A 144,179-nucleotide genomic window follows, 5' to 3' on the forward strand; every position below is an offset into this window, starting at 1 on the left:
ATAATAATAAAAAAATATTTTTTTATTTCTGAGTCGCCTATCTGGCCAAATCAACGGCCACTCTAGGCGACGTACACTTTCATCAATAAATACAATAAAACCACAAGAATCATAATAATAATTAATAATATCAGTATTAAAACTAAACCACCCCAGAGGTCCCATAGGCCTGCCTGAACAGCCAGGTTTTCAAGGCCCGGCGGAAACCTATCAGGGAAGGGGCATGGCGAAGATCGAAAGGAAGGGAATTCCAGAGGGTGGGGGCTACAGTCGAAAATGCCCTCTGTCCGCACCAGCCTCACTGTCCTAACTGGTGGGACCGAGAGAAGGTCTTGCACGGCTGATCTTGTCAGGCGGCATAATTGGTGATGCTGGAGGCGCTCCTTCAGATAAACTGGGCCGAAACCGTATAGGGCTTTAAAGGTCAATACCAACACCTTGAATTGGGCCCAGTAAACAACTGGTAGCCAGTGTAGATCTATCAACACCGGAGTGATATGATCACGGTGGCGGCTGTTCTTAATCAAATGTGCCGCCGCATTCTGTATCAGTTGCAATTTCCGGACCGTTTTCAAGGGTAACCCCACATAGAGCGCATTACAGTAGTCTAGATGAGAGAAGACCAGGGCCTGTATTACCCCTGGGAGCAGATGGGCAGGCAGGTAGGGTTGCAACCTCCTAATCAGATGTAATTGATACCAAGCTGCCCGGCTCACTGCTGAGACCTGAGCCTCCATGGACAGCTGGGAGTCAAGAATGACCCCGAGGCTGCGGACCTGGTCTTTTAGGGGCAATCTTACCCCATTGAACACCAGGTCTATATCCCCCAGCCTGCCCCTGTCTCCCACAAGCAACACCTCGGTCTTGTCGGGATTTAGTTTCAGCCTATTCCTTCCCATCCATCCACTTACGGATTCCAGGCACTTGGAGATGGTATCCACAGTCAACTCTGGTGAGGACTTAAACGAGAGATAGAGCTGCGTGTCATCCGCATATTGGTGGCACCGCAGCCCAAATCTCCTGATGATGGCCCCCAGCGGCTTTACATAGATGTTGAATAACATGGGGGAGAGGATAGAACCCTGTGGCACTCCACAATTGAGAGGCCAAGGGTCTGAAACCTCCTCCCCCAATGCCACCCTTTGATGCCTGTCTGAGAGATAGGAACGGAGCCACCGTAAAACAGTGCCCCCTATTCCTCCGCAGGGGTAAAGGACCTATTAGAATGGTCTGCCCCAGGCGCCTGATGGATCCGGATGGATTCCTGACTGCGCTGGGGGAACTGGAACCTGCTGAAGGTCGCCCGGTCGAAACCCTGGTGATGGAGTGGAATGAGGGAATCACCAGGGCATTAGACCGGGTGGCTCCGAAACGTCCTCTCCCCCTGAACAGAACTCAAACAGCACCATGGTACACACCCCGGTTACGAAGTCTGAGACAGGAGGTGAGACGACTAGAACGCCGGTGGCAGAAATCCCGCTCTGAAGATGTTCGGACACAGGTTAGAGCAGCAATAGCTGCCTACCAGGTGGCAATAAAGGCAACAAAGAAGGATTTCTTTGCTGCTTCTATTGCATCCGCAGAGTGCTGTCCCAGGAAGCTGTTCCAAGTGGTCCGAAGCCTGGTCGGTCCAGTCACTCAGGAACCCTTGGAGCATTCTAAGGCTTCCTGTGACAAATTGGCAAGGCACTTTGCCGATAAAGTTGAACACCTGAAGAACTCGATTCCGTACGCTGTGGATGCAGTAGAGGATCCAGAGTTGACCAGTTGCAATCCGGTCCAGTGGGATCGGTTCCGACCTCTTCCTTCTGAGGATGTGGACAAGGTGCTTTCAACGGTGAAGCCTACCACCTGTCTGATTGATCCTTGCCCATCATGGTTCCTTATGAATTGTAAGGAGAAATTGGGCGAAGGGATCAGGGCGGTAGTAAATGCATCCTTGAAGGAGGGTGTAATGCCACCGGCCCTCAAGGAGGCAATTATAAAACCCATCCTAAAAAGGTCCTCCTTGGATCCCCAAGTCTTGAACAACTTTCGCCCCATTTCGAATTTGCCATTTTTGGGCAAGATCATTGAGCGAGTGGTGGCTAACCAGCTGTCAGCACACTTGGATGAAACGGATTATTTGGAGCCATACCAATTGGGTTTCAGGACTGGACATGGTACTGAAACAGCCTTGGTCGCTCTGGTGGATGATATGAGGAGGGCATTAGACAGGGGAGAATTCACCTTTCTTGTCCTCCTGGATCTCTCAGCGGATTTTGATACCGTCGACCACGGTATCCTGTTAGATCGCCTGGAGGGATTGGGAATAGGAGGCACTGTTTTACAGTGGTTCCGTTCCTTTCTCTCTGACAGGCATCAACAGGTAGCATTGGGGGATGAGGTTTCAGACCCTTGGCCCCTCATTTGTGGAGTGCCACAGGGTTCTATCCTCTCTCCCATGCTATTTAACATCTATGTAAAACCGCTGGGAGCCATCATCAGGAGTTTTGGGCTGCAGTGTCACCAATATGCTGATGACACGCAGCTCTATCTCTTTTAAATCCTCACCGGAGTTGGCTGTGGAGACCTTGTCCAAGTGCCTGGAATCCGTGAGTGGGTGGATGGGAAGGAACAGGCTGAAGCTCAATCCTGATAAGACCGAGGTGCTACTTGTGGGTGACAGGGGAAGGTTGGGTGTTGTCGACCTGAAGCTTAATGGGGTGAGACTACCCCTAAAGGATCAGGTCAGCAGCCTTGGGGTTGTTCTTCATTCCAAGCTGTCCATGGAGGCTCAGATTTCGGCAGTGAGCCGGGCAGCTTGGTATCAACTACACCTCATACGGAGGCTGCAACCCTACCTCCCTATTCATCAGCTCCCACTGGTAGTACATGCCCTGGTCACCTCTCGATTAGACTACTGCAATGCGCTCTACATGGGGTTACCCTTGAAAACAGCCCGGAAACTACAACTGGTGCAGAATGCGGTGGCTCGTTTGCTTACAAACAGCCGCCGCCGTGATCACATCACGCCAGTGTTATTTCATCTACATTGGCTTCCAGTTGTTTTCCGGGCCCAATTCAAGGTGTTGGTGTTAACCTTTAAATCCCTATATGGTTTCGGCCCAGTTTACCTGAAGGAGCACTTCCAGTACCACCAATTAAGCCACCCGACTAGATCTGCCACGCAGGGCCTTCTCTCAGTCCCACCAATGAAAACAGCTAGGTTGGTGGGGACTAGAGAGAGGGCATTCTCAGTGGCGGCCCCCACTCTCTGGAACTCCCTCCCGTTCGATCTTCGCCATGCCCCTTCCTGGATATATTTCACCGAGCCTTAAAAACCTGGCTCTTTGGACAGGCCTTTGGGATCTCCGGGGTGGGCTAATTTTTCTATGATTGTTTTATAATTGTTTACTGATTGCCCTACATTGTTTATACTGCTGCTATTTAAAATGGTTATTGTTGACTGCATTGTATTTTATTCTGTATTTATATTGTATTTTATCAAATTTTAATGTGTACGTCGCCTAGAGTGGCTTTGGCCAGATAGGCGACACAAAAATTAAATTTTACTTACTTACTTCCTAATCCCTCCAGGCGTTATAAAAGGATACCGTGGTCAAAGGTATCAAAAGCTGCTGAGAGATCCAGGAGGACGAGGAAGGTGAATTCTTCCCTATCCAGCGCCCTCCTCATATCATCCACCAGAGCGACCAAGGCTGTTTCAGTTCCATGTCCAGTCCTGAAGCCCGATTGGAATGGATCCAGATAATCTGTTTCCTCCAAGTGTGTCTGTAACTGTTTGGCCACCACTCACTCAATCTCCTTGCCCAGAAATGGTAAATTAGAGACTGGGCGGAAGTTATTTAACTCTTGGGGATCCAAGGAGGACTTTTTTAAGATGGGCTTTATAACTGCCTCCTTGAGGGCTAATGGTAGTGCACCCTCTTCCAAGGATGCATTTACATAACCTTGATCCCTTCACCCAGTCTCTCTTTGCAGCTCATAATGAGCCACGAGGGGCAAGGATCCAGTAGACAGGTGGTTGGCTTCACAGTAGAGAGCACCTTGTCCACTTCCTCAGAGGGAAGAGGCTGAAACCGATCCCACCGGACCGGAATGCAACTGGCCGGCTCTGGCTCACTTCCTGTATCCACGGCGTACGGAATCAAGCGCTTCAGGCGCTCGATTTTATCGGCAAAGTGTTTAGCAAACGTGTCACAGGAGGCTTTAGACTGCTCCATGGGTTCCTGAACAACTGGACCGACCAGATTCCGGACCACTTGGAACAACCTCCTGGGACAGCACTCTGCGGACGCAATAGAGGCAGCAAAGAATTCCTTTGTTGCCACCTGGTAGGTGGCTATTGCTGCTCTAACCAGTGTCCGATCGTCTTCAGAGCAAGATTTCCGCCACCGGCGCTCTAGTCGTCTCACCTCCTGTCTCAGACCCCGGAGGCGTGGTGTATACCAGGGTGCTATCTGAGCTCTATGCAGGGGGAGAGGATGTTTCAGAGCCACCCGGTCAATTGCCCTAGTGATCTCCCTATTCCACTCTGTCACCAGGGTTTCGACCGGGTGGCCTTCAGCCAGCTCCAAATCTCCCAGCGCATTCAGGAATCCTTTTGGATCCATCAGGCGTCTGGGGCGGACCATCTTAATAGGTCCTTGTCCCCTGCGGAGGGAGTGTGGCATTGAGAGGTCCATATTTACCAGGTAGTGATCTGACCATGACACGGGGTTAGAAGAAACAGCCCCCATTCTCAGAGCACTTCCCTCCCCTCCTGAGACAAACACAAGGTCAAGAGCATGACCAGCTACATGGGTGGGCCCTATATTACTAAGGTGCAGTTCCCAGGAAGTCATGGTTTCCATGAAATCCCGAGGGGCTCCAGTGAGGACGGTCTCAGTGTGCATGTTGAAGTCCCCCAGAACCAGCAGGTTGGGGGAGAGCACTCGTACACCCGAGACCACCTCAAGTACCTCGGTCAGGGAGTCTGCTGTGTTGCGGGGTGGGCGGTACACAAGTAGAATCCCTAAACTGCCCTTTGGGCCCAACCTCCAGTACATGCAGTCAACAAACTTGGTCTCATGGAGAGGGGGCCTGGCAAAAACCAAGGACCCTCGATAGATGACTGCCACCCCCTCTCCCCGCCTACCAACCCTCGGCTGCTGTGCGTATTGGAAACCGGCCGGTCACATGGCCTCCAGCGTAGGAGCTGAGGCTTCGTCCAGCCAGGTCTCCGTAATACACACCAGGTCTGCGTTCTCATCCAAGATCATATCGTGGATGAGCGTTGTTTTCTGCACCACAGACCTGGCATTGCACAACAGCAGTCTAAGGTTGGATGGAGTCCTGCGTCCCCCAGTCGTCTTCTGGTTATGAACAGGCCCAGAACAGGGGATGGATATTACACATCTATCCCTTGTTCCCCTAAACTGGCGTGGCCTGCCACCCGCACCTTTCCAGGATCTGCCGCCTAGCCTTTTAATATGATGGCTCCCCATCCCCCCCACGGTACCCCCCTCTGGTCTGCACATGCCCCCTCCTTATCCGCCAGTCAGGCAGGCCCCTCAATCCTAAAACTGCGATCCTCTGGGTGGAAGACGTGATGTTCAAAGGAGACCCACTAAAACAAGGGTCCCAGTCTGTCTTCTTAACCGTAGACCGCTCGCTCAGGGGCGTAGGGCAAGCCACGACACAGTCCCCCCACAGTCAGACGGCAGCGCCGTAAGATCTTCTTCAAAAAGCCCTCCACAGAAGGGAGGCGGTGCTGCTTTCACTAGAGTAGATAAGTAAACAAGCCCCTTATTCACATCTTCAGGCTGCAACAACTGAAATTCATCCACTGAACAAAACAAGATGGCTTCCTAGTAGCAGACAGCAAACTTCCTTGCAATAAAACAGGCATTCAAGTTGAAGGGAAAGCAAGTGTTTTTATCTCCAAAGTACTAAGAAAATAAATTACAGCACGCCGCAAAGAGTTCCTCTGCGTCTGGATGACACAGACTCCATAACACTGATTCAGGACAGCTCCAATGGAGGGCACTGAACAGAAGCAATGGTGGTGGAAAATTAATCATTCCTAAGAAACAGACATGCTCTTGAATAAACTCTACGGAAATCAAATCCTCATTTAATTTATTGTACAATGTTCTGTGTATTTTTTAACAGAAAAGCATTTTATAAATATATTTTAATCATCTTCCTAGACATGTGTATTCTATCTATTTCCAGTGTTGGCTTTTTGCTCATGAAAATGCAGCCTTAGAATGTGAAATTCTATTATCTTCCCAGTATTTCTTTGTCTACAGTGCATCCACAACAGAATCGTTGCATGTTAATAATATGAATTAAGAGTAACTCTTCCCCCCTAAAATGATTGGGTATAGAAAGCACACGTGCAGCTTTCATTTAGGTTATCAGTCCTTTTAAACAATCAACCTATATTGGTGATTTGCGTTTCAGCAATGTTACATTTGCATAATTACAACCCTGAAATTAGCCGTTTCAGCTCTAATTATATGGTTCATTATCTTTTTTTTCCTTTTCAAAGGAATACAATTCTGGGAGCTCCCTAATTCAGAATTGGACACAGTCTACATTTTTGTGGTGCATCAGAATCGGAAGTTACAGGACTGGAACATTTCTGAAGACCATCTAGTTCAATCCCTGACATGGAGCCAAGAAAACTCAATGTCTCAGCTTTCCATAACTTTATGCTGTGTATCTTGCTGTCACATTACCATCACAAACGCTTGTAAACATGATTTTGAACTCTGATTTCACTATGGGTTCTATCTAAACTAATGGCACAATCCTATAATGTCTACTCAGAGGTATGTGCCTTTCAAGTTCAGTGGGGCTTGCTCCACTATGCCTAAGATTGCAGCCTAAATAAATCATAATGTATTCACATTCAAATCAATGGGATGAGTTAGTCATGAACATCTGATTTTAATGGGACTACAGTACAGCTAACTTATGGTGCAATCCTATACATGGCTACTCGGAAATCCCATTGAGTTCAACTGGGGCTTACTCCCAGGTGATAAGTGCTCATAAAACCTGATATCCAACTAAGTCATACGTAGAGCAGACCCACTGAAATCAATGGACTTGTGGATTTCAATGGGTCTGTTCTGGGTATGATTAACATTGGATATTGCAACCGAATCTAATCTTATGAGACTTTTGGGTCACTTTGCTTTTGCAGTAGCCCTGCTCCTTCACTTTCATCACATAGACATTAAGCACATGATACTTTCCCCATCACTTTGTCTCTATGCTAGTAATCACTTCACCTGCTCTTAACTTCTGAATGTCAGACTGCTATTACTAGCACAGAGGATTGGGAAGGGAGGGGAGAGTTGCCAACCTTCAATGTCAATGTCTCTTGCCCTGCAGGGATTTGATCACCATAGAAGACTCTTGTTACACCCTCAGCAGAGAGTAACTGCCCTGTCTGGTTGCCAGACAATTGGCAAGCCAGAGGTGACAGACAACCAACATTCCATGAGGCCATTTCTAAACAGCGGTCCTCTTGTTTCACTCTCACTTAAGAGAGGGATGTGACAAAAATCAAAGGCTCACAGGTCTTCATAGAAGTAGCAATAACTCCAAGGGATGGCGAGGGATAACGTAGTCCCCTCTCCCCGTTAAAATCTCCCTCTACCCCATTTGTTCCCCCAGATTTCACTCACAGCATATTACCATCCTATACATGATGGATTAAATTCACTAATAGGCAAAAAACCTTGAGGTTGAAGAATGTAACTATAGCCAACAGATATTTCTATCAAATTTTAAAAAGCAGGGAAATTGGGCAGCTGTAGTGAATGCACCAGGGGAGCAGGAGACCTGACCTCCTCTCTGAGATATTGGACTGCTCTACAAAGGGGCAAAGGAAGGGGCAGGGGAGGACAGTTTGATCATTTGCATGCTTATTGAGTTAAGTGGTATTTACTCCCGTGCAATCATGCTTAAGATAGGTAAAACTCACCATGGGGAGGGGGAAGGAAGGGACAAGAGGGACAGGAAAGGAGGGAGAAGGGAGGGTGGATTTGATCAGTTGCATACTTTTTGAGTTCAATGGGATTTATTTCTGTGCAATCATGTTTGAAAGTGGAAATGGACTGCCTTCAAGTCGATCCCGACTTATGGCGACCCTGTGAATAGGGTTTTCCTGGTAAACAGTATTCAGTGGTGGTTTTACCATTGCCTTCCTCTGAGGCTGAGAGGAAGTGACTGGCCCAAGGTGACCCCGTGAGCTTCATGGCTGTGTGGGGATTCAAACCCTGGTCTACCAGGTTGTACTCCAACACTGACCCGGGGGAGGGAAGGAGATTGGATGGGTGGGCACTGGGCAGAGGGGAAACCACTTTCCTTATCAAAAGGAAAACACTGTGAACAGTATCATTGTTTTTCAGGCTTTCTCCCACCTTTTTATTCTACAGCAGGCACGTGTAGCCTCCCACCCAAATTTAAACCAAAGTTGTCACTGGCCACAGCCACACCAGACCTTTATTTCACTTTAGACAGTCATGGCTTCTCTCAAAGAATCTTGGGAAGTGTAGTTAGTGACAGGTGCTAAGAGTTGCTAGGAGATGTTCCCCTCACAGACCTTCAATCAGAGCAGCTGACTGTTAAACCACTCTGGCCACTGGTCAAGAGAATAGCAGTCTCCTCTCAGCACCCTTCACAAACTACAGCTTCCCAGGATTCTTTGGGGGAAGCAGTGACTGTTGCAAGTGAAATCAAACTCTGGTGTGGGTGTGGCCCCCTGATTAGCCAAGTCCAGCAGCTGGGAGTCTGGCTTTTAGAACACTGACAGTTGGTTCTTACTGAGCATGCCCAACGTTATCATTGAGTTCACTGCAAAATTTATTAAATTAATTAAAAACCAGCCAGGCATTTTTGTAACTTTTAAACTGCAGAAGATGAAGTTCAGAGTATGGGGCAAAGTCAGTAACAGGATTACAGGTACTCTGTGAACATGGCTGATTTTTAATGAATTTCAACACATTATGAGAACTCTCTGAGAAAAATGTCCAAAAGGGATCTGAGTTTTTTTCTCTCTTTAGACTTTGAACTGTCATCTGTTTCTGTTTTGTTTATTGCCACGAAAATTAAGAGGGTTGTTAAGCAAGCATTTCTGAGTTCAGGACCATAAGTTTTGTAAAGTTTTGATTTGAAATGAGCTTATGGGAAGCCTCAGAATGGCATGGGGGGTATTCTCTATTTAACACTGCAGAATGTGAAAAATCCATGCTGGCTATAGTATACAGCCTGTATAATACCAAGCGTTTTCAGAGAACTAATTTGATTCAGCGTTGGCCACTTGTTCTGTCTTTTATGGTTTTTATAATTTTGTGATGTTTTAATGATTTTATTGTCATCCTCTTTTTTTAATGAGTTCTCCGTTTAGAAATGCTCTTGTATATATAAATAAATAAACAAACCAATGAGCAAAGGCCTTTGTCATACTCTCGTTTCCCCAAACTATTTCTCCTGCAGTCAGGCCTGCTAGGAAGGGTCGCCATTCTCCCCCACCCATACCAGCTGAACATTCCAAAATGGTCTTTCTTGCCTCCCCCTCCAAAGCTTACTTCTATGCCCCGTTTTCTCATCATATAAATACATAAATGAGTGAAAGTTTGGGAGAAACCATTTCCCTAAGTAGGACCTGGGGTCGGCCTTTCTCTCCCCCTGTCCGTCTTGCCTTCTCCTCGCTTCCTCTCGCTGCGCAGGCCCCCCTCGCGCCGCTCATTCGCCTCTCCCCGCCCTGCTTTGTTCCTATTGTGCATCTCCCTCTCCCCGCCGGCGAGTGGGAGGGCGCCGCGCGGCGGGGCGCCGTGGATTCGCTGCTGCGCACTGGGCTGGCGGCGCAAGGCGCGTCTCTGGCGTGCGGTGGCCGGGCGGAGGCGCGTTTGCAGCAAGGAGTCGGAGTCGGTTTCTTCTTCTCCAGCCGGAAGAAGGCGAGGACTTGCCTTCGCTCGCCTCGCCTTCTTCTCTGGGGATGGAGGCTGCTTTGCTTAAGCCGATCGTGGCGGAGGTGAAGCCGGGCGCAGTGAGCGCGGAGCTGGAGGTGAAGAAACTGCAAGAGCTGGTGCGCAAGCTGGAGAAGCAGAACGAGCAGCTGCGCAGCCGAGCGGCTGCCACCTCCCCTTCCTCGGCGGGCCCCAGCAGCCCGCTGCAGCAGCAGCAGCTGCTGGTGGTCCCCGCCGCCGTCCAGCCCCTCCTGCCGCCAGCCTCGGCCCTCAGCAGCTCCCCGCCGGCCTGCATGCCCAGCCCGGCGCCCGCTCTCTTGTGCCAAGCCGAGCCCTTCTTTTACTTCAAGCCTTCGCCAGCTGGAGGAGGGGAAAGCTCCTCGGGATACCAGGAGGCCGCCGCTGCGGGCATCCCCCCGGCCACCGTTTTGGATGAGGTGGAGGTGTTGGATCTGCAGGGGGTCAGTTACTGTGACCTGGAAGAGGAGGAGAGGGAGGAGACCTGGTGGGTACCTTGCTCACCCCATCCCCAATTCCCCTCCCCCATTTCTTGATAGCCCCCCACAATCAAATCTGTAACCTCCGACCGCAAACAGAAGTGCGTGTGTGAGGAAAGGCTCACCCCTTCCCCTACTCTTTGGCTGGATCCCTTCCAGGAGAAGCACCATTCCCGTTCCTCTCTTGCTTTTTCCAGCTGATGCTTTTCCAAGCTGCCTGATTAGCATTAACTCTGCAATCCCTCTTGAGCCTGTTGTGCTGCGATTTAAATCTGCCTTTTTCTCTCTCTCTAACGGCTCATCTGTTGTCATTAACTCCTTCAACCGCCTAAGGGACCCGTTTAGCAGATTCCTGTTGTTGCTTCCTGTTGCCAAGCTCAGGATTTGTCTCCTTGATCCTTTCTGTTTAGAAAGATTTAGCCCTTGCTGTGTGCATATATTTATGGGATTTCTTTCTTTCCTCTTGGTAATTTTTCAGAAACCTTAGGACCTAGTGACTAGGATATTAAGAGTGGTGTTGTTGTCTTCATTTCTAAATGCTTTAGATTTTGTAGATCCAACTCAAAAGTAATGGCATGTTCTCATTTAACATAATTTTCAGAGGGGTTGCTGTCTTTTTTGCAGCAAAACAACAACAGATTACGGCTGCAGTCCAATACATGTCTACTCAGAAGTAAGCTCCATTGGCTTCAGTGAGACTTACTCCCATGTAAGTGTGGATTGGATTGCTGCCGAAGACAGTCTTGTGATACCTTAAAGAATATCAATTATGGTCTGTGCTTTCCTGGCACCTCATCAAGTGGATTCTAGTCCATAAAAGATGTAATAAAATTTGTTAAGTCTTTAAGGCGCCCCAAGGTGTTTTTGTGGTTAATTTAATGTAGAATATAGAATTGTTACTGAAAATAGAGAAAAAAGCCAATTAATAGTGTGGCTCCTAAACAGGAAGTTAGAATGGAGTGAATGGCTTGAACTGAACACGTTTTTCATTCTTTGCTACTTTTTTTCTTGGCTGAGCATCCTGAAATTTGTTGAGAGGTTCTGCTGAGAGACTACCCTTTAGTGCTGCTCCAAATATGACAGTTTGGAAGAAGGTAATGTGAACAAAAGAAACCCGACATCTGAAAAGGTGATGGTTCCAAACTCACTTCCAATTAGTCAACCTCCCGACGCCTGAACGTTAGATACCTGTTATGAAATAGCAATGAAAATGGCATGAAAATGGAGCTTCATCAGTACTGATACCTCTGTGGAAGTTTGAAATCCCCTTGCTTGAACAAGCTCACAAGGGATTTCAGGACTGTGGTCAGCAACCCTGTCCATAAGGGCTGGTGCTTGCTCCTGAACAGATGCATAGCGAAATGAAGCTGTGAGTGGAAACAAAATAAAAATGGAGGTAGCACTTGTGATTTATACAGCTGCAGCAAGCTGTATAAAATCTGACCAATGTTTCTCTGCCATGTCCCTTCCCTCATTGTTAAAAAAAAGGCTGCAGTAATTGTAGCAGTAGTCCTCAGTCTTTTCAGAGGTGAGGCCCATGTTTAACGCCTGCCTGTAACAGAAATCCGCTTTCATTTCATTTGTTGCCATGGGTTTTTTTCTTCTCTCTCTATGCCAGTCTTTTTCTTCTGTGTTTTTTGTTTTTTCTCTGTTTCTGGGCCAAGCTGCATGTTAAACAGGAGTGTTTGTTGAAATCTTGATGCCTTCTTCTAGGGAGAAGCGAGTTAAGGCAGAGGAAGCGTGGGGAACTCAAGGCTTAAGTTTTCTTTCCTTTACCAGTTACCCTCTACAATCTCTGTCCCCCTCCCCTCCCTTGCTTCCCCCCCCTCCCTTGCTTCCCCCCCTCCCTTGCTTCCCCCCCTCCCTTGCTTCCCCCCCTCCCTTGCTTCCCCCCCTCCCTTGCTTCCCCCCCTCCCTTGCTTCCCCCCCTCCCTTGCTTCCCCCCCTCCCTTGCTTCCCCCCCTCCCTTGCTTCCCCCCCTCCCTTGCTTCCCCCCCTCCCTTGCTTCCCCCCCTCCCTTGCTTCCCCCCCTCCCTTGCTTCCCCCCCTCCCTTGCTTCCCCCCCTCCCTTGCTTCCCCCCCTCCCTTGCTTCCCCCCCTCCCTTGCTTCCCCCCCTATAGGTTTTGCAATGCATTTTGGCAAAGGTAAACACATCTGGAACCCTGTAGGGGAGGAAGTGCCTGAGGGATGGAGAGCTGCAATCCACAAGTCGCAGGTGGAAGAAGGACAAAGTGTGCACATGTATGCCAAAATGTGGCTTACTAATGTGGCTGAAAATATGGCTGAAAATTGCCTGCTCCCAAATCCTCTTGTCCTTTAGAAGAAGCAGCTGTCAAGGTTGAAATACAGTCATATGTAATATTGGTTGGGTCTCTTGTTAGTCTTTCATTCACCCTCTTCTCATGCCCTCCCCGCACCTTTTTTTCTATTTCTTTTCTTAAAAATCTTGAAACAAACAAAATGTTTGTCACTTTTGTAAACCAGCACACCTTAACTGGGTGTGGCACGGTTGTGCAACACAGTTGAACCCTTGAAAGACTGATGTATTATGGAAAGGAACAGTGATTTTTTAAAAAAAGTAGGATAGTATTTTACAATTGTGCAAAGGTAGCTTTAATCTGATGTGTCTCATTTTAAAAGTATATAGTACATTCCAGGGGTTCCCAAACTGTGATCCATGGACAACTAGTGGTCTGTGAGATTCTTTTAGATGATCCATGGCATGTCTGTAAAATACAATTAAAATCATATAACATCTAGCACAGTGCAGTATAATTGCTACAACAAGCAGAAAAATTATTAAGTGGTCCACTAAGGCCCTCAGCACTTTACAAGCTGGAAAAAAACTTTGGGAACCACTGCTATAAATCGGTGTAAATGATTTCTATTTACACAGGCACAAATGCACATTTGCTCTTGTGAATGGGATGATTCACATAAAGTGAAACACAGTCAGAAGCGGTATCCTTCTGAATATCAGTTATGGCAACTTCCAGGAGGGGAGAGTGCTCTTGTCCTTAGGTTTTGGTTTCCTGTAGGCATCTTGTTGGACACTGAGGGAACAGGATGCTGGACTGCTTCAGCAGACTTTTCTTATGTTCTTATGCTCTTAAATCCTATTGACTTTGATATGAGGGAGTGAGACACTGCTTGCCTAATTCTCCCATTATAATCAGTGGCATTTACATTCTATATCTTAACTCTGGCTGGTTCACATCCAGTGTGGCTAATAGATGCATTCATGAATTTTAATATCAGAGGGCTACTTACAATATTGTAAAAGTAAGCATCACTGTAACTGGCTCTAGGACTGGGAATCAACCATGTCTGGAGCACCTTTTTGTGGGTGCAGCCATAAATGGACATATAAGGTAGTGCTGTTTAGTTTTGCAAAAACCTAAAGGGTCTATTGCAAAAAAGGACTGGGGTGCTTTCTGTACTGTAAAATACCTTGACTTAAGGTTGCAATTTGAAGGTTATTGACTTGGAGATGGAACTTGGGAGAGCTCCGTTTCATTTTTTCTTTTAATATCAAGGCTCATTTGTGGGAAATGTGGAGCAATACTAAATGATGAGGCATCTCTGAGGATATATAGAGTGTATTTTTCTCCTTGCTAAGTAATGCTAGTTTACTCTTTGTACTTAGGCATACAGAGCCATTCCCTTGGTTGCTCATAGTGAATAACAATCATCCCCTGGTGAGTAGGCAGCAAATCCTTTGCACATTTGAAGATAAATTGGTGGTTCTTCCACCACCTTGCTGTGTCCCACAAACGCCTCCAAGATAGCTCACACACTGCATGCAGAAGGCAGCGGGACAGATCACTGTTATCTCCATTTAACAGAGTTCAGAAAATAGAACTGACAAAAGACCCTGGAAAGGTGCTACCAGGTGAGGGTTAAATGGACCAACGATTCAAGTTCCCGAGGAGAAAGAGCAGTGTGCCCCCAAAAGAAAAGAAAAGAGACATGGTCACAGTAAGGGTGCAATCCAAACCATCCTCCATGCTGGGGTGGGGAGTTGAATGGGGAGAGGTCTCCCTTCATCGACCCAGCCCAGAACAGCTCATTGTGGTCTCACCTCTGTTAGTGTCACTCTGGTGCCATGGAGTTCCCCATTCAGCCCACAGGTGGCAGCAGCCTGTAGAGAGCCCCATATCAAGGCATTCCAGGGAGGGGAAGGAGCTGAACCAGCCCAGGATCTGCTGAATCCTGAGTTGTCCCTGCTGCTATCAGCTGAGCACATTGAGGCCAAGTCAGGTCTTATTGCTATGACAGCTCTAAGCTAGTGTAGCCAGGAGCAGGCTTTTTCTTTCCCACCCCCACCTCACCTCTGCCCTGGCCAGTGTAAGCAATCGCTGTGGATGTGGTGGTGGCTCTGCCAGTCCGTCACACCATGTTGTTGAGCAGCCAGGGTTTGGATTGCTCTGTCAACTGCTAGTCACTTGGTTCATAATGCAAAGGTGCATATTATGTATGAAATACTTTTTTTTCTTTATATCAAGGTACTATACCTGTGATTCCCAGGAGGTCTCTAATCCAGCCACTGACCAGGCACAGAAAAACATTCTTGAAATGATTTGTAGTCCTCCACATTGTGTATGTCCTCATCAGGACATCTGTGGCTGCTTTTGACAAACTGGGCTCCTCAAACTCTGTCAGTCTGTTATTAACAGACCAAACTCAACTGGTCTCTGACTTGTTTCATGAGGGCCATCCTCATCTTTCTTTAATATGCTTTAAAGATTTTTTTAAAAGATGTTTTTAGTGGTTTGTTCCTTGTTTGCCGCCTTGGGCCCCTTCTGGGAGGCAGGGTGGAGTAGACAATATCAACATCATCATGGAACTTCATGGAACCAATATGTGTGGGCAGATGTCCTAGTAATAAGATTATTTGTGTGAGCAAGTAGGGTTTTTGGGGGTGGGGGGATTTTTGTGTGTGTTAGAAGGCAATCTATGTACCTGCTCTCTAACCTCAGGGCTTCCTGATTTAAAGGTGTGGCTTCCATACAGGACTGGGCCTCATCACTCTCTTCTGGGAACAGCAAGGATACTTAGCATCTATAAAGCATACGTCAAGATTTCCAAGTTCTCATATACTTTCTTGGTAATCCTTACAGCAGCCTTGTAAATCAGAACAACATTATTCTTGTGTTTCAGATGTCGAGGAAGTCTGAGAAAAATGGCTTGCCTAAGGCCATCTAGTGAATTCACGGCAGAAGTGATATATAGGCACTACACAACAGTATACTTCCACTGAACTCAAAGGGAATTACTTATGAATAAACATACTCTGGATTGTGTAGCCAACTTCTACTTTTCCTAGGAAACTAGGCTATAGAGACAATTAAAAATCAGCATGTGAGGCTGTTGTGGTGTGGAGTGTTTCTGTTCAGGGGTGTAGCTGCTCCATGCCCCTCCCACCTCTAGTCAAAGTGCATCATGTCCAAAGCCAGCCAAGAGGCAGAAAATCCTGCAAACGCCATTCCTTAAGAGTAAAATAATAATGGGCAGTATTCCGTGTTAGTCGTACTCAGAGTTAGACCCATTGAAGTTGATAGACATAACTAACTTATTATGTTCATTAATTTCAGTGGGTCTATTCTGAGTAGAACTTACTTGAATACAAACCCATAATAAATTAAATCATATAACAATTTTGCTGCCCTTTTATGACACTCAAAGCCAGCTGTTTGTGGTGGCCGACTCATTCTGACCAATGCCAAAGCCTGCCTTGGCTCAGTCCTCATGTGGGCTGTTTGTAGTTTTCCACTCTTCATTTTGGCTTTTGGGAGGAGGGGGGTAACATGCTTGTGCTCAAACTCCTCCACATTCAATTATGTAATTTTTCTGTTGATGTCTATGGGCAGCTCTCTTCTGTTCTTGGGGACATTGAAAAATAGCTTCTAAGTGTGCACCAGGACACGAACTATCCAGATAATAAACTGTGTTTTTTTTCTTCTGAACTTGTTATAGCTTTGTTTCTCCTGTTCCAGGCAGTTTATTCTGTCCCCTCCCACCCAGGTGTCAGTCTTTCTTGTTGCTCTTAGTTCCTCAACATTCCATACAATTGAGTTCTTACAGGGATAGTTTATGACATGTATTTTTAGGTTGTTGGGTTTTTTGTCATTGGGGATATCTTGTAGTTATTACAAGTCTGCTGGTATCTCTCTCATGCATTAATGGTGTGGTTTTTTGCTACATCAAAACATGCTCAGGAAGACTTAAATCAGTATTAGTATAGATGTCCTCTATTTCTAAACTAGCTTAGTTAGCAGTAAATCCTGTTGATTTTCTGTGAGGCTTTGGGAATAACTATGCAGGTGCCAGCTCATAGTTAAATGTTTGCATCTTTCAAGTTGATGCATTATTATAAAGAATAACTTGCATTTTTTCTTTGTTTTATCTCTTGGAGCGTGAACAGGTGATAATTGTGGATGTATTCTAAAAAATGTAAATGTACTGCCTTCAAGACGATTCTGACTTATGGCGACCCTATGAATAGGGTTTTCATGAGGCTGAGAGGCAGTGACTGACCCAAGGTTACCCAGTGAGCTTCATAGCTATGTGGGGATTTGAACTGTGGTCTCCCAGGTCATAGTCCAACACCTTAACCACTACACCACAGTGGCTGTTCTAAACATGGGAAAATGTGGAATGTGCAGGATGATTCTCTCCCATAGCAGAGCTATTTAGCTAGGCTAGACCTTGGCTGAATTCCTATATGTGGTTAGCAGGGAGTAAATCCCATGTGACTTGCTTCTGAATAGACATGCATAGGCTTGCACTGTGAAATTCTTGTTTTGCTTAAAAAATATTCTTTGAGGACTGCTGTGACTGAATTCTGGTCTGGTTCCATACGAATCTCTCTCGACATTGAAACTTTGATCTTAAAGAAACATTTGCAATTGAATACAGTTAATTACACAGCCATGAGAGTGGCTGTATACTATAGAAAATGGGGCATGGAAGTAAGCTTTAGAGGGGGAGGCAAGAAAGACCATTTTGGAATGTTCAGCTGGGGGGGGGGATGGCGACCCTTCCTAGCAGGGCTGACTGCAGGAGAAATAGTTTGGGGAAACGAGAGTATGACAAAGGCCTTTATTGGTTTGTTTATTTATTTATATATACAAGAGCATTTCTAAACCGTCAACTCATTAAAAAAAGAGATTGACAATAAAATCATTAAAACATCACAAAATTATAAAAACCATAAAAGACAGAACAAGTGGCCGACGCTGAATCAAATTAGTTCTCTGAAAACGCTTGGTATTATACAGGTTGTATACTATAGCCAGTGTGGATTTTTCACATTCTGCAGTGTTAGAGAATACCCCCCATGCCGTTCTGAGGCTTCCCATAAGCTCATTTTGAAACAAAACTTTACAAAACTTATAGTCCTGAACTCAGAAATGCTTGCTTAACAACCCTCTCAATCTTCGTGGTGATAAATAAAACAGAAAGAATCGACAGTTCAAAGTCTAAAGAGAGAGAAAAACTCAGACCCCTTTTGGACTTTTTTCTCTGAGAGTTCTCATAATGTGTTAAAATTTATTAAAAATCAGCCATGTTCACAGAGTACCTGTAATCCTGTTACTGACTTTGCCCCATACTCTGACCTTCATCTTCTGCAGTTTAAAAGTTCCAAAAATGCCTGGCTAATTTTTAATTAATTTAATAAATTTTGCAGTGAACTCAATGATAATGTTGGGCATACTCAGTAAGAACCAACTGTCAGTGTTCTAAAAGCCAGACTCCCAGCTGCTGGGCTTGGCTTAGTAGGGGCCACACCCACACCAGACCTTTATTTCATTTGAGACAGTCATGGCTTTCCCCAAAGAATCCTGGGAAGTGTAGTTTGTGAAGGGTGCTGAGAGGAGACACTTTTTCCCCTGACAGAGCTCCAGTGGCAACAAGGGTTTAACAGTCAGCCACTCTGATTGACGCTCTGTGAGGGGAACACCTGACAAAACCGAAGTGCTGTTTGTGGGAGACAAGGGAAGGCTGGGAGATATAGACCTGGTGCTTAACGGGGTACGACTGTCCCTGAAAGACCAGGTCCGTAGCCTGGGGGTCATTCTTGACTCCCAGCTGTCCATGGAGGCTCAAGTGTCGGATGTGAGCCGAGCAGCTCTGTATGAACTTCATCTGATACGGAGGCTACGCCCCTACCTTCCCAATCATCTGCTCCCACCGGTGGTGCATGCCCTGATCACCACTCGCCTAGACTACTGTAATGCGCTCTACGTGGGGTTACCCTTGAAAACAGTTCGGAAGTTACAGCTGGTACAGAATGCAGCGGCGCGTCTGATTGCAGGCAGCCGCCGTAGAGATCACATCACTCCTGTGCTGAAGGAGTTGCATTGGTTACCGGTTGTGTACCGAGCACAATTCAAGGTGTTGGTCTCAACCTTTAAAACCCTATACGGTTGTGGCCCAGCTTATCTGAAGGAGCGCCTCCAGCATCGACAGGGATGCTGCTCAACAAGATCAGCCTCAGAAGACCTTCTCTCGATCCCACCAGTCAAAACAGCTGGACTGGTGAGGACTCGAGAGAGGGCCTTCTCAATAATGGCCCCCACCCTATGGAATCTACTCCCTAATGATCTATGCCATGCCCCGTCTATAATGAGCTTCCGACGGACTCTGAAGACCTGGTTTTTTAGGCAAGCTTTTGGGACGGATTAGTTTTTACTGTTTTTTAAAATTTTTAACTGTTTATGTATTGTTTTATCTTGTACGTCGCCCAGAGTGGCTGGACAACCAGCCAGATGGGCGACTAACAAATTTAATAATAAATAAATAAATAAATAAATAACACGGCATCTCCTAGCAACTTTTAGCACCCTTTACTAACTACACTCCCAGGGTTCTTTGGAAGAAGCCATGACTGTCTAAAGTGAAATAAATATGTGGAGTGGATGTGGCCAGTGACAGCTTTGGTTTAAATTTGGGTGGGAGGCTACATGTGCCTGCTGTAGAATAAAAAGGTGGAAACACTGAAAAAGAATGATACTGTTCACAATGTTATCCTTTTGGAAAAGAAAGGAGCTTCCCCTCTGTCCAGTGCCCACCTATTCAATCTCCTCCCCTCTCCCTCCCCTCCCCCTTCCTCCCTCCCCCTCCCATTCCTGCCCTCCCCCTGCTCTCTCTGCCTCTCGCCCAACTCCATTTCACCTATCCTAAGCATGATTGCACAGGAGTAAATCCCACTGAACTAAAAAAAAATGCAAATGATCAAACATGCCCTCCCCTCCTCCTCCCTCCTATCACCTCCCTCTTGCCCTTGCCCTCCCCCTTCCTTCACTCCTCCCTTCCCCTCCCCATCCCCTTCCAATCCCCTCCTTTCCCCTTCTCCCTACTTCCCCCCTCCCCCATGGTCAGTTTACCTACGCTAAGATGACTGCATGGCAGTAAATCCCATTTAACTCAATAAACATGCAAAATATCAAACCTGCCCTCCCCTCCTTCTCCCTCCCATTACCCTCCTTTTGCCCCTTTCCTCCTTCCTTCACCCCTCCCCCTCCTTCTGCTCCCGTCTCTCCCCTTCTTCTTTCCCTCTACTCTCCCCTCCCCCTCCCCCCATAGTCAGTTTTACCTATCCTAGCCATGATTGCATGGGAGTAAATCCTACTGAACTCAGTAAGCATGCAAATGATCAGAACTGCCTTTCCCCTCTCCCCTCCCTTCCTCCTCCCTTCTTCCTCCCGTCCCCTCTTCCTGTTCCTCCTCCCCTGCCCACTCTAGCCTCCTTCCCCATGGTTAGTTTCACCTATCCTAAGCATAATTGCAGGAGACTAAATCACACTGAATTCAATAAGCATGCAAATGATCAATCCATTCTTGGTAAGGTTGCACAGGATCCCATTTATTACCCCCCCCCAGATTAAAGAGCAGAGAAATTAACTAATAGGCAAAAAACCTTGTGGTTTAAGAACATACCTATAGATATTTCTATCAAACTTTAAAAAGCAGGGAAATTGGGCAGCTATAGTGAATGCACCAGGGGAGCAGGAGACCTGACCTCCTCTCTGAGATATTGTACTGCCGTACAAATTTGTCAAAATGCAAACATAATTTGGGTTTGGCTTGCACAGTCAAATCCACTTCCTGTGTGGCTTGGAAGAATTTGGTAACATGTGCCTCTGAACATATGGTGAGTGGTGGCAACACCTGCAATCAGCCAAAGAACAGAAACAAGACATGTGCTGTGCTGATCTTGTTTTAGCAGGAAGGAAGTAACTATATTAAAACAGTTGATATTGTTCAGATAGTCACTTTAAATATGTTTGATTTACTTTGCAATTTTAGTGAAGTTTCCTATAGTAAATCATTCTCTTTTGCTTCTGTTTCTGTGAATATGTGAAGTACTTGCAACACTAAAAAAAACTCCAAAAACTATTGTGGAATAATGGCACTGACTATTCTGCAGAATAGTTTCCAATGGACATGAGAAATGTCTCGGTTTGCACAAGATAAAACAGTGGGAGGTGAAATATATTCTAGCAAAATTCTATGTGTGCTCTATGTTTTTAACTGATCATGCCCACCTTTCCTTAAGTGGACTACTTTAAGCATAGTATGCTAAAAACATGCAACTTGGGCAGGCCAAGTTTGTTTTTTCCATCACCTAGAGTCATTGCTTAAGTAGCAACATATTGTAATCAGTCTGATTTTATATCAAATTGCAGTTTCAGATTCAACTGTTAATGCACCCAAAATAGAAATAGAACATATCCTCCAATTTGAAACACAAAAGGCAGTCTTCACCATCATATGGCATTGACCAATAAAAAGGCTTTGGAATTAATAAAAATAAATTTGACACAGATTTCTATGATGATAATGAGAGAAATATAATTTTCTAGGTTAGATTCTCTGTAGAAACAGTAGCACAACAGAAAAGAAGCAAAGTAAGAACACCAACAAACATACAAAAATGTAATTCTCCATCTTTGGATATGCAGTCCTGATTACAGGTGTTGCCACCACTCTCCATATGCTCAGAGGCATGTTACCAAGTTCTTCCAAGCTGCACAGGAAATGGATTGGACTGTGAAAGACCAACCCAAATTGTCTTTGCATTTTGACCAATTTGTAGGGCAGTCCAATATCTCAGAGAGGAGGGCAGGTCTCCAGCTCCCCTGGTGCATTCACTAGAGCTGCCCAATTTCCCTGCTTTTAAAAGTTTGAAAGAAATGTCTGTTGGTTATAGGTATTAGTGTATTGACTCTTAATTTATCTAAAAATATCAGTATCTCTTCATTAGATTGTGACATGGAGATGTGTGCGGAGATCTTGGGGCTCTACTGGCAGTTGGCCTGTACATTTCAGTGAGGCGGAATATATCAATTTGTCTGAGATTAATTGAGGGCTGCAACATTTAGTCAACTATTCAGTTAGAATAATCTATTTTGAAAGGTCCCCTTGATTGTTCAGTGTTTTTTTTGTGTGTGTAGTAGTAAAACTATAGATAACAGCTGCTATCTGAGTAGAGCTATTCCTCTTATATTCAATATGTTTGGGATTATGGTCTTGATCAATAGAGATTAATTTACCTGAATTAATTAAAATTAATGTGATTAATCAGTGAACATTTCTTTATATGGGTGAAAGCCCCAAATAAATCAGTTCCTGATTCAAGTCTTGACCCATCCTCCTGATGTAGAGCACAGAAGGCAATTTCTCCAAGACGAATCAGAACATTGATTTTTGGACTTATTTGCACACACTCTCTCCATCTCTCTCTGTTATTATTTGCCCAACATGGAATGTTTTCCCCGCACCTGGCAGAACTGCATGTTATTTAAAAATCAAAAACAAAATGGCAGCTGAGTGCCCTCCCTTCAACCGTGTCACATGTAGCACAGTTTTGCCTTATTTCATAGCTGTGAAGCACCTCTCCGCTTCACCTTCAGCAACCAACAATATAAGAGAAGAGATGGAGCAACCTGCAGAGAGTAATGATATTGAAACATCAGGCAAGATGTGCTTTGTGTTTTTACAAGGAAGGGAAATTTCACTTCCATTAATATGTGGGTGGCACTTTGCAGCAGCAGTGGTTTGTTATAGAAATTTGTTCTGCTTCGATAAGATGCTGAGGCTGGTGAACTCTTCCTGACCTCAGGACATAGTTGGTATTTCAGCCACTGAAATGGATGTTTCTAGATGGAACATCTGAACTAACACTGAAGAAAAACCTGCATTGCTCTCACCATTGAGCAGTCGCAGCCTCCCTCATGTTAGGCAGAAGTGCTTCAGGTGATAAGGCATGATTCTCTGGACCCATTACTACTTGCGGTAGGAATGTAAGTGTTGAAGAGGTTGAACGCTTTGCAGTGATGGAGATACTGGACTTGGAAAATTCTTCCCTCTAGCTGCCAGTGCGTATTGTCTGGCATCTTGTGGCTATAGCTGGAGGTTGCTATTGATCTCCTGAGATATCCACCCGCTTCTCTTGCATAATATAATGTGAAGCATTTCTATTCTGTGGCAATTTCTAATTTCTTTTGGCTTTGTGTATTCAGTTTCAAAAAGAAAGTCAAAGCTGTATATGTTGCCAGTATCCAGATTCTGCAAAATGATTTATGTGCAGTAGGATTGTTAGTTTTGCATCATTTCTTCTCTATTTGGTTTAGATTCAGGTTTTCTAATACTTTTTTCTGGCAGAGTCAAGATCTATGGGTAGTGGAGGGATGTGAATGTAGGAACAGAGGTTGAGGTTAATACTATAGTATGAATGAGAGAAGGACAAGCATCCATAGCCTATTCTCTTAAAGCAGGGTTGAGGCACCTTTTTCAGCCCAAGAGCTGCATTACCTTTTAGGCAACCTGCCAAGGGCCACATGTCAGTGATGGGTGAGGCCAGGAGCAAAAGTGGGTGGAGCAACAAATGTTAATTTACATACACACACCTGTATCCTCCATTTAGCTAAGCAAGAAGCATTGCCAGAGTTCAAAGACACAATGTAGTCAGGCAAAAACTCAGAAGAATGGTGCAAAGTAAGGCTTATGGGGGTGTGGCCTGGGGACAGTCCCAAGGGCCAGGTAGAGAGGCCTTGAGGGCCACATTTGGCACCTGGACCTGAGGTTCCTCATCTCTATCTCAAAGTGTTAATGTTGACGTGTGTGTCCTTGTCACCGTTTTCTTAATTGCAGCCTGTCTGTCGCTGTTCACATCACTCAGTAGTACAGATCTGAGAAAAGGGCCGCTGATCTTGAAGAGAAAATACAAGAATCTTCCTCTGTACACATATGCTCTCTCTCACACACATGGATGCATGCCAGGGTGGAATTAATTTTAATCTAGGGTAGGAAAATAACTTGAGCTAGAACTGCTTGAGTAAGGCACGCATCTTTGGAAATGTGTTTCTAGGAGGAAAGGTTGAAGGTGTTGGGTGTGTTTAGCCTGGAGAAAAGTCTTTGAAGAGGCAATATGATATTTGAAGGGCTTTCAAAGAGGTGGAACAAATGTGCTGTCTTTTGTGCCCCAATGTAGGACCAACCTGAACCGTTGGGTTCAATTTACAAGGAAGGGGGTTTCCACTAAACATTAGGAAGAAGTAGCTGTTCAGTGGTGGAACAGACTGCCTCAGAAGGAGATAGACTTGAAACAGAGCCTGGATGGCCAGCTGTTAGGGGTGTTGTAGAAGTGAATTTCCTGCTTGGGGTTGGACTAGATGACCTTTAACAACTCTTCCAATCCTATGATTCTTTGTTCACCCCTCAGAGTTAGGAATGACTGCTTCTCCCTGACCCATACATACTTGGACACACACCTCGGTTTACTTCCACGTAATGCATACAAAGGCCCATAGTGAAGTGCTTAAATTGCTTTTGTTTCAGTCCAAGTTAAGAGTGCACCCAAGGTATTAAAGTTCAGTCTCCTAACGTATGTTGAATCCTTAACAAATAGAGATGCATTTACTCCAGTCTGGTATGACTTTATTGTATTTACAAATCAACAACAAGCAATTAGACACTTGTATGCAGAGTTACGGTTGGCATAAAGGCAAAACTGATAACATGGTAGCAGTTCTGATTCCAGGAAAACTGCAAACAAAAGAAACCTAAATAAGTAATTATTAAATAAATATTGTAGTAATCTAATCAGAACCTCACAGCAAGGCTTCCAGAATAAACTGTTACTAGGTGTCCACGGGATTAACTTGATATAACCCACTATCACTTTTCATGGGTAATAGTTGAGGATTTTTAGTAAGATAACTTGAGGAGTTCAAGAGGAAGGAGTTTCTTAAATAGGGTTTTTCTCCCTTTTTTATATTTGTTGGGAGGAATGAGTGATGAGGGGTAAGTTAAATTAAGTTTATTTCTGTGTTTATTTGTCATGCTATGAACTCATGCAACTAGGATAAGGATTTTCCTTTGGAACTTTAATATGTAACAACATTTTTTTGTGAACCTTTACAGCATTCAATACAAAGTTTAAAATCTTAAAAAATAATTAATAAACAACTCTTAACTCAGGATAACCTGAAGTGAGGAACTGTTATTAGATGCTGAAGACAGTTCTTCACACTCTGGAATTACATTTTAGGGTTACTCCTCTTTAGTTATAGCATCTCAGGATATGCTCCCTAAATAGGATTGCAGCCCCAAATATTGGACTGAAAAGGTAAGTACAGGATTAAATGCTTCCAACACATTGCACAAATAGGGAATTATCTTCTAGAGTGGAATTTGGTATTCTAGAACTGTCTGAAATTTCTGTACTCTTAGGCTCTACTAAGACGTTCTATGTGTTTAGCCCAAAAAAGGAAACTCACTGTGGCTTATTCTTGCCCTGCTAAACCAGCCTTCCCCAACCTGGTGTCCTCCAGATGTTGTTGTGCTGTACTCTCATCAGCTCCAGCTAGCATGGCTAATGGTCAGAGAGATGATAGGAGTTGTAGTCCACCAACATCTGGAGGGTATCAGGTTGGGGAAGACTGATTTAGCATTATGTACAAAACCACTAAATAGCACTGTAGTTTCTTCTGTATGCCCTTTATTTTAGATACAGTTCCATCCATGCTTAAGTCTTACCATCAAGGCTGTAAACATCTAATTAATAGTAACTATGAAATAATTAGAATAAGGATATATTTATTATTATTAATTTGAACTTGACATACGTCTTGGTCTCTGCTTTTGTAGTGTTTTATGTTTTCAGTTAGAAGCTGAAGAAGGCAATCCATATTAAGTATGTGTTGTACTAAACCTTCTCTTTCATTATGTCTAGGTTGTATGTTGCACCAGCAAAGAGTGTCATTCCCCAAGAAAAATCACTGAGCCCTCTGCAGTGGTGTCGCCATGTTCTAGATAATCCAAGCCCTGAGATGGAAGCTGCAAAACGCTCTCTGTGCTTCAGGCTGGAACAAGGTAATTCAGAGTTGTTATTCATTGCATTTCCTTCAGCTTTGTCAAAGAACCTGTTCTTGTTGGTTTTAGACTAGTCCGGATGGGTGACTGCATAGTGAGACAGGATCATCCATGTGCAAGAAGTTCTGTATTTGACTTACACATTGAAGATGCTTAATGCAGGGATGTGTCAAACTTGTTGCAGTGTTTCTCCAGAGTTTTCTGCCCCATAATCTTGAATATTTATGGGAACTCTGCAGAGCATCTCAAATATCATTGCTTTTGGGATTTATGGCCTAAAATCAGATGCATATTTAAATACAGTATATCTGATTTATCTTTGCTTTTAGAAGGATATAAGACATTGAGGATGGATCTCACCAGTATGGGATTGATAGAACACTTAAAAAAAACTAGTTTCCATTCATATTCTGTGCCTTCTTTTTTGTATCATTCAACAGTTTATCTTATATTCTTACTGTGTTTCATTGGGGTTTTGTACAGAGGTTTCATAACTATGGTGCTAGTTTCATCAGCCGTCTCACTAGCAATGAAAAAAAATTGCCATCAGTCCAGATCCATATTTCAACTGCTTCGCACACTTTTACAATCACTTTCTATGTATCACCCTCTTTAATTACTTTTGGGTCTGGCTTGCTGCTTCTGCTCCTTTACTTTCTCATTCAAAAGATGCACCCAGGAAAATGCCAGTAAAAAATATCCTTAAGGACCAACTTGCCCTTGACAAGTCTGTGCTTATTTGATCAGGAGCAGAGGCAGGATAAATTCAGCAAGTTTTTTTACCCAGATTCCACTTCCTGTACTGTAGATTGGCAATAGAAGGGAGGGGTATTGCCTCTCGGGAGGCCAGATTTGGCTCAGTGACCTCTGGTAGCTGACTCCTAGCCTTAATAGAATTATAGATCTTCCATATGGTAAATTGCAGCTGTTGTGAGGTTGTTTATTTGTGTGAAGCTATTGTGCTATTCTTCCCTTTCCTGTCCTAGGCTTCCTTGCTTGGCTAAGTGAGAGGTTGTTGTGATAAAGAATTATCTGTGATAATATTATGACTCAATCCAGAGGTGACCAAGACATTTTGGTGCCTGGTGCAGACTGTCTAAATGGTACCCTCCCCAACTATCCCATTGTTGGTAATACACTACATAACTGGTCATTTTATGACCAGTTCCACCTGAACATCATCCTGTGAAATAGGAGGGCAACTTTGACAAAGGAAAGCTGTAGATGCAGTTTGTTACATATTTAAAATAGAACTGAAGCCCACCTCCCTGTGTATATTCATAACTCCTAGACAAATGCACTTCTAGTAAGTTTGACTGCATCAAGAGTATTAAATGTAGAGCTATCCCTGGATTTTTCTCTAAGATAACAACAGAGATTAATTTCCAGGGTCCTTCTCAAGTGAAACATCTGTTAGAACCTTTTCAGTGGGGAGCCTTGTGTATCCACGGTGGCTCCCCATATGATTGAGAACCCTTGGGAGATTAGGGTTCCCACTTTCGCAGGGAGCCTTCACAAATATACAAGGCTCTCTGCAGCAGATGTTCACAGTAAACATGTGAAGTTGCTGAAGGAGATGCAGGACTCGGGGGCTAAAGGTACACCTCCACACTATCCATGTTGCCTCTAGGTCATGATGCCTAAAGAAGGCTATAGTCTTTCCTCAACCCTGAATTCACTTTGCCACCATAGACAAGACTGTCTCTCAGCCCCATCCCACCATGTGGAATATAGGGATAATTGCACTGTCTGACTTTACAGAGGTGTAACAAGAATGATATAATGTAAATTACATGCTAATTATGGAAAGAAGTGTGCCATCTGGGGGAAATCCGAGATGGTAATGATGACTGAAAATGTGAATTTTCTGATCTTAATCACATTGGTTGTGATCAGTTATTTCTCTTATGCTGCATACACACATGCGCGCACACGCACACACACACACACACACAGAATGCTCCTGCTGGTGGTAGTTGCTGAATCTGCATGAGGACAAATGCTGCAGTTTTTCAAATTCTAATCTTTTAGGCAATTGTTAAAGGAATTGGGGCTTCTCCTAGGAAATATGTTGGAAACCTTTCTAGATAATTTTCTATGCGACAACAAAGAGCTGGCTGGTTAGTTGTTTGTTTTATTTATTTGTTTATTATATTTATATCTCACCTTTCTTCCAAGGTGGCTTACAAACATGGTTCCTGATTTTATCTTCATAAGAACCCTGTGAGGTAGTTTAGGCAGAGAGACAGTGACTGGCCCAAGGTCACCCAGTGAGCTTCACGGCCAAGTGTGAATTTGAATCTGGTCTCCCAGGTCCCAGTGCAACATTGTAACCACTACACCACAAATGAATGCAAGGCCTCCTGCAGATACCATGTTGTCAGGAGGTCTTTTCTGCACAACACAGGAAACAGATCTTTAGTGTTGTGGCACCTACCCTTTGGAATTCCCTCCCCTTAAATATCAGACAGGTGCCATCTCTGTTACCTTTTTGGCACCTACTGAAGACCTTCCTCCTTCAACAAGCCTTTTAAGTAGAGACCTTATCCCAGTCTGCATCTGTGTTGGAATTGCTTTTTAAGATGTTTTTAAACCTCTTTTTAAAGATGTTTTTAAACCTTTTTTTAAACAAATGTTTTGTTTTAATATATTTTAAAGTCTGTTTTCATGATGTTTTAAAGTGTTTTTAGTGCTTTTGTATGCCACTCTGGGCTCCTACTGGGAATAAGGGTGGGATATAAAACCAACAAACAAGCAAGCAAGCAAGTAAGCAAGCCAGTGCCTCTGGCTCCTATGCTGCTTTGTCTCCCTGGTCCACAGACATCATAGCCCAACCTCTTCCTTCCCTCTAGATGCCTACAGCACATCTGTAGAGGAACATCTCTAGCCAAGAGATGACAGCTGGGCTGTTTGTTTTTCGGCCTCTAGGAGACTGCTTGGTTTGTTTGATTCTCGATTGTGTTGCTCTACTGAAATTTCCATCATCACCAGACATGAGATACACAGTCGGGATTGGAATTTAGTTCCTTCCCTTCTGTCCCCAGTGTACTGTCTGGACACTTCTCCTTGATCCCACTTTCAGACAAGTCCATTGATAACAACACCATTTCTTCCAGAAATACAATTGGGAGACAAAAAAAATGGCTTTCCATTGACTGAACTGAATACCCAATCCAACACTGACAGACAGCTCTTCGGGTTGGTATAGGGTGCACAGTTACCAAAATGCCTATTTTCCCCCACCCCCGGTAACCAGAATATATACCTAAACTACTAAATACTGCTCAGTAATAATAATCTGATGCAGATATTCCCTACTAACTTTCATTTAGTATGGAGTATCTCTGTTGGTAGAGGTCCTCCCTCCCCCACTTTCCCTTCACCTACTTCCTGTAGCTCCATTGAGGTGGCATGCATACCTGCTTAGGGCATAATGTACATGGGCGACATACATAGGTGCTGCAACATGATTTGTGTTGCTTTTGAGAAATGACTCCAAGAGCTATATCATACTAGACACAGTAGGAAAGGCTCTTGATCTGGTTTCTCTGGTTTCTGTCTGAGCCAAGTGGCTTTGTACGTTATATTTTCGTCTTTTAAGCCTGCATGCTTGAGGTACCCCTTCAGTTCATATCAAATGCTGACTTAGCAGAAGTCGGTGCGGTCAGGGTTTTTTTGTTTTTGAACTGTGCCTATGCTTTGAGGGGAATAACTGTTTGGGCATTTGCCCTTTTTCTGTGGATGTGAAAAAGTATTGTGGAAAGATTGTTTTGACTTTAACCTCTATGACTAAACTTTGTTCTTGTAAAGAATAATTTATTCATATTTTAATGACGTAGAGAATGGGCATCCTTGTAAGTACAGAATGTAGTGAAAAGAGCATTTTGGTATAAAACCATTGCAAGTAGTCTTAGGCCTCAAGGGGTTGCATACATTCGGGCTCAGTGATAATAATAATAATAATAAAATTTTATTTATGAGTCGCCTATCTAGCCGAATTAACGGCCACTCTAGGCGACATACATTGACACAATAAAATACAATATAAAACTATTAAGAACCACAGTCAATAATTAAATTAACACCACTCTTCCAGTCAATCAACAGCATTAAAAACTAACCCACCCCAGAAAACCCGTAGGCCTGTCTAAACAGCCAGGTCTTCAAGGCTCGGCAGAAACCTGTCAGGGAGGGGGCATGGCGAAGATCGGTATGTGTTTAGGGTGGAGCATCATGCCCTCTAGTGCAGCCTTCCCCGACCTGATGCCTTCTGGATGTTGCTGGACTCAAACTCCCCATAGCCCCAAGGATGGCCCACAGCCAGGGATGTGAGGAGTTGGGTCACATACCTTGATAAAAGTGCAGAGTGCCAGTACCACGGGCAGCAAAAAAATAATGCTGGTACTCTGTACTGGTGAGTTCCATCATATGAAAAAAGCACTTTTATTATTAGACTTACTAATTGCTTGTTACAAGAAGGTCTCCAAGCAACTTGTTATGTGAAGACATAACATGAAGCTATGTGGTTTTTTAGCTAAAAATGATGAATCTATGGCCCTCTAGGTATTGTTGATCTCCAAGTCCATTATCCTTATCTGGCCCAACAACACATGGAGGGCTGCAGGTTCCCCATCACTAACTTAGCAAAACCATGGTTTGTTTTAACATTGAACCCAAACTTGCCTACAAATCATGGTTTGTTCTGTGGCTGTCAAACCAGGATCTGATACAATGGTTTGAAGTTAGGGCAAACTGTGGATTGCAAACAGTAGTTTCCAATTACGTCTAAACTCAGAAATCATGGTTTGTGCCATTTCTATGACCTAGCACCCCATCCAGCTACAGAGAGAGAAAGAGGAAGAGCTGCAAAATGAAACTCCGCCATTGTCTATGCATTTGCTGACCTGCCTTAGTGTGCCTGGCCACAGCCTCATTTCCCTGTCTATATCCTTGCAAAATCTGGAGGCGCTGGCAACTTGCTTTGCTCATAGCAGGGATTCCCAAACTGTAGTCCCTGAGCTTCATTCAGGTGGTCTGCAGCATGTCTGTCTTTGTGATTGAAGACCGGCAACGGCACATCCATCTCATTAAATATTGACAAATGATTTTGATTGTATCTTTATTGCTTCTTTCTTAGATTGTATTTTATTGTATTACAATCTGAATTCCAAAGAATTCAAATTGTAATACAATATAAAAGAAATAAGACAAGCAATGAAAATGCAATTAAAAATTGCACAACATATAGCACAGGATATTACAATTGCTATAGTGGGCAGGAAGAAAAATCATTAAGTGGACCAGCAAGACCCTGAGCAATTTTCAAGTGATCCATAAGGGAAAATAACTTTAAGGACCACTGGCTTATAGGCTGGCTTACAAAATGGAAGGGATGCAGAGGGGCTAAGATGATTGTTTCATGACCTTTACTTGGAACAAAGTTAACAATACAGCATAGTGGTGGTGGACAGATTAGGATGGTCCACCCCCAGAGACTAATGGAATCCACTGGGTTCCTGAATGTCCTGGGAAAGTTTCCAGTACATAGAGCAGGTGACCCTGTTGAAGCCCTTGTTATACTGTAGAATGACAAAACGCATCGGGCTCTTAACATGGTTGCCCCTGAGCGGCCTCTCCGGCGTTGTGGAGCCTGGTTTGCACCTTGGTACATCAGTGAACTAAGGGCAATGAAACAGGCTGAACGACTACTAGAGCACAGTGGTGAAAGACGTGCTATAAGGCTGATCAGGCACGAGTAAAAAATCATAACCATGCCTACTGTGAAGGCGGTGAAGAAGGCCCACTTCTCATAGAATCACAGAGTTGGAAGGGGCCTATAAGGCCATTGAGTCCAACCCCCTGCTCAATGAAGGAATCCAGATTGAAGCACACCCGACAGATGGCTGTCCAGCTGCCTGTTGATGGCCTCCAGTGTTGGAGAGCCCACCACCTCCCTAGGTAATTTGTTCTGTTGTCGTACTGCTCTCACAGTTAAGACGTTTTTCCTGATGTTCAGTTGAAATTGGCTTCATGTAACTTGAGCCAGTTATTCTGTGTCCTGCACTCTGCGTCAATTGAGAAGAGATCCCGGCCCTCCTCTGTGACAACCTTTCAAGTATTTGGAACAGTGATATCATATCTCCCCTCGGTCTTCTCTTCTCAAGGCTGAACATGCCCAGTTCTTTCAGTCTCTCTTCATAGCGCTTTGGTCCCCTGATCATCCTCATTGCCCTCCTCTGAATCTGTTCCAGTTTCTCTGCATCCTTCTTAAACTGCGGTGTCCAGGACTGGACACATTACTTAACATGAGGCCCAACCAGTGCCAAATAGAAGGGAACCAATACTTCACACAATTTGGAAACTATACTTTTGTTAATGCAGCCTAAAATAGCATTTGCCTTTTTTATAGCCATATCACACTGTTGGCTCATATTCAGCTTGTGATCAAGAACAATCCCAAGATCCTTCTCGCATGTAATATTGCTGAGCCAAATGTCCCCTATTTTATAACTGTGCATATGACTTCCCTGCCTCCATCGCATCTTCAGGTAGCTGTCCAGTGGAGCTTTTTCATAGTGTCAGGGGTCTGTTGACATCAATTCCAGGAAATGGAGTTTTAGACCCTTTGGAGGCCCACTGTGAATTGTTTGCAAGGCACTTTGAAGGTAAAGTTGCTCACCTCCATAGCAATCTTGATGCCTCATCCACATCTACTGTAGTCCTCAGTGAGATGTCCAGTGCAACGTCTGCTGCAACTTCTTGGGAACGGTTTCAGTTGATGCGGCCTGATGACATGGCCAGGGTGCTTGTGATTATGCAGCCAGCAACGTGTCCTTTCAACCCTTGCCCTTCTTGCCTTATTAAATCTTGCTGAGGAGGTTTGATCGAGTGGATCCAGGGTGTGGTCAATGCATCATTGCAGGAGGGAGTGGTTCCAGCCACCCTGAAAGAAGCAGTGATTCGACCGCTCCTGAAAAAGCCCACCCTGGACCCATTGGTTTGTGACAACTACCACCTGGTCACAAATACCCCCTTCTTAGGGGTGATTGAGAGGGTTGTGGTGCAGCAATTGCAAGTACTCTTGGATGAAACAGATAATCTTGACCCATCCCAGTCTGGGTTCAGGCCTGGTTATGGGACTGAATCAGCTTTGTTCACCCTGATGGATGACCTTTATTGGGATAAGAACAGGGGGAGTGCGACCCTGTTATTCTTGATCTCTCAGTAGCTTGTGATACCATTGACCATGGTATCCTTCAGGGCCAACTTGGTGAGATGGGTATGGGTGTTGGAGGCACTGTTTTACAGTGGTTCTGTTTCTAACTTCAGGGTCGTTTTCAAAGAATAGCATTGGGTGATTATCTTTCGGCCCCCTGGCAGTTGTGCTGAGGGGTGCCACAAGGTACCATCTTGTCCCCCATGCTGTTTAACATCTATATGAAGCCCTTGGGAGTGGTCATCAGGAGATTTGGGGCAAGGTGTCAGCAGTACGCTGACGATACCCAGCTCTATTTTTCTGTAACATCTGAATCAGGAGAGGCTGTGCAAGCCCTGGACCTCTGCCTGGACTCTGTGGTGGGCTGGACGAGGGCCAATAAACTGAGTCTGAATCCTAGCAGGACAGAGACACTGTGGGTTGGTGGTTACCAAGTTTGGATAATTGGTCAGTTGCTTGCTTTGGATGGGGTTGTACTCCCTCTAAAAGAGCAGGTCCAAAGTCTGGGGGTGCTTCTGGATCCATCTTTGTCACTAGAGGCCCAGGTGACCTCAGTGGCTTGAAGTGCCTTTTACTAACTTCAGCTGGTAAGACAGCTGTGGCCATTTCTGGACCGGGATAGCCTGACTACTGTTGTCCATTCACTGGTAACCTCCAGGCTGGATTATTGTAATGTGCTCTGCGTGGGCTACCCTTGAGGGTGGTCCAGAAGCTGCAGCTGGTGCAAAATGCAGTGGCGAGACTGCTCACTGGGGCAGGGTATTGCCAACATGTCACCCCGCTGCTGACAGAATTGCACTGGCTACCTATTAGCTACTGGGCTAAATTCAAGGTTCTAGTTTTGGTGTACAAAGTCCTATATAACCAGGATACCTGAAAGATCATCTTATCCCTTATACAGGCATACCCCGCTTAACGTCGCTTCACTTAACGTTGCCTCACTATAACGTACATGCTCCATACGTCCTCATACACTCGTACACTTTATTGGCATGATGCTGCTGCCATCTAGTGGTGATTGCGTGCTGTACAAGTGAAGACAATTGCTTCACTTAAAGTTTATTTTCGCTTAAAGTATACTCTCCAGTCCCATTGCAAACGTTAAAGCGGGGTATGCCTGTATACCCAGTCAATCCTAGAGGTGAGGGCCTCCTGCGGCCTCCTGTGGATACCATCTTATCAGGAGCAGGGCCAGCCCCAGACATGCCGGGGCCCTTGGGCACCAGCCTGCCCTGGCACATGCACACACAGCCTACCTACCTACCCACCAGGCAAGCAGAGGAGTGGAAGGTCAGGCAGGAGGTCGGGCAAGTTAACGGGGGGAGGGCGAGCGAAGGAGCTGGGTCAGGGTGAGTGGGGGAGCCAGTGGAGAGGGAGGGAGCAAGCGCACGAGCGGGGAGGAGGGCGAGCAGAGGGCAGGTGAGCAGCTTCCTCCATGAGATCCGCAGCAGGGAGTCTGCCGCAGAAGGGGAGCACTACTTCCCCACCACAATGAGGGGCCCTTGGGATGGTAGGCAAGCGAGCGGGTGCGGGCAGGCCAGCGACCGGGCGGGCAGCTCCGTCACTGTGATCCGCCGTGGAAGGGGAGCTCTACTCCCCCACCATAATGAGGGGCCCTTCAGGGGCCCCATGGGCCACGGAGCCCTTGGCCAGGGTCCCACCTGGCCACCCTTTGGAGCCGGCCCTGATCAGGAAGTCTGTTCCACACAACATAGGAAGCACCTGTTGTTGTTGTTATGTGCCTTCAAGTCGATTATGACTTATGGTGACCCTATGAATTAGTGACCTCCAAGAGCATCTGTCATGAACCACCCTGCTCAGATCTTGTGAATTCACGTCTGTGGCTTCCTTTATGGAATCAATCCAACTCTTGTTTGTGCTTCCTCTTTTTCTACTCCCTGCTGTTTTTCCCAGCATTATTGTCTTTTCTAGTGAATCATGTCTTCTCATGATGTGTCCAAAGTATGATCACCTTAGTTTCATCATTTTAGCTTCTAGTGACAATTCTGGTTTAATTTGTTCTAACACCCAATTATTTGTCTTTTTCGCAGTCCATGGTATGCGCAAAGCTCTCCTCCAGCACCACATTTCAAATGAGTTGATTTTTCTCTTATCCGCCTTTTTCACTGTCCAACTTTCACATCCATACATAGAGATCGGGAATACCATGGTCTGAACGATCCTGACTTTGGTGTTCAGTGATACATCTTTGCATTTGAGGACCTTTTCTAGTTCTCTCACAGCTGCCCTCCCCAGTCCTAGCCTTCTTCTGCTTTCTTGACTATTGTCTCCATTTTGGTTAATGACTGTGCCGAGGTATTGATAATCCTTGACAAGTTCAGTGTCCTCATTGTCAACTGTAAAGTTACATAAATCTTCTGTTGTCATTACTTTAGTCTTCTTGACGTTCAGCTGTAGTTCTGCTTTTGTGCTTTCCTCTTTAACTTTCATCAGCATTTGTTTCAAATCATTACTGGTTTCTGCTAGTAGTATGGTATCGTCTGCATATCTTAAATTATTTATATTTCTCCCTCCAATTTTCACATCTCCTTCATCTTGGTCCAATCACGCTTTCTGTATGATATGTTCTGCATACAGATTAAACAAATAAAAAATGTAAATGTACTGCCTTCAAGTCGATTCCGACTTATGGCGACCCTATGAATAGAGTTTTCATGAGGCTAAGAGGGAGTGACTGGCCCAAAGTCACCCAGTGAGCTTCATGGCTATGTGGGGATTCAAACCCTGGTCTCCCAAGTCATAGTCCAACACCTTAACCACTACACGGTTTCTCCATATTCTGTCCTTACAGTAGCCTCTTGTCCAGAGTATAGGTTGCGCATCAGGACGATCAGATGCTGTGGCACCCCCATTTCTTTTAAAGCATTCCATAGTTTTTCATGATCTACACAATCAAAGCCTTTGCTGTAATCTATAAAGCACAGGGTGATTTTCTTCTGAAATTCCTTGCTCCGTTCCATTATCCAACGTATGCTTGCGATATGATCTCTGGTACCTCTTCCCTTTCTAAATCCAGCTTGGACGTCTGGGATTTCTCGCTCCATATATGGTAAGAGCCTTTGTTGTAGAATCCTGAGCATTACTTTACTTGCATGGGATATTAAGGCAATAGTTCGGTAATTACTGCATTCTCTGGGATCCCCTTTCTTTGGAAGTGGAATATATATTGAACACTTCCAGTCTGTGAGCCATTGTTTAGTTTTCCATATTTCTTGACAAATTTTTGTCAAAATTTGGACAGATTCAGTCTCAGTAGCTTGTAGCAACTCTATTGGTATGCCATCTATTCCTGGTGATTTGTTTCTTCCAAGAATTTTAAGAGCAGCTTTCACCTCACATTCTAAAATTTCTGGTTCTTCATCATATAGTTCCTCCGTGAATGAATCTGTCATCCTGGCATCTCTTTTATAGAGTTCTTCAGTGTATTGCTTCCATCTTCCTTTTATTTCATCTCGGTCAGTCAGTGTGTTCTCCTGTTGATTATTCAACATCCCTACTCTTGGTTTAAATTTCCCTTTCATTTCTCTAATCTTTTGGAATAGGGCTCTTGTTCTTCCCATTTTGTTGTCCTTTTCTGTTTCTATACAATAACTATTGTAATAGTTCTCTTTGTCCCTACGTACTAGTCATTGTATAGTTGCATTTAGGGTTCTGACCGTGTTTCTATCTCCTTTTGCTTTTGCTTTAGTTTTCTCTTTAACCATTTCAAGAGTTTCTTCAGTCATCCATTGAGGTCTTTCTCTCTTTTTAACAAGAGGTATTGTCTGTTTGCATTCTTCCCTGATAATGTCCCTGACTTCAGTCCATAGTTCTTCTGGCTCTCTGTCAACTAAGTTGAAAGCCTCAAACCTGTTCCTTATTTGATCTTTATATTCTTCTGGGATGTTATTTAAATTGTATTTTGGCATTATGAGTGCTTTGTTCTTCTTTAGCTTTACTCTGATTTTCGATACGATCAGTTCATGATCTGCACCGCAGTCTGCTCCTGGTCTTGTTTTCGCAGAAAGTAGGGAACTTCTCCATCTTCTGTTTCCAATTATATAATCAATTTGATTCCTATATTGACCATCTGGTGATGTCCACACGTACAGTCGTCTTTTTGGTTGCTCAAAAAATGTGTTGGCAAGAAACAAATCATTGGCTTCACAGAATTCAATAAGTCTCCTGCTTCATTTCTGTCACCTAAGCCTCATTTCCCCACAATTCCTAGTTCTTCTCTGTTCCCTACTTTTGCATTCCAGTCCCCCATGATTATCATCATATCTTGTTTTGGTGTGTGATCAATTTCCTCCTGTACTTCTGCGTAAAATCTGTCCAATTCTTCTTCTGAGTTTGATGTTGGAGTGTAGACTTGGATGATGGTTATGTTAATAGGTTTCCTGTTTAATCTCATTGATATCACTTGCTCAGACCTTGCATTGTAGCTCCTAATTGCTTTTGCTACATCACTTCTCACTATTAAAGCAACCCCGTTTCTTCTTGATTTCTCATTTCCTGGATAAAATATTTTGTAGTTGCCTGATTGAAAATGTCCCATTCCAGTCCATTTTAATTCACTCATGCCAAGTATTGTAATGTTGATATGCTCCATTTCTTGCTTGACAATTTCTAACTTTCCCTGGTTCATGCTTCTCACATTCCATGTTCCTATTGTGTGCGTCGTACAACTCCAGACTCTCCTTTCGCATCTGTGCACATCAGCCTCTGGGCTTCCTTTTGGCTTTGACCCAGCTGCGTCATTAGTCACAGGTGCTACTCGTACTTGTCCTTTGTTCTTCCCCAGTAGCTCGGTGAGTGCCTTCTGACCTGGGGTCTCATCTTCCAGCACTATCTCGTCTTGCATTTTGGATACTCTGTTCATAGGGTTTTCGTGGTAAGAGGTATTCAGAGGTGGTTTACCATTGCCTTCCTCTGAGTTTGGATGCATCTTAGTCTGGTGTCTCAACTTTGACCATTCCTCCATGGGTGCTGGAAGTCTAGCCTCTTGCTCTAGACTCCTGACGGCATTGCTCTCAGCTTCTTCAACACTCTCAAACCCCCTCACCACGTTAAGAATGTTTTGTTTTAGTATGTCTTTAATGGTTGTTTTGTTTTAATATATTTTAAAGTCTGTTTTTATGAAGTGTTAAAAGTGTTTTTAGTGCTTTTGTTTACTAAACACAGGCACCCTTATTATCAAAGAAGGATTGGTGCATTTGGCATGGATATTGTATCTAGTATATTGTATCTAGTCAGTGGTCTATCTGATTTGTTTATGATGGTAGGATTTTTTATTATTTAAAACTAGTGAACTGGCTGAGGGGGGATGTTTCTGAGTTCTCAGACAATCTACAAAATTGCATTTATAAGGAGTCTAATAAGTGAGCACTCTTCTCCCCTCTCCCAATCACTCATACCAAAACTATGCCTGGGATGGGTCTTACACCTCTCTGAAGAACAGCTGATGGCTCTAGAATATATTCTCACCTCCATCTTGCATTTCCTTAGTGACAAATGCTGTGTTCTTAGTGTAGTTCTTACAGTCATAGCTGCAATAACAGTAGCTTTATTCAGGATGGGTCTTGTCACAGTACTTATTGTGCAAAATAATGAATGCTGCTTACACATGCATTGTTGACCGCATCTGTGGGTGACAGCATGCAGGCCATTAATTGGCCTTGGCAAATGAACAAACTGTTACAAAACTGTATCTTGTGGTAAAGTAGAATCACAAAGGCCTGTTAAAGTCTGCTTTACAAAATGTTGGTCAGATTGAGAGATGGTGCCTGGCTCAAGGTCACTTAGTGAGCTTCATGAGCCAAATGAGGATTTGAACCCTTGTCTTTGTGGTCCTGGTGTGATGCTCTAACCACAACACTATGTAGGTTTTCTTAAGTATGTGTAAGCACATTTTTGGTGCATAAATTTAGTTTATTCTGCCCTTAAGAAAGCCTATTCTGAAGAACATGTTCTATATATGTAAAAAACACTTTTAAGCCCTGCCCTGTGGTGTTATGGATTGACTCTGATATCATGGATGCTTTTAGATGTTGCATATTTGATAGAAACGTAAGATGTCTGCTCAAGAGTGTGCAGATATGCATTAAATATATTCATGCTTATGTAACTTGGAATTTCATGTTGGTAAAAGGAAGAAATATTTATATCTGATGGCTTAAAAGCTTATGAAGGGGGTTAGGTTTGTTTTTAGCACTTGACAAGGGAGTCTGTTCTTTACTGTCTGCTCTGTAGCTTAACCCTCAGCTCAGCTGTGTCCCAATTAACCAAGCTGACTAATACTTTGTAAAAAAAAAAATAACAGTAACTATTTAGCAAGTAGAAGAGTCCCTCCAGTTAGGTCATATTTTCTTTTCTTTTTAAATGGTTTTACACAAACAGAATTAAAGTATTACCAGTAAAACATCAACAGCCAGACATACCTCTTATTTCATATACACAAAGAAAAAAATCAACATGATCCAAACTCTTATTTGTTGTTCAACATATTACCAACCCTTCACTCTAAGGTCCCAGGGCAGGTTACAACAATTTAAAATACAATATTAAAGAGTCTAAAATAGTTTATTGAATAAAATATTGAGGTATAATCTTTATTACAATAATACCTTGACAAAATACTGGAAATAAATACAGTAAACTCAGTATCAGTATTCCATATTAGTATGGAATAAAACAGTTCTAATCCATAAGAAACCTTATTAATGGCTTTCAAGTTTTGTCCATTTCTGGCTCTACTATGTACAATGTGCACAATTTTGTGCATAATCAAAACGTGTTCATAAGCTCATACTTTCTTTATATATAAACTTATATTGGCATTTTTTATGTTTGAAATATTTGTATTTTGTCTCTTAAACCTTGAGATGGCTAACATGAACAATAATGCAATGTAAAGGGAAATATGAAAAATTAAAAACATTGCACTCTAAAACTATTTCTGCACATTTACATTCTATCCGCACATGTATTTCTTATCTGTAAACACCTGCTATTTTCTCTCTCTTGTCTACTGTAGTTGAGAGCACAATCATATATTCCCTTACTTGGGACTAAGTCACATTTAATGCAGTGGGACTTGCATCTGAGTAGATTTGTGTAGATTTGTGCTGTTATAGATTGTTTGTTTCCCTCCCCCCCCCAACACAACTACCATCAGACAAGCGTCTGTTCCAAATATAACCTGACATCTCTCTTTGCTATGTCTGTCTAACAGCTAGTCGATGGCGGAGTCTCTTCTCTACGTCTGTGTCTTTGGCTTTCCCCTCTAGCCCTGTTGCAAGGCTCACTCCGTATAGCAATGGCTTTAACACTCCCGCTTTCTCTAAAACCTTCAATAAAGCAATATTAACACCTGAAAGAACAGGTAATGCTTACTTGCTTACTAACACTGTAATGAGGCCCAAATGGTCAATTCTTGTTGATTTTGGCTGAGCATTGAGATGTTTTAACTTGTGTAAAGGTATATTTTAAAGGCCAAACTAAACTTGACAGCTTCGCCGTGAGATGCGCACACTGGTCCTGCCCTTCCATATAATAGGAATGGGACTATAAAATATGGAGGTGAGGGAAGTCAAATCTGTACCCCCCCTCCTTTTGCTGTTTGCCTTCTCTGTGTTCCATTACTTGAAACAGGGCTAGTGGCGCTACTAAGAATGGACAGGCATCTGCTGGGGGCCTAGCATCCTGGGAAGGGCCATGAGTACTTGAGTCGGGCTCTCCTACTGAGCAGCAGTGATGGGTGGATAGGAAGCGGCCATTTTGATGTCCCCACAGTGCCCCCCAAGTGCCTCTGTATTGGGGCATTGTGGGAACCCAAATGACAGGCGGCTTGCAAGTGCCTGCCATGGTAGCCTCGCCACTAATAAGCCCACTATAAGGCCAGTGTCATTGTGGGGAGGCCCTAGGTAGCCCTCTGTCAGGGACCTCCTCACCTGGAGCCAGCCTTGGCTTGAAGCATTTTTTGCCTAGCCCAGCCCAGCCCAGCTGAAGTCAGAAAGGCAGGGGAGAAAAGTTCTGGAAGAAATGGAACATAGTGAAGTAAGGCAGGAGAGTGGAAGGATTTAGTTTTTCTCATCCATGTACTACTACTTGGTTGTTGTTTTTTAAATATTCCTCCACTTTTACATGAATGTGTACATGTGTATGAATACATATGGTTGTCCTCTTCACTTCTAATTTGGCCCCAAAGAACTTAAGGCCTACACTTGAAATTTAAAATGCTGTTTTGTGGAGATATTTCTCTTCATTCTCTTATTTCTGTCTTGATGTTGCTTTTCAAGTAATAGGAAAATATTATTAATACATTATTATTATTTCTTCCCCCACCCCCACAAATAGTTTAAGGGGGCTTGGTAATGGATACCACCCTGAGAAACAAGTGTAACTTCAGCTTCTACGTGACATTGAACAATGGGGTATGGTCGTCCATTATTCTTTTAGAGCTAGCTATGGTGATCTGCCCTAGCCATGGCCTGTGCAAACATCAGGCTGTGATGTTAGGCCAGTACCTACACTGTTAAGCAGGGGCAATACTGTGCATTTTGTGGGTTCCAGGTTACTAGCACAGTGCAGTGGCAGAATGAGAGGCATCAGTAAATTGGGGCAGCAAAGATGAATGAGTATACTAATCTGTCTGGAGGATATGAAAAGAGGCATCAATATCCTTAGAGGGCTTTTTCTTCATAATACTGCCTGCAGGTTTCAGATTTACCAAAATAAGGGCTAAAAGCATCATTTTTTTTTAAAGTGAGAATTTTCAGGAATTCCAGATCCACACCTGAATCAGCATTGAGGCTTTTTTGTTTTGTTTTTTAATGTCTTGAATTGTGCACTCAGGCCTGCTGGTATTCTCTCTGCTGTACACATAAAGGGATTCATACTGTAGGATTGAGCCTCCTGTGCTTTTTGTAATCACAGAAATGCTAAAAGACTACTTTTAAATAGACTTAATTCCTTTTATATTATTAAGTTTCTTAACAGAATGGAACATCATGCTGGTTGATAGGTCTGTTCGAATGCAGTCTTGAATGTGTGAACTCAATGTTGCTTGAAAAGTAGAAGCCTTTTGCCCTTTGTTTAGTGGCTGCTTATTGTATTATTGTTTTACAGGTTGTATTTCTAGAAGTTCCCCTCTCAGCCCCCAGTCATCCATAGACAGTGAACTGAGCACCTCAGAACTGGAAGATGATTCTATTTCCATGGGATATAAATTGCAAGACCTCACTGATGTCCAGATCATGGCTCGGCTGCAAGAAGAGAGTAGGCTATTACTGCCATTATCCCCTCCCTACCCTAAAAAACTGCTTGTTAATACTTCAAGAGAAATTATTGGTTGTGGGCATGTCTTAAGCTATTGTAGGGGTGTGTGTATGTTTGTTTTAAAGATATTAATAGATGATTTGGTTATCTTTCAAAATTCCCAATATGAATTATCCGTACATGTAGTTGAGTAGCATATCATGTTTGTTACTGTGAAGAAAAGGAGCCTAATTTTGAGGTGTGGGGAGGCTAAGTGGGCTATGGGGTAATTGCATTCACAAAATTAAAATGCCATCTGTCTGTTTGCATTGAAAGGCTCTGAAACTGCTCATCTGATCTGCATCAAGGAGGTATCATTCAAAAGCCCATGCCATATGGAGACTCATGAAAGGGGTTAAATTGACAAAAACTGTTTAAAGAACTTAGAATTTAAATTCTAAGGCTTTCTTATTTTTTCCCTTTGCATTCTCCTACTTGGCCCAAGGCTCACCTGGGTCTTCCGTGGCATTGGGGCAAGTAAAGTAATGACAGCTACAAAGGGATCCTTCATACTAGCAGCCTGTAAAGGCATCCTGTGACATCATAGCAAGTCAGCCAGTGGCATTAAGGAGGAGGCAACAGAGCAGTAAGGAGACTTCAGGAGGTTGGAAGACAGGAGAAGACTAGATCATTTGGAGAATTTCAAAAGACATTCTTAGTTTTACTTTCTGCAGTTTTGTCACGATGCCATAGTTTGGTTATGGCTGCCATTGAGCTGTTTGCACAAAACAGACGTGTGATACTTGCAGCCAGTGGTCTGTAAAACTTCTAGCATTATATCACAGAGTTAGGGTAGTGGCAGTGGGGTTTGTAGTCCTCCAGATGTTGTTGGACTCCAGCTCTCATCAGTGTCAGCCAGCATGGCCAGTGGTCAGGATGATAGGAACTGTAGTCCAACAACATCTTGAGGGCCAGGTGCCCAACTCGTGGAGTACTGGATCTTCACGGCAGGGAGTTCCATAGTCTGGGTGTCACAGCAGAGAAGCCTGGGAATAGCATGTGTAACAATGTCATCGTTCCGTCCCTCCTACTAACGCATTTCAGAGGACTATGTTGATTTAGTTTGTGAGGTGATATAGAGCTAGTTGTTTGCTTAATTATCCTACCTGAGGACTATCATCACATAACACTTCAAATATACTGATCTGCCCTCATTAATAACTTCATATTCTGAAGATGAGAGCAAATACAGTGTAAAATGTTACTATACGTGTAGCTCCTGTTTCGTGGATTTCTTTCCCACTTGCATTTATCATTCTTTTTCCCTTATGGTTTCCTGTATCTTATGGACATGGGAGTAACCTGCAGGGTCCATATCTTCCCTATGAAAAGGGGCTCTTGCAGGAATGGAAGGTGTAATATAATTACAGATGTTGACCATTTGGGACACTTAAGTGGCCATTTCCTTACATTTTACAGGTCTGAGGCAAGACTATGCATCTACTTCAGCATCTGTATCAAGAAACAGCTCCAGTGTGTCTCTTCATTCGGGCAAGAAAGGGACAAGCAGCGATCAGGACTTTGATCGCTACAGCCTTGAGGATGAAGAGGAAGAATTCGACCATCTGCCACCTCCACAGCCTCGGCTGACCCGTTGCTCCCCTTTCCAAAGAGGAATTCCTCATTCACAGACGTTTTCTAGTATACGGGACTGCAGGAGAAGCCCGACTTCCCCATATTTTCCCTCAAATAATTATCAACAGCAACAGTGTTATTCTCCCCAAGCGCCAAATCCTCTTGAGCTGCAACCAAACAGGATTAATGGAGGTAAGGCTGGCTGGCTTTCTTCTGATGCATGCATTTCTTTTACCCTTATAACATTGTATAACAGAATGTTTAATCTTTAATTTCTTTCTTCAGGGATGGCCAAATTCTGCCTTCCTACAGTCATTCACTTCTCCAAGCAGTGGGAGGGTGTGCTGGAAACGTGTTCTGTTACACAAATTGATATCCAATGCATGGTCTACTGTCACAGGGAACATATCCGCAGTCGTCATAACTCAGAGATGAAACATTAAAGTGTGGAATATCTCTTTTGCTTACCAGTCATATCACTCACTGTTTTAAACCAGGGATGGGGAACTTATGACCTTATTCTATTTATTTATTTATTTATTTTATTATTTGATTTATATCCCGCCCTTCCTCCCAGCAGGAGCCCAGGGCGGCAAACAGAAATGCTAAAAACACTTTAAAACACCATAAAAACAGACCTTAAAATACATTAAAACAAAGCAATGTTAAAAACATTTTTTAAAAAAGCTTTAAAACATATATTTTTTAAAAGGGTTAAAACATATTAAAAAAAACAATATTAACAAGCAATTCTAACACAGATGCAGACTGGGATAGGTCTCAACTTAAAAGGCTTGTTGAAAGAGCAAAGTCTTCAAAAGGTGCCGAAAAGATAGCAGAGATGGCGCCTGCCTAGTATTCAAGGGGAGGGAATTCCACAGGTTAGGTGCCGCCACACTAAAGGTCCGTTTCCTATATTGTGCAGAACGAACCTCCTGATAAGATGGTATCTGCAGGAGGCCCTCACCTGCAGAGCGCAGTGATCGACTGGGTATATAAGGAGTAAGACAGTCTTTCAGGTATCCTGGTCCCAAGCTGTATAGGGCTTTGTACACCAAAACTAGAACCTTGAACTTAGCCTGGTAGCAAATGGTCAGCCAGTGCAATTCTTTCAGCAGTGGGGTGACATGTTGGTGATACCCTGCCCCAGTCAGCAGTCTCACCGCAGCATTTTGCACCAGCTACAGCTTCTGGACCAACCTCAAGGCAGCCCCACATAGAGCGCATTACAGTAATCCAGTCTGGAGATTACCAGTGCATGGACCACAGTGGTCAGGCTATCCCAGTCCAGAAACGGTCGCAGCTGTCAACAGCCGAAGCTGGTAAAAGGCACTCTTAGCCATGGAGGTCACCTGGGCCTCTAGCGACAAAGGTGGATCCAGAAGCACCCGCAGACTATGGACCTGCTCTTTCAGAGGGAATACAACCCCATCCAAAGCAGGCAAATAACCGATTATCTGAACTCGGGAACCACCAACCCACAGTGCCTCCGTCTTGCTAGGATTCAGACTCAGTTTATTGGGCCTCATCCAGCCCACCACCAAGTCCAGGCAGCGGTCCAGGGCTTGCACGGCCTCTCCTGATTCAGATGTTACAGAGAAATAGAGCTGGGTATCGTCAGCGTACTGCTGACACCTTGCCCCAAATCTCCTGATGACCACTCCCAAGGGCTTCATACAGATGTTAAACAGCATGGGGGGGCGAGATGGTACCCTGCGGCACCCCACAACACAACTGCCAGGGGGCCGAAAGACAGTCACCCAATGCTATTCTCTGAGAGCGACCCTGGAGAAACAGTGCCTCCAGTACCCATCTCACTAAGTCAGCCCAGAAGGATACCATGGTCAGTGGTATCAAAAGCTGCTGAGAGATCAAGTAAGAATAAAAGGGTCGCACTCCCCCTGCCCTTCTCCCAATAAAGGTCATCCATCAGGGCGATGACCTTCCAGTAGTTGTGGGACTACAACTCCTGTCATCCCTGATAATTGACTATGCTGGCTGGGGCTGATAGGAGTTGGATTTCATCAGCATTTGGAAGGCCACAGCTTTCCCATCCCTGATTTAAACTGTATAATTAACTACTTTTATTTCCCTTACTAGAGAAACTGTCAGCTAAGTTTTTACTATGCCATCATTAAAATGTAGTAGGATTGATAAGGTCAAGATCCAGTCTATCCTGTCAGTCAGACATCTTTGGTTTAGCTTGTGAAACCCCTTTCAAGAAGATATCAGTCTGAAGCAGCCTCAACATAATTTGGTTGTGAAACCAGGAGAGAATGCTTTCTGAAGTACAATTGTTATTGACTGCTGGTGAAAACGGAACAATACTGTAAAGAACCCTGATTAGATACTGATGTGATAGTGTAATGCTTACCTGGTGATCTTCATGCGTCTGTTGGAAGACTTTGGGTATGATTCCTGAAAAGGGAGGGATCTGTAACTTAATTCATATAAACTAGATTTCTTCACAATACATACATACCATTTCTGGTAGATCTGATGATTGATCAGTGGCGAGGCCTGGGTAGACCTGGCCTCTCAGAAACTTGCTTTCCAGGTCTACTCTCCATTATTTCTCAATGGGTAGAGCTGCTGTCCATCTGTGGATAAACCCAACATCCAGACAGCAGCTTTCCTCTTACCACTGAAACCATCAATTATTTCTGTACTCTTCTGCCACCTTTAATTGCACCTGTGCTGCAGTCAGTGTCACAATCTTTCTCCCCACCCCCTGCTTGAATTTCCCTAAAAAAGTTTTTTTAAAATAGTAATCAGAATATTAACACTGACTACACTTCAGGGTTTTCATACACTACTCTCTAACTCTTGCCTTCCCCTAGCAAAATGGGTATAAGAATACTGGGTTATTTTTCAGGGCTGGAAGATATTTAAAGTGTTTACAAACTGAGGTGTGTGTCACTTCTTGGGTATGATATTACTTAAAAATCATGAGCTCTTATCTTTGCTACTGCTACCTTTCTGTTTTGGGATTGACATACTGCCCAGTTACAGCTACATTAAAATCATGGATACGTACATTGTTTTCAGTGGGGCAGCAATTGCTTCTCCAGCAAGGAAGACCAGAATAAAAAGCTTAAAAACAAACCAAGAATTTCATTCTCTAGAATTTCGTTCTCTAGAGTCTAGCCTTGTTCCTGTCTGATCAGCTGGATCTGCTTTCCTAAATGTCAAGTCTTATGACTTCATTCATAGTCTTAAAAACATTAGAGCAGGCTTTGTTGTTCTTGTTATGTGCCTTCAAGGCGATTATGACTTACGGTGACCCTATGAATCAGTGACCTCCAAGAGCATCTGTCATGAACCACCCTGTTCAGATCTTGCAAGTTCAGGTCTGTGGCTTCCTTTATGGAATCAATCCATCTCTTGTTGGCCTTCCTCTTTTTCTACTCCCTGCTATTTTTTCCAGCATTATTGTCTTTTCTAGTGAATCAGGTCTTCTCATTATGTGTCCAAAATATGGTAACCTCAGTTTCATCATTTTCGCTTCTAGTGACAGTTCTGGTTTAATTTGTTCTAACACCCAATGATTTGTCTTTTTTGCAGTCCATGGTATGCGCAAAGCTCTTCTCCAGCACCATATTTCAAATGAGTTGATTTTTCTCTTATCCGCCTTTTTCACTGTCCAGCTTTCACATCCATACATAGAGATGGGGAATACCATGGTCTGAATGATCCTGACTTTGGTGTTCAGTGATACATCATTGCATCTGAGGACCTTTTCTAGTTCTCTCATAGCTGCCCTCCCTAGTCCTAGCCTTCTTCTGCTTTCTTGACTATTGTCTCCATTTTGGTTAATGACTGTGCCGAGGTATTGATAATCCTTGACAGGTTCAATGACCTCATTGTCAACTTTAAAGTTACATAAATTTTCTGTTGTCGTTACTTTCGTCTTCTTGACGTTCAGCTGTAGTCCTTCTTTTGTGCTTTCCTCTTTAATTTTCATCAGCATTCGTTTCAAATCATTACTGGTTTCTGCTAGTAGTATGGTATCGTCTGCATATCTTAAATTATTGATGTTTCTCCCTCCAATTTTCACACCTCCTCCAGGCTAGTTTCTCACAAAACAAGAGAATTGTGGTGGCGTGTTTTCTGGAAAGTTATACAACTGCTAGAAACTTTTTTTAAAATAGAAGCTGGGAATCTGGGGGTTATGGCTTATCCAGGGGCAGGGGGAAATGACCACCATCACCCCATGGATGCTCATGCTGGGCAAATGATATTGTTTCTTTCCCCATGAACAATATTTGCCTCTGTTCCTGATGAGCATGACACTAGTGTGGAAAGGAACTGTATAACTGACTTTGCCTGCATTAAGAGTGGTAATGGAAGAAGTCATTTATTTTAAATGAAATGGGGAATTAAATGAAACTTTAAAAGAAATGGGGATGCCACAGCATCTGTTTGTCCTGATGCGCAAGCTATACTATGGACAAGAGGCTACTGTAAGGACAGAATATGGAGAAACCAATTGGTTCCCATTTGGGAAGGGTGTGAGACAGAGGTGCATTTTATCACCCTATTTATTTAATCTGTATGCAGAATATATCATACGGAAAGCAGGATTGGACCAAGATGAAGGAGGTGTGAAAATTGGAGGGAGAAATATCAATAATTTAAGATACGCGGACGATACCATACTACTAGCAGAAACCAGTCATGATATGAAACAAATGCTGATGAAAGTTAAAGAGAAAAGCACAAAAGCAGGACTACAGCTGAACGTCAAGAAGACGAAAGTAATGACAACAGAAGATTTAGGTAACTTTAAAGTTGACAATGAGGACATTGAACTTGTCAAGGAGTATCAATACCTTGGCACAGTCATTAACCAAAATGGAGACAATAGTCAAGAAATGAGAAGAAGGCTAGGACTGGGGAGGGCAGCTATGAGAGAACTGGAAAAGGTCTTCAAATGCAAAGATGTCTCACTGAACACTAAAGTCAGGATCATTCAGACCATGGTATTCCCGATCTCTGTGGTGTTGTTATTATATGCCTTCAAGTCGATTACAACTTATGGCAACCCTATGAATCTTTTTTGGATATATTCATAGGGTTTTCATGGTAAGAGGTATTCAGAGGTGGTTTACCATTGCCTTCCTCTAAGCCTACAGCACCCGGTATTCCCAGGCAGTCTCCCATCCAAGTACTAACCAGGCCTGACCCTGCTTAGCTTCTGAGATCAGACAAGATCAGGTGTGTTCAGGGTACTATAGCCATAGGCAGTCTCTTTGTACAGATGTGAAAGTTGGACAGTGAAAACAGTGGATAAGAGAAAAATCAATATACTTGAAATGTGTTGGAGGAGAGATTTGCGGATACCATGGACCATAAAAGACAACTATCACTAGAAGCTAAAATGATGAAACTGAGATTATCATACTTTGGACACATAACGAGAAGACATGATGCTGGGAAGACATGAGAAGACAATAATGCTGGGAAAAACAGAAGGGAGTAGAAAAAGAGGAAGACCAAACAAGAGATGGATTGACTCCACAAAAGAAGCCACATACATGAACTTACAAGATCTGAACAGGGTGGTTTACAAAAGATGCTATTGGAGGTCGCTGATTCATCGGGTTGTCATAAGTCGTAATCGACTTAAAGGCACATAACACACAGGAAGAAGCCATAGAAAAGAGTAGGGATGGGAAATCTGTTGCCCTCCAGATGTCGTTGAACTCCAACTGCCTTCAGCAGCAGCCACCATGGCCAATACTGGGGGATGATGGGAGTGGAAGCAGCAATATTTGGAGAGCTGCAGGCTCCGTATCTCTGGGAAAGCGGCTTATGTGTGGCTGCAGTAAAATACACATTTACTCTATCTGGGGTAAAATCAAGAGTCTGGAGTAGCATGAGTATATTATATAGGATAACCTAGCATACAGCTTGAGAGATTTGTTTTTCTCTTCTTTTTTTAATGAATATCACAGTTATGGTGTGTTAGTCTTTAATTGATCTTGAAAATATTTTGCCCCAACTTATTTTCTTGTAGCTCTTAATTAAGATGATGGATCTTGAAATATCAGATACTAGAGGCAAAGACCCAGAAGGCTATCTCCTTTGTACCCTGCTTAGCCAGCAAGATAACTTCTGGGAAGTTGCTACTACTGAAAGCATAATGCTACATTTCAATGGTCCTTGGGTCCAATTGAGAAGTTTTTTTCATTATTTTCCAAGACAAAATGAAAACTTTATTTTTCACATAAAGACAACTTGACCATAAGCAGTTCCTAACGATAATAATTTGCAATAACAATGATAATTAATAATAACAATGATAATAATTTGCTTTCATTGCAGACAAGCTCCGAAGGAGCATGCCTAACTTAGCTCGAATGCCAAGCACCCCCACCATCAATACCAATGTCGGCTCTGCAATCACTGTAAGGAACAGTCTGAGCTTTGATTCTAACTTGCATGGAGCTGGTAATGGCATATCAAGAATACAGTCTTGTAGTAAGTGTGAAATCTTTATAGTTTATTGTGGGGTTGAAAGCTGTCACAATACTTTAGCTTATATTAATCTAAGTTGCTAATATTCTGTGCTGGATCGTGGACAGTGGTGCTTTAACCCCAGAGGTGTCTGTTTTTGAGAAGAACTTCATAGATGGCTTTGAAAAACTGTAGCAACTGGATTCATTTTTTCTTCCTTCTTAAACTGTCAAAATTGTTTGTGTTCTAAAGAACAATTTATACATTCAGCAGAACCAAGTGATAAAGCTTTATTGGGGATGGGGGTGGCGATATTCAAACATGGTTTTATTTTAATGTATAATAATGTATAAATTAGCCCAAACAGTCTGTTAAAAAGTGCTTTTGCTGGCACAAAATGCCTCTCACAGGACTGAGAGAGAAACAATCAATATATATTGGGTAAATCTGATTTGGTGCCATTTGTCTCTTATTTTTTTAAGGTTACTTAACCTTGTATAGTTAGGTTCTACTTTTTTGACATTGTTCCTCCACTTTTTGGAAGATGACTTTTAAACTGCTTTTCCCTCAAAAAAACAAGGTAGTTCAAGGTCTTGAGGCCTTCTTAAGATTTATCTGTCAACTATGTGCAAGAAAACAGCAGCTGATGCCACTAGAGAGCAGGATTGCATAATGTCTTGGGTGCTTTAGCACTGATTCCTAGTGAAAATCCATACCATGCCAAATTTAGAACATGCTGCTAAATCTGGACTGTCATTTGTCACTGTAAAATATAAAACTGAGAATATGTGTTTTCTGAAATAATGTATAATATTGAGCAGCAGTGTTCTATCTTTACAAACTTTTTTGAAGGATGCTTCGCTTAAAATTCTACCTAAATAAGAATTTGACCTGCTGGAGCTGGCCAGAATGAATTCAAAATTCTTTTGGGGGAGTCGATATATATGCACGGCTGATGTAAACAGGCTTTTTAACAGTTAACTGCCCCCTTTCCACAGAACCCAGGGAGTTGTAGCAAAGACAATGCAGAGTCTTGTGGTACCTTAAAGTCTAACACATGTATGATGGCATAAGCTTTCATGGACTAGAGTTGGCTTCATGGGATGCATGAAGTGTATTGTAGGGACACTAGGGATCTGAAGCACTCTCCCTAAGCTGCTGTTCCCAGGATTCTTTGGGAGGCAACTACGACCGTTGTTAAATGAAATGGAATTGTTATGAATTATGTATGCCTTGTATTTTCTGATATTGTATTGACTGATGTATATTTTTACTGAAGTCTGTGTGACATAAAGCATTATATAAGAGCTATAAATAAAATCAAATGACATATAAAACTGGCCCCAAACAATATAACCTAGTAACATTGAAGCATCCTATTAGCCTTCTGCCAGGTAATGACCCATGTTGAATTAGTTGGCCACTATCTCTCAGCCTATTCTGCTCCATTGGGGGTTTGTGAAGGTAAAATGCTGCCCTGAGCTCCACAGAAGAAAGGCTGAGTAAAATTTAGCAAGTAAATATTAACAGTATACTTACGAACTCTGACACAAAATGCTTACCTATTTCTAGTTTACCCCAAGTTAATGCCATCTTTTGGGCTGGCTGTGTTGTGTACTTGCTCAACCTATACATGCATTTAACAAGTGTGGGGTTGTCTTCTTTTCTTTCTTATACTCTCCCTCTCCAGTTCCTTCTCCAGGGCAACTTCAGCACCGAGTTCACAGTGTGGGACATTTTCCAGTATCTGTCAGGCAACCTCTCAAAGCCACAGCCTATGTGAGTCCAACTATTCAAGGGAGCAGCAGCAATGTCCCGTTGTCTGGCACCTTACAATTACATACTAACACAGGCATCCCAATGCCAAGCAAGACTGCAAACACAGGCATTGTAGCTCGCAGTGGGCTTCCGAGGCCCTCCCTGGCTATAAGCGGGAGCAGCATACCCAGGAGCAAAATTGCACAGCCAATTCGAAGGTAAGAGTTGACTTGTTAAAGGACAAAGTAGGAGTGTATCTATGTGGCAAATGTAACACCGGTTAAACAGTTGTCCCCCTGTCCCGACGAACTGTAAATCTCTGATGAGGGCCAGAGGTCTCATAAGTGGAGAATTTTCAGCAACACAATTGCTAGAATTCTTAGGGGAAGCAATGTGAGTTAAACTTGTATCCTACTGATATAAGTTGAACAATGTAAAAATAACCTTGATGTGTTAGCTTCCTTTCAGAGTGCAGATAATCACATTCAACCAACTCTGATGTGGATAGTGGAGAAAATTCCAGAGTCCCAGGGCCTCTTAGGCATATTCTGTTGGTAGCTTTTTAATTTTAAAATCGGAGTCTCAGCCAACCTGGTGTCTTCCAAATGTTGATGGACTACAACTTCCACCCTCTCTGGTCATTGGCTATGCTGGCTGCAACTGGTATGAGTTGTAGTCCAACTTCATCTGGAGGGAACCAGATTAAGGAAGGTTGCTCTAAAGAATCTACCCATTTACCTGGGAGCAAGCCCCACTAATTCAGTGGGATTTACTTCTGAATAAATGTGTATAGGGCTGCCTCTGTGGACTACCTACCTCTATCTTTTGTGAGGTTGGGTAATGGCATTACTCCTCCATCTCTAAAGAAGAGAAGGTTTCCCCCTCCTCCTTTAATTGTATGTTTTCTAATTAAAAATGTTTTGAAGCAAAAAGAAGCAAGAGGTAATATAAGCCTGGCTTCTGACCCACCAAAGAGAATGCAGCATGACAGATACTTAATAGCTCCCAGCAGCAAAAATAAGAGATTACTTGACCCCTGGCAGACTCCCATGCAAGGCAAGGAAAGGGGCCATAGTTCAGTGCTGGAGGACATACTTTGCATGCAAATGATCCCAGGTCCAATTCCTGACATCTCCAGTTGAAAGTGATGGAAAAGACCCCTGCCTGTGACCCAGAGTAGACAGTATTGGGCTAGATGAACTAATGGCCTGACTTGGAATAAGGCAACATCCTGTGCTTCTATGGCTGATGAGCTGTGCTTAGTTTTGTAGGCCACCAGTTGTGCAGACCAGCTATGAATCCTTTTAATTGAGCAGCTGGCACTCTGTCAGTTACTGCAGTGTGATTCCTTGGAGAGAACCTTGATTAAGTGATCAAGTTTCATTAAGCAAAGAGCTGTTTAATAACTTTATATCCACTTTAATTGTGTGGATAGTTTGATAATGAAGTGTTACTAAGAGTTAGATTACTGTAATTAAAGGCTCAGCCCAAGGACTACACTCCTGCACACCCTTGGGCTGCTTAAAATACCTTTGGCTTCAGGAGGATTTGAGTACCTTAACTGTGTGTCCAGATTGCAGCTACAGTGGTTTAGCATTTGATCAAGGAAACTTACCTTCATCTTTCTTGAAATAGTAGCATGTGGGACGATGGAAAATGTTTTATAATCTGGGGTAAGGTATGGTAACTTGTACCTCTTACCATGGAGAGTCTGTCCTAGAAATCTGCAAAATTGTTGGTGCGCAGTAACTGAATTTCTTTAGCTGGAAATGCCGGGGATTGGATGGGAGACCTTCTGCTTGTGGAACATGTGCTCTACCACTGAGCTGCAGTTTTTTCCAGAATTACTTTTTTTAAATAAGTGGGTTGAAGCTCACTGTTCTAGAAAGAACTCTACACATTTACAGATGTAAAGAAAACAGTCTTTCTGTCTTAGCTGCACCTCACATATTATGTTTTTAGCATGTGCATATCGAGTATATGGTAAAATTATGGTATGAGGAAGACTTAATCCACATTCTGAAAGATGTGTAAATTCATCATGTGTTGTTGTTATGTGCCTTCAAGTCGATTACGACTTATGGTGACCCTGTGAATCAGCGACCTCCAAGAGCATCTGTCATGAACCACCCTGTTCAGATCTTGTAAGTTCAGGTCTGTGGCTTCCTTTATGGAAGCAATCCATCTCTTGTTTGGCCTTCCTCTTTTTCTACTCCCTGCTGTTTTTCCCAGCATTATTGTCTTTTCTAGTGAATCATGTCTTCTCATGATGTCTCCAAAGTATGATAACCCCAGTTTCATCATTTTTGCTTCTAGTGACAGTTCTGGTTTAATTTGTTCTAACACCCAATTATTTGTCTTTTTTGCAGTCCATGGTATGCGCAAAGCTCTCCTCCAGCACCACATTTCAAATGAGTTGACTTTTCTCTTATCCGTAATCATGTAGCTCCTCGTTAATCCAGCCTCCCAGCTGTGCTTATATACTTTAAAAATACTTTGTTACAAGCTGACCCTCGTGTGCTTTTAGTGCCCCTCATTCTCTCCCCCAACCCTCATTTATTCACCTTTTGAATAGCTTATTTTGCACAGCACATTTGTAGTCCATTTCATGACTTCTGATGAACAGTTGACATGCATTATCAGGAGTGCCAACAGGATTTTCTGGGCCCAGTACACTTTTTGTGGATTGATCTCTCCAGCCTATTTGCAAGATTTGAGGCAGATTTGCCTGTTTTGTGTCATATGCAAATTTGTGGCCTCTTTTGCAGATGTGGTGGAGGGGCAAAATAAATAATTAGACATAAATGTAATAAGATGTACGACAGACATGTGAACAGGAGAAGCTTTCCTCATAATTGTATTTCTATACTAGAAAAGGCTCAAATTGTTGCATTTCTGCCTAACGCACAGCTGTTGAAAGCAGGGGTTCCTGTGCCTTTTCCAATGCCAACCCTAAACCAAAGCTTAAGCTGAAATTCTGTACTCAATTACCTGAGAGTAAGACCCATGAAAGACAAAGACTTGCTTTTGAGTAGGCAGGTATACCATTGTACTGTAAATTAACTATACAGCAAATTCTTCATGAGCTGGTTTTTAGCTCCTGCACAGCAAGAGATGTAGCCAGAATCTCTTTCAGAGCTCTGCAGAGACGTCAGATGAATATCGCTTATTGACTGCAATTATCGTTTCCTACCAACCGCCATTCCTATGAAGGCAGCTTTAAACAACTGCTAGCTAGCATTAGTGTTTTTCATGTGGGGTGTTGGGGAGAAGGGAATTTCAACAATGTAGACCAGTGGTCTTTCTTAAATTTGCATTTTGCCATTTTGTTGATTATTTCCATGTGTAATCCATGGAAATCAGAAAAGAAATTATGAACTCTGTCCTCTCAGAGTTTTGCATCTTTTGGGATAGGGAGATCCAGGGGCTCAGTCCAGCTCCCAGATACTTCCTAGTTGGTCCTCAACAATGATATCCTTCCCTGCTCACCCTAGATAACTCAACTGTTTTCTCCCATGGAAGCTTTCACACAGTCAAAAGGCTCTCTTGACCCTTTCTTTCCCACTGTGAATGGCAACAGATGCATTGACAAAGCCCTTCCTTTCATATGTCAGTTCTGCTCAATAAATGGTTTTCTTTTTTAATGCTTACCTGAACTATGACTTGTTTCTTAAAACAGTTTTCTCCAGCCACCAAAGCCTCTGTCTTCACTTAGTACTCTAAGGGACGGCAACTGGAGAGATGGCTGCTATTGACGTTGGGTGGACCTGAACTACAGACAAGAAATAATGTAGATCATCCTACCCAGCTGGCTGGGTAACTGTAACTGTGAGAGGGTGGATGAATAACAGGGCTGTTTCTTATTCTTCTGTCATTATCGTCAGTCACTAAACATACTGCACTTGGTTGTTTGCTCAGAAAACAAACAAACAGCAGTGTTGTCAAATTTATGTTGCAGCGTTATTTAGAATTTTACATGCACAAAGTATCCCCTGTGGGGGAACCAAAATGTGACTTCTGAATGCTTTGTATTGTTCATTTCTTTTTAATTTGTGTACTACTTTTTCTTTTCATTATTACAATGAGTTCTCCTGCAAATTGACAAAACAGATTCACATACTACCTGCTTCAAATTTTCTTTTGTAGCCTTTCCAAGGGGGCATATTTTTGCACTTCTTTAAAAAAAAAAAATGCTTGAATCATAAAGTATCAAAGTATCTTGTGTGTGCCATAAATCTTTTTGTTTGTTTGTTTAATAATGCGGCACGAATACATCTTAAGCATATCTGCCCCAATCCAGCTAGGGCTATCTGCACATGGAAGCAGACATCCATATGCATATCCCTAACTGTATGAGGAAATATGGGTAGTTTCAAATGCTTAAGAAGTCACTTCAAGTCCAAGTCAGTTAAATTCTTGGTGATATTCAGACCACCTGCTGTTGGGTGCGTGACCCCTCGCCACCCTCCCTTAAGTCCTGGGTTTTCTTTTTTTTAGCATCATGCAGTGGGTCTGCTCCTGAGTACATATATTGTTGGATCAGGGCTATGATGGGCACTATGACAGCTCTGTTGTATGATTTTTTTTGTGGGAGCACACACTAAAAAAGTATTCACTTGAAACTGCCATGACTTTGGGTCAACATGAACCTGTTCTTGTGTTTCCTTGTTCCAATGTTAATTTATTATCACGGGAGTGTTGTATTTATAAGGAAGACATACATTACACTGCACTTAAAAGATGCGGTGATCTCTTAAATGGTTGAGTTTCGATACTTTGTAATAAAGAATAAAATTGCAATGTTTTATTAACACTGATATATGGTGAAAACAAATAAGTTTTCATGGAAGTAAAACTTTTTGATAGACCTTTTACAAGAAAAAAAACAATTGCACTAATCAATGCTTTCTTACTATGGAATATGATTTTAATACTTGATTACAACTTGTATTCTACTGATCTGGAATGTTTCAGAAATAAAGAAATCTATTTCAGCAATATCATGCTATTCTTGGATGTGCAATAGAAAGAGTGAGTCTGTCTTCTTTCTGATCTTCATGCAGCTTTTATTTCCATAGTAGAATGGAGTCCTTGTAGTAGGGTAAACAAATTTTGATCAAAATAATGTGGCTGTATAAGGGGAGGCAACTGGTGGCCTAGCAGTTCAGTCTGCCCCCCTTAGGCTCTCCATCTGGCCTCCAGAATCAAATATACCAATAGGAAACGCAGTCTGTGTGTGCTGATGTTTATATAGCCAAATTGGTACAATCCACATATAACAGAGGTTATTGACTGGCTTGGGGGAACCCCAAGAATTGCAGGAGTACAATCAATCTTTAGAGGCAGAGGAAATCCTAAGTGGGTGGGTGTGACCAAGAATGCTCAATGCTGAGCAGTTTTATTGGCCAAAGAAAGCTGAGCATATGCTGTGGGGGAAGGGGGGAGCAAAACAGAAAACAGATCAGGGAAGAATGGAATGGAATGGAATGGAACATTCTTTAAAAGTACATGGCTGGCTGGGACACTGAATAGGTACACTTCCAGACTGTAACATTTTGTTGCAGGTCCCACCTGTAGCCACTTTATGATGTACCTCAGATGTATTTTCCTATGTCACATGTTGCAGGCAAAGAGCTCTTTATCCCTCCCTGCTCTGTCTAAAAAGCAAGTGGGATTCTGAGGCTAGATATATTTAGAGGGGGGCAGAGACTTAGGTGCACAGGGCTGTTCCCCAAGGTATGCAGAAGTGTAAGAGAGATCATATTTTAAAACTGTGTCACTCACTGGAACCTCCATTAGTACACCAGCACTATGTTAACCAAGGCAAATAAACAAAAATGAAAAAATACTGAGTTCAATATACCTCTTTTTATTTAACAGCCCTGCCACATTTCTGCAGTTGATGGCCTCAAAATGTTTAGTGCCATTTGTGTGTGTCTTACGGTTGGGAGTCAGGAACAGAGGCACATTTAAAAAGGGGGGGGTTGCTGCCAAAGCCTCTGTTTCTGTTCATAGCGGGAGAGTGTGGGTTAAGGAGCCATTACATAGGTCTGAGTTCATCTAGTCATTGGTGTGGAGCCATTACTGTTGACCCCTTCATCCCAGTTCAAATGGTCCTGTTGAACAGGGTCAGAAACAGTAACTAACATTCTTGCCATTTTTGGCTCCAGTTAAAAACTCATCTTTATAGTATGCACATATAGGGCAGAGACACCCACCGTTCTGCTGGTTCCAGTGCATCTTCACCTCTTTTCTGAATATGGGGGCACACAAAACGAGTCAAACCCTGCCCCTTTTTACTGTAAAACTTTTTTTAAAATTCAGCTTCAAAGAGATTTCATAACTGATTGGCAGATCAACCCATTTCCCCTCCAGATGTGGCCAATAGAAACGCTTTGCTGTAGGCAACTAGTGTGCTCATAGCCATAGTGTAAGGAATGCTTCAAAAGAACTACAGTAGGGCCCCGCTTTACAGCATTCCGCTGATGCGGCGGCTTTCAATCAGGGAAAATTCCCAGTTTTAAAGCCGATTTTGCCGTTTTGCGATGTTTTGGGGTTCTGCTTTATGGCGATTTCCGCTTTACAGCAGGGGCCTGGTCCCTAACCCGCCGTATTAGCAGGGCCATACTGTATCACCTCTCCCCCTGCCCTCTACAATCTTGTGTGCCACATCAGATATGAATTAACACTTGCATGGTTTTGGGCACATCCTTTCAAAATACACACGAGCAGTGGCCTGATCCTTTCCCATTTATTTGTTCAGCCGTTATCAACCACATCACAATAAAAAGTTACTGAAATGGTATACAGTAGCATAATCTTAAATATAAAATACTAAGGATTGCAGACAAAGTAAACTAAAGACAAAATCATTTTTTGCAACAATATAGCTGTTGTTCCCTAAAGTGTCCGGGTCACACTTCAAGGAAATCTTTCTTAAACAAAAATGTCTTCAATGGCCTTCTAAATATCAAATGCTAAGTGCTTGTCTGATTTTGGTTAGCAACGGATTCCAGAGGGCTAGAGCTGCAGCCCAGTTTCCACTGCATATTAAGTGCACTTCTGGGGCATATAGTACTCTCATCAGTGCCCCATCTGAGGACCACTGTTGCTGGGTAAGGATGTATGTGGCATATTACTGCCTATATAACTAAAAGACATGGGGGCAAAAGTGTGAGTGTGTAGTTCACATCTCCCGTGTATCATACCAACCTATTTATTTATTTATTAGACATACCCTGCCCCTCCTCCCAGTAGGAGCCCAGGGCAGCTACAGAAGTATAATTTTTGAAGTGGTGGGAATTGTCATCACTAACAGCCAGAGTGTCTGCTGTTCAGCTCCTGTAACCTCCTTCATTCTGTGCAGAGAGCAGCAAACTGATCTCTGAATTAGGCTCTTCATGTACACAATAACAAGAAAAAGACTTCAGTGAAATCTACACCTTCCTCAAGCCATGATATGTGTAAGAAGACATTAACGGGTTTAATTATTTTAAAACCAATTGGAGTAAAGCATATATTTGTGTAAATTTGAAATGCTGTGTATTTTGCTAGGCACTTCCAAGATAAAATCTTTACCATCCGCCAGGACTTAGACTCCAGTGTTATAGCAGGTGAATCAAGTGAGGTATCCAGAGCACAGCCTTGTCCTGATTTCTTGGATGAGTTTCAGTTGACAAGATGCTTGGATAGGTTCGTGCAACCACTTCTGTGCTGGATCTTTGCCCTTCTTGGCCAATAAAAGCTAGCAGAGATGAACCAGCTGGCTAGGCCAGGGAAGTGATTAATGCCTCTCTGTGAGAGGGAGTGGTCCCTGGCCGCCTGAAAGAGGTGGCAGTGAGACCACTCCTGAAGAGACTCTCCCTGGACCCAGAAAATCTTAATAACTATAGGCCGGTGGCAAATGTTCCATTTCTGGGCAGGGTCTTTGAACGAGTGGTGGCAGGCCAGCTCCAGACACTCTTGGATGAGACCGATTATCTGGATCCATTTCAGTCAGGTTTCAGGCCTGGTTTTGGCATGGAAACAGCCTTGGTCACCCTGTATGATGAGAGATTGAGTGATTGAGCCAGCAGGGAAGGCAGGTGGGGGGGGAGAGCAGGGGAGGGAGGCAGGGTGATTGAGCCAGCAGGGAAGGCAGGCAGGGGAGAGAATGGGAGTGGGGGGCAGGGTGATGGAGCAATGGAACGAGCAGAGAAGGCAAGTGAGGGGAGAGAGCGGGGTGGGAGGGCAGGGCAATTGAGTGGTTGAGCCAGCAGGGAAGGCAGGGGGAAAGAGTGGGGCTGGGGGCCAGGGTGATTGAGCGAGCGGGAAGGGTAGGTGGTGAGAGAGAGTGGGGGTGGGGGGGCAGGGCAATTGAGCAAGCAGGGGAGAGAGCAGGGATGGAGGGTAACAAACACACACCATCATCACTCATCTCCATTCTGCTGCTGCCTTCATCATCCTTGCCCTGGCTTTCTCCTCCACTGTCCATTTTCTCTCTCTCCTGTGCTCCACCACCCTCTGCCTCTTCACCTCCTCCCTCATGCCTCCTAACACAGAGCACGAGGGAAGAGCGAGGCTGCGCAGAAGCCCAGTGTGAAGCACATGACTTCTGTCCACCAATCACAGGAACAGAAGACTTCCGCTTGTTCCCCCCCCAAGTAACGTCCAAAAGTAATGCTGGAAACGTTATGATTGCTGCTAAAAAGTAGGGAAATTACTAGTCGTTCTATTCCAAGTAAAATGTAATGAAGTTACCCACTCGTTACTTTAAAAAGTAATAAATTACAAGTAACTCATTATTTCTAATGAGTTACTTCCAAGCTCTGCCTCTCGGGAACATGATTCCAGAGCCCCACTCCCATGATACAGGTCCTCTGCTGCCACACAGAATGAGGGTCTCAGGAAAGGAGGGTGTCATTCTGAGGAAGAGAGAAATGATAAAAAGGGAACCGTTCCTTGTGTTGGGGGGGTATCCATTTAGAAACTGCTCTGTAGCCTTCATGATGTTAAGTGCCAGCAGTCTGGTTCATCTGATTCAAGTGGAGCCATCCCTTTTGAATAGGGTTGCCAAGTCAGAAGCATCCCAAATCCTGATATTTCAGGGCCAGGTCCTAGTAATGTCATTAAGCATAATATATTAAGCATCAACCACAGTTGCTTAGAGCACACCACTCAAACAATTTTTTTTATCTGATTGGAAATTAAGATAGAAATCTTAGCTAAATGAGGGTGTTTCCAGGTCTAGCTGAAGTGATAGGATCATTCCTTCTCACCTACTTAGACAGCCTGGGTAAGGAACATTTAATCTAGCCTACTGGCTTCTGGCAAGAATGGTTTAAGCAGAGCTTGGAAGATTACTTTAAAAAAATAATAAATCACAGTTATAATTACATGGCCCAAAAAAGTAGTAATCACTGTTACAATTGCTCTGAAAGTAACTGATTACTTTTTCTCAAAAAGAATCACTACAATTACATTTCAGTTACTTAAAAAAAACACGCCTACAAGGTGCTGGCCTTGGCTGCTGCACATCTAAGTAGCCTAAAACAACATTAAAAATAAACACACACACACAGAGGGTAGTAGAATATTTTTTTTAAATCCAAGATTAACAGAATGGCGTAACAGAATCTAGCATCCTCCCACCCACCCCCAGCAATGATGATACCCCAACACTTGAAATCAAATTTTACACTTGAAATGCTGCTTTTACAATACATTTCTGTTATGTCTCAAATGAACAAGATGCTCAAAAAGCACGTCAGACAAGGAATGTCTTTTTACAGTCATTTTGTTGCCACCAGTACTGAACGGGTGTTCTACTGCGGCACTTGAAGGCAATGCCTGTGTTGTGCTGCAAAAAACACCGCAGCACACGTGGAAAGCCATGGATGCATGGATGACAGTTCCCTGCTGGGAGACCTCAGGTACCTCAACAATTCCTCATCAGCAGTGTCCACTGCTACCTTCTTGCCCTGGAGCTGAATGTTAAAGAAGTCATTTTCCAAATCATCTCCTTCCTGGTCTTTGTCTGAAGACTGATCGCTATCCTCATTAAGTGCACCCATCTTTATTTCGGCTTTCAACAAGGCTTCCGTTGTGTATCTAAGAAAGAGCAAGGATATGTTAACACATATACGTTAGGAAACCACCATCTGTTCTTGATTTCCTGATGCTTGTCATGTCCCCTGGTTCAGGATCCAACTGTCAGCCTGAGCCTGTGGATGATAACATGCAAGGCAGAAAGGTCACCAAGTCACCATGGGGCAGCACAGCAGGCCCTTAAGGATTACCTGCAGCACCCAAGGTTGTGATGAGGAGCCCCAGGAAGAAAAGGCCCTGCCTACCACCTTAAGCCCTCTGATGCCTTCCTTGAGACAACATTTCCCTTGGAATACTCCACCCAAAGGGCTTCCCTAATGTTCTTACTTGTTGGTATGGGTGGTTGCCTGGCACGATTCCAGCCAGTTTGAAGCGAGGGTGTAGGCAGGCTGCCAGAAGAAGCCTCTTGTCCTCTCAGATAGCTGCAAACCACTTTCTTAGGGCTTCGCACACACCTCTCAGCAGCTGAAAGCAGTATGTGTACTTCACAGGTTTGTTTTCCAGCCCTTCAAACTTGCAGTCCAGATTGTAGAGCGTTGGTAGCAAATACCCCATGAACATGCCATTTTCCCATTGCAGGATGTCTAGGGACTGGGCTAGTGGCCCCATGATCTCTGTCTATTCCTGCACTAGGGTTGCCAGGTCCATGACCTGAGACTAATCCTGTATCTTTAGGAGAAGAGAAACTCAGCCAAGTGCAGGTGTTCTTGCAACTCTGTAATGGGAAAAACCACAAGGTGGAATTCTCCCTCTCCCCTCCACAACTTTTAAAGATACAGAAGACTCACTTTGATAGCCAACCCAATTCCAGTGAGTAATAATTGACAGAGAGAAAACACACATGGTTTGGTCTACCTTCACAGGCAGTAGACTGGGAACAACAGCAACTGAAAGCACACTTCTCAGTATGTGAATTCTCTTTTACCACTACTGGGCAAGAAAGAAATCATCATGCAAATAACAAGGTGCATCATCAGTGGGTTTAAGAGGGTTGAGCTGAGCACATGGAACCACTGTTGTTGCTTTTATGGATGTAACGGAGTGAGGTCAGAGTTATATGAAATGCAAATAGAAAAAGAAAAACTGTTTTTGCCAATAATTTTATTGTTTTAATTCCTTCCATAAACTGCTTTGAGGGTTTTTTTTTTACAATAAAGTGGTATATAAATGTTGTAAATAAAATACATGAATAAAGTTTGGAGTCGCTAAGGCCCGAGGCACATGTTACCAAATTCTTCCAAGCTACACAGGAAGTGGATTGGTCTGTGAAAGACCAACCCAAATTGTGTTTGCATTTTGACAACTTTGTAGGGCAGTACAATATCTCAGAGAGGAGGTCAGGTCTCCTGCTCCCCTGCTGCATTCACTATAGCTGCCCAAATTCCCTGCTTTTTAAAGTTTGATAGAAATATCTGTGGGCTATAGGTACATTCTTAAACCGCAAGGTTTTTTGCCTATTAGTGAATAATAATTTGTAAATAATAATGTATAACCATGGTGTGAAATCAGATACATATCCAGACGTAGTATGAAGAAATATTTATATAAGCATGAATGTCAAAGATGTTTATTATTTACACAACCTGTAAAGATATTTATAGTGCAATTTATAGTGGATTTGTTAGGCACTGGGGAACATTTTGGGACAAGCCGGGCCTGTACAAAAGGGACGGGCTCCACTTGAACCAGAATGGAACCAGACTGCTAGCACTTAAAATTAAAAAGGTGGCAGAGCAGCTTTTAAACTGACTGAGGGGGAAAACCCGACAGGAGCTGAGAAAGGTCCGGTTCGGAATAAACCTCCCCCCTGGGATAAAAACCAAAGAAATGATGAAATTTTAAAAGGGGTAGGCCTAGAAGTAGGCATTGTGAGAGCAGGGGCACAGGATATAAATTCAGAAGAGCAAAATTACCACAGGCCTAACCACAAGTGCCAAAGACACTTGAAGAGAGACACTGCTTACAAGTGCCTGTACGCTAATGCTAGGAGCCTGCGAACCAAGATGGGAGAACTGGAGTGCTTGGTCTTAGAGGAGAGCATTGATATAGTGAGCATAACAGAGACCTGGTGGAATGGAGAAAACCAGTGGGATACGGTTATCCCTGGATATAAACTATATCGGAAGGACAGGCAAGGACGTATTGGTGGCGGAGTCGCTCTATACGTGAAAGAAGGCATTGAATCCAGCAAGCTCGAAACCCCAAAAGAGGCAGACTCCTCCACAGAATCGTTGTGGGTGGTGATACCATGCCCCAGGAGGGACTTAATACTGGGAACGATCTATCGTCCCCCTGATCAAAATGCTCAGGGAGACCTGGAGATGAGATATGAAATTGAGGAAGCATCCAAACTAGGAAATGTGGTAGTAATGGGTGACTTCAACTACCCGGACATAGACTGGCTGCATATGTGTTCCAGTCATGACAAAGAAGCAAAGTTTCTAGATATTCTAAATGACTATTTCCTAGACCAGTTGGTCATGGAACCGACCAGAGGGACGGCAACCCTGGACTTAATCCTCAGTGGGGACCGGGACCTGGTGCGAGATGTAAGTGTTGTTGAACCGATTGGGAGCAGTGACCACAGTGCTATTAAATTAAACATACATGTAACTGGCCAATTGCCAAGAAAATCCAACACGGTCACATTTGACTTCAAAAGAGGAAACTTCACAAAAATGAGGGGATTGGTAAAAAGAAAGCTGAAAAACAAAGTCCAGAGGGTCACATCACTCGAAAATGCTTGGAAGTTGTTTAAAAACACTATATTAGAAGCTCAACTGGAGTGCATACCGCAGATCAGAAAAGGTACCGCCAGGGCCAAGAAGATGCCAGCATGGTTAATGAGCAAAGTCAAGGAAGCTCTCAGAGGCAAAAAGTCTTCCTTCAAAAAATGGAAGTCTTGTCCAAATGAAGAAAATAAAAAAGAACACAAACTCTGGCAAAAGAAATGCAAGAAGACAATAAGGGATGCTAAAAAAGAATTTGAGGAGCACATTGCTAAGAACATAAAAACCAACAACAAAAAATTCTATCAATACATTCAAAGCAGGAGACCATCTAGGGAGGCGATTGGACCCTTGGATGATAAGGGAGTCAAAGGTGTACTAAAGAACGATAAGGAGATTGCAGAGAAGCTAAATGACTTCTTTGCATCTGTCTTCACAGTGGAAGATATAGGGCAGATCCCTGAACCTGAACTAACATTTGCAGGAAGGGATTCTGAGGAACTGAGACAAATAGTGGTAACGAGAGAGGAAGTTCTAGGCTTAATGGACAATATAAAAACTGACAAATCACCGGGCCCGGATGGCATCCACCCGAGAGTTCTCAAAGAACTCAAATGTGAAATTGCTGATCTGCTAACTAAAATATGTAACTTGTCCCTCAGGTCCTCCTCCGTGCCTGAGGACTGGAAAGTGGCAAATGTAACGCCAATCTTCAAAAAGGGATCCAGAGGGGATCCCGGAAATTACAGGCCAGTTAGCTTAACTTCTGTCCCTGGAAAACTGGTAGAAAGTATTATTAAAGCTAGATTAACTAAGCACATAGAAGAACAAGCCTTGCTGAAGCAGAGCCAGCATGGCTTCTGCAAAGGAAAGTCCTGTCTCAGTAACCTATTAGAATTCTTTGAGAGTGTCAACAAGCATATAGATAGAGGTGATCCAGTGGACATAGTGTAGTTAGACTTTCAAAAAGCTTTTGACAAGGTACCTCACCAAAGTCTTCTGAGGAAGCTTAGCAGTCATGGAATAAGAGGAGAGGTCCTCTTGTGGATAAGAAATTGGTTAAGAAGCAGAAAGCAGAGAGTAGGAATAAACGGACAGTTCTCCCAATGGAGGGCTGTAGAAAGTGGAGTCCCTCAAGGATCGGTATTGGGACCTGTACTTTTCAACTTGTTCATGAATGACCTAGAATTAGGAGTGAGCAGTGAAGTGGCCAAGTTTGCTGATGACACTAAATTGTTCAGGGTTGTTAAAACAAAAAGGGATTGCGAAGAGCTCCAAAAAGACCTCTCCAAACTGAGTGAATGGGCAGAAAAATGGCAAATGCAATTCAATATAAACAAGTGTAAAATTATGCATATTGGAGCAAAAAATCTTAATTTCACATATACGCTCATGGGGTCTGAACTGGCGGTGACCGACCAGGAGAGAGACCTTGGGGTTGTAGTGGACAGCACGATGAAAATGTCGACCCAGTGTGCGGCAGCTGTGAAAAAGGCAAATTCCATGCTAGCGATAATTAGGAAAGGTATTGAAAATAAAACAGCCGATAGCATAATGCCGTTGTATAAATCTATGGTGCGGCCGCATTTGGAATACTGTGTACAGTTCTGGTCGCCTCATCTCAAAAAGGATATTATAGAGTTGGAAAAGGTTCAGAAGAGGGCAACCAGAATGATCAAGGGGATGGAGCGACTCCCTTACGAGGAAAGGTTGCAGCATTTGGGGCTTTTTAGTTTAGAGAAAAGGCGGGTCAGAGGAGACATGATAGAAGTGTATAAAATTATGCATGGCATTGAGAAAGTGGATAGAGAAAAGTTCTTCTCCCTCTCTCATAATACTAGAACTCGTGGACATTCAAAGAAGCTGAATGTTGGAAGATTCAGGACAGACGTCTATTTTATTTTGACGAATCTGTTTCTTGACGATTGCCATTAATTGCTTCGATCCTGGGAACTGCATTTTGTTTACTTAACTATTGGAGAGATAAGGCTGTCTGCTCTGTTTATACTGTGATGTCACCAAGTTTGGAGTATTAACCCAATTGTTGCTGAAATAAGAAGTGGTTTTCCTATATTTTTCTTTTAAAATGGCAATTAAGAAAGTGGCTGAGAATCTGGAAATAACTATGTTTCAGAGAATAATGAATGAGATTGAGATAACGAAAATTGAATTGAGTAAAATGAAGCAGGAGATTAAAGATATAAGGGTCCCTGTGAGAGAGGTGACCCTGGAAGGGGTCCCTGTGAGAGAGGAGACCCCGGAGATTGGAATAGGGGTCCCTGTGAGAGAGGAGACCCTGGAGACTGGAATAGGGGTCCCTGTGAGAGAGGAGATCCCGGAGATTGGAACAAACGTGGAACAGGAACAAGATTTGGAGTCTATGGACTTTAGAAATAAAATCTATTGTTTGGAACTTAATGTTATCTCTGAAGAAATTAATGAAGATTCTAGAGATAAAGTTATCAATGGCATGGATTATCTTCTGGACTGGAATGATGTGATGGAGCCCAATATAGAGAAAATCTATGGAATTAACTGCAGCCATGTGACAATGGAAAAACTTTTAAGAGATGACCCAGTGTATTTTGAAAAAAAGAACAGAGATATGATTTTACAGCAGTATTTCAGCAACTTATTCAGAATGGATGGCAAGAAAATATTTGGGATAGAGGTAATTCCCATCAGACTCTTATTATATGACTATGGCTTTGACAGCAAGATTATTATGGAATACTGATAATGGAAGATTGGATATTGAAATTACTGGACTTAACAAGACTACTGAAGATGGAAGATGGAAAATGGAACTAATAGAGATAATAGAACAATGGCTACTGAAATTACTGAACCTAACAGATTCTGATGTGATGGATTAATTGAAATGTTTATTTTGACTATGGTTATGACAATAAGATTATCATAATTAGTAATGAGATGGATTAATCGATATGCTTATCTGGAAAAAAAAATTGATAGATATATTTCTTAAAGAATTGAAACCTCTCTTTGACTTTTTGTGGAAAGAATAAAGTAATGTTTATGAGATTTGATGATTAAGTAAGATAACTACTGGAGGAAAGTGATTTTATAATATGACTTAAGAGACAGGATTGCTATATATTATAGACTTATAACTGATTTGATCTTTGACAAATGGGAAGTCAATATTTTACTCTTTATTTTTTATTTTTGTTTTTTTTTTTTTCTTCTTTTCTTTTTTTCTTTTTGTTTAACTATTTTTGATTTTGTTTTTTGTCTTTGAATGTTTTATGATTTTGTCTTGTATGTTTTATGAAAATCTGAATAAAAATTATTGAAAAAAAAAAAAAAAAAGAAGATTCAGGACAGACAAAAGAAAGTACTTCTTTACTCAGCGCATAGTTCAACTATGGAATTTGCTCCCACAAGATGCAGTAATGGCCACCAGCTTGGACGGCTTTAAAAGAAGATTAGACAAATTCATGGAGGACAGGGCTATCAATGGCTACTAGCCATGATGGCTGTGCTCTGCCACCCTAGTCAGAGGCAGCATGCTTCTGAAAACCAGTTGCCGGAAGCCTCAGGAGGGGAGAGTGTTCTTGCACTCGGGTCCTGCTTGCGGGCTTCCCCCAGGCACCTGGTTGGCCACTGTGAGAACAGGATGCTGGACTAGATGGGCCACTGGCCTGATCCAGCAGGCTCTTCTTATGTTCTTATGTTCTTAATCCTACCTTTGTTTACTCAGAAGCAAGTCCCAATGTATTCAATGGGGCTTACTCAGGCAGTGAAGCATGCACAGGACTGCAATTTAGTGATAAGGAACTTCACTCACCGAATCCAAAATTCAGAATCATGCCACTTTAAGCTGTTTTTCAACTGTTTTATACTTGTTTTATGGTTGTTGGATTTTAAATGACTTTTATTTCTTGTTATGAGCTGCCTTGGTTTCCAACTCTACCTCACAGGGTTGTTGGAAATATTCCATATACATACACACTGGAAATGTAAAAATATATACACGCCATATAATAGTTTATTGTCAAAACCAGTTGGCCATTGGAGACCTTTTTTTAAAAGTATTAGTGTCCTGACAAATAAAAGCAGTGACACCTAAGTAACCGCTGCCTAATTGCTTTAAAAAAAGGATTGGAGGTGGAGAGAAAGATTTACAACACAATCATGTTCTATGTTCACTCAAAAGTCCCATTGATTTTCAGCACAATCCTAACCATATCTACTCAAAAGTAAGTCCTACTGAATTCAATGGGGTTAACTCTCAGGTATGTGGAATTAGCATTGCAGCTTTACTCCCAGAAAAGCTTCATATTGGGAAAGTTTTCAAAACAGGTTATGAATAAGACAAATAAACTGCCCTCTTCAACAGTCCAGTAAAATTTAAACTTGTTTGACTCTTCAATTACTTGACTCCTTAATTGACTCTGCATCTGTGTTGGAATTGCTTTTTAATATGTTCTTAAACTTTCTTTTTTTAAATGTTTTTAATCTTAGAAGATGTTTTGATAGCTTTTTTTAAGTAACTTTTTGAAGATGTTTAAATGTGTTTTAAAGTTTGTTTTTATGGTGTTTTAATGTCTTTAGTGCTTTTGTTTGCCGCCTTGGGCTCCTGCTGGAAAGGATATAATAATAATAATAATAATAATAAGACGGCGATGACAACGACGACGACTGCAACATGTACACTTTTTAAAACTTCTGTTCAAAAATGATTTGAACTATAAAATGTGCATTATGCCATTTTTACAAGTAATTAAAGAAACCCTGCATGTACAGTTTTATGCCTATCAAGATCCTGCTGTGATCTTCTGTTGTAGTGCAATCCTATGCATATTTACTCAGAAGCAAGTCCCAATCCTGTACAGAGAAAGTACTCTTTATGCTGCTGAAAGCTACATATTTACTGAATTCCTGATGTGAGACTAGCATAAAATCAATCAATCAAATTTTATTATACGGTCATAGACCCGATATACAATTGATTAGAACAACAGTTTAAAAACAAGTATTACAAAATCATCAGCAAAATGAACTTAAAAGTTATTAAGTACTATTTTTATGTATATTCTGGGCTACTACTAGAAACTGGGCAACTGATTCAGTAACACTCTTGTCTGAATCGGACAGAAGATAGTTTGTTAGCCACTTTAAGGTCCTACCCAGGAAAGCTTTGGTACAGGGTACAATAAATCCAGTACGAGGATTCTTGTATAGATCACAGATAAGAAGAACATGATCAATTGTTTCAATCTCTCCCTTATTACAAATACAAAGACATTTTGCATATGGGATTGTTTGAAAACGGCCTTCTAAGAGCGCCGAAGGGAAGCAATTAAATCTAGCCCTAGCAAACAAATGGCGGAAACTCGGGATGGTCAAATTTTCTAGATAAATTGCAGACTTAGGGAATAGGAAGCTTATTCCAAAATGGGAAGGAGAACAAGTTTTACAAGCAGAGGCCACTGAATATTGGAGGGCTATGTCCTTAACACGCTGGCCTATGATATGGTTAGCCAAGTCACAACTCATAGAGGAAAGCAAGTCTAATGGTAAATCGAGCAACTTGAATTTCTCAATGAAAGTTTTGGACCAAGCGCTAGAGAATGGATCATTCCAAATTAAGTGTAAATAACCTGAAGAATGGTTGGCATAAGCAACTTTGGTCCAATATTTAAACGCATGCAACCATGCAGTACACTCAATTGGGTTTAATGTTGGCAAAGAAAGAGTGTCTGAATGTATTTTTCCACAGCAGAGTTACAAGGCCAAGAAGCACAGAGTCCGTGCAGATCTCAAGGACAAGTATCCAAGGCAACCAGCTGGCCTTATCTATAAGACTTAGCAGATCTGGCCAGTCGGTGTGGGGGTCAAGGAGTTTGTACAGAGAGAGAGCTTGTGATATATTCTATTGTCAGGAAAGTGACTCTTAAAACTTATTACTTGTCTGGCTCATTGCTTCAACTGGCATCTAGCCTGTCACTATGCTGTTCTGCATCCTGGGCATCTGCTTGCGCCAGATACAACATCCAACAAGTGGTAGCAGAGGATGGTTACCTGGTGCTGATGGTTACCTGGTGCTGAGGATTACCTGGTGCTGAGGATTACCTGGAGCGGAGGATTGCAGAAAAGCGGCAGAGAAAAGCCAGAACTGCAGACCAGCGAGTAAAACAGCAGAAAGACGGAGAAACCGAAAGCTGAGCTGAAAGCTGTGAGAGAGCTGTGGGAATAACTGACTGAAGGACAGAGGTGAGAAGCTCTAATTACAAAGGCGGTGAACTGTGAAAAGTGAAAGTATGTCTGTTACGTTATCGGCCGGGATTCCCTTGGAAAGGCTGACAGGGAAAAATTATGGCACTTGGAAACAGAGAATGCAGGCTTTTCTAGTGAAAGAAGACCTGTGGAAAGCTATCGCAGAAGACCCACCCGCCGGGGTGCCTATTCCAGCAGATTGGAGAAGGCTGGATGAGAGGGCAAAGGCGTTAATTGTTCTTGCTATTGATGATTCTCAATTACTGCACGTGCGTGATGCAACAACAGCTAAGGAAACCTGGGAAACTTTAAGAAATATTCATGTGAAAAAGACTGCCAGTTCTAAAATATATCTTGCCAGAAGATTGTATCAGATGTGCTTATCTGGAGATACAACCATGTCAGAGCATTTGTTGGAAATAAACAGACTGTTTACTGAGTTGTCAGAACGTGAAATTGAACATTCTCAAACGCAAAAAGTGTATATCACATTATCTTCACTAGATTCATGTTATGATAGTCTGGTGAGCTCTTTGGAAGCAATGGACGATGCAAATCTCAATATGGATTATATAGAAGGCAAACTTTTACAAGAATTCCAAAGAAGGCAAGAAATGGCAAAGCAGGAAAAGACTGAGTCTAAACACAACGTGGAAAAGCAGAACAACAAAGCAGCACAAGAGAGACTGTATGGACAAAAGGCATGTTATTTTTGTGATTCCAAGCAACATCTTCAAAGGAATTGTGAAGCAAGAAGAAGAGGAAGAGGAAGAAAACCATGTGTACAGGTGATCTATGCTAGTAAGAATAAGCAATGTATTAACAATGAGCAGGGAAATAACTGTAAAGATTTATGGGCAATTGACAGTGGGGCAACAAATAGTATAATCAAAGATAAATCCATGTTTCATACATTTTGTGACGTAGAGGATCATGTGATAATGGCTGATGGATCTAAGAAACTTATCAAAAGTAGAGGAACAGTGAAATTAGCAGGTTTCAATACCATTATGAATGATGTGCTGTTTGTTCCTGATATTGAATGCAACATTATGGCTGTGTCAAAACTCAATGAAATGGGGTTCATTGTAATGTTCAAAAGGGGTTCAGTGCATATTATGAGAGGAGAAAAAATATTCATGAAAGGGATAGTAAAGAAGTCACTGTTCTATATGCAGCTGAGAGTCCTCAGTAAAGACACAGACAGGACACATAGAGGTTCAATAGGGATTAACCTAACGCAGTCAGTGAAAGCACAGACACCAGTGATTGATGCTGATGTTGTGGCTAATAAAACAGAGCAGGACAAAGAGCCCTCAAGCCTCGGGGATATAAAACAATTACCCATAGCCGAACAGAATGAATGGCATGCAGCGATGAAAGAGGAGCTGGAAGCAATGCGAAAAAATGGCACATGGACGCTAGTACCTCTGCCCCAGGGAAGAAAGCTATAGGGTGTAAATGGATATTTAAACGTAAGCGGTCGAGTACAGGACAGATACAAAGGTATAGGGCACGCCTAGTAGCTAAGGGCTTTACACAGCAATTCGGGACGGACTACGATGCAGTTTTTGCTCCCGTGGTGAAACATGAGTCAATCAGGGTTTTGCTAAAAATAGCTGCCATAGAAAACATGCATGTAAGCCACTATGACATCGGCACGGCGTTTTTACATGGGGAGTTAAAAGAAGAAATCTATATGGAACAGCCTCCCGGATGTGAAACACAGACAGGTCTAGTTTGCAAGTTACAGAAATCCCTTTATGGTCTGCGCCAGAGTGCGCGCTGTTGGAACGAAAAATTAGATGATGTTCTGCAGTCAATGAATTTCAAGTGTTGTGTGGCAGACCCCTGTGTGTATGTGAAAGAAACAAAGGGGGGGCTCACATACTGCCTAGTTTATGTAGATGACATCCTGTACTTTTCCCATGGGGAGGAAGACGAAAGAGAGTTCCATAATAGTCTGAAACAACATGTGGTAACGAAAAGTTTGGGACCTGTAAGTCATTATTTAGGTACAGAGGTCATATGGGGTTCAGACGGGAGTTTCGTGTTAAAACAGGAAGGAAAGATAAAACAAATACTAGCAGAATGTGGGATGTCTGAATGTAAGGCAGTAGGGACTCCCATGACAACATCATTTCAACAAGAAACCACAGAGACAGCTTGTGAAAACCCTGCTAGGTACAGACACATCATAGGACAGTTGCAATATCTTGTTAAGGTAACAAGACCTGACATTTGTAATGCTGTTAGCATCTTAAGTCGAAAAGTAGAACAGCCTACTGAGACAGATTGGCAAGGAATAAAATGAGTCCTGAGGTATTTGCAAGGTACTAGCAGTAAAGGTCTAGTGTTGTCCAGCAGTAAACACGGGAGTATGTGCTGCTATGTAGATGCGGATCATGCTGGCGATCCCAGTAGCCGCAAGTCTACTACTGGTGTTGTCATTCTATTATATGATTCAGTGATTGATTGGTGCAGTAAGAGGCAAACTATAGTGGCTACATCGAGTTCAGAAGCTGAATATATAGCGTTGTCTCTGGTTTGTAACGAACTTACCTGGTTCGACCATCTACTGTTTGAAATTGGAAAAGGCATAGACAAACCAATCAAAATATATGAGGACAATCAGACCTGCATTAAGCTAGCTCAGTCAGAAGCACACACCAAGAGAACCAAGCATATCAGCATCAAATATCACCATGTCAGAGAAATGATTAAACAAGGGTTTGTGGAATTAACTTATTGTAACACTGCTGATATGCTGGCTGACGTTATGACAAAACCACTAAGTGAAGACAAGTTCTTAAAACTGATAAATCAAGTAGGTATGACAGCGAAAGTGGGATGATGGGAATCATGAAAAATAATTGCTGAAAGAAATATAATGAAAATGATGCTGAGATTGCAATGGAGTAACTGTATTACAAATGATGCTGATGTAAACTGAAGTAAAGAAATGTAACTGTAATTGTGATAACAAAAGTTAGAAGAAACATGAAAGATGTAATGTAAATGATAAAGGTTTATGCTATGGAAAAATAGGTGGGGGGTGTTGGCAAAGAAAGAGTGCCTGAATGTATTTTTCCACAGCAGAGTTACAAGGCCAAGAAGCACAGAGTCTGTGCAGATCTCAAGGACAAGTATCCAAGGCAACCAGCTGGCCTTATCTATAAGACTTAGCAGATCTGGCCAGTCGGTGTGGGGGTCGAGGAGTTTGTACAGAGAGAGAGCTTGTGATATATTCTATTGTCAGTAAAGTGACTCTTAAAACTTATTACTTGTCTGGCTCATTGCTTCAACTGGCATCTAGCCTGTCACTATACTGTTCTGCATCCTGGGCATCTGCTTGCGCCATCCAACATTTAATCCCATTTCCAGTCGAAGACCAGCTGCCGAGGCACATCGAGGCATTCTAAATATGGAACGCAGAAAGAACGAGAGCGTTGATTCCACCTTGGCATTGAAACCAGATACCCATATTGGGATTCCATAAAGAAGTTGGGGTAGAATTTTGGATTTAAATATTTGAAGAGCTGCCGGGATATATTGGCCGCCCTGGGTAAAGAAAAACCGAAGAAGGGCCTTAGCCGTATTATAAGCAGTTTGAACTGCAATTTTGATATGTTGGGACCAAGAGAGAGAAGCACAAAACAAGATCCCTAGATACCTAAACTGTTTGACCTGGTTGATCTTTCGGCCGTTTATTATCCAAGGGTGTGACACGGAGCGGCTAGAAAAAAACATATTTTTTTACTTATTGAAATTAATGGTGAGCCAATTTTTATCACAGTACAACATAAAAGCTCGCAAAAGGCGTTTTAGTCCCACTTTCGAAAAGGACATCAATACAGCGTCATCTGCGTATAATAATAATGGGCACTTTACGTTGGCGAGTTTAGGAGGGTGGAAAGAGTCATTCGAGCAGTATTTACTTAGATCATTAAGAAAGAGTTTGAAGAGAGCAGGGGCAAGGATACACCCCTGCCGAACCCCTTTAGTGGCTAGAATGGGGTTTGTAAGACTGCCATCTATGCCACAACGTACCCTAAGGGTTGTGGACTGGTATAGGCGTCTGATCAAAAATAAGAGTCTTGGATCTATTGATGACTGAGATAGTTTAGCCCATAGGAGTTCTCTGGGGATGGAACCAAAGGCAGTCCTGAGGTCAATAAAGGCCACATATAAACTGTTGCCAAAATTGCCTCTGTACTTCTCCGCCAGGTGTCTCAGCACCAGGCAGTGATCAATAGTGGATCTGCCCTTCCTAAAACTGGCCTGCTCGCATCCTAGAATATTCTCCTCTTTGATCCAGGAATTCAGTCTTGTATTTAAAATACCAGCGTAAATTTTCCCTACTACAGACAAGAGACTGATAGGTCTATAATTAGTAGGGTCGTTTCTATCACCTTTTTTATACACAGGAATGACTACCACTTCCAACCATGTTTGTGGGAACTTGCCCGTTTGATTAATCAAAGTAAAAAGGTTGGCCAGCATAGGTGCCCACCAATCTATGCGTGCTATCAGTAGTTCGGGTGGAACAAGGTCAATCCCCGGAGACTTTTTAGTTTTAGGGATTTGATCAGTGCAGCCACCTCTGTCTGCTCAATAGGAGGCCAAGGTGGCAGCGTACTTATGTCTACTGTGGATATCCTGTATAAAGGATAATCAGGCGTGTTGGCAAACATAACAGAAAAGTATTGTTCCCATATGGCTGGTGAGATGTTGCAATGAGAGGTGGAGGAAGAGCCCAAGGCTCCTGTTACCAAGGACCAAAAAAGCTTGGAATCGTTATTTAGAGAGGCATTTCTTAAAATCTTCCAGTTCTCATGCATAGCTCCACGCTTTTTCGTAGCGATCAATGCTTTATATTTCCTTTTCACTAGGTAATATTCAGATGGCAATATACTTGCATTGTCTTTCCTATATCTTTTATATAATGCTCTCAGTTGGTTTTTTGTCTCGTAACAATCCCTGTCATACCAGCAAGCAGTTTTAGATCTGAGTGCTCATACTGAGAGGGATGGTGGTCTCAGAGCTGATGTCAAAGCAGATATCAAGATAGAGTAGGCATGAAGGCCTGTCGAAATTATTTTGGCGTCAGCCATCTGGGCTCCAAGATTTGTTATGAAGGGGGAGTCTGAATACCTGATCACCTTTTTTGCAAGCACCTCCAACCAAAAGGGTCTCTTATAAAAAGTATCATCTGGCTGGGAGCCATATAAGGGGTTTATTTCAAGATGTACTGCCTCAGAACTTCGCAGGGTAAAGGTTAAAGGTAAATGGTCACTTTCTGACCTATCCCCAACAGAGAAATTGGAAATTAGGTCAAGAAGAGATGGAGGAATAAGCACGTAATCCACCACACTACTTCCTTGTCTGGAAATGTAGGTGAATTCCACAATTTTGTCAGTTTTTGTGTGGCCGTCGAGAATCAGTAAATTTAAACAGGCCACAAGTAGAGTCAAACAGATACCCGCATAATTAACCTTTATATCCTTAGAGACTCTATCATAGTTAAAGATAAGATTATCTATATCTATTCCATCCCAGAATTTGGATAAAAGAAGGGCACTATTATTCGAGCCGATTCGAGCATTAAAATCACCTACCACAATCGGGTATGCCCGAGGGTATAAGGCTTCCATTTCGACTAGCATTTTCTTCAGATTTTCCCAGTGCTGCATAATATCACGCTTATTGATTGTGGGTGGAATGTAAACATTAATTAACAGAAAAGAAAAGGATTTGAACTCAATTAGAGCCGCAATTGCAATACTCCCACATGGTGGGAGCTCTTTAATGTTCACTTTTAAAGAAGTGGAAACCAAGATTGCCAGACCCGCCTTTAGTCTACCTTTCCCCATTGAGGGTTGGGCTATAAGATCTATAACCGTAAAGCCATTAACATAGATTTTTTGTCTAGACCAGGTTTCCTGTACACACACAATATCATGTGTCCACAGGAATTCACAAAACCCAGGATAATTTAATTTAGACGCCCATCCCGCAATGTTCCATGTTAGGAGGTTAATCCGATCTAATTTAGTGACCGCTTGACCCCAAGCTGGCTCAGAAAGCTCTTCTATTTCCCCTGACAAGCACCTGAGATCATTAACAGATAAAGATTGTCAGGTGCATTCTGAGATCTGATTTAACACGTCATTTTTGTCCAGAAATATAGCACCAGATCTTGCCGGGAGGATTCTCGGGAGCACCTCTAAGGTCTCTACATCGGGATAACTGTTTTGGGTATGACCCAATACTTCTGGTCCTAAGTATCTGGATCTTTCCCAGTCGAGGCCTGCCAGTAGTGGTTTATGCCGGGCATTAGAAAAAGTGGTTTTGGAGGAAATCTGCCCAGGATCAGAGTTATTTGTTGGACAATAAGTGCAAGACCTCGACAGAGAATCCCTAGAATTCACCAAAGAATTAGGGGAGTTCTGATGGAGAGTGTTTTCCTTGGAAGCTGGCCTTTCCAATATATGTTCCTGGGCCTTAGACAAGGTGTTAGTCTCATCTTTAGGGCAAATTGCCAGGGCAAGAGTGTTTCTTAGCGACATCAGACGGTCAAGAATCTCTCTCTGAGACCTTTTGGGTAAAGAATGGTATGAATTTATAAGTTCCAATTCTTCTGGAGTGGGGGCAAAGGTTAAAGAAGGTGATATAGACAAACAAGAGTGTGATTCCCGGGGCGGAGGGTAGCTGGAAAACAAAGGCTCTACCAAGCATCTAGGAGAATTTGACTTTTTTCCTTTTGAGTCGTCCTTCAAGGTTTTACTAAAAAGTTGGATGGGTTTCTGATTGATAAATAGTCTACTTATAGGTAAACCTGCTCGAAAAAAATTATCTTTCTCCACATAAATCCGCATTAAAGAAGTCCGAGACTCAAACGTTACCACTGCTCTTGCATTCAGATAGTTGTAAAATAAATAGTCAATACCTATAATATCTTGTGTCAGTCCGCATACTGGGTCAATAGCTCTCATCACCTCCTGTAAGTGCATTTTACGTTGGTGAAAAGAGAGCAAACCATTTGGTTTTGGAAAGTTGGAAAACACCAATTTGCAGCAACTTAAACTCAGGTCCCATTTTAGTTGATTAATTAGGAGAGGGGAATAGCATACCTCTTCCTGCATTAGTGGGTCAAAGTCAAGGACGTGTTGCCACAGATCTTGGATATTATATCCAGAAGGCGACTGCTCTGTTTGGTCTCGTGGTACATCTCTCGAAGGTGAAAGTAGGAGATTGGGCCCAGTGGGTGGTTGAGATGGTAAGATATCAGGCTCAGAGTAATCAATGAAATGACAGGTCGTTGTAGAACTAGATGTAGACTTAGTTTGATCCAACGGCTGAGAAGGGGCCTAGGGAGATGCTTCTAAAATATTAAAAAGTTTTTTAAAATTCATTTTCCTATAACGTGTTGAGATGTTTTCCTTCCTCTTTTTCCCAATAGTTCCCAAGTTTGTTGACTTCTTCTGGGCCTTCAGTCTTCTCTTCCGCTTCCCAGTTTTACTCTTGGAAGTTTCCTGTATTATTTTTGGAGAAGGGGAATCTATATTACATGTCGACAAGGTCTGAGTACCAACATGGATTCCTTCGCATCCTGATTTCCAGGGAGCTGATTTATGGAGTTCTGCTATAAGGGTCAGAAGGGAGTAACATTCTGATAGAAAATTTTTGATTAGTACAAGCTCATTAGCCAGCAGCTGTAAAGATGGTTCCCATTTATAAAGATGTACATTGTCTTCTTCTTTTCTACTCACTTGGTTTTGTGCGGGAGATGTAAATTCAGTGCTTATATAATTGCTAGGCCTGGGTGGGGTGAAAGTTGGTAAGGAGCCTTCAGGGAGTTGGCACGAATCTAGGGCAGTCTCATCTCGGTCAGGTGAGAGGAAAGCATCTTTAATCTCACTGTTCTGTGGACAGGCAGATAAAATAGGAGTAGGGCCACTCCTTAGCCCAAGCAAGGCTTTTGGCAAAGTCATTTGTGAGTTTTCTGCTTGGGCGATTTCTGACTAGCATAAAAAGAAAACTGTTCTCAGAACTTGAACTGGGGTTTAGCTATCATCTAGGGTTGAAAAAATCTTGTCAATTACAACCCTGACTTCACTTATTGGCTAAAAACCTGAAAGGGCAGGGATTAGAGCAGCTGGTACTAACAGAAGTTGCGTGGGTGGTGGCGGCTGACATTCTGGTTTATATCTTTTGAACCAGACCACCTAGAAACTTAATTTTTTAAATATGAATGCTAAAAGTCTGGAGATTAAGGTGTCTCACCCGGAGGTGACCCCCAAAAACTGGAGTGTCCAGGCAAAAACAGGAGATCTGGTACCCCTCCTATGGAATAGGCCTGTCCTGTCCCAAAATGTTCCCCAGTACCTAAGGAATCTAAACCCCTTCTCCCTACGCCATACTCTCATCCATGCACTGAGACACCTCAGCTTCAAATAACAGAGCAAGGAAGACATCGGAAGTGAATACAAAAGTTCACAACTAGGAGGAAAACCATAAAGCATAATACGCAGATATTGTTTGGAGTCTTTCTGTTCTTCCTGTGTCATAATGTAACCCAGGAAAGAAAAGCAAACAATAAGGAATGGTTCTGGTCTAGAGATGCATCTTTGACGTCTCATAGCTGACAAGTTTATTTATGTATGGTAATTTAAAGTTGAAACGAATTATAGAAACTGAAACTGAATTTAAACTAGTTTTTCTCTTAGGAAGTCAGTGCAAATGGCAGTTCTTCTGCTGTCCACATGAGGGCACTTATGTACTCTGAATTTTATTTATCATCCTCTTGGGTTGTTCCTAATCTTCCCAATATCATCTGCTCAGATAGCAGGTTGTTTCTTACATTGTGTTAGGATAGAGATTCACAATTTTAAGTTGTGATGAGTTAATATGAAGTGCTAGTCATAGAAGCTAACAATGAACAGACAGCAACTAGCAGACATGGTACTACAAGTAAAATAAAGTTTAGGGTGTTAATCATAAAGGAAAAATGTAATATTTTGTTAAAATATATTTCTTTAGCGCCTTAAATTTATAACTACCTGCCCTCTTACGTTGGCTTGTTGTATAAAGCTGCCAAGCCAAGTCTGATGATGTTTAGCCTTGAGAAGAGAAGTTGAAAGGCTGTCATACAGAGGAAGGCCAGGATCTCTTCTTGATCTTCTCAGAGTGCAGGACATGGACTAATGGACTCAAGTGACAGGAAGCCAGGAAAAAAATCCTAACTGTTAGAGCAGTACAACAATGGAACCAATGACCTAGGGAGGTGGTGGGTTCTCCAACACTAGAGGCATTCAAGAGGCAACTAGACAGTCACCTGTTGGATTCCTGCATTGAGCAGGGGGTTAGACTCGATGGCCTTATTGGCCCCTTCCAACTCTACAATTCTATGATGTAGACAAGACCCTTGCCATTATACAACTAGCTTCTTCCTTTTTTGACCTTGCCCATCCTGGCTGGGTGCAAATAAGTTGGGGGGGCATTGATTGGATTGATCTAAGGTGTGGTAAATGCATCCCTACATGATGGAGTTGTGCCTGCTACTGTTAAATGGGTAGTGTGTCCACTTCTGAAGAAGCCCACTCTGGACCCTATGGTTTATAACAGCTACCTCCTGGTAGCAAATACCTGCTTCATGGGTAAAGTGGTGGTGGAGCAGTTGCAGACGTTCCTGGAGCATTTGGTTTATCTGGATCCATTTCAGTCTGGCTTCGGGTGCAGTTTTGGGACTGAATCAGCATTGGTCACCCTGATGGATGACCTGTAACAAGAGCAAGAAGGGGAGGGTGCAACTCTGCTTTTGCTTCTTCATCTCTCAGCAGCTTTAGATACTTTTGAGGATGGTATTCAGGGCCAGTTCTAAAGGGTAGCCAGGTTGGGCACTGGCCTGACGGCCCTGGAGCTACAGGGGGGGGCTCAGCTGCCCCTCCACTCCCCTTCTGCGATCCACAGGCCCCACACACACCCCCACACCCCTCCACCTACCTGTCTGCTGTCTTTTACCATTGCCCTTAATGAAGATGGCGGCCGCAGTTTCCCTAAGGTACTGAAGCCCCTGCCGCCATCTTGGCTGATGGCAGAGGTGCGCACGCATAGCACACACACACATGCCATCAACAAAGATGGTGGCGGAGGCGTCATTCCCTTAGGGAAAACGCGGCTGCCATCTTCGTTAAGGGCAATGGTAAAAGACAGGAGACAGGTAGGAGGGGGTTGGAGGGGTGCCGTGCGCACACACACACACTCCGGGGGCCAGGGCAAGCTGATGCCCAAGGGCCCTGGCATTCCTGGAGCCGACCCTGATGGTATTATCCATTCTGCTCTATAGAATGCCTATGGGGGGGTATGGTTTTACAGAAGTTCTGTTCCTACTTACATGGCTGTATCCAGAGAATAACATTAGGAGATGGTGTTTCAGCCCCATAGTTCTTGCACTATGGTGTCCCACAAGGCACAATCTTGTCCCCAATGCCGTTCAATATCTACATGATGCAATTGGGAGAGGGAGTTTGGGGGCAAAATGTGATCGGTATGCAGATGACACACAGTTCTATTTATATTTTTTATAAAACAAAACCCTGAATCAGACTTGGGAGAGGCTGTGCATGATTTGAACCATTGTCTGAGCACAGTGATGGACTAGATGAGGGCCAGCAGAGTGAGTTTGAATCCTGGTAAGACAGAGGCACTGTGGGTGGATGGTTCCCATGTCCAGGAAATAGCTAGTGGGAACAAACTATTGCCAGCACATAACTCCAGTATTTAAAAGTATGTACTGGTGGCTCATATGCTATTGGGCCAGTTTCAAGGTTCTTGTATTAATTTACAAAGATTTTAACAACTAGAGTCCAGGATATCTTAAGGACCACTTGATTCCTTATATCCTTGCCCAAGCACTGAGGTATTTAGGGGTATCACTGTTAATGGTTCCTCATGGTTCAGACACATGGCTCGTATTGATCAGAAGCCATGTGTTCAGTATTGTGGGCCTAATTCTGAGGAACTCCCACCCCTGAAATCAGACAGGCCCCCTCCCTGTTGGATCTCTCATGGCTTTTTATTCCAGCAGATGTTTTAAGTTATTTTTCTGATTTTTCTGATTTTATGGTTAATTTAAACTTATTTTATCTTTATTGCATCTTTTTAACCTTACTATACTGCATATGGACTACTTTGTTTAGTAGTATGCAAATTGTGGCAATAAATAAAACAAGAAATTTAGGTTGCGTGGAGGTGAATGGCCTGCCCTCCATGCACATTTTAACTAAACTGGACAAGGAGATGCTGCCTGGGTTATATGCGTGGAGACTGTATTCTGTATCTAGCTCTGTAGCCAAGGCATAAACTGGTCCATACATATATATGAATACTTATTTGGTCATTGCAATATACCAGTGTTGTGGAGTGGTTAGAGTGTTGACTTCTAGGACTGGGGAGAACTGGGATCAAATCCCCACTCAGGCCATGAACCTCACCAGGAGACCTTGACCGTACCACTTCCCAGGGTGGCCATGAGGATAAAAGGGAGAGTGAGAAACACGGACAACACACTGATCTCCCTGAATGGGTGGGATAAAAATGACAAAAATAACCAACTGTGAATGAGCAAATGGTACAGGGTAGAGCAAATGTTAGGCCTATGACCCTAGCAGTGGGGAACAGCTGTTTCATCGGGCATTCTCTTATCAGTGCTAGGCTGCCTGCTGCCACTGGTCTCCACAGCTAACCCTGACTGCTCCGTCAGCCACCCCTCTGCTTCCAGGTATTTGGGAAGCACCGGGGTGACACAGAGAGCACCTTCTCTATAGATCCCTCAAAACTAGTGGTAGCCCTGCACAAAACATATGTGACTCTTTGGAGTCATGCCTGGTTTTGTAAATGGCTCATCACTATATATTCTAGTCCCAGGCCCAACAGATGTGCAGACAGCCTGCTTTTGGAATAGATGTTGAGTCAGTCACAGCAGAAAGAATCCACACAAGGAAGTATCTAGAGCAGGTGGAGAGAATCTTTAGCCTTTCAGATGTTGCTGAACTACAACTCCCATGAGCCCCAGCAAGTATCCCATCAAAACAGGGATGAGGGGAGTTGTAGTTCATCAATATCTGGACGGCCAAAGGTTCCCTACACCTGTTCTAGAGGGCTCCATTTTAGTTGTATAGTTCACTGGGGGGGATCACTTCACAGTGTGTGTGAGTGAGTGGAGAAGAAACCTAATATAGGCTGCAATCCTAGACACACAAACCTAAAAAAAACCCTATTGGACATACAATGGAACTGAAGGCTGTATGTTAGCAAATGCATGTAGTTCCAGTTTCAATATGCTTGTTCCCTCTTTGCTACTGGAAAATATTGGAAGTACCACAACAACGAATCTTCTGCTGCTGAGTAGGATGCTTTTGTAAGATGCTAGTTGTCTCCCTTTGTACGTTTTCACATATAGCTTCTTCCAGATTCTAGTGGGAGAGGGCAATGATTTTGCGAGCAACCAATATACCCATCTGTACATGTGTTGATAAAGCAGATAAAAATATCACACCAGTACTAAAATCTAACATATCCAAGGCAAAGCAATTTCTTCTCATTCCTGTTTTTTGCTTAGATTACGCGTACTGTAAGCTCTCAAGAAAATCTGACAGAGGAAGTGAGTAGTTGAAAATAAAGCAACATTTGCCGCTTGAACTATCATTCTAGGGATACAAAATTAGTGAGCAGCAGCTCACAGGATATTATTTATACAGTTTTCCTATGAAATTTGCAGTGCAATCCTTAGCATATTTCTCCTATATATATTTCTCCCAATATGTTCAATGGGACATGCTCAGGCAAATGTGCATAGAACTCCAGCCTTAGCTGCGTATTACTTCCAACTATATTGAACACAATCCAGTGAAAATTAAGTGCTTTTAAGTCCCATTAATGGAAGAGTTTAGCTCTCCTCCACTAAGGTCAATGGGATTTAAAAGTGCTGAAATCTAATTGAATTCTTCCCATATTTAAACATTCTTTATAGGTTTTAAAAAATAGACACATGACACTGTGACAAACTATGTCAATACCAGAAACAAACTAAATTACAACTTGTCAAAAGAATGAGTTTATTTCAAAGATGTAATAAGACTGGAATCGCTCATTTATATTCTCCAAAACCAAATCATATTTTAGTCGCAAAATCCATTAATAGTTTCTGTAACAGAAGGGGGCTTTTCGCTGCCATGATTCTCAGTCTGGGTAGGCCAGTTGTGCAAGGGACTCTCAAGTAGACTGCCACCACACTTCCTGTGTGTTCCCTCTAACCCCAAGCGGAAGTGAAACCTAGGGGTGCCAGGCAAACAACGAGGGAAGCAACGAGGGCATCCAGCTTACTTATCCCTCACTGGAGCCCAAAACAGCTTATTTTTTCCCTGTCAGATCCCACTTATACAGACCTGTAGCATGGAAAGAAATGGTCTGGGCCCATGAGGGAAAAATATCCCTTTGAGTTTGGCACAAATGCACACAGGACCCCAACAGCCAACAGGACAAAAGAAAGTGAAAGAATTTTGCATCAAGAAAATAAGGAAACACTTTAGTTAAAGGTCACATCCACACTATATATTTAAGGGACTCTTATACCACTTTAACAGTCATGGCTTCCCCTAAAGAATCCTGGGAACTGTAGTTTGTTAATTGTGCTGAGACAGCCTTTCCCAACTAGTGGGCCACCAGATGTTGTTGGACCACAACTCCCATCAGCCTCAGCCAGCATTGCCAATGGTCAGGAAAGATGGGAATTGTGGTCCAACAACATCTGGTGGCCCACTAGTTGGGAAAGGCTGAGATTTGTTAGGAGACCCCTCACAAAGTAACAATTCCCAGCAGTCTTAGCAAACCACAGTTCCCAGGATTCTTTGAGGGAAACCATGACGGTTAAAGTGGTGTACTACTGCTTTACATGTATAGTGCAAATGGGGCCTGTTTATGAGGCAACTAAGAAATATAAATAATATATAAATAAAAACCAATTCAGACATTGAAATGCTTCTTTCTTCATCATGGATTCCATTCATATGGATGTGAAAAGTCTAGCATGTGGTCCTTTTTGAAGAAACACTATGCAATTCTTTTAATTGATATGCTTGTTGTGTGCCAAGGCACTGCATGTGTGAATGCTTCTGGGGTAAGTATAGCTTATAGCATTTGCCTTTGTCTAGCTGCAGCCCCAGGGAGCTACATGTTTTTCACCAGTGCTATCCTTCTCCAGCCCTATGGCATGAACTTCTCCAATCAAAGTAGATAATGATAACTGAATTTCCACATTGTGCATTTCAGATGAGTTGTCATCAGAACAAGCCAAATATATCAGATGAAGGAAGAAATTGTTTCCAGTAATCACACCCTGAAAAAATGTCATTCACTGAAACCTGTCTATTCCATTGCAGCTACTTACAAACAGGCTTCTGTTCTCACGTGTAACATAGCAGTGTTGATGGTCAGATGGAAGTCAAGGACCAAGAACTGTTTGCTTAGATTGACAAGTGTCACTTAACCAGCCATCACGGAGAAGCATCTGATACACCATATTGGAAGTTGGAAGCTGGGAGATGGACCGCTGCCTAGAGCTATTTTCCCCTTCCCTGCTAGGCAGAACTCATTCCATACTTAGTGTATTCAAGGGATATGTGACTTCTCTGCTTATACATGATGGAGGACTAGTGCAGGGGTAGCCAATGTGGTGCCCTCCAGATGTGGTTGGACTACAAGTCCCATCAGCTCCAGGCAGGGTGGCCAATGGCCAGGGATGATCTAGAGGATACCTTGTTGGCTATTCCTGGACAAGAGTAATCTTAATGTGACAGGCTGGCATAGGGCAAGTATTAAAATTCCCATGTTATAGGTTGAATAGCTCTTTATAACTGATCCAGAAGTTATTTTTCTCTCAATTGCTAACAACATATTTTTATTTCTTTATTTCACAGTGTTTTCCAGTCACTCTCCCACTCCCATTGATCAGACCCAGACCTGCTTAGTTTCAGCAAGGTGGTGACCTCATGTGCGTTCAGACCATATCCTGGTGGTTTATAATGATTCCAAGAAAAATGGTTGAAATTCCGCTTTTCATCATATGAAAAATGTTCTGTGTCACACAAATGAAATTTTGTGTAGCCCAACATTTGATGACAACAGAAGGGATTATTGGTTTATAGCAGATCTTATGCTATCCTTTGATGTTTACAAACAACTAGCAAAGGGCCGTGTGGGAGAGGTGGAAGCCAAAATCTTAATAGGTAGATTCATTTATCTTGCTACCAAACTACAGTGCAAAATCAACTACTGTTTTCTGCAAACCACTGTTTAACAGGAGAACATATCAAGCTCTAATTTGCAGTCAGGAATTATTTAATTGATACAAAGAGGCTTTAGAGGGTAGGGCTGAAAACTCAAAACGAACGTAATAAATTAAAGAAGCAGATGGTAACAAAATGAAATTTACTGATGACATATAACTGACTGTTGGCAGCAGGACTGGAAAAGATTTAGGACAACAACCTGAACATGATTGTGTGTGATCATGTAGCACAATCAGTATGATCAGTGATGACATGGCACAAAATGTCCATTCTACTTTAGGATATGTGAACAGAAACATTGTCTTGGATGCAGACAAGTGGAATATGCTTCATCTTGCACATGGGGGGTATCCTCAGTTTCCATCAGTTCTCCCTCCCCAAATGCAACCCCTTCACCAGATTCCATGCCATTCCAGAGGTTCCCCAACTCTCCAGTGCAGCTTTTTGAGGGGCTCAAGGTGGGGCAAAGGGAAGGAGGAGGCAGAATCCAAGATCCAAGAATGTCCTCAATGCAAAACAGGCGGAGGATAACAATGTGTATGTTACAACGGCTGTGAAGGCGAATGAAGGCTGCAGCAGATAAAAGACTTCCAAGAGTCGTGGTATCCATGTGATTGGATCAAAGCCTTTTTCTGTCAAGATTGTGTGTTGATCGCTGTGTGCCAATCTCCCCACATAAAACAAATTCACGCACAGGTGTCTTTCAACCAAACCAAACCAAAGTCCCATGGCGATCAGCAAATGGTAACGGGGGCAGGACTGTGAAATCCGGAAGCCCCTAGTCATGGACCAGCACATGGACAGTGGATACAGACTCAGTAGTCCTGGCTCAAGGACCGAGGCAGTTGAGTAGTTCGGCAGCTATATCCATGACTGAGCAATCCTATTCAGGATCCACTCTGCTCACCTCATATGGGGAGGGGGCTAGAAAGGTGCCCTAAACATAGTCTGCCTCATCTCTCTCCCTGACTGGATTACCGCATCCAGTGGGGTCCCCACTTAGCAGTTGCAAAAGACAATTGAACTTTGGAACATGGAATATATGGACATTGCTGTTCACGAACGTCCTGAACGCCGGACTGCCATCATCGCGAGGGAGTTGAGACATTTTAATATTGACATCGCAGCACTCCAAGAAATTTGAAGAGCAGGAGAAGGACAACTGAAGGAAGAAAAAGGAGGTTATACCTTCTTCTGGAAAGGACTGCCTGTATGTACTCCCAGCAGGGTCACCCATGGCAGTAAGGTCAAGGGAAAAGGAACCAGACAAAGAACGATCCAAGAATGTCCTAAACGGCAGAACAGGCAGAGGATAACAATGTGTATGTTACAACAGCTGTTCAATTTGATCAGTTTGATCAATTTCTGTATGTAGAATGGAGCAGAAGAAGGAACCATCTTATCCTTCATCTTAGGCAGTAAAATGTCTTGGTTTGGCTTTGCTGAGAAAGTACTTACCATTTAGGGATTGATCAGATGTCACAACCTTTTTGGGACAAAGGACACACCTGTTTGAAAGTGCTGCAGGGGGCAGTCACAAAATGGCTGCCACAATCCAAACAGCAGAAGAAGAGACAGGGCAAAATGGTGCAGGCATGCCCCTCTAATGGGGAAAAATGCACCTATGTCAACCACCACTGCACTTGCTCAGAGGGAGAAGGCCTTTATACTTCTCCTCTGTTCAGAATAGATAGGTGCCCAGTTTTGGCATTCAGTGAAATGTGGGCATGTTGAAGGGTGCTTAAGGGTGCATGTTCAATGTAGTAGAGGCTAAGCCAGTGCAAACAGAAACTGAGCGGGTGTCCGAGCCTGAGACACAAGACGGAGGTGAAGTTTGGTTTAATTCTCATTTTATTAGTGTGATAGTTACATCCAAAGCAGTGCACTTCATACCCCTCTCTATTCTGAGTCACTACTTGCCCTAACTAGTCTAACTAAGCAGTCTCTGCAGCGTGTGGGGAGAGTTGACTCAGCACTAGAGCCTGGGTGGGCACCTGCTTAAGTAGGGAAGGTCTTCGCCTGTAACCTACGGCTCCTCCACAGTTCCACCCTCTGAAAGTCCCGCTTCTCGCGCCTTCTTACACGGGGTGAGGGGGTTAGCCTCCAATGCCTCATCTGACAGTGGGGGTTTGCTAGGTGATGGCATGACCTCAGGGAGCGTGAAGCTGGTTGGCAGGGAAGGGTCACTTCGCAACGGCTCAGACGGGAAACTTGCAGATGGGGCAGGGTGTGCCTTGACAAGAGGGATGGACGAGGAAGTCTGCAGGCTGACAGAGACCCTCTCCTATAATGCCCCTGGGGATCTCATCCTCCTCTGACTCCTGTCCCTGATCTAATCCCCTTGCACCTGGGGCGCAACAGCAGGAAGAGCAGACAGTTTCTCATGTGTTGTGGATTTCTGAGAGAATATTTGCTGAGACCTTTCACAAGTGCCATAGGAGGTATTGGTGGGCACACTGGCACTTGTAGGCACCATGTTGGCAACTCCTAAATGAAATGGGGAAACGTTTCCTACACAGAATTCTCCTGTGACAGACCTTTAATATAAGTACCTATTGCATTCTTTGCCTGAGCTCTAAGAAACATATGAACACAGGAGGGAAAGACACATCAAGGTAATGAAAACAACAGAATGAGGTTGTGCACAGCTATAAATAAAAAAAAATACTGGAAAATCTGTTTGGTGAAATCAGTGCCCCTCATTTGCACTGATGCAGGCATTGGGGGGGGGTTTGGTTGATATACAAAACCAAAATAGCAAATGTTACTTATCCATCAGGACAAAAATGTCATTACTAACAGAGATAAAATTTGGGCAGACTGAGAAGACTCTAAGTGAGAACCTCTTCATTAATGTGTACTGTGAATCTAATTCACACCTACATTTAGAATTCAAGTACTCACAGCTATTTTTGAAACTGATATCTAAGGCAAAAAAAGAGATGTCTGTCAGAGAATTGTCCATGTTTATCTGTGTTTATCTTTGGCAAACTTAGCTGTATATAGTTCACTACAAGTACATTCTGAAAAATGGAAAAAGAGGCCTTTATAGGTTAGGAATATGACTGTATAAAACTGGAAGTTGATTTTAAATCATCTTGTCAGTCTTTTGGAATGCTGCTGTCTTTGATTCTTGAATGAGCATGTCTGCCACATTTGAAATATCTGCCTTCCATGTTCCCAGTTTCCCCCAACATTCTTATAGTTGAGCTTCATTCTTCACTCTTAATTACATCAGAAAAAGCTTAGGCCACAATCCTAGACACACTAGGATTGTAAGCAGTAGATTGTAAGACTGGAAGTAAGCCCCACTGAACTCAATGGGACTTACTTCTGTGTAGACATTTTTATAGGCATCTGAGTAGACATTGTGCTGTTAGTATAAGAATAAGAATTGCCTACCCTGATAGGAGCCCATCCAGTGAGTTTCTGGATGAATTGATTTTCTGTGTCTTCTGCTTTGAAAGAGTCTGGCCCAGGCCATTGACTCTTGGAGCAATTGTATGCATCTTTCTCTGAGTGTAGTTAATCCAGCTGTGTCTTGGTGTGAAGACCTATCGAATGACATAATAAATCTGATGCAGAAATCACAACAGCACTGGATCATGCAAAGAGGCTACAGGCAGCATCCTCTGTGCATGAGTACTTTGGACTTACAGGACAAGAGCCTAGTTATTTAATGTATTTCTTTTTTTTTTTAATAATTTTTATTCAAATTTTTCCAAAAATAAACAAAACAAAGTAAAAAAAAACATAACAATACATCAACAAAAAATGAAAATAAAATAGTTGACTTCCGATTTGTCGCAGATCAGCTATAAGTATATAATATACATCAAACCTGTCCCTTAATGTATACATACAGAGTCCCTTTTCTCCGTAGGCTGTCTTAATTAATCGTCAAATCCCAGTATCATCATTTTATTTTGATCTTTCAACAAAAAGTCTAAGAGAGGCTTCCATTCCTTAAGAAATGTATCTGTCGATTTTTCTCTAAGTAAACATGTCAATTTGTCCATTTCTACTAAATCCATTAATTTCAATAGCCATTCTTCCATTGTTGGTATTGATTCCATTTTCCACTTTTGTGCATATAATAATCTTGCTGCCGTAATCATATATAATATTATTCTTCCATATTTCTTTTCTATTTGTTTATCCATAAAACCCAATAAAAAAAATTCTGGTTTTGACTGAATATTTATCTTTAGAATTTTTTGCATCTTCCTACCTATCTGTGCCCAAAATGATTTTGCCTTTTTACATAACCACCACATATGATAAAATGATCCTTCTTGTTGTTTACATTTCCAACAAACATTAGAAACATTACTATACATTTTTGACAACTTTTCTGGAGTCATGTACCAACGGTACATCATTTTATAAAAATTTTCTTTAAGATTATAGCATAGTGTAAACTTCAAACCTTTTTTCCACATATTTTCCCATTGATCCATTTGTATGTTATGACCAAAATTTTTTGCCCACTTTACCATACACTCTTTTACTTGTTCTTCCTCCATATCCATTTTCAATAAGAGTTTATACATTTTCGCAATTATATTTTCATCATTTGTACACAATCCTATTTCAAAATCAGATTTACTTATTTCAAACCCATACATTTTCTTGTCCATTTTATATCTTTCTAACAATTGTAAATAGGCAAACCATTGAAAACTATATCCTTCCTTTGTCAGTTGTTCTCTCTCTTTCATTGTATATTCTCCATGTACATTTTCTAATAGTTCTTGATAAGTTAACCATTTCTCTTTTCCAGCCATTTCTCTTCTATAAAACGCTTCTTGACTTGAGACACATAATGGTATTTTCGAATAAAACCTTGGTTTGTATCTAATATTCCATATTTTCAACAGAGGACGTCTTATAAAATGATTGTTAAAGTCTACATTTACTTTTACTTTGTCATACCATGTATTTCTTATAGCACGTTCGTGTGTTCCAGCACACGGTTTGGAAATTACTGCTCTGCTTGAGAGTCCTCATTCAACCTTCCCCAGTATTATTACAGCAAGCAGACTATTTTTGATTCAGCCATTAGCAAATTGCGCAGACAAAGAAGGGCCTTCTTTGATGGAGTGAGACAACAGCACAAAACAAACTGAATTGCCCTGACAACATATTGTTAGACAAGAAGCTCACATGTCACTAGAGCTTTTAGGACATGATTGATGACTTTGTGGTTGCCTGGTGTCATAAGGCAAATGGGCCCCACAAAGACTGTTCTGAGCTCCCCATCACTTAGGGAAGAGCAATACCACAGTAGTGAGATCCTTACTATTGGAGGATGCTTGTTAGAAACAGGACAGAAGGAATCATTCCATGAGCCCTTTTTGATCAAGTCCTTCATCCCATCTGCAAAGTACAAAAATGTTGCTTCGTTTTTGCAAACAAATTTAGGCAAACTCATGATGTGCCATATGGGTGTGCATGAATATTTGTGCATGGAGATGATGTGCACTCTCACTTTTGTTACTGCCTTGTTAGAATTTGACAACTCTTTCCTATAAAAGTTCATCAGAATAACTGGCAACCAGGAGATTAGTCAATCAGTTGTATTAATATTAAAGTTTTTATTTGATGTAGGAGGCAGATTCAGAAACCACATCGTCTCCTCTCCCACATGAAATTCCAATCATTGGTTTTATTAATGGGGCGATGCATTAACTTTGACTTGATTATTTCTAAAATTTGTTTTCTTGAGCACTCTATTTTAGGCTCTCATTTCAAATATCACTTTGATTCTCATCACCATTTTTAGATTCCTTTTCTAGGCCCCAAGAATGCTATTCAAGGGAAGCATCAGTAGTATAATAGAGAACTGAGCCTTACGTATCCCCCAATCCCTGCAAGTGCAAAACAGAACTGTTGTTTCCTCCTTATGTTCGCTAATAATTGGAAGGCACAGAATTCCTAGGAGTGGTCAGGTCAACATGATACCTTCCTGATATCTTGGACTCCAGCTCCCATCAGCCCTAGCCAGCATGGCCAACGGTGAGGGATGGTGAGAGTTGTAGTCCACAACACGTGGAGGGCATCATCTGGCTGTCCCCATCCTATCAGCACCTATGAACCAAAATAGAGAAATGTTTCTCTGTTTAACAAAGCAAACCAGGGATAGCCAGATGTTGGACTACAACTTACATCATCCCAGACGAGTGGTCATTCTAGTTAGGGCTGATGGGAGTTGGAAGGCAACAAATTGGCTGCCCCTTAAGGATACAATAGACTGGAGGAGCCTGTTCTGTGCTGGGTTACATGCATTTGAGCAGTGCCAACTCCAGGTTTTTGAGGACCCTCAGGCAAGGCACTCTCAGTGCGAGACTCCCTTTTCCTTGCTGCTGGCTGCTTCTGCTCACCACTGTTGCCCATTTGCTTGACAAGGAGTGAACTGGAGGGCAAGGGAGTGAGCAGGTGATGGTAGCTGCTCCTTCTTCTAACCTGATTGTTTACCCCCTTTGTATGAGAGAGAAAGGGCAGAAGAGAGCAGGTGGCAACAGTGAGAAGCAGCAGCAACAACAACAACATGGGGCCAATAGCAATGCCAGTGTTAGGAGGGCAACTCTGCCCCATTGCAATACCACTACTGCCTGGAACTCTAATTAGCCCCAGCCAGTCTGGCCAGTGGTCAGGGATAATGGACATTGGAGTCCAAAACAATTAGAGGGCACCAGATGGGCGAAGCTGAGCTAAGCCATGGCTGAACTCCTGTGCACACTTACCTGGGAGTAAGCCCCATGGAACACAGTGAGATTTGCTCCTGTGTAGGCATGCACAGGATTATAGTGCAACTGTAAGGAGCTAATGAAATGTACTGCAGCATGCAGCTTGGAAAGAGGGTGTCTAAGGGTGCCAGAGTGCCCATTGATGACATTTCCCCATAAAATGAAAGCACCTTATCACAGTAGAGACCTTAGCACTACCCCATAAGATGTGTATTCCCATCTTATGGATCATTCTGAGGAGGGCTTACAGTTGGTGACTGCCCAACAGATGAGTTTGAAGTAAGGATGTCCCCATTCCTTCTCTTAGGCTGCAATTCCATACCCTCTTCCCTGGGAGGAAAAGGCCGTGGGACTCAGCAGGAGGCAGATGTGTACAGAATTGTGCTGTTAATCACTGTGCTACACTGTCGCTCTGTCCTAGACCTTTAGCTTCCTCAGTTTGTTCTTTGTAAGTTGTCATTTGTCAGCAGTGACAAATGTCACTATCAAAGCAGTTTTGACAGAGGTGTCTTGCCTGTGCTAAATAGATCCTATTTATTCACTTGATGATACATATAAAATTACATTACTTGCTGTCATTTATCATCAGCTAAAAATATATATGTTTTAATGGTGCCAGCGTCCTTGGGGACAGATGTTTGAAAAAGAAACGTATCTTGCATTTTTCTTCTTTTTTTAAAAAAAGAAGAGCATTGAAGGCTGCCATACTTCATGGTAAACAGCTGTACCAGCATAAAGCACTGCTGGAGTAATGAAATGAAGATCCCCATATTTCCTGAGTGGGATCTAGCAGTGGAGGATGGGATTGGTTGGTTTGGTAATCTGCTAATGCTGGGATCCCCAATGTGGTGCCCATGTGCATCATAGAGTCCTTAACAACCCCTTTGCACCCACTTATGACCCCCTGTTCCTCCTAATTTTTATTTTTTTAAATTAGTTTGGCTGTTCAGTTGAGTGCATAATTGAGATGTCATTAAGGCATGAGTTACTGAGTCATTCGTATCCAGAGAAGAGTGTACCCCCTGAACAAGGAGTTGATCAGCTGATTTTCTGCACCTTATCTTTAAAAAGATCTTTCTAAAAAACAAAGCTATACAGTAGGGCCCCGCTTTACGGCGCTTCGCTTCTTGGCGCTTCGCTAATGCGGCGGTTTTGAATTGTGTCCATGTCCCATATGTTCGGTACTTGTTCCGTTTTTGTGGCGATTTTGCGGCATGATGCGAATTGATGGTGCCCGACGCCCATTGTCAGAGCTTGGAAACGTTCCTTTTTTAAACTACAGTTGGGCTGATGGGAGTTGTAGTTCAAAAAAGAAATGTTTCCAAGCTCTGACAACATGCTCAGCAGCTGAGTCCGAGAAGGGCATCCAGTGCCATTTTATTGTCGAGGGAGGTGGCAGAGCGTAAGCGAGTGCACGAGAGAACAGGCAGGGGGAGAGCGAGCAGGCAAGGGGGGACAAGTGAGGGAGGTGGCAGAGAGCGAGTGAGCATGCGAAGAGGCGGGGGAGGGCAAGCGGGCAAGGGGGGATGAGCGATGGAGGTGGCGGAGGACGAGCGAGCACACAAACAGGCAGGGGGAGAGCGAGCAAGCAGGGAGGATGAGCAAAGGAGCAGGCAGGGGGAGGGCGAGCAGGAGGACGAGCCAGGGAGTTGGTGGTAGCGAGCGAGCGAGCAAGCAGGCAGGGGGGAAGGCAAGCGGGCAAGGGGGGACAAGCGAGGGAGGTGGCAGAGAGCGAGTGAGCAAACAGGCAGGGGGATGAGCAAGGGAGGCAGTGGGGGGCAAGCAAGCAGGCATGGGGGCGGGCAGGGGGAGGGCGAGTGGGCAAGGGGGGATGAGCGAGGGAGGTGCCGGAGAGTAAGTGAACAGGCAGGGGGAGGGCGAGCAGGCAAGGGGGATGAGCAAGGGAGGTGAGGGGGCGAGCAAGCAGGCATGGGGGGCGGGCAGTTCCCTCCCTGCGATCCACGGCAGGGAGCCTACCGCAGAAGGGGAGCACTACTCCCCCACCATAACGAGGGCGATGCACGGAAAAGTGGAACATCGATCAGCTGTTGTGGGGGGAGCTTCAGGGGCCAAGCACTGTCAGCTGGAGCTCCCCGCACTACAGCTGATCGATGTTCTGCTTTTTGGCAATTTTCACTTTACGGTTGAGGTCTGGTCCCTAACCTGCCATATAAGTGAGGCCCTACTGTATTATCTTGCTCCCTTCTGGTGAAAAAAAAGTCAGTTTTAAGATATGAAAGTTGTATCTTAAAGTCAAGAACGTGCTCTTGGTCACTACCAACTGACCATTCAGCCCTATGAGGACAGACTGAAAGAACCGGGCATGTTTAGCTTTGAGAAAAGAAGACTGTGGGGAGATACGATAACACTCTTCAAGTACTTGAAAGGTTGTCACACAAAGGAGGGCCAGGATCTCTTCTCAATCATTCCAGAGTGCAGGACGTAGAATAATGTGCTCAAGTTACAGGAAGCCAGATTTTGGCTGAACATCAGGAAAAACTTCCTAACTGTTAGAGAAGTACAGCAATGGAACCAACTACTTAGGGAGGTGGTGGGCTCTCCAACGCTGGAGGCATTCAAGAGGCAGCTGGACAGCCATCTGTTGGGTATACATTAAGTTGGACTCCTGCATAGAGCAGGGGGTTGGACTTCATGACCTTATAGGCCCCTTACAACTCTACTAATTCTATGATGCTAGAGCCAGATCCAAATCATATCCAGTCACATTTATCTCTGAAAAAAGCATGGTGCAAATGAATGTCTCAGTCAGCAAATGTTACATGTTTGGCAATTCATTTATAAGTAAACAGCAGTTTTCTAAACAGACACTTTTTATTTCACTAAAAAACTCTTCTAGTCGGAAATGCGTTTACCAGAAGAAACTAAGGATTGGGCTGAGCTCTTATCTTTCCTACTGCACAGCAACAAAATTAATTACTGCTCATTTAAAGTATATTATCTTTTACATTTTCAGCAACAAAAATGAGTTTGCTAGTTATTGGGCTGGACATTTAAGAACCCAAAGATTCCCCTCCGTGACAACTCATGGTGGTTCCCCATGCATTTTAGTAAGGAGTTTAGTAAGGTCTGGTAAGGAGTTCTCTGCGGAAGCTGCCTGCCTGGCAGAAGACCTGCCCTGCCCCTTTTAACCCAAAGTGACTTTGGAAGCCTACACCTGCATTGAAAGGGAGGAGTCCACACCTCTGCTTACAAAGGCACTGTGCTGCTGCTGGGGTCTTGCCTGAGCAGCACGCCTCCACTCAGAATAATAAAGTTTTGTAGGAGCTATAGCAGATGGTTTTCCGGGTGTGTGTGTTAATGGTTCCTTCTTCTTTGTTTGTTTTTAAAGATTGTTTTATTTTGTTCATAATATTGAAAGAGCAGGTCCTTAGTATGAGGGTGCTCCTAGATCCATCTTTGTCGCTAGAGGCCCAGTGGCTAGGAGTGCCTTTTACCAGCTTTGGCTGGTAAGACAGGTGGGGCCATTTCTGGACCGGGATAGCCTGACCACTGTTGTCCACACGCTGGTAACCTCCAGACTGGATTACTGTAATGCGCTCTATGTGGGGCTGCCCTTGAGGTTGGTCCAGAAGCTGCAGCTAGTGCAAAATGTGGCAGCGAGACTGCTCACTGGGGCAGGGTATGACCAACATGTCACCCTGCTGCTGAAAGAATTGCACTGGCTGCCCATTTGCTACCTGGCCAAGTTCAAGGTTCTGGTTTTGGTGAACAAAGCCCTATACAGCTTGGGACCAGGATGCCTGAAAGACCGTCTTACCCCTTATATACCCAGTCGATCACTGCACTCTGCAGGTGAGGGCCTCCTGCAGATACCATCTTATCAGGAGGTCCGTTCTGCACAACATAGGAAACAGACCTTTAGTGTGGCGGCACCTACCCTGTGGAATTCCCTCCCCTTAAATATTAGGCAGATGCCATCTCTGTTATCTTTTGGGCACCTATTGAAGACTTTCCTCTTTCAACCAGCCTTTTAAATTGAGACCTTATCCCAGTCTGCTTCTGTGCTAGAATTGCTTTTTAATATGCTTTTAACCTTTTTTTAAACAATATGTTTTTTAACCTTTTTTTAAAAAAAATCTTCAAAGTTTTTTAAAAAAATGTTTTTAAAGTTGTTTTGTTTTAATATATTTTAATGTCTGTTTTTATGATGTTTTAAACTGTTTTTAGTGATTTTGTTTGCCGCCCTGGGCTCCTGCTGGGAGGAAGGCTCCTTTTTCCCTCCACTCCATTCTTCATCACCACCATCCAGTTTTTAAAACAATTGTTTTCTCCACTCTATCCCGTCTCGCTCTCCACCTCCTCCCTTATCGCCTCCTACCCACCCACAGAGCATGAGGGAAGAGCGATGCTGCACAGAAGCCCAGTTTGAGGCACATGATTTTCATCCACATATCAGAGGAGCAAAAGACTTCCCCTGCTTTCCCCCCCAAGTAATGCCCAAAAGTAATGCTGGAAACATTACAATTACTCCTCAAAAGTAATAAAATTACTCCTAGTTCTGTTACAATCAAAATGTAAAGAAATTATCTACACGTTCCTCAAAAAGTAATGAATTACAAGTAATTTCCAAGCTCTGAGGAAAGGCGACATACAAATAAAATGATGAATGATGAATTTTAGAAGCCTGATTATGTGCAGAGAGCCTCCATACGTACAGGAGGCTCCCTGTGTCACAAAGTCGCCCTCCCACTCATGGAGAACAACAAGAATTACAATGGGGGTGGGTGGGAAGGAACTGAACTAGAATGCTCATCCCTCCTGCCAACCCTCTCATGTGTTTATTATATACAGTTACCAAACAGCTGAATGGGACTAGGGACTTTGTTTGATGCTGTAGTTTAAGTTGGAGGGATGGTGGAACACATATCTTGCTTTCTATCCAAGATCCCCAAATAGGGTTGCCAGGTCAGAAGTATCCCAAAGCCTGAGATTTCAGGGGTGGGCCCTAGTGATGTCGTGGGGGAAGGTCATAGTGATGTCATGGGGATGGGCCATAGTGATGTCATGTGGTGGGCCCAAGTGATGGCATTAAGCATCAACCACAGTTGCTTGGAGCATGCAATTCAAACAAAAACATTTCTCTGATTGAAAATTAAAATAGAAATCTTAGCTGAAAGACAGAGCCTGGGTAGGTAACATTTAATCTAGTCTATTTGATTCTGGCAAGAAGGATTTAAGTGCCCTAGCCCAGTCACCAGAAGGCCATTGTAGGAAGAAAGGAGCCTAGTAGAGATGTTAGATAGGAGCACTCAGGAATAAAGATAGATGCCCCTGAAGGCTGCAATTCTAAACATACTAAACACACTTACTAAGCCCCACAGAACTCAACAGGACTTCTGAGTAGATATGGTTTGGATTGTCCTGTTGGTAAAGCTTGACTAGGGATCCTCTGCAAAGATATGCATATCCAAACAGGGTTGGCAACCCTCTGCCTGCAATGCCCTGCCTGCACCTTTCAACATGGCTGCTCCAAACCTCTTTACAAATTTGACCCTTCCCTTCCAAAAGAGGTCTGAGAAATGAATAAGAGTAAGAAGATTCTCCACCCTTTTTTGTCAGCCTTGTAGGCTGCTATAAACTCACTTTGATAACCAACCCAATTCCATTAATGAGCAAAGTCAAGGAAGCTCTCAGAGGCAAAAAGTCTTCCTTCAGAAAATGGAAGTCTTGTCTGAATGAAGAAAATAAAAAGGAACACAAACTCTGGCAAAAGAAAAGTAAGAAGACAATATGCAAGAAGACAATAAGGGATGCTAAAAAAGATTTTGCGGAGCACATTGCTAAGAACATAAAAACCAACAACAAAAAATTCTATAAATACATTCACAGCAGGAGACCATCTAGGGAGGCGACTGGACCCTTGGATGATAAGGAAGTCAAAGGTGTACTAAAGAACAATAAGGAGATTGCAGAGAAGCTAAATGAATTCTTTGCATCTGTCTTCACAGTGGAAGATATAGGGCAGATCCCTGAACCTGAACTAACATTTGCAGGAAGGGATCCTGAGGAACTGAGACAAATAGTGGTAACGAGAGAGGAAGTTCTAGGCTTAATAGACAATATAAAAACTGACAAATCACCGGGCCTGGATGGCATCCACCCAAGAGTTCTCAAAGAACTCAAATGTGAAATTGCTGATCTGCTAACTAAAATATGTAACTTGTCCCTCAGGTCCTCCTCCATGCCTGAGGACTGGAAAGTGGCAAATGTAACACCAATCTTCAAAAAGGGATCCAGGGGGAATCCCGGAAATTACAGGCCAGTTAGCTTATCTTCGGTCCCTGGAAAACTGGTAGAAAGTATTATTAAAGCTAGATTAACTAAGCACATAGAAGAACAAGCCTTGCTGAAGCAGAGCCAGCATGGCTTCTGCAAGAACAAGTCCTGTCTCAGTAACCTATTAGAATTCTTTGAGAGTGTCAACAAGCATATAGATAGAGGTGATCCAGTGGACATAGTGTAGTTAGACTTTCAAAAAGCTTTTGACAAGGTACCTCACCAAAGACTTCTGAGGAAGCTTAGCAGTCATGGAATAAGAGGAGAGGTCCTCTTGTGGATAAGGAATTGGTTAAGAAGCAGAAAGCAGAGAGTAGGAATAAATGGACAGTTCTCCCAATGGAGGGCTGTAGAAAGTGGAGTCCCTCAAGGATCGGTATTGGGACCTGTACTTTTCAACTTGTTCATTAATGACCTAGAATTAGGAGTGAGCAGTGAAGTGACCAAGTTTGCTGACGATGCTAAATTGTTCAGGATTGTTAAAATAAAAAGGGATTGCGAAGAGCTCCAAAAAGACCTCTCCAAACTGAGTGAATGGGCGGAAAAATGGCAAATGCAATTCAATATAAAGTGTAAAATTATGCATATTGGAGCAAAACATCTTAATTTCACATATACGCTTATGGGGTCTGAACTGGCGGTGACCGACCAGGAGCGAGACCTCGGGGTTGTAGTGGACAGCACGATGAAAATGTCGACCCAGTGTGTGGCAGCTGTGAAAAAGGCAAATTCCATGCTAGCGATAATTAGGAAAGGTATTGAAAATAAAACAGCTGATATCATAATGCCATTGTATAAATCTATGGTGCGGCCGCATTTGGAATACTGTGTACAGTTCTGGTCGCTTCATCTCAAAAAGGATATTATAGAGTTGGAAAAGGTTCAGAAGAGGGCAACAAGAATGATCAAGGGGATGGAGCGACTCCCTTATGAGGAAAGGTTGCAGCATTTGGGGCTTTTTAGTTTAGAGAAAAGGCGGGTCAGAGGAGACATGATAGAAGTGTATAAAATTATGCATGGCATTGAGAAAGTGGATAAAGAAAAGTTTTTCTCCCTCTCTCATAATACTAGAACTCGTGGACATTCAAAGAAGCTGAATGTTTGAAGTTTCAGGACAGACAAAAGGAAGTACTTCTTTACTCAGCTCATAGTTAAACTATGGAATTTGCTCCCACAAGACGCAGTAATGGCCACCAGCTTGGATGGCTTTAAAAGAAGATTAGACAAATTCATGGAGGACAGGGCTATCAATGGCTACTAGCCATGATGGCTGTGCTCTGCCACCCTAGTCAGAGGCAGTATGCTTCTGAAAACCAGTTGCCGGAAGCCTCAGGAGGGGAGAGTGTTCTTGCACTCAGGTCCTGCTTGTGGGCTTCCCCCAGGCACCTGGTTGGCCACTGTGAGAACAGGATGCTGGACTAGATGGGCCACTGGCCTGATCCAGCAGGCTCTTCTTATGTTCTTATGTCCAGTGAGTAATAACTGACAGAGAGAATTATTATTATTATTTATTATTTATTACATTTGTATACCGCCCCATAGCCGAAGAGAAAACAGACATACTTTGATCTACCTTCATAGATAGCAGCTTGGGAACAACAGTTGCAGCCACACTTCCCAGTATGTGAATTCTCTTTTGCCACTGTTGGGCAAGAAACAAACGGTCATGCAACTAATAAGGTGCATCATCAGTGGGTTTAAGGGGGTTGAGCTGAGCACATGCAACCACTGTTGTTGCTTCTGTGGATGTAAGGGAGTGAGGTTAAAGGTAAATGAAATGCAAACAGAAAAATAAAAATAAAAGACAGTGATGATTTCCTAAATGCTATACCTTATCAACCACAACAAAATTTCTATGAGAAAGATAGAAAACTCAGCATCCCACAAGCAGTCAGGATTCCAAGCCAAAACTAAAAATCCTGGCAGCCAGCTAGCCAAAGTCATAGAAATCCCCATGCAGCATAACCTGACCCAAGGGCTGAAGTTAGTGCAGAATGCTGTGGCACGATTTCTGACAAGAGTGAGACTCCTATCAATCAATCAATTTTATTGCGTATAGCCATAGGCCTTTGCAAAATACAGAAAAGATAAAATAAACAGCAAATGAACTCCATGGAAGCTGAGGGGGGTTACAATATTACAGCGGGCACATATCTGCACAGAACTTGATATGACTGGCCCTCAGCTCTCTAGCAGCTAGGGCAAAATTGGCCACTGAAACTGTTATTTGTTTATGCTTGTCAGCTAGTAGCTCTAGTACCATATCCTGGGGGGCTTTCCCCCAGTGCAAGCTGGTATAGATGGCCAGAAATTTTCTTCTGGGGTCTTCATACAGGGGGCAATATAAGAGGTAATGGACAATGTCCTCTATCTGATTGCAACCAAAGACGCATCTCCGTTCCTTGATCGGGGTTCCCATGTATCTTCCATCTAGATAAGCCGAGGGCATCACTTGGAATCTAAGTTCCGTGAACGCCCTACGTAAATGGGCACACATCAACACCTCAAAATATTGTGGTTTAGCATGGTTGGGCTTAAGTAGGGGGAACCAGGGGGAGAAAGGGGCTACAACAATTGTTGTCCGATCTTGGCATGCATCGTGGTCAAAGACCCAGTTCCGGAGCTCAAGTTGGTTAAGACTTAGATACTTTCCCAGGGTAAGGTTATAGATCTTTAATTTTTCTTGGCACAATTGGGCCCAACCCCCAATCCTATGTTGTTCTATCCAGCAAAGTATGGGGAGAGAGCAGTAATCCATACTGGAGAACCTCCACTAGTATCTAAAATATGCTAAGTCCATTTTTGCCGAAAGGGATGGGAGGCCGAGCTCTGCTCTTAAATGAGCCAATGGAACCCCTTGGGGGAGCCCCAGGATCTGCCTCATAAACTTGTTTTGGAGGACTTCTAACGTGTGTTTAACCGAGCCCCCCCACAGCTCTACCCCGTATAGAACTTTGGCCAAGATTTTGACCACAAAGACTTTGAGCATCGGGTTGATTAATTGCCCTCCTCGAGTGTAAAAGAACCTTCTAATTTGGCCGGTTGCTCTGGCACATGAGAGTTTAGTTACCTCTAGATGATATTTCCATGAAAGATTGTCACTAAAACACAGACCCAAGTATTTAAAAAAGTGCACCTGCTCCAGTTGGTGCCCGTCAGGGACCCATTTGGATTTGGACTTTTTTTTGCCAAAAGTCATGATCTTGGTTTTAGAGTGGTTAACAACCAAATGCTGCTCATTACAGAAGTTACCCAGTTGAGTGAGCATCCTTTTAAGACCAATTTTATTCAGGGAAAGTACGACCAGGTCGTCAGCGTAGAGCAGTGACAAGATCTTCCGGCTCCCGACCAATGGCAGGAAGAACGCAGGAGAAGCCATCTCGGGGATGATATCATTTATATAAAAATTGAACAGAAATGGTGTCAATATACAGCCTTGCTTAACCCCTCTCTCAACCTGAATTGCTGGGGAAAGGGTGCCATGCAGACCCAGACGGACCTGGAAAGAATTGGCCTGATGTAAATATTGAATTAGCCAAAGCAGCCTTTTGTCAATATTGGTCTGGCTCAGCTTATGCCATAATAAGTTTCCGATATGCACAACAGCCGAGGATTGGCAGGCAGGGAGGGGGAGTGTCAGTTATCTACCGGGAATCTTTGTGTTTCACCAGACCCCCTCTCCACGAGACCAAGTTTGTTGATTGCATGTACTGGAGGTTGGGCCCAAAGGGCAGTCTAGGGATTCTACTTGTGTACCGCCCACCCCGCTGCACAGCAGAATCCCTGACTGAGGTGCTCGAGGTGATCTCGGCTGTGCGGTTGCTCTCCCCCAATCTTGTGGTAATGGGGGATTTCAACGTACATGCTGAGGCTGTCCTCACTGGAGCCCCTTGGGATTTCATGGAAACCATGACTTCTTGGGATCTGCACCTTAGTAATATAGGGCCTACCCATGTAGCCGGTCATGCTCTCGACCTTGTGTTTGTCTCGGGAGGGGAGGAAAGTGCTCTGAAAATGGGAGTGAATTCTACTAACCCCGTGTCATGGTCAGATCACTATCTGGTGAATATAGATCTCTCGATGCCGCACGCCCTCCGCAGGGGTAAAGGACCTATTAGGATGGTCCATCCCAGACGCCTGATGGAGCCCAAAGGATTCCTGAATGCGCTGGGGGATATGGAGCTGACTGAAGGACGCCCGGTCGAATCCCTGGTGATGGAGTGGAACAAGGAGGTCACTAGGGTGGTGGACCGGGTGGCTCCGAAACGTCCTCTCCCTCTGAACAGAACTCAGACAGCACCCTGGTACACGCCACGGTTGCGGGGTCTGAGACAGGAGGTGAGACGACTTGAGCGCCGGTGGCGAAAATCTCACACTGAAGACGATCGGACATGGGTTAGAGCAGCAATAGCTGCCTACCAGGTGGCAACAAAGGCAGCAAAGAGAAATTTCTTTGCTGCCTCTATTGCGTCGGCAGAGTGCTGTCCCAGGAGATTGTTCCAAGTGGTCCAAAGCCTGGTTGGTCCAGTCGCTCAGGAACCCATGGAACATTCTAAAATCTCCTGTGATATTTTTGTTAAACACTTTGCCGATAAAATCGAGCACCTGAAGAGCATGCTTCCGCTCGCCGTGGAGACAGGAAGTGGGCCAGAGTCAGCCAGTTGCATTCCGGTCTGTTGGGATCGATTTCAGCCTCTTCTCTCTGAGGAAGTGGACAAGGTGCTCGGTACTGTGAAGCCAACCACCTGTCTGGTTGATCCTTGCCCTTCATGGCTCATCATGAGCTGTAAAGAGAGACTGAGCGAAGGGATCAAGGCAGTGGTGAATGCATCCTTGCAAGAGGGTGCAATGCCATCAGCCCTCAAGGAAGCGGTAGTAAAGCCCATCCTAAAAAAAACGTCCTTGGATCCCCAAGAGTTAAACAACTTTCGCCCAGTCTCTAATTTACCATTCTTGGAACTCCCTCCCTTTTGATCTCAGACATGCTCCCTCCTTGTCCAGCTATTGCCAAGCCTTGAAGACCTGGCTGTTCAGGCAGGCCTACAAGACTGGGACAGATTAATTTTATGTTATAACGAACTAAAGGATAGTTTTTTAGCTTAAAATTTGATTATGTTGAGATATATATGTATTGTTTTTATTCTTGTTGTTCGTCGCCTAGAGTGTCCCTAACCCGGACAGATAGGCGACTGAAAAATAAAATTTATTATTATTATTATTATAAGTCCCTGTCAATTAAATCAAAGGCCGAGGTGAAATCTACAAACGCCACATAAAGGATCTTGTTTGGGCCCTTAATGGTTTTGTATATTAAATGCTGGAGAACAAACACATGGTCTACGGTGCTCCTACCCTTCCTCAACCTGGTCTGTTCTTCATGTAGAATTGCGTGCCTAGATTCCCATGACAGTAATTTATTCAGAAGGAAATGCTCATACAATTTGGATGTCACATCTAGGAGACTAATGGGTCTGTAATTACGAGGATCCAAAGGGTCTCCTTTCTTAAAAATGGGCACCACGATGCTGGAACGCCAGCCTGGAGGAATATCACCCGTGGAGTTAATATGTGTGAATAAAATAGCTAGGAGAGGGGCCCACCAGTTGACGTCTGAGAGAAAGACCTCAGGGGGCATCATGTCTTCCCCTGGGGCCTTTCCAGGGCGGAGGGTCCGAATTAAGTCCCCTATGTCTGAGCTAGTAATGGGAGGCCAGGGTGGAATAGAGAGAGTATCACCGGGTGTCGGGGTGCAGGGTTGGGGTCCCGGGGATTCAGAAGAATGGGATTCAGAAGAACTGGAGAGAAGGGAGGGGGTCACTTCACCAGAGTGGAGTGAAGACGAAGCAGAGGAAATTCCAGAGACAGAGTTACCTAGCAACGGGGACCATGAAGGCTTTACAGTTTCAGAGTCTTCCCTTGAAGTTCCCACACCTCCTCTGCTCCGAAGTTCAGAACAGGCGGGGGAAGAGGGAGGGCTGCCCAAGACAGAAAAGCCGCAAGACTGTTTTAAACCTGCCCCCCCTTTCCCCCATACCAGAGTCGGAGACTTCAGAAGAGGAGGGGCCCGTGCTTCCCCCGTCGCCGCGTACTTGAAGACAGTTGAAAAGACAAGAAAGGGGGGGGGAAGGAGGGTGGTGACTGAGGGTCTGTTAAGGAGGAGTGAAAGGCTTTGCGCCCATTTGCCCCCTTCTTAAGAGACAGGCGGGAAAGCAGTTCCTTGCTCTGTCAACTCTCTTTCTACGTCGCAGGACCTGTAACTCTGTCTTGCTTCATGAGAAGGCGCAGTCTTTGTTTGGATATTACCTTAATAAAAACTGAATTGCTTTCAACCACCAGTCTGATTCCTGAGTCCCATCCTGGGCCTGACCGGGGGGAATTGAGAGTGACAGTATCATGCTCCCAAAGATAGAATGGAAATGTGAGATCCAGGATTCCGGGAGGATACGGGGAATAGACACAGAGTAATTCTGGGCAAGGCCCCCCTGAATCAACTTCCAGAATTCCGGTTCATTCCCTGTGAGAAGAGCCAAATCCAGGGCCCACCAATTATTGGTGAAAAATGTCTTTTTTTTCTCCTTAAGTAAGGTCTTATACTCCCTTCTGTGTAGTGACAGGCTATTGATAGCCTCTTCCGAGCTACCCCGCCTTGTGATTCTGATTAGAGTGTGCAGCTCTCTTTTCTTTACTCTGCAATCTGTATCGAACCATGACCTGGAGCCACTTGGGATTTTATCTACGACAGTCATGGACACTAAGGGTCTAAGAGCTTTAATGATATCCTGGTATATCCATGGGATGGCCTCCGTAGCAGTGATGGCCACCTGCCGTAGCTCTGAAAGTGTGTCCGATTCTAACATCCGTCCTACATCAGCACCAGTTTCCATGGACCATTTGAGTTGCTTTTTTCCTTGCAAGCAGCCTAGCATTATGGCATTTGAAACTGCATTAGAGTAATAATGTTGAAGGGAAAGGGTGAGCCTGAGCAGAAGATGGTCACTGTCCGGTCTATCTTCTACTGTCATTTCTTTAACAAGAGGGATGACGGAAGGGGACCCAAGTATGTAGTCTATCACGCTGGCTCCCTTCTCTGAGATGTAGGTGTAGAATCCATTGGAAGAGTCGAGGTGAGACCCATTGAAACATGCCAGTTGAAATTTAACAATTAAATGGAAAAGGGCATGCCCATGATTATTGATGATCTTATCGCACGACAACCGGAGAAGACTGACAGTTTCACCAGGTGTAATCCAGAGATCTTTTCCCAGCAAAGGGTAACTGGTTCCCATTTTGGCATTAAAATCGCCGCAGATGAGGAGAAGGTGGAAAGGATAGTCGCACAGAAGGCTGTCTATGTAATTCTCAAAGTCATTCTAGGTAGACGTTGCCAGTTTCGAAGTTTGGGGAAGAAAACAGACGTTTACACATATGAGAGGGGGAGTCATGCGGCCATGTAAAATTAAGGCCTGGCAAATATTGGAGATAGAGCCAGAAATCTCAGAGATTTGTACATCCAGGGATGTAGCGATCAGAATAGCCAGGCCTCCGCTGGCTCGGCCTAGGTGGGGCAACTTCCTCGCTGGTTTCTCCCAAACTCTGAATCCTTGTAAATAAAGAGTGTTATGTTCCGAAAGCCAAGTCTCCTGGAGACAGACGATGTCAAAGGACTGTAAAAAGGAGATGAACTCTAGGTCCACTAGCTTATTCTTCCAACCGGCAATATTCCAGGAAATAAGATTTGTAAAGTGGCACTCAGAGGTTTTAATCTGTACAAGGGGCTCCCTAGGGGGTGGCGATGGCTCAGCAGATCCAACTGGGGGGAGAGCTCCATTCGATTCTCTCCGTGCAGGAGGAAGATTGTAGGGGACCTGCATGCCAGGCGGGTATTTACCAGAAGCTTTGGGAGGGAGACAGCGGGTACCAGGAATCGTCGCAAGCAGGAATTTTGTCCTCTGGGTGATTCTTGTATAGACCCACTTCTTTAGGGGGGTTCCCTGGCGGTGAATTGAGTGAGGCCATGTAAGAAGGATGTGTATTCCGTCATTTAGAAGGGTCTCCCAGGACTGAAATTGTCTCATAGGCTGAGCTCCGAATGCTAACATTGGAAATAATCAGGCCGGCTTGGATGGTGGGGAAATCAGGCGGAGGCAAGTTCTTTCCAGTGGAGCCCAATTCATCATTTTCCAGGTAGCACATGTCGATCCAAGAAGGCCCACAGGATGGCTTTGAGTCGCTTCTGAGATGGCTAGAGGCTGGGATACTCTCTTTGCAGCAGGGGGCATTTTTAGGGAATATTAGATTGATTTCCGCCACAATCTGTTGTTTAGTATGGCTAAGGCCCAAAGAGCAATGGTTCCTTTTGGGAGGTTGGGTGGTAGAATCTGGCAACGTATAGTCCAGAGTAATTCCGCATTTACAGGGTGAGTTATGTTGTTCCAGGTGCAGTTTTCCCAAAAGGGTTTTTAGTCGGTCAGTTTTGTCATGATTTTGTTTTGTTCTTCCATGGGCAGGCCACGAAAAGAATCTATTAACTGCATCTCTTCTGGTTCAAACAGCCCGGCCAGGGAGGTCAATGGGAACTCAACTCCTTCCTGCAGAGGGAGGGGGTAGGAGAAACAGGGCCTGAAGAAGATTCAAGATCTATCAGGTGAATGGAGGCATTTAGGGCTGTTCCGCCCCTGCTGTTTTTGAGCGAAGAGTAGGAAGAGCCCAGAGGCTGTGGAGGAGCCACATTCTCAAAGAATCTTACAACGGAAATCCCATACACAGTAAGAGCGTCTCTATTGTCATAGGCCGCTCTGGCATGACTCACATCGCTAAAAGAGACTATGGCACTGGCAGTCTGATAATTATAAAAGAAATAGCCAACATAGTTAATGTTTGATGCACATAGCTGCCCAGAGGAGACTGACTTCAGAAGGTCCAGGAGGTGGAGTTTTCGCTTATATTGGGATAGGGAGCCTACAGGTTTAGGATAGTTCACCAGGACCAACTTACGTTGGTTCAGAACAAGGTTCCAATAGGTTTTTTTTTTTAGTTTCCTGTTGTAAATGTTCTGTTAACGGGGAAGAAGGTCCAGAGTTATGTGGTAGCAATGTGGAGCGAGGTGGAGCGAGATCAGCGTAGGCTGCTTTCCCCTTTGCTTCCTTTATAGGAGCCTCTGTAGATTTAGTCTCTAAGTTCTGGGGCAGGGAAGAGTCTAACAGTTTAAAAAGTTGATTGAACTTCATCTTCTTATAATGTAGGAATTTAGGGTTTTTAATATTCCTGCTCTTCTTTGGGATACTCTTTCGTGGGCCCCCGGGGATTTTGTTTTTAGACGTATGTTTACTCTCCGTCTTGTGCTGAGTAGTCGGCTTAGGTGGTTGCGAGCCCTCACCTTTTAGATTTGAAGTTGATGTGTCATCCCCATTACCTCCATTGCCTCGTCCTGCCTTTCTGGAGATGTCCACCAGGGTGCTTAAAAGACTATTGCACTCCGAAAGGAAGGATTTAACGAGCTCGAGATCCTCTAACATCAGGAGGATCCAGCCCTCTAATGGAACTTTGGTACCAGATGACAAAATGGGCAGGACCTGGGTATCTAAAAGTTCTTTAGGCTCTGGCTCATTCAAATTGCCTCCTCTCATTGTAAGATTTGTTAGTTTTGGGTCCTCTAGTGATTTGTCCTCCCTAGGCTGACTGAGAGTAAGTTCTTCTGCAGCCGCCAGCTCCGTTGCTAAGTCCATAAGGGCTGGATCCTCCCTTAGCACGTGAGTGCTACTTTTGTAATCCAGGGACCAATCCAGCGCTGGGTTAGTGGGAGAAGGTGAATTCAAAAGTACCTCTTTAGACTCTTTAAACTCCAATTCTCCCTGTTTTGGTAGAAAGAATTGGGTAATTTTTGCTTGCCGGGCCCGCTCCTTTAAAAGGGCCTCCTCTGTAAGGGGCACAATGCCTAAGTCCTTATATCTCTTTCTTGTGAGTACCATGATGTTAAAGCAGGCCTCGAGGCAGGAGAGAAAGCGAAGTGCTAGTAAGCGGAGGGTATTCCAAGGAAGAAGAAATAAATCTTGTGAAAAGCAGAGCTCTGACTATGGCTTAATCTGGTTAAATAGCCCTGGAGGTCAGGCAAATTACTAGTCCTTTATCTCCTTTCCAGTATACATCTAGGTCATTTCTATTTCATTTTCACTTCCTTGGCAATTATCACTTAGAGTGTAAATCTCTACGTAGCAACAGGAATGAATTTCTGCCGGAGGCCCTAATAAGTGGAGCCTTAGAATGAGAAGCTGATAAGGCTCCAACTCCTCTCATGTCATAGATATCCTAAATGCCAGCTGTTAAAAGTCAAAGTTGACTGGGAAATAACCGATAAAAACGTTTAAACTAATTAAAACTGTATAAAACATTCTACGAACGAAGGAGATTAAAGAAGAGCTACGTTACATGTCGCCATCTTCAACCGGAAGTCGTGAGACTCCATCGGCACATAATACCTCTGCTCTGAAATCTGCACTGGTTGCCGATTTGCTACCAGGCCAAGTTCAAGGTGTGCTTTCCATGCTACGGGTGCCACATAGTACTTGTTCTGCTCCTGTAGGAAATCAACCCAGCTATTGTTTTTTTTATATATTTTGAAAGTTTTTAAATACCTGTCTCTAACTGTTTTCCCCAATAATTTTATTGTTTTAATTCCTTGTGTAAACCCCTTTTAGGTATTTTACAATAAAGTGGTATATAAATGTTGTAAATAAAATACATAAATAAATTTTGGAGTCACTGTGGCCCTTGGGTCTCTTTCCACTTTTAGGAACAAAGGAATCTGCCTTATACCGACTCAGGCCATTTGATACCATCTGGCTCAGTACTGATGACATGGACTAGCATTGGCTCTCCAGGTTTCCAGGCAATAGTCTTTTCCAGAAATTGAATTCTGGACCTTTGCATGCAAAGCATATGCCCTACCACTGAGCTTTAGCCCTGTTTAAAAAAGTATCTTTTAAAATTCTTCTTTTCAATTCACTAATGAATGCACATCATACCCAGGGCAGATCCACACCATGCATTTAAAGCACACTCAAAACATATTTGAAGCACATGAATTGCACCACAGAATCCTGGGAGCTGTAGTTTGTTAAGGGTGGTGGGAACTATAACTGTGAGGGGAACACTACACTTCCCAGGATTCTTTAGGGGAAGTTATGTGCTTAAATGAAGAAATATTTATATAGGCATGACTGTCAAAGATGTTTATTATTCACACAACCTGTAAAGATATTTGTAGTGCAATCCTATGTCTGTTTACTCAGAAGCAAGTCCCAATGTACTCAATGGGGCTATCTCAAACAGGGAAGCGTGCACATTACTGCAGCCTTAAGTGATAAAGAACACTCACCCAACCCAAAATTCAGAATCATGCCACTTTAAGCTATTTTGCAAGTGTTTATACGTGTTTTTATGGTTGTTGGATTTTAAAGGGATTTATTTCTTGTTGTGAGCTACCTTGGTTTCCAATCAGCAGTCCTACCTCATAGGGTTGTTGGGAAGACTTCATACACACACACACACACACACACACACACTGGAGATGTAAAAATACATAGACCCCATATAATAATTTATTGTCCAAATGAGTTGGTCATTGCAGAACATTTTCTGGAAAAAAAATCAGTATTAGTTTCCTACATAATAAAAGCAGAGATATCTATGCAAACCCTGCCTAATTGCTTTAAAAATAGGATTGGAGAGGGTGAGAAAGATTTACAGCACAAACACAGTTCTTTACTATGTTTACTCAAATGTCCCATTAATTTACAGCAGAATCCTAACCACATCTACTCAAAAGAAAGTCCTATTGAATTCATTGAATTCCCTGCCATCTTCAACAGCCCAGGAAATTTTAAAGTTGTTTGGCTTGTGAACACAAGAGAAAAAAAAACTTGGTACTTACACAGGAAAAAACAATAGTTTTCTACCTTTGCAATGGAGTCTAAGGACTGCCTGGATGCCCAGAAATTCCTTGTCAATCACAACCCTGACTTCACTTACTGGCTACAAACCTGAAAGGGCGAGGTTAGAGCAGCCAGCCAGCTGTAAATTGCGGGGGGGGGGGAGCTGTTTTTGTGCATATCTCGGGAACCAGACCACATAGAAACTTACTTTTTTAAACAATGAAAGCTGAGAGTCCAAAGATTAAGCTGACTCACCTGGAGAGGACCCCCAAAAGCCAAAGTATCCGACTGAAAACCGGACATCTATCCCCAAATCTTTACAAGAAAGAGAGCATGTAAATGGCATGTAGACTAACCTTTGTGGAGTGGAGACTAGCATTTTGCAGCAGAAGCAACAAAGAGTCTGGGTTTTCATAAGCAAGCCTCTCTCTCTCTCTCTCTCTCTCTCTCTCTCTCTCTCTCTCCACACACACACACACACACACACACACCCAACCAACCTTGTTGTCTGCTTGTGGCCTGGACAGCTTGCTGCTATATAGTTAGTTATTCTGGAATATGCCAGAGGCAGCGCATATGATCACTGTATCCACAGCTTAGAAGCAGCTGGAGGGTTACTATGTTTGCTATGAAAATGATGCTGCGGGCTGTGAAATGAGCAGCACTAAATTGGAAGAATTCTGTCCAAACAACCATTTTCCACTAATAGGAGGGAGAGAGAATCTGTTGTTAAGTATCTCAAAAAAACACTTTAGTTTGTCATGCCAAAGAGAGAGAGAGAGAGAGAGTGTATTAAATTACAAACGTCAAGATGAAGGACTGGCCCAAAACATTTTGCTGCCTGAATCAGATCAAAAATGTCTCTTCCTTGATACCCCCTCCAGCCTCCAGCTAGGTCAACTAGGGTGTCCAGATGACAAAAGACAAAAGGTGCCTCCTGCACCTTTAATAGTTGGGTAGAAGAGGGGATTTCAGAAGGTGTAGGAGCCCCCTCTTCTTTTTCACCTGACCACTCTGGGGCCAACACTAAAAAGTCTAACAGCACCATTCAGAATCAATTCCCCAATCCCATTATTTTTGATAATTAAATTTATATCCCATCTTTCTGCAGGTAGCACACAAAGCAGCTAGCAACACCACTAAAAATATGACAACACTTAAAAAAAGAAACTGAAGCAGATTGATTCAATCCCCCTGCATGTCAGGACCAGCCCTGGCAATGGCCAGCAGCTGTGTTGTTGCATAGTGATGGAGTTCTGTTGCAAACTCCAGTTTATTTATTTATTTATTTTATTATTTTATTTATATCCCGCCTTTCCTCCTAGCAGGAGCCCAGGGCGGCAAACAGAAACGCTAAAAACACTTTAAAACGTCATAAAAAGACCTTAAAATATATTAAAACAAAACAACGTTAAAAACATCTTCTTACAAAAAGCTTTAAAAACGTCTTTTAAAAAAACAAAAAAGGGTTAAAACATATTATTAAAGAAAACATATTAGTTTAAACAGTTTAGTAAATTGTGGGCCAGGGAAAGCCAATGTGTATCCTTGCTGGACTACAACTCCCATCACTCCTGACCACTAGCCATGCTGGCTGGGACTAATGGGAGTTTGAGTCTAATAACATCTAGATATTGCCACATTGGCTATCCCTAATCTCTCCAAAAGGTAAACACATGACCATCCATTTCTTAGTTTTGCCCTTGCTTGTTTAGAAAAATGTATACCCCACCCTTCCAAGGCATCATTCAGGGTGACCTTCAACAATTAAAAGCAATACAATCAAATAGCAATATAAATCAACAAAATAAAGGCAGGCACTACAGATAAAAATAATCTTAAAAATGATCATCACAAGATCAGGTCAAATGCCTGCCAGAATAAGAACATTTTGTCCAGGCAGTGAAAAGCAGTGAGAGAGGAAGCAAGAGAAATCTTATGAGGCATCCATAATCTGGGTGCAGTCACAGAGAAGGCCCTTTCTTCACTTTGCTCAACAGTGCCTTGGCTATGGCTGGGACTCAGAGAAGAGCCTCTCCAAAAAATCTTAGGAAGTAGGGATGCTAGTTTGAGAGGAGAGAGCCCTTTGCTGGCTTCAAAGCTAGCGATGGGGAGAAATTTGATTCAGTTGGCATTTAAAGCCAAATCTATCAAATTTGCAGTTTCCAAAACACAGGCATCCTTTGAAATGCAGGTTTAACCGAATTTTGTGATACAGTTCTCCAACCAATGTTTACAAAAATGCATGTATTCAGGGGAAAGTGTGCATAAAAATGAATATATTAGTGAAAATAACATTGAAAATGCATGATATTGCAAAAATATGTGCATTAGTCAAAACTGCATACAGGAATGTGTTTATTAGGATAAATTTGAACTCAAATGCAGTAGAATTTTCATGAGAAAAATTGCAAATTGCTGCAGAAATGTGGAGAACTGAATTTAAGAGTGGAAAAGTGAGAAGAAAACAAGAGAACCAAAACTGACAGATCCATCCACCCCTATTCAGAGTAGGAAAAATTTAAGCATTCATTTAACTCTTATTTAAACCAATTAACCTTAAAATTGTTTAACCTTGGATGGACCATGCCCTAATCTTTCTTTAAGGTTTAGCAGTTTTGGCAGAGAAACAATGGCATCAAATCAGATCTACACAATGTGGAATTCTAAAGTTCAGTTTGCCAAACAATTTATAATGATTGGTTGTTGTGTCCTAGTAGGATGAACCACATTGAAGACTTCCTACATTTTGTAGTCTTGTACTCAGACAAGGAGGGAGGAGGTTGTTTCTTGGATTTAGGCATGGGCAAACCTATCAATTATCTTTTGGGGATCTTCCTACTAAATGACAATTTCCTCCTGTAATTAGATTAGTAACTAGTTTAGTGGCAAAATGTGCAGTGGCAGTGGAAGATCTGTAGCAAATTTATCTTACCTGAGCTTACAGATTGTAAAAATAACTATTCAAAATGCAACCTTATGTGGTAGGTTTTGATATATATGTGACTGCTGATTTTGTTTATGTCATCAATTGCAATGCAATTTTTAGACCCTTTTTTCATTACTGGGGCTCTGCCCCTGCTTGCATCGCTTGCCAACCCTGCCTACTGTCACCCCTCTTTCCCGTGGGTCACCAAAGCCCATCTCACCCCCACAGTTCACCATAACTCTCTCCATGTTCCCCTCAGGTGTCACCAGAGCTCCCCCTTCTCCTCCCCCACCCCAGTGGTCGCCAGAACTCCCCCATTTTTCTCCACTCCAGAGGTTGCCAGAATGCCCCCTTCCCCCCACAAGGGATCACCAGAACTCCCCTCCCCTTTCTCCCCACCACCACCTCAGAGGTCATCAGACCTCCCGTCCCCCGGCAGGCCTCCTACCCATTTAGTGAAGTCATTCCAGACCTCACCGTGCAGGCCCACCACCCCTACAGGGCCTGCCATGTGGGTCCTCCTCCCCTATGGGCCTCCCTATCCCAGCCCATCAGTCCTACGCCACCCTTGTCTGCCTCACCTATAAGTGAACCCATGAATGCTTACAAAAATTTAATATAGGTATATACTTGGGAGTTTCAAGATTGGCCACGTTTGATTTTTGGTGATATAATTATGTAAACATAGTAATTGGCTAAGCAATTACCAATTGGAATTACAGTACCATTGAAACAAAATGATTTAAAATATATTTATACAAATATTCCCTTTGGGAACAAAAATGTACCTTGTGAAGAATTAATAATGAGTCACTCCCATTTTTTAAAAGTTTTGGATGCTTTTATTAATAGCTGAACTAGCTGTATATGGTAGACCTTGCACATCTTGAATCTGTCTTGAATTTTAGCAAAATACTTCCCTGTCTCAAAATCAACCTATAACATGAAATTTGTTGGGCTCAAGAAGATGTGTTTAACTGAGTGATTAATTTCCCCCCCTATAGGATTCTGGCATTCAGTTACAGATGTGTACAACTGAAGTCCCACTCCTCTGCTGGGGTCATAATGTATACACAATGCTGAAGTTTATGATGCTGTTTCAGATCTACATTGGCAAAGATGAAGCGACAGAACAAAGAACAGAGTCGAGCATAAGCCTGAAGCCATGTGCTCAAGCCCCAGTCTGATAAGTCGCCACATAGGAAAATGGGAAGCTGCCTTATATTGAGTCAGACCATTGGTCCATCTACCTCACTATTGTCTACACTGACTGGCAGGGACTCTCCAAGGTTTCAGGCAAGAGTCTCTTGTAGCCCTGCCTGGAGACACCAGGGATTGAAACTGGAACCTTCTGCATACAGATGCTCTGCTACTGAGTTACATCCCTTCCCCCATACATGGTGTGATACATGGAAGAAGGATAGTAGATTTGGGGTAGAGATACACTTACTGTTGTGCTGGTTCCAGTGCAATTCTACCTCTCTCAGGGGCACACAATGCTAGTCAAATTCTACCCCCTTTCTCTTAAAAACTCATCAGGCCAGCTCCAGTGCATTGTTCAAAAAAAAAAAATTGGCTTCAGGGAGGTTTCACAACTGATTGGTAGATCGACCCCTTTGTCTTCCAGGCCCATGGTTTGCTTCAAGCTCAGGCAGAGACAGTGATTGGCCCAATGCTTTGCTGTGGGAGGTCCTGAAAGGTCTGAAGGCAGCAGTGGAGAAGGGAGGTGTGGCCAGCAGAGGGCAGTGTCACTTCATAATATAGTCAGGAAAACCATTGTGGCTGCTTTTGAAGCAACTTGCCCACAGCCTTGCATTGATGACAGTAGCTCTGTGGGCCAGATTTGAATCAGAAGCTTCAAATACCACTTATAGAAAACGGTTTAATGGTTTTAAAAAATCACTGTTTTCCAAATTAGATGGAAATCGTACCACCGTATTTATTTACTAACTACCTGGACAGAAAAAGAGCACATTCCATACGATGCTCATTGGCCTGAACAGATATTCTAGATAGTAGCTTGGAAATATAATGATAAAAGAAAAAGCAGAGGTGGTTTTTTTTACTACGTCAGTAAAGACTTAAAAATAAACAATTCTATGCTTCCAGTTGGACTCCGTTATGTCAAGTTGTAAAAATGCTCCAGTCAGGAGTTTTATCAATAACATGCATTCCATCTGTATTATAATTCCAGTTTGTCTACAGGAACCATAGCAGTAGATTTACTTGCATTGTTGTCATGCATATTTCAATAGCAGACTCCGTTTAGAATACGCATAGTAATACTCAAAGAGAAATCCCATGACAGGAACTCAATAGTTACCTGACCACTTTGCAAAAGGTTATGTGTTCAAGGAATACTTTAGGGAATTGCTACAAACTGGAATGACATTATCAATCACTTTTCGCTAGAAAGGACAGGTTACTTCTGCTTTAAGGTTTGGAAGGAATCTTTTTGTGACTTTGCAATCTCATAACCACGTATGGTAAACAAACAGTAACTTGGGGCCCAATTTACATACGCATGCCCATCACTCACTCATTGATGAAGTGCCAAGTAATAAAACTTCCACGTACATGTAGTAATAAATATATCACAGTGGTTTACACAATTGAAATAAAGCAGTAGAATGACAGTACAATACAGTGATACCTCAGTTAACAAACCCTTCAGGAAAAAAGCTTCATTTAACAAAGGCTTTTGGAGGCAGGGGGTGCACACTCTGACATAGTCAAAATGTGGCTCCTTCTCTACTAGATTGTGGTTGCTGCAGGCAGCTCTCTCATGTGTGGCTGGAATGGCGTTCCTTGCCAGGTGGCGCAGGTGCCTCCACATTAAACAGTGCTTCAGGTGCCCTGGAAGCACCGTTTACTGCAGATGTGTCTGCTTGAGCGTAGCGGAGGATGGCAGAGAGAAAGAGAGACAGACAGACAGACACCAAGCACAGGGTGGTGGCTGCCCCTTGCCTGCCTGCTTGCTCGAGTGTAAGGAGAGAACTGTCCTCAGAGCTTTACATTGCTCTAGCAAGATGCTACATGATAAAAGAAAAAAGGCAAGGCAGGCATCCCTGGATGCATTTTGGAAGAAGCCTTCAAGTGGTCTGTATGCATGGCTTACCTGACCTGGTTGTTTCATTTCAAACATGTGTATTGCTGGTTTTGAATAAAAAGTTTGCCACAATACGTTGAACTGCTCTTCTTTTTTTGTGCTGTAGGAACCCATCCCTATTCTTTCCATGTTATTCCCACCTCTGGTACCAAAGGTACCTCTTTTAAAGAAGCACTGTACAGGAACACATTTACTTCATTAACTGAGGTATTGCTGTAACTAAAACCCAAACAAAACAAAACCAAACCACAAAAGAACAGTCCGAGTCGGCCCAAGATATTATGTTACCTGAGGCGAAGGACAAGATGGCGCCCCCCTTTCCCATTCTACAAACAGACACCAACTGGATCAGCAGATGAATCAGCATCCTCCACTGTACCTAAGGGCATCAGAGGACAAACACAGCAGCTCTGTCCTCTAACAGAGAGGTATGGCTGAGGGAGCGGTGGAACGACTGACTGCCACTGCTGCCTTTATGCGCACACACACATGCCAGCATCCACCACATGGCCCAAATTCACTCCCAGTTTTATGGTGATATTTTGGGAAGAGCAGCATGAAAGAGGTCAACATAAATCTGGGATGTATTTGGTGGATTTCTGTGTTCCTAGTTCAACACATGATGCAGCCAGGATCAGAGGAGATATTTCACCCTCAGGCTTTCTCTGAGATGTTCCCTTCAGAAAACTTCACATGAAACTAGCTGTACAAATTCACTAGTTCTTTTACCTCTCCTGTCAGCTAGGTGTACAACATGTTGAAGGTGCTCCGCAGATGTCCAGTAGGGTTGCCAACTGTCAACAATTTCCTGAACAGTTTGAAAATGGCACATTGTTATTCAGGAAACATTAGAATACTGCTGGATGCTCAGTGCCGAGGACTTTTTATGCCAATGTGATTGGATTTTGTTTTGCTTCTTGTTTGGGATGCAGGTAACCTTTATGTCAATAAGATGGACAGTGCCACTTTTAAGAATAAAAGCCTCTGGGCATTTTCACGTGGAAGGCTGAAATCACCTTGGAGCTTCTCTCACCATTTATGTGACAGCACCTGATCAGAGGAGGAGACACATTTATAATTATACAGACACAAGAGTGGCTGTATACTATAGCCAGCGTGGATTTTTCACATTCTGCAATGTTAAATTGAAAATACCCCCCATGCCATTCTGATGCTTCCCATAAGGTCATTTCAGAACAAAACCTTACAAAACTTATAGTCCTGAACTCAGAAACACTTGCTTAACAACCCTCTCAATTTTCATGGCGATACATAAAACAGTCAGAGAGAATCTAGAGTTCAAAGTCTAAAAAAAGGGAGGGGGGGAAACCCAGATCCCTTTTGGACTTTTTTTCTGTCAGAGTTCTCATAATCTGTTGAAATTCATTAAAAATCAGGCATGTTCACAGAGTACCTGTAATGCTATTACTGACCTGGCCCTATACTCTGACCTTCGTCGTCTGCAGTTTAAAAGTTTTAAAAAATGCCTGGCTGATTTTTAATTAATTTAAGAAATTTTGCATTGAACTGAATGATAGTGTCGGGCATGCTCAGTAAGAACCAACTGTCAGTGTTCTAAAAGCCAGACTCACAGCTGCTGGGTTTGCCTAATCAGGGGGCCACACCCACACCAGACTTTGATTTCACTTCTTCAAAGAATCCTGGGAAGTGTAGTTTGTGAAGGGTGATGAGAGGAGACTCCTATTCCACTGACAGAGCTCCAGTGGCCAGACTGGTTTAACAGTCAGACACTCTGATTGAAGATCTGTGAGTGGAACAGGGCATCTCCTAACAACATTCAGCATCCTTCACTAACTACACTTCCCAGGATTCTTTGACAGAAGCCATGACTGTCCATAGTGAAATAAAGGCCTGGTGTGGATATGGCCAGGGACAGCTTTGGTTTAAATTTGAGTGGGAGGCTACATGTGCCTGCTGTAGAATAAAAAGATGGGGGGAAAGCTGAAAAGCAATGATATTGTTCACAATGTTTCCCTTTTGATAAGGAAAGGGGCTTCCCCTCTGCCCAGTGCCCACCCACCCAATATCCTCCCCCTTCCCCTCCTCCTCCCCTCCCTCCCCTGGGTCAGTGTTGGACTACGACCTGGGAGACCAGGGTCCGAATCCCCACACAGCCATGAAGCTCACTGGGTGACCTTGGGCCAGTCACTGACTCTCAGCCTAGAAGGAAGGCAATGGTAAAACCACCTCTGAATACCATTTACCATGAAAACCCTATTCATAGGGTCACTGTAAGTTGGGATTGACTTGAAGGCAGTCCATTTCCATTTTCAAACATGATTGCACAGAAATAAATCCCACTGAACTCAAAAAGTATTGAAATGATCAAACCCACCCTCCCTTCTCCTCCCTCCTATCCCCTCCCTCTTGCCTCTTCCCCCCTTCCTTTGCCCCTCCCTCCCCATCCCCATCCCTTTCCAATCGCTTCCTTCCCCTTCCCCCTCCTCCCCCTCCCCTTCCTCCTCCCCATGGTCAGTTTTACCTATCTTAAGCATGATTGCAAGGGTGATAAATACCACTGAACTCTATAAGCATGCAAATGATCAAACTTGCCCTCCCCTCCCCCTTTTTTGTCCCCCTCCAATCCTCCCCTTCCCCCTCCCTCTCCTCCTCTCCCATGGTCAGTTTTACCTATCCTAACCATGATTGCATAGGAGTAAATCCCATTGAACTCAATAAGCATACAAATGATCAGACCTGCCTTTCCCCTCCTTCCCCTCTCCTCTCCCTTCCTCCTCCCCTCCCCTCTTCCTTCTTCCTCCTCCTCTGCCCACTGCAGCCCTCCCTCCCAGTCAGTTTTACCTATACTAAGCATGATTGCACGGGAGCAAATCCCACTGAACTCAATAAGCATGCAAATGATCAAACCTGTCCTTCTCCTCCCCTCCCCCTCCTGCCTGCTCCCATCCCCCTCCTCCCCTCTGCCCTTCCTCCCCTCCCTCCTCCTCCTCCCCTCCCCATCCTCTGTGGTCAGTTTCACCTATCCTAGGCATGATTGCAGGGGAGTAAATCCCACTGAACTCAATATGCATGCAAATGATCAATCCATTCTCAGCAAACTTGCACAGGATCCCATTTCTTACCTCTCAGATTAAAAAGCAGAGAAATTCACTAATAGGCAAAAAACAGTCCAGAGGCACATGTTACCAAATTCTTCCAAGCTACACATCAAGTGGATTGGACTGTGAAAGACCAACCCAAATTGTCTTTGCATTTTGACAACTTTGTAGGGCAGTCCAATATCTCAGAGAGGAGGTCGGGTCTCCTGCTCCCCTGGTGCATTCACTAGAGCTGACCAATTTCCCTGCTTTTTAAAGTTTGATAGAGATATTTGTGGGCTATAGATACATTCTTAAACCGCAACGGTTTTTGGCCTATTAGTGAATAAGAGTGAAAGTACTGGCCAGGTCTTAACATTTGCATCACAAAGCAGGAACCACTTTAAATCTCTTGTGGAAAATTCTCTTAGAGCGGCACTTACATTGCCTTTAAGCCTCTCTTGCACCATTTATGTTCATTATTAACATGAAGGAGAATGCTGAACAGAGGTATTTTGTAATGTTAATGAGTATTATGGTCAATGTAGGTTTTGCAGAATGACTGAAACAAGAGCTGCTGTAAGCCTCATGGGTAAAAAAAAGCCCTTGCCTGGGTGTGACAGCATTTAGCATCCATGTTATCTATGTATGTATGGCCAGGTTTGGGAATCTGTTCTTTTTGCTTGTACAATAACAGCTTCCAGTGTAGGCTGGCACCATTGGAACAACAGCCATGTAGGTATGCCAACTGGTGGATCAGGGCAAAATGAGAGGGAATTAAACACCATACTACAAAAACAACCTGTGGTATTATGTGATGTTTTTAATGGCCAGGTTCTTTGCTAACTGGCACTGTAGCTGCATTTGACTCCACATTTTTTGTGTCTAATGAATGGCAGCTGCAAAGCAGATCAAGAGAAATCCACATTCATTTTAAAGTGCAGTCCTATGAGTGTTAACTCAGAAGTAAGCCTCACTGAATTCAATAGAACTTATTCTCAGGGAGGTGTGTATAGCAGCCTTTCCCAACCAGTGTGCCTCCAGATGTTTTTGGACCACAACTCCCATCAGCCTCAGCCAGCATTGCCAATGGTCAGGAAAGATGGGAATTGTGGTTCAACAACATCTGGAGGCACACTGGTTGGGAAAGGCTGGTGTATAGGATTGCAACTCCATTCTTCCTTGTCCTGTCATAAAATGTAACAATTTTGGAATAAGTTCATTGAGTCATTATCTTTCCCCTTTTCTGGGAACCTCAGGGTGGCACACATGGGTATTGCCTCTCTGGGCTCCTACTGGGAGGAAAGGCAGGATATAAATCTAATAAATAAGTAAATATTCTCCTCCACCACCCTTTCCTTTTATCTTCACAACAACCTTGTGAGGCAAGTTAAGCTGAGAAATGGTGATTGGTCCAGGGTCACCTAGTAAGGTTGGTGACTCAATGGGGGTCGAACCTGGGTCTCTCTGGTCCTAGTCGAACACTAATCACTATAGTACAAATGGAGCACAATGTTAATTTAGAACATCTACAGTGGATTAATTTTCTCTCCCTTTTAACATCAAAAACTAAAGATGAAAAGAAATAGACAATCAATCTCAATCAATCAATCATGAAGTTAATCTTATTTCCAACTAACCTAGCTCTTCTGACTCTAAAAGATGGTTTCTCGTCACTATGGACTCATCTACACGGTGGCTTACTGTGCGTTTGGTGCTACTCACATCTCATTTAAATTTGCATGGTTCACATGACATTACCAGCAAACAGAAGCTATCATGCAGTTTCCCCCCTGCAAATCTGTACTAACCCAATCTGCTGATAGTACGAAACGTGGAGAAAAAAAGTCTCCACTCCACTTCTCTAGTGGTTGCAGATGCTTTGCTCTGATGTTTTTAGTTGGGTGCGTCAATCGTTCCCCTCTCCATGCACACTATCTCCTCCTCCCTTCCAGTAGTGTAGTGGCAAATTCAGAAGTGCAAGGTCCCTTCATGATAATCAAAGCTACGCTCCCTCTTTTTTCGCTGCTGGATTGAGGTGAGTTCCTTGTTAATGCCTTCTTCCACAACAACAGACATCTCTAGAAGCCAATTAGCATGATGGGGAGGGCGTTAGCTACTGAAAAGTGTCTTCTCAGTAGCTGACACCTCCTTCCACTCTGATTGGCTCAGATCAGCAGGAAAAGACTAGGACACGTTAGAAGACTCTTTTCAATGCCAACACACTCCTCTTTCATGCTGTTTGGCTCATAGGATGCTGGAGACATAGGGACCCTGCCCCCAAAATTGTAAGGGGTCGAAGACCCCCTGAGACTCTGGACGACTACACCCCTGCTCCATTCTTTCATTTTGTTTCCTTTGGGCTGACATGCAACTTCCAGCTGCTCTCCTGTTTTCTGCTGGTCTTTTCTATGTTGCTGCAAACAGTATCTTTATTTTCTTTTCCCCCTAACTTGTGTGCAAAAGTTTAACACTGTTCAGACAAAGATTTGTATTTCAACTGTATCCTACCAACCATAGGCAGGAAAAACACAGATATTTGCGCTTCGGGGGTTTTTTTAAAGGAACCTACTGCAGCTGGTAGAACAGACTGAGAGTGCTTGGTCACCTAGCAACCCAGAGGGAGTAGAAATGTATAATTAGAGGGTGGGGCCACAAGGAAACAGCGAGACTAATCCTTCCCAAAGGAATGCCTAATTAAGTGATTGGCAGCTAACATTGAGCAGGAACTGCAGACAGTGCAAATAAAAAATGAAGATAAAAGCAGTTTATTTGCTATGAAGAAATGCTCCCATGTAGATGAGCCCTTTGGAAGCAAACTCTTTCTCTAAAGCTCCAGTTATATGGATTCTCTTTGGAGCACCCTATTTCTTTGAGTTTGCAACGGCCAGATGTATGGCATCTTAGGCAATGTATGGCAAATGTGGAATGGCAACAAGATCTAGGATCAACTTCCAACTATACTCTAACTGACAGAGCACTGCAGCTCAATAAACCAGCAAACTACCTTTATATACTCTCGATCAAAAAGTGTCGTAGAGTCTTTATACTGGTGTATTTAAATATTCTCCCTTCATCAGTCTTAGAGGGAAGATACTAGAAAATCCCTTACTGTAGACACAAGTGTCCCTGTGACTCCAGAGAGGTTGAATCACTGCCTCCTTTTCTTTTGTATTTTCTTTATTAATGAGATTTATGCTAAAGTTTTATCGAACCTCTTGTATTGAAACTGCCTGGAAGATCAGAAGCATTTAATGTCTCTTCTCTCTGATCAAAATGCAGTTCTTCCTCTCACTGTAGCTAAATTTTGTGTTGCAGTGTGTAAAATCTGTGAAGAATTAATTTTAGTCATATTATAACCTCACTTTTTGGAGTTTGTGATTTTAACAAAATTTCTATAATATTTCGGCAATACCTTATTTTATTCTATAATATGCTATCAATTTATCTTATCCTATTTTATTCTAGGTTATTCTGTTTTATGTTTTTGGACAAAAGTTTTATGCTGTTTCTGAATGCTGGTCATTGGCTGTGATATTGATTGATTGATTGATTGATTGATTGATTGATTGATTGATTGGACACCAAAAAGCTAAAGATGAAAAAATGGACATAATCCATTAAAATACAAAGATCAGATTTGGTTACTAAATGAATTTGGTTACATTTAAAAACCTACAAGTGGTAAATTATGGGTCAAAGGTAAACTGAAATAATGATAACCTGGATCATTATCACTCAAAGTATGTGCAGGTAGATGTCATAAAATATGAGAAATAAAAGGAAGAAATAAAATGCCATGGTACCAGTCAAATCTGTAGACGTGCTTAATGGAGAGTGGAAAAGTGAGAAAGGCAAATCATAATGGCCAGAGCCAATTATTGTACTGCATATTACCTGTTCAGGATGTGTTCTGCAGAGAAAGAGTGAATCAAGGCTTCCTTGGCAACAGTGAGTTATGCCAACAGATAGTAAGTCACAAGGTAAACTGGGCATCATTGGGGGAAATGCAACTATTGTTATCTTGAGTAAAAACCAATGGAGAAAACTTGGCAATATGGTCATTTCGGGGCTTCACTGGAAGCATTTATTATGTGGAAGGATAGGAAAGATTCCTTTCGCCTAAATGAAAATTAAATCTGCCATTCACTGCAATGTAAATGCTGTTTCAGCAGAGCTCATCAGATTGCCATTAATGTGCTACTCAGAATATCTACATCATTTATGATCACATTTTCTAAATGAACCTTGCATTCTACTTTTGGAGACTTTCAGACTCTCGTGTTGTTTTTTTCTTTTTTAGAGATAAAACATTTGCAGCCCAATTCTGTGCATGCTTATTTGGAAGTAAGGCCTGCTAAGCTCAACAGAACCTACTCCAAAGTACTGGGTATAGGATGTATATTTATATCACAGTGCTTTCATGGTTTAATCTGAACTCTCCTTCCTTATGCTGGCATCTTAGTGGGCACACAACAGCGCTCTCCACTCCTAGGTGCTGGGTGCCCTAGTGGGAAGCGGTGGCCCTGATCCTATAAACGTTCAGGAAGCCCAGCCTTTGACATCTCTGTTTCCATTCATTTGGATCAGAGAAAAGGCAGGCAAAGGTAGACAGGGGGAAAGATGTGGCTATTTCAGTTACATGTACTTAGGTTTGTTTACAAGCTTAACTGCAGCTGTGTTTGCAGTAGTGTAGGGGCAAATTCAAAAGTGCAGGGTCCCTTTATGATAGTCACAGCCACGCCACTTTTTTTGCTGCTGGGTTGAGAATGAGATCCTTGTTCATATCTTCTCCCACACAAACAGATGTCCCTAGAAGCCAATCAGCATGAAAGGGGAGAGTGTTAGCAACTGAGAAGAGTCTTCTCAGTGGCTGACTCACCTCCTTTCACTCTGATTGGCTCCAACCAGCAAGAAAGGACAAGGACTTTTCTCAGTGGCCAAGACACTCCCATTTCATGCAGATTGGCTCATAGGATGCTGGAGACATGGGGACCCTGCTGGGACCCTGCTCCCCCCAAAAGTAAGGGGTCTAAGACTCCATGAGACCCCAGACAGCTACACTCTTGAGTGTATGAGAACTATGCGTCGTGGCAAAGGCTTCATGGAAAAGATGGCCTTTGAGGAGGGATTTGAGAGAAGGAAGTGGGTGGTGGCATCACACTGACATTCTAAGAGGCAGTTCCAAGCAGTGATGCACCAAATCAGCACAGGTCCCCTTCTTTGCCTCGACAGAGTGCAGGGGTTATGTCTCTGGCAGCAATTTCATGGGACATGGAAGTTGCACTTACTTTTTTAACTGAAGGAGGTGGCCAAGAGGCCTCTTTTGCAGTTCAAACATTTTAAAAATGCCTCCACATGCTCACATTGGAGTGGAGCTATTTGTATTCAGGCTTCTGGCCTTGCAGCACCTCCTGGGATGCCCATGTGACCGCACACCATCATCCAGTTAACATGGTAAACCTCTTCCTTGCTTTCTTCTGAACTTCCCCTGCTTCTCACGAAAGAGGAAGAGGGGGGAGAAGGACACCTCTTTTGTGGGAAGCAAAAATTTTCACCAAAATGGCAAGCGGGATTCAGCATGGCATTCATTCCAAGCATTAGGGAAAGGAAGGCAGAAATGTATGAGAGCAGTGAAGCAGGAAGGGCAATATTCATGGCACAGGAGGTCTTTAAAGGTAAATATGAGGAGCTTGTGCTGAATGAGGCAACAGACAGTAGGCCAGTCTTTCATTGGCTGGCAATGCACAGCCAATGCATGTGAATGCTACTTAGTCTGGTAAGCAAGCAAACCCACCCTCCCCGCTGGGCTTATTTGATATTTCAGTGGTCAGAAGCAGATAACTATGTCCTCCAGAGGCTTGTCCAACATTTTTTGCTCCCTGAGGCAAAAGGCAAGATGCCCCCTCCCCCAATCCCACATACAGCAGCTGACTGGACTGGTAGTTGAATCCTACTTCAACATGGGTGATAGGACAGCATTCGCTATTGCACCCAGAGATGTGGCTCGCCATGCTTTTGTCCTGTGTGCTATCTAACAGACCATCTATATTTCCTGGTCTGTGGCTGTTCACGATCCACAAAGCTACATATTTAGTGCAATAGTGCTGGAATTTAACGTTACTGCTAATGTCTACCCTAACAATAGTTTAGTGGTCTCTTACATAGGTAATTTCTACATCAAACTATGATTTCCAGTACTGCTGATTTTATCTCCATATGGTTTCTGATTGTATTTATTCACAAATCAATGAGCTAGCAATGGCCCATCAAGCAGCCACCTGCTTCCTATCTGGAAGATGAATTATGAAAGGACATGAACGGCATGGTGGGTTTTTGTTTTTCTGACCGTGAAACGATTAGGCTTTCTGAGCTGAAGAGAAGTATTTTATCATGTTAAAACTGAACATACTAACCTACCACATAGGTTTGTTGCGTGATGCTGAGAAGGGGACACACGATGAATTGTTTTGTTGTGTTATCATTTTCCTAAATATATATTACTCAATGTATGGATTACAATATGTATTTGAAACATTAACCATCCCCTGTCACATATGCACATTTTCCTCCTTTTGGGATTTTTTTTTGAACTCTTGCAATCTCATGTCCAGGAGACTTTATGTACACTAATGTGTCCCACCAAATAATTTAGGAGTACTTTTCATTTCTTAATGCTTTCATGCAATATAGTGTGTTGTCATCCACCAAATTCTCCACCCACCAATTGTTTATAATGTTATGGGGAAGTAATTATTTTGTCCCCTGGTACAAAACTGTGAAATCAAAGTAGTAAAACATTTATTGCATCTTCATGCCTATAATTTCTCGATGAGTTTCTACATTAAAAGGATTTCATTTTGCTGAAATAACTTACAAAATCTGACGTCAAGCAAAATTGCTTTTAAAGACGTTTAAAAATATTTTTAGCTTCTCTTGATTTATGAATGTATCTTACTTAGCATCATACATTCTTTAGGGGGGGAAATTGTCTACTTAGATTAGATTCTTTGATGAAAACACAACACCTGAGTAGTACATGCAGCCCAGCAGTTAAACTGTGTGCTGGTTGAAGAAAATCTTTTTGCAGATGGAAACAAATAGGTTCTGTTAAATGGCAATTAAAATTAAAACTCTCTGGTCCCATTTAAAATCACCAAAAGAATGCATCCTGCTTTTAGCAATATGGAATGTTAGGTATGGCTTCCCAACCACATTAAGAAAATAACACACAAAAGGATCCGCAGTCTGTGATTATGGCAAAATCCCCTGCTGCAGACACTCGCCTGATCCCGACTGACGCTGCAATGGTGAAAGAAAAGATTCATAAATGCAAAGAACTTTAATCAGCCTAGCAAATATGAAGCTCACTCACCCTGCCATATAATTACCTTTTTTTTGTTTAAAGGGCTTTTACAAATTATAGCTTTAATGCTTCATGACGAGACAATAAAAGAAATGCTCCTTGATAGAATAAAGGAGGCTGGAGACATTCCACAACCCTGGTGGAGCTTTCTAAACTGGGAGAGAACCTTTTCTGAAACCCTGGGGAGGTGCTGCCAGTCAGTGTGGACAATACTGAGCTAGATGGACCAATCGGTCTGGCTTGGATAAAGGCAGCTGCCTGGGTTTCTGTGGGGCAAGACTACTTTCCTTAGTTGTTTTGTCGTGTGGTCAGATATACTAGAGCACTGGATGTGACAGGATGCGGTGCACCCTAACAGAGTTGATAGGGGTTGCAGGTGAGTGAATAGGGCAATACATAAGTTGGTTATCACATTTGGGTGGGCTTTTGTTCCACATCACAGGGTTCATTTGGTCTTCCCCACCTTTTCTGGGATGATGGGGTGCACCTTTCTTGTTCAAGGTTATGACCTTTTTTTGGAGGACCTGCAGAGAGGTTTGTCCAATCTTTTTCTTCTGGTGGGTAAAGGTAATCAAGCTCGAGGTGATTGCCTCTTGTGGCATGGAGTTTGGGCAAGTGAGGAAATTGGTGAGAAAATAGGATGCATACTGAGGCATTTAGGAGACTAAGGGGTGTCCTTTAGGGAACTGCCAGTGCTTTATGCCTGAGGAGAACTGGGGGTGCCCTCATTACCTGACTTGTGCAGTAGGGTGAATGCCAGTACAGCAGGGCCATGGTGCACAGGTTGGGTGCATACCATAGGTTCACTTAGCAAGGAGGGAGGAATTTTGTCCCCATTCTTTGCTGGGGAGCCACAGCCTTTGACTGAAGAACATGCCCAGGGGCTGGAGGGATACTTACCTACGAGCTTTAGATTATGTCCTCACCTGCCCATGCAGTCTGAATTTGGTTTATTTGGTCTGCAGGTTCTCCAATTTTTGTCATATTTTAATAAATATAATATTATTCCAATCTACTGTCTCACAAGTCTTCTTTGGGGGCATGGGGGCAGAAGTTATAGCTGCCTCGTGTTCTAGGACAGGTATCGTACACCTTTAATAGTTGTGCAGAAGAGGACATTTCAGCAGGTGTCGCTTGATGAACAACACCTGTTGAAATTCCCTCTTCAGTGCAACTATTAAAGATGCAAGAACTCCATCCTCTCATTTTGGGGAGGCACCTTCCCACCCTAGCTAGTGTCCAAATGGCAACCCTATATGTGCGTGCAATAGTGGAATAATATTGGGATAAGACAATTCTAGTATTCAAACAACCACACAAGTAATTATGTGCTCCCAAAGGATTTTCAGAAATGTGCTTCTCAAAAAACAGCATTTGCTGCATGGCAAATCCTTTTCTGAAACAGAGAGGAACCTTAAAAGCTCTTTGCGATGTCTCTTCTAGGCAGAAAAGGGGGAAAGACCCACCTTGGGGGGCTCACCTATTCTTTTTTCCTCGATCACAACCTAGCACGTGCCTGCCAGAAAAGAAGGTTAGTGTGGTGGGTACAAGCAAGAGGGCCTTTTCTGCAGTCAGGGCCATGCTATCCCAAGACATTTAGCTGTCTGAAGCAGAATAGCAAATGGTGCACCCACCACTCCAAGTCAAAGTGCATAGTGCCCAAGGCTAGCTGTGTTAGCCTTGTTCTAACTTCACTGCCAGAGGCAGTATGCCTCTGAATGTTAGTTGCTAGGTATCACAAGTGGGGAGAGTGCTGTTGCACGTAGGTCCTGTTGTCAGGCCTCCCATAGGCATCTGGTTGACAACTGTGAGGACAGGATGCAGGACTAGAAGAATCATTGGCCTCAATCCAGCAGATCTCTTCTTATGTTCTTAAGTTATAAAGCCCTGCACAGCTTGGGACCAGGATACCTGAAATATCATCTTACTCCTTATATACCCAGTCGATCACTGCGCTCTGCAAGTGAGGGCCTCCTGCAGATACCATCTTATCAGGAGGTCTGTTCCACACAACATAGGAAGTGGACCTTTAGTATAGTGGCACCTACTCTTTGGAATTCCCTCAAATATTAGTCAGGTGTCATCTCTGTTATCTTTTCAGTGCCTACTGAAGACCTTCTTCTTTCAGCAAGCCTTTTAAGTACAGACCTTATGCCAGTCTGCATCTGTGGTGGAATTGCTTTTTAAGATGTTTACGTTTTTGTTTTTTTTTAAAAAAGAGGTTTTTAAGATGTTTTGTTTTAAAAAAATGTGAAAGATGTAAAGATTTTAAAATATGTTTTAAAGTCTTTTGTTTTTAAAATGTTTTAAAGTGCTTTTAGTGTTTTTGTTTGCCATCTTGGGCTCCTTCTGGGAGGAAGAGTAGGATATAATTTTAGTGAATATATAAATAAGTTATTTTGGCACCTGAGGCGTGTACCTTTTCCTAGTTCATGATTCTGGACATTTTCCAGCATATTTTCTGGAGGCGCACGTTTTTGATACTTTATGGAATCCTGACTCATGGGTCACAATTTTGGGTGCTTTTCAGCATCTTCTCCAGAGATGCACATTTTTGGTATTTTTTTGACCCATGGGTGATGATTTTGCGTGTTTGGGGGCATCTTTTCCTGGAGTACAGTTTTTTTTGTTTTGGATTCCTGACCCGCGATTCACATTTGGGGCCTTTTTCAGCATCTTTTCTGAAGGTGCAAAATATTTGTGTTCTTGGAATCCTGACTGGTGGGTCATAATTTTGGGCATTTTTTCACATCTTTTCTGGGGGTGCTCGTTTTGGGCATTTTTTGGAATCCTGATCCACTGGTCATGAATTTTAGTGTTTTTCAGCATCATTCTGTGGGGCCCACTTTTGGGGGGGATGGAATCATGACCTGCGGGTCACTATTTTGGGCAGTTTTTGGCATCTTTTCCGGTGTTCTTGTTCTTGTTCTTGTTGTTGTTATTATTATTATTATTATTATTAACAACAACAACAACAATAATAATTTATTTATACTCCACCTTTTGGCCAAAGGCCCCCAAGGCAGCTTACAAAGAAAAATAAACACAAGTATAAAAATACATCAATGAAAGCAATACAATTTACAAAAATTAAACTAAATAACAAATAACATTATTAAGAAAACAAATGTCCAGGAAACAAGCTCAGAATTGAAGACCTTGTCATAAAAAGACATCCATCCTTTTTCCTGCAATGTTTTGCATCTCAATGTCACAATTGGCTGAAGCCTGTTCCAACTGAGGGCGGTGGCGGCTCCATGGTCTTTTCGGTGGTGCCAACTCCTGCAGCTTGAGTCCCAACGCCCACGAGCGGCGTGTCGTGGGAGCTGGCGAGGAAGAAGCTGCGGCTGGGGGAGGATGCGGGGCTGCCGGGGGAGGAACAAGGTGCCATGGGCACAGGCTGCACCGCCGAGGAAGAGGAGGTGGTGTTAGCAGGGGTGGCAGCTCCCAAGAGGCAGAAGGGTGAATCTGGGCACTCGGTGGGCTCCGGCAACTTGTCAAGTTCCATGCTCTGCAACTGCTTCCGCCTCCAGTCTGAGTGCGGCTTCCTACTGCTGCCGCCCGAATCTCTTGCCAAAAGCCCTCCAGCAACGCCTCCTCCTTCAGCGCTCCCAGTCCCGCCGGTCCTCACAGACTTCAGGCTCCAGGTGGCGGTGGAGAAAATGGAGCAGGAAGAGGCGGAGGAGGAGGCTTCCTTACCCAAAGATAATCCCACCAAGGAGGACATGCAACCCACAGCAGCAGCGGCCGCAGATGGATTTATGAAGGAACACATGCAAAATTGAGTCAGACTGGAAACAGATTGATGAATCCATACCTAACTGAAAAGGCCTGCGAGGTTGCACCTTTAGCCCGCCTTAATATCACATGGATTCTCCTGTCCCTGTCTTGAACCTTGAATCTTGAACCACAGGTCACAATTTTGTGCAGGTTTTGGTATATGTTATGGAGGTGCATTTTTTTTTTAATCCTCACCTGTGGGTTATGATTCAGAAAAATACCCAAATATCCAAAGATACCCCTCAAAAACCCTGTATCTGTGGAAACAATGGTGAAAAAGGCCCTAAATCGTGACTCACAGGTCACGGCAGGAGTCCAAAAGTAAGTAAAAGTACAATAATTAAATAATTCACCATTTGCTATACTTTCATGACAAAACAACTGCCTGGAGTGGTCATCTTGATCTGCCTAATGGTAGGGCTGGCCCTGTCTGTAGTGGTTCCATGATTATGGAACTCCCTTCCATGTGATATACAATCAGCCCTTTCCTTTGTAGTGCTTAGGTAAGCTTTTGTGCAGGATAAATTTTAATGGGAAAGGTGATAGGTAGAGCATCAGGCAGAAGGTTCCAGGTTCAGTTCCTGGCATCTCCAGGTAGGGCTGTAAGGGATGCCTGTCTGAAATCCTGGGGAGCTGCTGGTAGTCAGTATAGACATTATTTTGCTAGATGAACCAGTGGTCTCATTCAGTATAAGGCAGCTTCCTACATTTCTAAATTCCTAATGAAGGGCCCTAACAGGCCATCACCTCTATTTTTCTTCTTATAGTGGTATGACTAGCTGTGATATATTGACTTGGGATGTTTTTACTGCTGTTTACCATGATTGTGATTATGTTGTTAATATGTGATGTGGTTTAATATTGTCTTAAATGTTGTAAACCACCATGGGAAAATGAACAGTGAACTAATACATTTATTAAAATAAATTAAAATCAATAGAATTTGAATTACACCTATAAAAATAAAGTAACATCACTGTGGTTTGAACATACTAAGACATTTTCATATGATTCCAGTACAAACAGATTTATCCAACTGGCATGGTAGACAGTCAAAAAGCCATGACAACTGGGCATTCAAATATACAGAAAGGCTATATAGCATAACACTTTGGGCACTAAATAATAAATTTAAATAATTATTGCATTAGATTAGATTTTCAATCTATCTCAGAAAAAGCTTGAATTACCATGTTGCTAAAAGAAATAAAATTGTCCCTAATTTTGTAAGGCAGTGTGTCAAAATGCTACAGCAAATAAAAAGATGACTTACCATAATCATTTTTACTAAATAGCTATTTTCTATTCTTTTTTGCAACAAAAAATAGCTTCTTTGGCTGTATCTGTTTTTACAGTTTCAAATATAAAGCAGTAAGAACTGCATAATTATCCATTCAAAGTGTGCCTTTTAATACATACTATTTAACTGAGTAAATTCTCTTCCGAGACTCAGGAACAATTATGTGAATGAAAGGAACTTTTAAGCTGTGATCCTAAGCATGTCAAGTGGAAGCAAATTTCACTGAAAACTATGGAATGTTTTCCTAAGACAAGCTCCCTAATAAACAGATGCAATTTACATACAGACACAGGTTTACGCACACATTCTGGCTACTGGTTTGGGGGTGTGAAAAAGTCTGCTGCAGACTACCACAATGGAGTGAGTCGTCTGCAAGCAATGGCAGGCATCACTCCAAGTGACCTCCATCTACCTTATGGAGGACATCTCTATCAATGGCTACAAACATTCTAGAGTAGAGTGTTGCTGTTCAAGATCCCAGCCACTCCATTATATTTCTCCTCCCACCCCCCACATTTTCCATGGCCTCTCCAATAGTCAGCATTCCATGGCTACTGAACATGCTCAGTTTTCTTTAGGCGTTTAGGCTGTTGTTGGTCTTTCTCCCTTATCTCCTCTCCCAAGGAGTTTCTAACTTTTTGTTTTTTGCACTCTCATAAACCTTGGGGCTCCCCTGCGCCTAGTGATACATCCCTCTTGTGCATGGGGTGGTACCCTTTTGGCCACATAAATGACAACACAGACAGCATGAATGTTGGAAATAGAGGGAATTATGATTAACTATGATAGGGAAATGGAACTTCTGTGTTGGCAGGCCGTGTACCTATGAATACCAGTTTGCTGTGGGGATAAGCAACATAAACAACAAGGCCTCTGTGCTCTGCTTGTGGACAGCTTCAAAGCATCCAGCTGGTCACTATAGGAAACAGGATGCCAAACTAGACTGAGCCTGATCTAGCCAGGCTTGTCTTACGTTCTCAGGGTGCTCCTGTTTATTAAGCACTTCACCTGATTTGTTTGCGGAGAGATTAGATGGTGCTGTCTTTTTAATGAGCATCCATTCTGATTTGCTTACAAGGAGGTTGGATGATGTTGCACTATCCAATGCATTTCCCTGTCGCTTTCCTTATCACAAAAAGCCCAATCTTCTGGGGCAGATTTGCTATGCAAGACTTCCCAATCAACTGCAAATGTACAAACTTAATTTGCTGATGTGTGATTGAACCTCATCTGAAAACAGCAACAGCCTGGAAATGTCCTCAGTAAAATTGTGAGCTGCTGTTTGGTGGGCAGATTGGTGGGCAGCTTAATAAAAACATCAACCTAGTGTGCAGCAAATGTGAAAAAGGTCAACTCCATGTTGGGGGTCATGAGGATAGAGATCACAGTAAAACTACCCTTGGCTTCCTATTGCTACCATATTTAGAAGCCTTGAGGAAGATCCATTTCTTGGGAGCATCAGCCAGTGACCTGGCAACTTTGTCAAGGAGGTTTCGCAGAGCTTGGAAAAGTTCCTTTTTTGAACTACAACTCCCATCAGCCCAATCCAGTTGCCATGCTGGCTGGGGCTGAGGGGAGTTGTAAGTCAAAAACGTAACTTTTCCAAGCTCTGCTCTCTGTCTTTGTTAATCCTTCTGCCCAAACCCCCAGTCAATCCAATCTAGGATTCTAGGAATTTAGGAATCACTGATCCTGCTATAGATGAAAAGAGAGCATTGTTTCTGAGCAGAGAAGTTGTTTATTTTGAAAAAGCAAGTTTTAAGGATGTAAAAGATCTGTGTGAAATACCTGGTTTTCATATTGTTTTGAAAAGTGCAAATTAGGTGGGTTCACCTTTCTATGCAAACTGAATCAAATTTCTTCCCCATTCCTAGTGCAGAGAGATCTGTAGGGTGAAGAAAGAGATAAAAGGGGTAACAGAGGTGCAGATAGTAGTACTGCAGAGAAAGAGGATGATGTGTACAGAAAGAGAAAAGAGAAAATGAAAATTGAGAGAAACCTGTGGGTAAGGAAAAAGGGGCAACAACGAGGAAGGTACAGATCGAAGGGAGTGCAGAGAGAGAGAGAGAGAGAGAAGGGTTGCAAATTTTGATTTATATTAACGGACTTTAGGCAGGTTTGAATTTCCTAAAATGATGTGATTTTTTAAAAAATTGCTGGAGCTGGCTCAATTCCATCACTGCATTATTCACTAGTACAGCTCGTGCTCATCCACTCATTTACGTGTTGGTCTGCAAGCATTTGGCTGGCTGCACGAAAAGTTGAGTACAGCAGAATCTTTTATAATGCAGTTCTATGAGTTAAAGCCAAATTAATCAAATAATAGTTGTTATAAATAAAGTGTGTCTGAAACGAACGTTCTCGAGTGACCCAAACACTTTTATCTTTCCCACCCGGATCTAAGTACTGTCACAGTTAGAACCAAACAGCTGGGGATCCAAAGTCAGTTAACAGCATAGATTCACCTTACATAACAGCAGGTGAATATCAAACCTGCTCAGGTGTTGTCAAGATGAATAATGAGTATTTTATTTAAAATGTGGATGTTTGGGGTCTCCCTCAACTATTCAGTCAATAGATGGATGTAAAATATAGTTGAAAAACGCCATACATTTTCATTGCAGTGACCTTAACGTCTTTGTGGGCACCTCAGGGCAGAGGAGGGACCTATTTGGGATACAAAGATAGTACAGATTGAAATCTTTTTTTCAGTTTTGCATTTTGGCTTGCGTGAGAAGCAGAACACTTCGGTAAGTGGTTTAATCCTAAAGGATGAAATGTACGCCTTCTCAGAGAAACATTAGTGAATGTTTCTCAGCATACTCCCTGAGACACAACATGAACGGGTCTCATTCTTTTAAAAATTTAGAATGAATGAATGAGAATGGGATATAAATGTTAAATAAATAAATAGATATTAATGTTTTGCTCATCTCTTTCATTCCTACTGTCCGTCTCTTTCTTTATCCAATTTTTTAGGTTCTAAATTTCTACTAAAACCTTTTGGTCCAGTGATATGAGGAATATCCAATATCTACAATGAAGTCATATTATACAAAAAGTCCAAAAAAGAATAATTAATAAGAAAGTGAATACCAAATCACCTGACTTCTTTATTCAGTAATACCTGCCACTAGTATTTAGTTAAAAGAAGTCTCCATTACTCATGTAACTGCAGAGATGATAGCACGGCCGCTGTATTTCTTCTTTACACCTGCAGGTGTGGCACTGCCTCAGTAATGGACTGGATGAGAGCCAATAAACTGAAGCTTAATCCAGAAAAGACTGAGGCACTAGGCCAGATAGATGGGGCATGGCCTGCTCTGGATGACATTCTGAAGGAGCAGGTACATAGCTGAGGGGTACTTCTGGATTCATTACTGTTGCTTGAAGCTCAAGTGGCCTCAGTGGCACAGAGTACCTTTCATCAGCTTCAACTGGTAGCCAAGCTGTGCCCCTATCTGGACAAGGATAGCCTAATTTCAGTAGTCAGTGGTCTGGTAGCCTCTAGGTTGGATTGCTACAGTGCTTTATATGTGGGGTGCCTTTGAGGATGGTTTGGAAACTGCAGCTTGTGCTGAATTCAACAGCCAGACTGTTAATAGACATAGGACAGCTGGAACATATAACATCTATTCTGGCATGACGGCACTAGCTACCAATTAGTTTCTGGGCTCAATTCAAAGTGCTGGCTTTGACCTATAAAGCCTTATGTGGTTCAGGACCCCAACACCTCAAGAACCGCCTCTCCCCACATGAACCAACCCAGACCTTGTGTTCTTCATCTGAGGTCCTTCTCCATGTACCCCCTCCAAGGGAGATGAGAGGGTGGCAGCACAAGAACAGGCCTTTTCATTGGTGGCTCCCCACTTGCAGAATACTCTCCCCAGGGAGGTACGCCTGGCACCACCATTATCTATTTTTAGGCGCCAGGCAAAAAATCCTTTTTACCTGGGCTTTTGCCCCTTAAATTGAAGGGCTTTAGGTATCAATGGCCTCTTTTAATGTGGTAGGTCTTGCAAGACCTGTCTTTATTTCTACTGATCTGTTTTTAGGTTGTGGTGTGTTTCTTGTTTTAATGGGTTTGCTATAATTGGTTGTAATTTTATTTTGTAAGTCGCTTTGGGTTGCTTTGCAAGGAAAGTGACTGAATAATAATGATGATGATGATCATCATGATCATAACAATAATAGCATTATATTGTTCAAAAAGGAGGTTACACCAGCAATACTTCATCGTAAGCTCCACTGAACTCAGTGAAGCTTACTCCTCAGTAAACATGCAGAGGATTGCACTATGAAGAAATCTGGCAAAGCCCCTCTCTTTGTTCTTTTAAGCTTACTTTGAAAACATTTTTATTCATGGGGTGGGGGGGAAATCACACTTATCTGAATTTTTCAATATAGTTCTTCAACCAAAAAATGTGTGCAAAAATGCAGATATTAAGGGGAAGTGGGCATAAAATACACATATCAATGACAAACACATACTAAAATGCATTCTATTAGGGAAAATGGCTTGAAAAAATGTATATATTAGGAGAAATGTGCACTAAAAAGCTAAAAAGTGTTCATGGTTTTTTTTTAAAAAAATGGCAAACTAATGCAATAAATGTGGTGAACTGAACTGTAAAGACTGGAAAAATTAAAAACTGAGAGAAATCAAAATCAACAGATTCATCTATAACTTGTTTTATTATTTGTTTTTAAATCTGCGTATTTTCACTGGCTTCTAAAAATCTTATTAGCTGCATCATTTTTATATTATCATTACTACGACTACTACTACGACTACTACTACAACTGCTGCTACTACTTTTACAGTGTATATTTGTAAGCTGCCTTGTAGAAAAGCAAAGGCAGGGTATAAATAAAATAAAATAAAAATAAATCATCAAAAATAGATGCCACAGTCAACAGGGTTGGCAGCACAGCTGCATCAGAGTGTAGAAGGAACAACGGCCTTAAATTTTTTTTGACACATCATGGTGCTTCCCCCCCAAGACACACCTGCCCAGTTCATACTCTCATTGTTCAAAAGATTGTTACTTTGTCAGCATTAGGGAAGAACTATTTTATGCCTGCTCCTGGCTTATTAATAATGTTACACAGCTCTATTTAGCTTTCAACATTTTAACCTTTGTCTTCTGTAAGTCACCCTGAACGTCCTAGATTGTGGGAAAGGATGTATGTTTTAAAAAACACAAACACATGAAAAAGTTTTAATGGATTTTTTTTCTAAAGTAGTGCTAACACACATCTCTTCTTCTGAAACAGCAGACAGAATGGAATCCATGTTTCGTTCATTTTGGTGGTGCCAAGAACTTTGCTACTACTGAACATGCATATGATGTGCTAGACTCGAACAGATGGTCCTTATTCCTGACATTATCCAGAGAGCTTAATATTGGATAAGCCTTCCTTCAACAATCCTTGGAATGGATATAGTTTTTAAAGCCAGGAATTGCCGGCTTTGCTGAGCAATCCTCAGGATGCTCCTTTTTAAAGCCACTGCCTACTTTGCCCCACTTTTTGTAGCAACCACCATGTCTTTGAGCCGGCCTTCCTAGTCATCCTCTTTCCCCCTCTCTCCCCATCCCTCATAACTTTAAACACTGTGAAGTTTCTTCAGATCAACTTATTTGATTGGTTTACCAGGAAGGGCCATAGTTCAGTGGCAGAGCAGCTTCTTTGTGTACAGAAGGTCCATCATTCCAGATTCAGTCCCCAGCATCTCTAGTTAGGGCCAGGAAAGAACCTTGCCTGAAACTCTGGAGAGCCACTTCTAGTCTGTGTGCTAGATGGACCAATGATCTGAGTCAGTATAAGGCAGCCTGCTATGTTTGTATGTTCCTTCCTGCTACAGTTCCTTTCCCTCAAATCTTCATTCTGGTTCTTCTGCCTAAGCATATCACTCTAGTCTGTTGCCCTTCTCCTAGCCACCTTGCCTTTGAATTTCCTCTCCCTTGATTTCTGTACTTTTCTAGTCCTCCTTCACAATCCTCAACCATCCCCAAGTGAGGCTTTAATGCCACCCAAAGGGACAACTTCCTTTGCCCTCATAGAAGTCAGATTACAACCTGCTTTATTCCCTCAGCATCTCAACATTCTGAGCCACTGCACCAGCGCAGCCAATCAGTGTCAGAGGTTTCACTGCCACAAGTGTAAGGCATTGTAAAGAATTTATAATATAGTGCACTTTTAATACTAGTTAGTTAGCATACCAGAGAAGAAACTGCTGGGGAATAGCTGCATATGGCTTACCCAAGCTGTGCTCCAGAACGTGAAGCCTTCACATCACCCTTAAAATCCTGACTTAAGAAGCTTGGCATGAATACATAAGTAGTGTTTTTTTACATGAGAGCTGAGGTCTGTCCCCAGAACTTGGTATGGATACAGCATCAGCCGTCTTTGGGAAGGGCCTTAGCCCAGTGGTAGAGCGCATGCTTTGCGTGCAGAAGGGCCCAGATAGGGCTGGAAGGGACTCCTGTCTGAAACCCTGGAGAGCCTCAGCCAGCCAGTGTAAACAATACTGTGCTGGCTGGCCCCCTGGTCTGTCCCAGTGTTTGATTGTTTCCTATATTCCGATGCTTGGCCCCTCGATGAGACAAACACACCATGGAAGGATATTTGTATGATGCTGGAATAATAAGAGAGGGAGCTGATATGTTAATGTCTGTGGCATTTTAAAGGGCTGATTGAGCAGCCAAGGAAGCACATGGCTCCACTCTTCTATATTTCCTTCCTGGATCAGTAACCAGCTTGCTGACAAGCAGAGCTGCTGTACTCTGAGACCATCCCGCTGCAATGTAAAGTAATGGACAGCAGGTGGCAGCCATCCTATAATCTACATAACCAGCCAGACGGGCTTAATTTATGGCTAGCAAAAAGAGGGGTGTGTTGGCTGATTTGAAAGAAAAGAGAGGTGTGAACTTTGGTTTGGGAGAATAAGCAGCTCCATACAAGCGGCCGAGGTGTCAAATCAATACCATTTTCTTGGGAGCAAACCCCTTTTGAACTCAAGTGGTCTTACTTCCATATCATATAGGATCACACTGTTAGGCTGTGAATGGCATATGTTGATATGGCAAGGAAGGCAGAGTAAAAAATGAACAAATACTCACCAGGCAGTTTTTGGATAGTGACAGTTCAACCATTCACCACATCAGTGTGGTAAAGTGACAAGGACCTCATGGCGTTTATCGTTTACTTCTGTAAACCTCAGGGCTCCCCCAAGCCTGCTGACACCTTCCCTCTTGTAACAGGATGGTGCCTTTTTGCTACTCAGAAATCAATGTGTAACTCCCAGGTAAATAGGATCACATCCTTTCAGTGCAATCCCATAGATGTCTACTGAGAAGGAAGTCCCATTGTGGATACAGGACTGCAGGCTAAGTCTTCTGAAAATTCCGATGGATGGATCTTGATTTTAAAGGCTGTGACTACTCCTGCAGTACAGGAAAACCAGGAAGTCACATAATGTTACAGTGATTCATTTCAAGGAGTCTGACTAGGGTAGGAAGACCTGGGTTCAAATCACTACTGAATCAAGGGTGACCTTGAGACAGTCACTTTCTCTCAGCCTAACCTATTTCACAAGGTTGCTGTGAGGATTAAATGGATGGGGAGGACTACTCATGCTGCCTTGATAATCTCCTAGGATGACAGTGGACTACAAATTCAAAAATAAGTAGAATTGTGGGGGGAACTATTACCTTTGGAGGTGGAGAAAGGACTTGTGGATAGTTATGTCTAGATGTAAACCTGAAATTGTTTCAAGCTTCTTTTTTTTAAGAAATCAACATTTTTTACATTTGTGGCATTAAAAAGAGTGACACCCATATTTTAAAACCATCCAGAAATTACAGCATATTGTGCTGACACATTTATTTTTAGGATATTTAACTGACCTGGATAGTTCCAAATGATATTTTTATCAGGCCATCTTGAGTTATGTTACTTCCCAATGCTGGTTGCCATGGAACAACAATGATTTCTCTTAACCAAAAATAAACCTACAGTAACAGTGTATTATGAAGGAGAGAAATACAACCAAACCAGACACATTCCTGTTACAGCCTGCTCTGCGATGTGAAACATCTTCAGCCTAGTTGAAGTGCCCACATATTGCACGAGCCCTTCCATTTATTTCACAATTGTAGACCCAGGAATTTCTCATCTGCGTAGCAAGTGGTGAACTCTAATCCAGTTTTCGAAGGACTGGTGGGTTTCAGAGGATGGTTATAGAGCAGGCTGAAGGTGTGTGGCATATTGTGTAGATTTATGCAGTGGAGGCTGGTGCCCATTGGGACTGGTACGGCAGAAGGCCGAAAGGCCAACAGGAGGTAGAACCGGTGCCAACTGTGCATACAGGATAGAGTGAACTAATTCTGGTTTTGTTCCTATCTTCCTCCCTGGCTAAGGCGGAGGAAGCCGACAGCCAAGGTCATCCCCTAGACCAGCCTTTCCCAACTAGTGGGCCACCAGATGTTGTTGGACCACAACTCCCATCAGCCTCAGCCAGCATTGCCAATGGTCAGGAAAGATGGGAATTGCGGTCCAACAACATCTGGTGGCCCACTAGTTGGGAAAGTCTGCCCTAGACTACGTAAGGAGACAAGCAGGTGGGGGCTGCCTGAGGGCTGCTGAGCTTGCTGGGACAGTGCCCCACATGCTCTAATTACCAGGCTCCTCTGGATTTATGTTAGGTTGGAGTTCTGAAAATCAGCCTCAAACTGGAAACTAATGCAGCAGCTTTACGGAGTGAAGTATGCCCCTTCACACCCATGTGTCAAGATTCATCTTGGGTCTGTTACAGAACCAGTGCTTAACAGACATGTGCAAGTGCAGAGTCCAATGGCCCTGCAATATCCTTTGGGTAAAGTAGTGCTCTGAAAGCAACACCCATGTGGTAAGATTGCAAATGATCAAATCTTGAAAAACACTGCTGTTCTTTTCCAGGACGTGGCTTGCTGTTGCTATGCAGAAGCATATCTGTCTAATGCCAGGGCCCTCCAGATATCCTTTTTATTGTGCATTCATGATGACCTGTGCTCCTGATGGGATCAAAGTGGTCACACGTGATTCCACTTTCAATAATGGCTGTACCTGCAAAAGCTTTGGGGTGGACATACTGCTTGATGCATGTGCTAAAATCCTGTAGCTTTTCATATCACAAATGTTCTGGAATTTTTTTTGTCTTGTTTGTGTAGCTCTGTAGCACGAGTGCCCGGATGGCAATAATGTGGTAACATTGGGGACGCTTCGCAGAACAACTAATAAAGTGGAATGATGTGTGGACAGTCCAGTATAAATTCACTACTAATGCAATATTATTGTGTCAATGACATGTTTCAGAAATAGACACTCGCTAAATATCAGTTTATTTGCTGTGACTGTTTTTTAGTTGTAATTTGGTTGTTTTTATATTAATGCAGAGTGTTCTACTTTTTACTCCCAATATCCTCTGAAATTACTTGCAATAAAGAGAAGGAAAATGTTTTTAATAATAATCAAGATGGTAAGTCCATTTTGCCGTGTGAATATTTAGCCCTGTGAATATTGATGGGAGATATAACATTGTGGTGATTTCCCCCCACCTCAACCACCGTCATGTGACGTCGTTGCAAATTGCTGTTGACAGTTGATTGTATAATGGAGCCAAGAGAGTTCAAATGACTCTTGAACTATGAGATGTAAGAGGGTGCAGTCTACAGTACGGCTGCCTTAGCTTTCTGTTTGGTCTTCACCTAAAGACATTAAAATTGAATCAGTTGGCACTACGATGGGATGAGTTCTGTCAAGTAGTGCTCAATGTGCTAATGTAGCACGGGTTATCCATCCCTTTTGTAGCAACTTGGAAGAGCTTCTTCCAAAGCAAGATGATAGAAACAAAACTGTCATATATCTTCATCTCGAGCTTAAATTATCACTTGAAATACTCTTCTCCAAACTCTTCAAGTGTTCCCTGTTCTTATTTTTTTTAAAAAACAAACAAACAGAAAACAATCCTCTCATTTAATATAACCTGAAAGAAACCCTGGCTACATAGGTCCCACCAGTGCTTTTTTTGATAAAAATGAGGTGCCAGTGCTCTTACCTTGATAAAAGTACTGTGTGTGCCAGCATAAAACGGTTGCCACAGGCAGCAAAAAAAGAGGTCCCGGTACTCCATACCAGTGAGCATCATCACAAAAGAAAGCTCTGGGCCCCACCATTACCCAGCTCTTCCAACCAGAGAAATGGGATAGATTCACATCAGTACTCTAGACATGGCATTCTTGGTCCAATAAACCATGGATAGTTACAGAAGGAACAAGCTCAAGGTCTCCCACTACCATTCCTCCTCCCCCCTGCCCTCCTCCTGTGCACCTGGCTTCAGAGGAGGTATCCTGGTTTGTTAAGCCTCCTTAAATAAGTTGCCCTGATGAGTGTTAGGGCTTATCCACATGGGAGCCTAACTTCATAGTAAAGAAGCTGCCTTTACACTCATAACAGATTTTCAAGGTCCACACTTCTTGCTCAATGGTAGCTTCCAATCTGCTATTTTCCATTCACACTAGTAGGCGTTCCTCTAGGAAGGATTAGTTCTGCTGTTTCCTTGTGGCCCCGCCCTCTAATTTTACATATTTACTCCCTCTGGTTCAAGGCTGAAGCAGGGAGAGCACCTCGGTGTGCAATTGACAAGACAAAATGAAACTGACTAGACCCCCTCCCCTTCTCCATTGTCCAAGCCTGAGTGAAAGGCAGGGGGGGGGTGATTGAAAGGCAAAATAAGCAGCAGCTGTGGCAGCTTTTGCAGGCAGCAGAGAGAGAGGGAGCAGGTGATGTGGCATAAGAGAGCCTGTAACGCCCTTCCCTGGCTCTCCCTGTCAGGTTCCTACCTGCTTGTGGTTACTGCCTGTCTCTAGTCACCACCAGGGACTCCACCAGTCCGGACTGTCCTTTCTTATGGTTTCTCTCCCCGCTCTAGCACAGATCTCAACAGATCCCCCTGCTAGGCAGCACCACCAGTCACGTCCTATAACCAGTAGTCCCAGAGACTCTGCCTGAGCCTCTCTATCTGGTTACCTCTGT

At 43.0% G+C, this 144,179-nt stretch overlaps 1 protein-coding gene and 1 non-coding gene across 3 annotated transcripts; one reads left to right on the plus strand and one right to left on the minus strand.

The window, feature by feature from the left end:
• The first annotated feature begins 9,683 nt into the window (after positions 1–9,683).
• On the plus strand, positions 9,684–57,192 carry SLAIN1 (SLAIN motif family member 1). Of its 2 annotated transcripts, XM_061630074.1 has the most exons (8): positions 9,684–10,476; positions 25,711–25,850; positions 40,301–40,450; positions 42,196–42,345; positions 43,804–44,151; positions 50,287–50,442; positions 52,109–52,394; positions 55,856–57,192. In XM_061630074.1, exons 1-8 carry the CDS (start codon positions 10,001–10,003, stop codon positions 55,929–55,931), a joined length of 1,782 nt encoding a protein of 593 aa, XP_061486058.1. In that variant the 5' UTR covers positions 9,684–10,000; the 3' UTR covers positions 55,932–57,192. The 2 variants fall into 2 exon arrangements, with proteins under 2 accessions (XP_061486058.1, XP_061486057.1); XM_061630073.1 differs by lacking the exon at positions 40,301–40,450 and having other exon boundaries at positions 9,728–10,476.
• LOC133386369 (5S ribosomal RNA) lies at positions 49,086–49,204 on the minus strand. The gene has a single exon (XR_009763118.1). It is a non-coding gene; the product is annotated as a 5S ribosomal RNA (ribosomal RNA).
• Positions 57,193–144,179: the final 86,987 nt, after the last annotated feature.

This window comes from Rhineura floridana, chromosome 5 (assembly GCF_030035675.1).
Source record: "Rhineura floridana isolate rRhiFlo1 chromosome 5, rRhiFlo1.hap2, whole genome shotgun sequence".
NCBI classification, from domain to species: domain Eukaryota; kingdom Metazoa; phylum Chordata; class Lepidosauria; order Squamata; family Rhineuridae; genus Rhineura; species Rhineura floridana.

Coding starts and splice junctions, on each gene's coding strand:
- SLAIN1 (XM_061630074.1), top strand. CDS start 10,001: ATGGAGGCTGCTTTGCTTAAGCCGATCGTGGCGGAGGTGAAGCCGGGC. Junction 50,443..52,108: donor ATCAAGAATACAGTCTTGTA/GTAAGTGTGAAA, acceptor CTCCCTCTCCAG/TTCCTTCTCCAGGGCAACTT. Junction 52,395..55,855: donor ATTGCACAGCCAATTCGAAG/GTAAGAGTTGAC, acceptor TTCTTAAAACAG/TTTTCTCCAGCCACCAAAGC.